This window comes from Amblyomma americanum, chromosome 6 (genome assembly GCF_052857255.1).
Source record: "Amblyomma americanum isolate KBUSLIRL-KWMA chromosome 6, ASM5285725v1, whole genome shotgun sequence".
Taxonomy (NCBI): Eukaryota; Metazoa; Arthropoda; class Arachnida; order Ixodida; family Ixodidae; genus Amblyomma; species Amblyomma americanum.
This window is the reverse complement of record NC_135502.1, coordinates 44,255,706-44,399,884: the sequence shown is the minus strand read 5'-3', so window position 1 is coordinate 44,399,884 and position 144,179 is coordinate 44,255,706. Positions and strand designations below refer to the sequence as shown.

General features: G+C 46.9%; 2 protein-coding genes across 15 annotated transcripts; one reads left to right on the top strand and one right to left on the bottom strand.

Annotated features, from left to right (window-relative positions):
* Positions 1-78,038: 78,038 nt before the first annotated feature.
* On the bottom strand, positions 78,039-111,091 carry SrpRalpha (signal recognition particle receptor alpha). The gene is made up of 13 exons (XM_077669305.1): positions 110,828-111,091; positions 110,492-110,575; positions 104,246-104,389; positions 102,135-102,309; positions 100,070-100,208; positions 98,518-98,677; positions 95,829-95,944; positions 93,289-93,398; positions 89,342-89,601; positions 86,611-86,824; positions 84,329-84,414; positions 79,422-79,598; positions 78,039-78,993 (listed from the first exon to the last, which is right to left on the bottom strand). The coding sequence occupies exons 1-13, from the start codon at positions 110,942-110,944 to the stop codon at positions 78,868-78,870; spliced, it is 1,908 nt and encodes a 635-aa protein (XP_077525431.1). The 5' UTR covers positions 110,945-111,091; the 3' UTR covers positions 78,039-78,867.
* Positions 111,092-111,302: 211 nt separating this feature from the next.
* On the top strand, positions 111,303-134,845 carry Usf (upstream transcription factor usf). 14 transcript variants are annotated; one of them, XM_077669295.1, is made up of 8 exons: positions 111,303-111,659; positions 112,870-112,928; positions 114,329-114,637; positions 117,130-117,273; positions 118,344-118,438; positions 118,914-118,967; positions 123,847-124,106; positions 132,949-134,845. In XM_077669295.1, exons 1-7 carry the CDS (start codon positions 111,628-111,630, stop codon positions 124,078-124,080), a joined length of 927 nt encoding a protein of 308 aa, XP_077525421.1. In that variant the 5' UTR covers positions 111,303-111,627; the 3' UTR covers positions 124,081-124,106; positions 132,949-134,845. The 14 variants fall into 14 exon arrangements, 13 of the variants coding, with proteins under 13 accessions (XP_077525421.1, XP_077525425.1, XP_077525420.1 ...); XR_013315661.1 differs by having other exon boundaries at positions 111,503-111,659; positions 114,290-114,637; positions 123,844-124,169; positions 132,949-133,080; XM_077669299.1 differs by having other exon boundaries at positions 111,503-111,659; positions 114,347-114,637.
* Positions 134,846-144,179: the final 9,334 nt, after the last annotated feature.

Here is a 144,179-nt window from a genome sequence, read left to right as displayed (position 1 = left end):
GGCTGCGCACATCTTTCTTCCGTCCAGGCGGGGGCCGGGATAGATTTTTAGGCGCGGCCATATTAAGACAAATGCGGACGGGACTAAGGTGACCTCATTTGTTTTCCCAGAATGGAGTGCAGGAAAAAGACAGCGGGCACGCGAGGCGCGCTGTCACGCGACGTGTTAAAGGGCGCCAGCGCCAAAACACTTGGTCAGCGCAACAAGCAAATGTTTATTCCCGGAGGGCCGCCTCCGCTAGCTGGACACACTGCACGCTGTGTTTAGTGTCTCACACGCCGGTGGCGCTGAAAACAAAGAGTGATAAGGCCTATTTCTCACGGAGCAACAGACAACGTTCGACGTGCATTTTTTTACCTTGTTCTTATTCAGGTTGTCCGTTTCTGCGTTCGCGCTTCACAAGCAAGAGTGGGAGCAACTTTGTGCGCTGAACTTGAGGTGCACAGTAATAACGTAATATTTTTGTGGACTGTTACTGAAATAGAAGTTTTCGTTAAATACTGAAACGATAAGCTCCTACAAAGCTTCTAATTGGCAAAATAAAAAAAATGCGCATCTATATTACCGATGCATGTTGATGTTTCAGCTATAATTCTGAGCAGCATGAAGTGAAGAGTTAATCAAATGGGTAAGATAAGGAAAGAAACTAACATGCTGCTTGAGACATTAAAACTCTTAGCGGGGCAAGTTGGTGCATAGTTTTCAGAATTCAGTTGCAACAAAGAAAGCACACAGCGGGATATGCTCTGTCCCGTGTGGTGTCCTTGTTGCGCTTGATTTCTGGATGCTAGAGACATGCCGACGCAGCCTCGCATTCCAGAAAATTTTGGGTGCCTACCCTCAAGGAACCTTGCGCAGTCACTGCCTATGCAGCCTTGCATGTAATTTGGAGCATAAATCGGACATTTAAATGTAGCCTTCATACACTAGCCGACAGATATAAGGTCAAGTCAGTGCACAGCATTTCAGGGAAGCTGCCCACAGATGCTGATCGATTGACCTCAACCTGCGCATTCGTTATCTCGCTGCACTCTCTCCAACCCTCTTGCGCAAATTCAAGACTTGGGCAGTTTAAGTGTAACAAGAAGGAAAAGTCATTAATACTTGGATACTTCCCAGCACGCTTAAACCCACTCTAATAAAACAAAACGGACGCGAATAAATGTCTTAAATTGCAAAGCAACTGTTTTATGAATCCGGCAGTACACTATTCCGGGGGCACTGAACTGTCCAACGCGAAGCGACGGCACCTTTAGTCTATCAGGTCCGCTTCGGGAAGCGTAGAATGTCTTGCGCGAAAACGTTGAAGCTCACGAGCCGCTCTTTTTTCCTAGCGTACGTATGCAAGAAGATGACGGTGACGGCGAAAAACAGCATACAAAGGAGACGTAATGGCCGGCTTGCGCAAAGAACAAAGCGATCTCCGCTCGCGCTCCGTTCTTTTGTGACAATAATTCTTATCCCTCGGGCAAAAAGGAGAAGCAAAAAGGAAGCCATGCGGAAGAAAAGGAAGTAGCTCCCGCTCAATGGGCGTGAATAAAAAGCTGTCGTCCATCATCATAAAGGCAGCCCTAATGCAATTGATTTTAACTCCAGGCGGCCATCACGACGACAGAAGAAAGAGACCGTCCTCTGCAAATGGTAGCGAATGAGGAGGAGGAGGGGAAGAAAAAAGGGAAGAAGAGAGAAAGAGAGAGACGGGTGGCGGCGCACAGTCGAAACACAGTTGAGCGCTCGCACGCACTCGCGCTCGGACTATGTCGTCGACTGGCGAGCGCGGACCAGCGCTCTCCGGCAAACGCTCGTCTGCGGCTGCGAACCTGAGATAAATTATGGGTCAAAAGAAGCCAACACGAGCCGAAGGCGGGGCGCCGTCCCGCGAAAAATAGGAGAGCGAAGATGGCGCACTTTCTCACCAGAGCTGTGGAACTGCTTTCAGTGTGTTTTTTTGTACTGCGCTTTTTTTTTCTTGCTTGCGAAATGGGGACGAGAGTAAGCGCGCACAGATACGGCCGATATTGAGGAAGAGAGTCCGAGGAAGGAAAAGAGGCGGGAGCACCAGTGATAGGGACCGAGGGAGCAGGACGGCAAAGAGCGCGTAAAGTACTATACGTAGGAGCCTCGTGCTGACTCCTAAGACGGGCAGGCCATAAACATGGCTCAGGGGTGTAGCGATGCTATCACAGGTTCTTCCCCTTCGCTCGAACAAGACCCCTTCATGTTTATGCCCGCTTCGGGGCGACCTCCGGACAGGGGCGGAAATGAAGCAACCCGCCAACGTCGGCAGCCATTGCGGGGAAAAAGAGGAAGGGAAAAACAGGAACAAAAAAAAGGGGGAACCGAACGCAAGGCAAGAGGAAAATCGCGAGATCCGGCGCGGAAAGGCAGAACCAATTGCGGCTCTGAAGGAGTTGTTCCGCACCCGCCTCAACTCAGCCGCGCGTGGGTGAATCAACAGACTGCTCTGATCTGTGGCGGCTTAAGAAAAAAGCCCGATGCGATTACTTTCTCCAGCCAACATCTGGGATCGGGAATCCTGTCTCTTGGCTCCTAAGTCCACCCTTACACTCCCCTCCTCTTCCCTCTCACCCTCCAACATCGGCTCCCTTTTTTTTTTTGTCTATTGACGCTATTTTCCCTTCACCTCACCCTCGGCTATTTCCGCAAAGTATTACTTTTATCCCCTGTCCTGCTCGTAGCTTTCTTGTTTTATTTCTTTTCTTCGATGCATCAATTCGGACGATTTTATGATTTGGTTGGCTCGACATATTGGTGAGAGATGAATAATAGCCCTTGACGAGCATGTTCTTTTTTCAAACAGCCGTTTAACAGTTCGCATTTTGTGTTAGACCATCTGCCACTGCGCCTAACAGGATATCAATCGGAATTTCGGAATCAATGCGGACTTAGCAGGTTTATTGCAGAAAAGTACTTTCCGTTATAAATGGTTGCTCTATAACTCCGAACTTATTTTCCTGGTTGAATGCCCGTTGTCACGTCCCGATGCCTCCTGGGTAGCTGTTTATTAAACGACTCCTGAAGTACTCCTCACAAAATTATCATTTTCTTTTTATTTTGTAGCTGACGTTGCATCGCTAAAAATAAAATTCAGTCATTGGCCGGCTTTCTTCGCTGAGTGGAAAAGAATGCACGTGCACAATAATATCTGTAAAAAGGGAATAAAAAATACTCAGGTCACTGATGTCCAATCATACAGCAGTGTTAATTAATAAATGTATTTGCGGTGCCAAAACTGAGCAGTTAGCTGCAGACACGCTGAAACGCTTTGCTCAGGGTAATTTCAGCCATTTGTAATTCTTTTTTCGACGTGCTCGAAAATCGCATTATACATGCGCTTTTGAATTTCGCGTGTCTTGAAGTAGGGCTTCCGTGGTCGAGATCTAACATGCCAGCTCGTGCTCAGAGCCGAAATGCAAATGTCAGTGAGCCACATTGGTGTAATATAGAGTGCAGTTTCTTGCTGATCCATGTCTTTCTTTGCAACCCTCAGCACCTCGGCAGCGCTAAAAAAAAGGATGCGGCCCTGTCAGAAAAGGTTTCTGGAGGCTCGCACTAATATGTGCGATGAAAAGCAGCCAGTTTGGCATCATTTCTTAGCAAGGACGACTCATGGCAGAAAACGCAATCATGCACAAGGTAACTACTCCATCACAGGATGAGTAAAGCATTGTGGGCAAATATAAGGGAAAAAAAAAGTGTTTCAAAACATGTTTCTTTTCGTTGTGAACATCGATACCGGAAAAAAAATATGTAAAACACACGCTTTTTCTTTTATTGTTTCAGTGCAGGCCTTCTTCAACGTTACTTGAGAAGTTCATGGATTGCCACGGGCTAAGCGCTACTGTGTAGAATTCGTTCAAGGGCAGCCCGTTGCATCACGAAAAATGGACCAGGTCGAAAATGGACCAACCTGCGGATAAGAATCTGCAGATGTATCTCTATTGGACGCATCCATGCAACTAAAAGCGGAGACACAAGCATCAACAAAGAAACGCAGTATAAGAATGGAAATAGACAAGTTTATATGACGCCAGTTCACGACCAGATTTACGCACGCACACGCACGCACGCACGGGCCGACGCACACACAAAGAAAGCAAACCGGGAACCCAGTCATCGGCAACAGCGACGCTGCTATCCGCAAATCGAGAACGCGTAGATTTTAAAATTGACTATAGGGCCCATTCACTTATATAAAGAGCGGAATATAAATCGAACTCAAACAAAACTTGGTAGCGTCAGCTCTATACCCTCCACAGGGCAGAGAGAAAGGGATGGTAGCAGTGTGCTATAGCGCTATTATCTAGCTCTGCCCCGCAGGTAGGCTCCATGTGGAAACGGCAAACTTTGGCAGCGGTGAGATAGGAAGACTGATAGAGCCATCCGTTGCCACGTGCACAGCCGAGAGAACTGAGCGTATACTGCGCATGAACTTGTTCTGTGCCGTTTTACTTGTACAACACGTGCCGCTTTGTGCCGAGTCAATACATCACCGCTACATGCCCGCACCTTTTCTTCGTTCGCTTTTAAAATTCAGCGTTAGAGCAAGAGCGCTTTAAAATAAATACGAGGATGTGCAAGATGCTTCGGGATAGTCTCTGCTCGCGGCTAACAAATTGGATCCGGCGCCTGCGCTAAGGGCAGCAACGAGGGAAACGCCACACAAACAAAACGAGCCGTGAATGATGCCGCCACTTTGCACATGACGCGCCGCTCTTTTTCTAACTTTTTTTTTCTCCGAGGTCCGTTCAGACAGGCTTTGCGCGGGAAGTAGTTACACCCATGCCCATACCCTGAGGCAAACTTTGCACTCTTATTCGCGAGTGATGCCGTGAAAGCGCGATTGACTCGTCCTATGTATGTTGTTACGCGTTGCATGCGTACGCTTTTACCTTCAGTTTAATTGCATCTAAAAAAAAAATTGAAGTTGCCCAGTATTTTTTTTTTTCAATATGAAGGAAGTCACGAAGAAATCAGGCTTTAATTGGTTTTTCTACTTTTCATTTCCGAACTCCGCTAGAAAATATTTATGTAGAGATGATGAAAGAATGTTTTAGCTAATATGAGTGGGTGTTGAGAATTCTAAAGGGAGTAGGGCAAAGACAAACGACGATAACAGCCTGACTTCCTTTGTCTTTTATTGATCCACTGTTTCCTTTAAAAGTGCTTTATCAGCTAGCTCATCTGTTTATCCTCCTTATGTTGAGAGTTCTTAAGGGGTCATAGTTCGACACTTGTAACGACAGCCGTATTAATTACACTAAAAAAAAACTGGCTTCCAACTTCGTGAATGCGGAAGATGTGGAGCATGAGCGCTGAGTAGCTTGCCATTCGGATTATGTGAAATCAGGTTTTATGACAGGTCAACCCACACAAAGAAGTTTAGGCTGACCTCATGACTTCTGAGTTCCGGGGTCGTCACGGGGCGGCAGGCAATACGCCAAGACGCCACGGGGCGCGTATTCTGACACGGCGGCGCGGCTAGTTTGGCAGGTTCGGTTGAGCTGAGGAGGGCTCAAAGTTACCGCAGCCTACGTCACATCGCCTTCATGACCTATGTACGCATGATCAAGCAAAGAAGCTTGCTTGTTTGCAATAATTTGTGGCTAGTTGCAGAAGCTAGATCTGCGAATTGAAAGTACACAACCTTCATCGGCATTATCCAAGAAATTTGGCCTGTAAATTCTGTGGACTACCGAAGCAAAGGAACCAACTTTCTTTTTTTTTTACATAGCCTATAAATATTGTTACGCAGACGAAGAACAGGGCAGTGGCGCGGGATGGAGCGCTCGCGCTAGGCCCTCAGCCATTAAATCATATTATCATCTGTCATATTGTCGTCCCGTTCTTTGGCATGCCACCTCGTATCAATATAACGTGCGTCTGAGTCATGCCAAGGTGGACTGCCTAGCTCCATTTCCACTGAGAAAAATCTCTTGAAATTGCACCACCTCTGTGCGTAGGCACTTGTCATAATCTTTTGTTTAATTCTACTGAGGAAAACACGCGACATTATTCTAAGAAAGCTTTCCAGCGTGCTTATCCTTATCATAGGAAAGGTGAAACATGTTTGTGCTACCTTGGTGCTAGCTTCCACATGGCTATGGTTTGATCGTGGAGAGGCTGTAGTCTCTATTTTGGGAAAATGATTTAGGCAGGCCAGCGTTGTTGCTTCTACGTCAATCGTTAGGAGAACTGCCTGGTTAGAGCGTCGAGAAATACTTCAGGTTTGCTAACGTTACCTTTTTGGGGGTGTTTTTTACTCTATGCATCACATTTACTTCAACAAATGAAATCACTCAACTAACATATCAATAGATGTGCAGTCCATCGTCTGTACAATCGCTAACAGATAGCACTTTGCACATACTACCAGCATCAAATGAAACACGAACAGGACACTCCTTGATTATTCCGATAGCGAATAAGAGCAGCCTGTTTGCCGACTCAGCGGAGTTCGCATTCTGCCAGCGACATCTTGATTTTCTGCTTTTTCTTCTCTTCCATCTTTCACTCTGTTGCTCTCGCGTGAACCGCTGGAGGCTCAAGTTGTGAGTTCCAGGAAGTGGGGCTGGCCCGACGAGCAGCTGCGCTTTGCCTCGCGCGCTGAGAACGGGTAGTCTTAGTGTGCGGTCCTGATTTGAGGAAATCTCTCCATCTTTCAGTCCTTGATTTTATTATAAGAGCTAACAATTTTTCATTTATTTAAGCATAATCCTCATACCTGATTCCATACCCTTTATGCCCTGCGGCAGTAAACATAGCTTTAAAAAAAGAAGATATTGGTCGAGTGAAGCTCAATACCAGTGCCGGGGAATTTAACTTCGAAGGCAGGGAGACTTTCTTGAAGTGTTAATCAATCTGGGTTGAATCTACTGTCCAGAAGCTAGTATTTTTGTATATTTGTGTTGACATTTCTGTTCTATTCCCGTTTCTTTTGTTGCTGCTCGTACATTTGCACCTCCATACCTCGAGATGCTATTCGATAACTCTACTAAGCACCGTGATTAGAGGATGCGAGACTTCCAACGTTTTCTCTCCCGTTTCGAAAGACCGATGCAATCTCGCAAATTAAGCCGGGCGGACCGAGCGGCGACGTGTCCACCACGCGTTCCAAGCGGATCTTCCCGAGTGAGTCGACTACGACGGGGACGCTAGAACTCTGCGGGCCAGCTCCGAATCTGGCTCAGGTCTAAACTTGAACGCAAACACCGGCGGCCGCCGGGGAGAGATTTCCTCAAATTAGGACCGCACACAAAGACGACCCGTTCTCCGTGCGCGAGGCACAGCGCAGCTGCTCGTCGGGCCAGCCCCACTTCCCGGAATTCACAAGTTGAGCCTCCAGCGGTTCCCGCGAGAGCAACAGAGTAAAAGATGGAGAGAAGAGCCGAAAATCAAGATGCCGCTGGCAGAATGCGAACTCCGCTGAGTCGGCAAACAGGCTACTATTATTCGCTATCGGAATAATTCAAGACATATACGTGCAGCACACACACGCACGTACGTACAAACAAAAGACACACAGGGGGACGGGCTTGTTCCGTTAAAAGAAGGAAAACAGGCTGTACGGGGCGGACAAGGCAGAGCAGAAAAGAGGCATTCAGGAGTGAGCGCTCTGATCCTGCCGACGAATTCGAGAGCACAAAGGCGGCCTGGCACACGCGCCACGCGTACGGCTTGCAATTGCGGTTTCAAAGCGCGTTCTAAGAAAGAAGCCAAGCTTCAAGCGAGCACCGCATCAACCGAGCGAGCAAGCGAGCGAGCGAGCGAGCGCGTACGCGCTCTGCAAGACGACAAAGGAGTTGGAACAAAAACTGAGAGGACCTTCTCAAAGGTCGGTTCTACGTTTTTTAGGCACTGAACTTAGAAAAAAAAGAGAGAGAGATGAAGAACTAGAAAGAGGCCGTTGGGAAGCGAGTGAGAAGGAGCTAGAGGAGGCTCCCGCAGTCAGTCGCAAATCCTCGTTTTCCTAAGGAATTAAATTACGATACACGGGGCGTCGGGAGCGGCATCGAACGGAAGCCGCCGCGCAGCGCTCGCTGGGACGGATGCCCGCCGCGGCGAACCATCAAGTAAATTGCTTTTGGATGGTAACTACGGCGCCTGCGGCGGCGGTGGCGGCTGTAGGCCCTCCCTCCACCTCACAGAAGAGAGCAACAAGAGTGTGAAACGCTAGGGGAAAAAAAGAAACAGGGCAGTCGAAGGTGCGTGAAGACAGCAAAGAGAGGAAGCTCAGAGGAGAAAGCCCGCGGCTGGGGTGAACGTGGAGGGGTGGGCTGTGCGTGCTGCATCATCCACCCGTGGCAAAAGCCGATCCGCATCTCGTAAATTCCGACGCAACAGAGCGTGTTGCTGCGTGTGGGCACGCCTCTGCTCAATGGCCGCGATGGCTTTGAACAAGCGAAGGGAGCTAATAATACAAGCTCGGTGATGCTATAAAGTGCAATCGAAACGTGGCGTGCACCTCTATGCTCTGCGGGTGGTCGCCCTGGCTGCGGTGGAGGAGCATCTGTGAGTATATTGATACCATCAGGGAGCCCGGACGAGCTACTCTTCTCTCCCCCCCCCCCCCCCGGCCTCTCCTTCATCCCCATCACGTCGATTTGCTGAGCGGTGTGTCCGCAGCGTTCAAGCAACAGACGATGCGTATGATGTGAAGCTAGTGATCTCCCTCACCCTACTCCCTCTTTTCCTCCATCGCGCTCCCGAGCTTCTTGGCGGCCTTACGCCGCAGTGTGATGCCTCGTGCCTTTGGCGATTAGGCTTCTCTAGTCTTGTGAACATCTGCTGGTGGCACCACCGCAAGTGCAACTCGTGGCTCGACAACGGCGCGCTGCTTGAAGCCTTGCTTGAAAGCCAACTCGAGCGCGTACCTCCGTCAGCAGCGACTGCTCTGGGGCTCCAATGCGCGGCATATAGGCTTTTTTGTGGTATTTTCGCTTGCGGTCCGCAGCAGTGGCACACTCCTTCAGACGCGAAGGCTCAGTTTGGTAAGCTGTACACCTGGGTTTTAGATAAAAGGAGAATTTTTTCTTAGGTAACAGAGCCAAAGAGGGGCTTGATCAATTTGAATTTTAATGTATCCACGCCTCGTAGAGTGCCTGTGTCAAATTTTAAATCTGGGAAACGAATGGAAAAGCTTTCATATGCCCTGGAAGAAGATGAATTAAAGTAATTTCAAAGGCGCGCGTTCAAACCAGTGATTTTATAAGTATTCATACGTGTTTATTTCATTTTTTCTACAAGACGCTCTGCTTGTCAACAAATGGAATGTTGCTAGAAATACATCGCAACCTTCTCACATTTTCCATTGCCTGCAAAGTAATAATTTCATCTTGAATGGTGCTATTATAGCTTTAAAAGAAATTCGGTGCAGTTATAGTGATATTGCACCAAATATCTGAAATAAATTTGTGGAGAGCGCCCGCTTTTCTGCACAGCTGAATAATATTGCCCGTAATCAGCAAATAACAGCGCGGATTTTTCATTATGTCATACCTCGCCCACAGCTATGACGACGCAGTTCACACTTGAAAAGGCTTTTAATGTCATTGCAACTAAAACAGTTAAAATCAGTCATTCCCTGGTCGGTTTAAATGATCGGCACACACAGCAGCATTTAGGGTCATGCATGCTTTGGCTCCCAGAGAGTGATGCAAGTAACATCAAGCACACATACCGATAGAACAGCAGGTTCTAAAACGGCTGCCGCAAATGGAGAAGCAACAGAACGTTGGTCTTTTTGTTGAGGACTTTAAGTTTCTGCAAAGCGATTTTTATGCGTCACACCTGCCTCATTGTCCTCGGGTACAGAAGAAGCAGTGGAAGATCGCTTCGGGCACCGTCGCCTAAGAGCGCGCATTCTTTCATGGGATGCAATAACGTTGAAATCACAGAATATTTGGTTAAGTTAAAGGATACGCTGAAATATTTTGACGTATTTTAAGTTCCGTGCATCTTCGTACTATAACGTTGATCTATTCTACTTTTTGTAATACGCAGTTTTTATTGATTACTAATCCATCAGCAAGTTCCTATGCACCATTCTGCGCCTGTTTTTCACTTTTGTTCATGTTTTTTTGTAAGCATGAAAGCATTTGAACGTTTTGCATTTTTACCTTGTGAGCTGTTTGCTTACGTCCAATTTGCTTTACTGTCTTTATCTAGGCATCGTGCAGAATATTATCCCCTTTTGTTGTTTTAGTATTATTTCTCTGAAATCCACTCTTCATGTAATTCCCCTTACTGGAGTTTTTGAGGTCATAAAAAAATAAAGCTAATACCCGCTTCCCACGGCAATGGCATCACATTTAGCTGCCCTCCACCTCAACGAACGTCCTGCTCTGTTGTTTATGCTCAAACGTAGCGGTGTTCGCCACACGAGATGAAAGTGAATTCGTTTCTGGGCTAACATCCACGTGAGTTCATGAGAACAGTGCGAAAAAAATGCAAAGAATGTTTGCACGGGTTTTGAAACACAGCGCTTTTTTTCGAAAATCGGTCCTTAAGTTCACTTGCCCGCAAGTACAGTCTGCGTCACCCTTGTTTAGAGCGCTCCAGCAGTATGCAACACGCAATGAAAAGTCAAATTAGAAAGCAGTTCTTGGTTTGCGGGCGAATTGCTTGCGCCCACGCTGCTTGCAGATTTATGTGGCTCTACTTCCGCGCAAGCGTAGCCTTTAAAAGTTGGACGGTACGACAAGTTGTCTGTTTTTATGCAGGAGAGGGCACCGCTCGAGCGCTCTACGCAAGGGTGACGCACATTGTACATTGCTGCGAATGTTGCAGTGTAGGCACAGCTATATGGAGCATGTTGGAGCATCAAGAGCCAAGATAACGACGACATCGACGTCAAAAGGTTATGCCAGCGACGTGATCTCTGACTTGCTCTAATATCTCACTGCTCTAATGCCCTCACATACTCGGTGAGTCACGCCTTGGTCTTCTCGACGAAGAGATCCACAGGTCAGCTTTTCTTTCTGCCATCTTGGCGCGTACTTTTGCAGGGTAGTTAAACGTTCCAGAAACCACCTAACTTAGTTAAGAGCTTCTTCAGTTTTAGCGACCTTTCATGCTCTATATGATAGAGACTTCGATAGTATGAGAAGCAGCTCCAACTCAATGGGGCCTTTTAAACTTCGCTGAAATTTTGAGCTTTCAAACGTGCTTTCATATTTCTTATACCTTCGCTTAAAAGGCCAAGACATGCAAAAATCTGGAGGTGCCTTTCCTTGCATGGTCCTTGCGTGCTCCAGAAAAATTCCAACACGAGAGAAAGTCAAGAGAGAAAATTACGACAGTCGATTGTAATGACCTTATAATAACATTACATAAACCACATCGAAGAAGAGAGTTCACAGAGGAGTGAAAAAAATTAGCAAGCAGAAATCATAACCATTCCATAGCCATTTTTCATAATTAATTGAGATAAGTGCCCTATAATGCGCCCAAAACAATATTGTCAAACACCGCGCACAAGAAGCAAGCAAAAGTTGCCATAGTGCGTTTTTTTTCTCTCAATAATTAATTTTCAACCCTGTAGTTCTAGTTCTTGCGTGGGCCCATGTGCCTAAGATAAAATGTCGTGGTTAGCTCTTTAACGCTTAGCCCATGCTCACGCACTGAAACACTGTAAATACTCCTACTTTTTTCTTTTATCTTATGAGTGAATGGGACGGTGCAGGTTCGGAATGCCTCCTACTTTTGTCCTCTCGTTATCACTATAATTTCTTCCTCGCATACTCCTCTCCCTTATCAGCTTTTTTGACAATGTATATAATCAACCCCACCCCCCACCCCCTTCCGCCTTTATTCCAATCCCTTGAATGATCTCTCCAACCCGACTTCACCCTTTCAATTTGTCTCCTGTAAAGCGTGTTTTGCCTGTACGACAACCACGCACTAGACGTAGCCCAACCTCGGGTGACCTGCGAAACCAAGACTAAACACAACGTGAAAGTGAATTTTTGTTTTGTTGGCGTTGTTTTAATTTTACGGTAATAGTGCTTCTGTTGTAGTTTCTAACACTCTTGCCGTTGTTGTTCTATTGTTGTTGTTGTTTTCTCTTACTGCATGAGCGGTAGTGCTCATGCACTACCGTCGTCGTTCACAGAGTTCGAAATCTTGTGCTACGCACTCGGCATTGACTTTAATAATTCTCTGCAGCACAGGTGACTCCAAAGGATTAAATTGTCTGTTCAATATTGTCAATTTTTAAAAGTAGTGACGCGCAGTTGACCACAAATGATCGTGCTCATTCTATTGCCTTCCACTTGTTAGAAGTTTCCAGAGAATGCTGTTTAAGAACATATCCGTCAATATATCTGGCTGCGCAGCGTTGTCGACGATTATAAACGCGGACTTCGCAAGAGGCTTTCAGTATCTAGATGTTTAGTTCAAGTGAAACTTAAGGCATGCGCGATAATACCAAAAATAATTAAACAAACATGCATGCTGTCTATAGATTTAAGAAAGTTTCAACACGGTGAAGCATTGATAGGTTTTTGGTAAAAATTAAGAGCGTCTCGCGGAAAAAAAGCCAGGAAGGTAAAAATGAAGCTATTTTTAACAAACTCAGGGAAACTGCAGGCTATTGCAGGAGTAGGTGTCAGCTGTGCGATGGGGTAGCCCAGGGTTCCACAGGGCTCGATACATCTGTCCCTGCTGAATGAAGTTCTGCTAGGCGCAGGTAACATTAAACCTGCCAAGCACATTATCTCCCAACTCCTGATAACAGGCGACTCTTACTAAACCTGTCAAGAATAAACTAAAACACTTCTATATTCAATTCGATGAAATATTTTCTTGCTACCGCTTGCAATTTCTTTTTGCTAACAATTTCTCTTCCAGCTTCGCCCCTGTTGTTTCCTGGGTACCACAAGGTACCGTACTTGACCCTCTTTTTTTCTCATATATATTAATGACCTACCAAACTCGATCTCCTCTGATGTCTGTCTTTTTGCCAACAATTTCATTATTTACTGTCCGATATATAACCCTACTGACACTTTAGCCATTCAGAATGATATTGAAAAAGTCGAGGAATGGAGTCGAAATAGGCTAATGACTCTCAATGTTGAGAGAACAGAGCTAATTACCTTGAGCAGATGTCAGTATTATTCTGCGCGCAGCTACTTACTGAACGGGTCGGCTATCTCTTCAGTCTCATCTCTGAAATATTTAGCTGTTCACATTTCAGCGATCTCAAATCGTTTCCTCGTAACCTAGGTAATGCGCCTTCTCGCGTATAGCAGCAATATACGTAACCTTGTGTGGATCGAACGTACACGCCTGCACGTTATATGACCCGGATAACCGTAGCCTAATCACTGCCATTGAATTCACTCAAAACCCTGCTGCCAGATTTATCTTCTCTGCTTGCTCTCGCGATAAAAGTGCCGCTTATAAAAAATTAAAGCCGGTCTTCGAAGCCTACAAGCGCACAGCAAAATACCTAGACTACTTGTTTCACAAATTCTATCATGTCTTATCAACTGTATTTACAGCCAATATGGCAATTCACCGGTCTTCCAGCCGCATCACACGCACCATGGCCGTTTATCCGCCACATTCTCGAACAACGACCCATCTGAACTCCTTTTTAGTAAGGGCTGCCATCGACTGGAACGACCTCACCGCAGACGTAATCCTTCACTCTAACCCCATTCATTCAAAACCGCCATCGAATAACTTTCCTGTTCATCATGTCTAAACTACCCCTCATATGAAACCCCGCTCAGCGGGGGTCTTTTGACGCACTGGAAATAAATAAATAAATAAATAAGGCATTGAGTACACCACAGTCGGCTATTTGACGCTATTAAAAATATTGTAAACATGAAATTGTTGTTTTGAAGAGAAAAGTGTTTTCTTTCAAGCTTTTTTTTTCTTGTGAATATCGAAAACTTGAGCAATCATAAGTGGCAGCCATCACCCGTCTCAGAATATAAAAAAACTTGTCTATGAGCGCATTTCCCTGTGCGGCATAGTATCTCAAGATTGCGCCGTGACGCAGACGAAGCCAGGCAAGCATGACAGTGTCGTTCCCTCTTCCTGCCTTTACTTCTTGCTCCCCCTTAGGATAATTATTTAGGCTTCACTGGCCAACCGAGAAAGGTTGTTAATTAGGCATATTTACATAAGTCTAGGCGTCACACCGCGCCCATGCACACAACCGTGGGGCATGCCAGAAACGTGCCTGTGACTATCTCCTTCCGGCCCCAGCGCGCGCAGACGACGCGTTGTTTTCTTTCTATGTATTGGCGCTCGTCGACCGGTCTCCGTCAACACCAATGCGCCATCCATTCGTATGGTGATGAGGCGTCTTAGGAAGCCCGCGAGGCCTCTCGAGCTGAGGAGGTTCGGTATCTTTCTCAGGCGACTTCGCGCAGGCGGCCACCGCCTTGTTTTGCAAGGTTTTCGATGAGCCCTTGAAAGTGCGCTCGAGCGAGTGAGCGAGCGCAAAGTTTGAGCGCGCGCCATGGCTTCGCACGGCTCGTTCCCTGAAGGAGGCTCTCGAGTGGCCCACGTTTGCCAAGCTTTGCGCTTCGTCAATGCATTTTTTTTTGGCATGGTGTGTCTGCCTACCCCGCTGCTATTTTACTGGGTCCTGTTACGAACAAACTTACTTCCCGCCATAGACGACTCGATTTTATTACACATTCAACCAACGCAAGACTAGTCTTAGCCGAAGTTACAAAAGAAATGAAAAAGACAGCCGCTGCAGCATACAGACGTCTAAACAACAGTGAAGAAAAATTAAAGACGATTGACTGGGGATCAGAGGTAGAGCGACAAAATTTGGCTTTGAATATTAAATACAGGAACTTGTGTACTGAAGTGCATTTATGCATGTGTTTTCAAGGCATATATCTATGCTATAATTATGGTCCTGTTTTTAAACCAACCGTTGGTGGCAGGCTATACTGCACATGCTAGATAACGTGTACTAGCATATTTACTGAAGCGTCACAGTGAAGGTTGTGCATCGGAACTTTCAGATGCAGTGTTTGTAGGCCTGATGCGCTCTCTCTCTCCCAAATTTGGCAGATAAAGTAGTGACACCAGTCCGGGTGGCTCCTATTTTCTAATATTTATTTGTTAATACAAAGACAGGAATCGTAAGTTCGGAAGCTAAATCTTGTAAAAATGAATGTTGCCTTATGCGATTTATACGTACAACCTCTTCTTCACTAAAAAAAAATGAACCCATACGAAATGCAAATCGGGAGCAGTTAGAGGAGCAGTTGTCCAACTCGGACTTGGACGCTCAGCGTAAGCAGGTACCCGAACCCAGCTGACAGCTCAGGCCACAGAGGTCCTATACTGAGGACTCTTTCCTGATTACTCCAGCATCAACCTCTATCAGAACAATACAGTTTTCTCTCTCTCTCTGCCATGAGTACATTCTGGCTATTTATGATTTTTATGTGTACTAGTAACGATGCTTGATAACAGCTTTAAGCTTGCAATGATGTGGACATTAGCAGAGTAATCTCCTCGAGACAGCAAACAAAACGCATTTTCATTGGACCCTATCTAGCGACCAACAAGGCCATCAGCATCGTTTTCAACCTGGCTGTGCCAGCAGGTGCTTTGAAACTAGGACCGTCATTTACTTTTTTTCCAAGGATGCTCAATTAAGATCGATTTTCAACCCGTAGGTAAGCCAATGTCATCTTGAACTGCCGTAGGCAGGTACGCATGCAAGCTTTCGATCGCAGAGCTGCGCTGAAGACTGTTAATATAACGGCAAGTGCACTTTGTTATGACGTCTTTTTGACGACAAGGACCATTAAACACGACAGTTTATTCTTCCGGGTCGTATGACAGGTTCAAGATAGTAAAGAAGTTCTGTAATAGGGATCGATGAGCCTCCATAGATATATAGTATAGGTCGTAACAGAGTGGATGCAAGAACCGACATGGGAAATTAGCTGGCCTCTCACGAATGAGCGACCGCTAAATAGGACGATGAAGTTAAGCTGACAAACGTCAATGCTTATTGGAGCGAGTTGAAATTTGTAGTCGATGCCAATATTTCCCACAACTAGGAGCCCAAAACCAGCCTGACTGAAGTATTAAGCCATACCACGATGGCTTCACATCGAATAATGAATGCGCAGCCGGACGAAAAGTAGTGGCCAAAACATTACAAGTGGAATTAAAGATGTCGTGAACGTTTGTAAACGTGTCAAAGCTTTCACTGAGACTTTCTGGCACCAGTTTTTTTCTACGCACGTTCCTATTTTTGTGTTCGTTGAAAATTGGTTCCGGTACCTATTAAGGAAATTCAGGAGTGCACTGACGATAGTGCGTACCAACTGCTAGCCGCCGAAAATTCCCAGCCGGTGCATAACGTCGTCAGTCTTCGCCAAAGTTGCGACGAACTGTAGAAACAGCACCTGTCCAAACAACATGCCAACATCCAGAACAGACACTTCCCGGATTGGCTCTTGCCAGTTGGGGCTCCGTCAGAACCAGCAGTTACTCTTCCATCAGATTCAACATCAGATCCACGATTAAAAACATTTGCGCTGACTAGATTTAGACGTCCTCTCGCGCTTTTCACTTCCATATGACAATGCGCCTTCCTTCATCTCCACCCTCAATCTTTCGTCACTTTGCACAACCGTGCCGCCGCGGTAGCTCAGCGGTTATGGCGCTCGCCTGCTGACCCTAAAGTCCCGGCCGCGGCGCTCCAATTTCGATGGAGGCAAAATTCTAGAGGTCCGTGTAATGTGCGTTATCAGTACACTTTAAAGAACCCCAGGTGGTCTAAATTTCCGGAGCCCTTCACTACGGCGTCCCTCATAACCTGAGTCACTTTGGGACGTTAAAACCCCCATAAACCATAAAACTTTGGACAACTCATACTGCTCGTGAGCAAAGCAGCTGCTTGTGGTTTGCTTCCCTGTTGGATCCTTTGTCCAAATGATCGCTGCGCACCGTGTTCCGATCTCTCTGCCAGGACACGCCAATTTTTTATTGTGACAGTATGCCTGCTGGCATAAACTTATTAACAAATATAAGTATACACTCGACTTCCGAAGAAACTGCAGTAACATCCGGTGATGCAGCCCAATCAAAACGAGCTGATTTGCCACCAGCGCTACTTCCCAATGATCTCAAATTGCTGCCAGTCGCCCCATGGCATCTGCGCTCGGTCATATGCGCATTTTCCCACGATGACCCCATATACACCTATGCCGGCTCGTTGAAATTTCCAGGCACACCCGTCTGTGGTATGAACGTCTCAATTGGAATGAATTCTTCCCTTCTTTTCACTCGTATAGTGTGTCCCAGCTGCCTGTGCATCTCACTCGTCTGTCGACGTAGCTCGGTACGCAAGCTCAAGAGGGGGCAGGACGTCATGGCGCGCGTCTGCGCGTGTTTGCGTTTTAGTGTGTGCGTTTTAAACGTCCTCTAGAGACGACGGGCAACCCAGAACAGTGCCCGGAGGCCCGAAAGGTTACTTCTGGTGGGAAATAAAGTATCATTCTCTCTGAAAATGTCACCTCTGAGAAAAAAAACTCCCCGCTTCCTGTAGCATTTACTTCGCATATCCCGGCCATTGGGGTGCGTTTCAATTGGCCTGTATAGGCCACTTTCCAATATTTCCGCTCGACTTGCGAAGCTGTGATTCGACACTCTGGTGGTGCGCTTGCATACATTCGCATTTCTCTTCTGCCTCTTTCGTCGCCCATTTTCCTCTTTTTCTCCCCCTCTCCCCTCCACCAGTGCAGCAGGCTGGAGTCGTGACTCAGGCCAGTGTCTCTACTTTTCTTGGAAAAGAAACACTCTCTTTCCCTTTCTACCAGCCGCTGTGGCTCAGTGGATTTGGCGTTCGCCTCTTAATCCCATGGTCGTAGGTTCGAATACCTGTCTCAGTGGACGTGTTTAGACGGAGGCGAAATGCAAACACACCCATGTGCATTTTCAGCACACGTTAAATAATTACGGGCGGTCTAGACTATTCCGCAGCCCTCCACTACGGTGCCCTCATGGCCCATATGTCACGCCAGGACGTTAAACACCGCAATTTAACATTTTTAGAGCGAAAGGTCTGCTTCACGACCAAAGCTACAAATGAAATCAATAAAATAATGAACAAGACTACAGCGCGAGAGAGGCTCAGCTAAAAAATATTGGCGTACGTACTAATGGCCTATTCTAGAATTTCTTGTACGCAGTATGATTGCGACTTAAAGTTGATGTTCTATAAACAATGTTTATGCATGCTATTGATGCGTTTTTTCTTATAGCCATGAAATAAGAAGGGTTCCATTCGGCCCACTGTTGGCCGTGAATTTGGTGCTTCTGCCAGTGTCGCGATTTCACACTACAGCGAAATTCACTTGTAGAATTTAGAGCTTCACGCTACCTACTTTAACAAAGAAACAGAACCGTACTTAAAGCATTCACCAAAAGGCAGGCAAACAGCAGGTGTCGAATGAGTCGAAACCCAGCAACGCCAGGTAACGATCTCACAAAAAAAGCCTCAGGCTTCAGGATACGCCATAGCGCTTCGCAGAGACAGAACTCCGGCGCTGCGCCGAAGGTCGTTATGGAAGAACTGCGAATACACCTCGAAGACTCCAAACATGGCGAGTAAACCATGAAGAAAAAGGGGAGGGCCTCTTTCTTCCAAGTCATGTAGGGGAGGGAAAGTGACTGACGGTCTCCTCGGTCCCTTACCCCGACCACGTTTTGCACATTTACGCAGTTCATTAAGAAACGCCAAGGCGTCGCGCGGCCACTTTGAAAAAAGGGAGAAGTCGTTCGCCCCTCTACACCACACACCGCACAGACGCTGGCAGAGCAGTGAATGTGGACAGGAGAAAGGGTAATGCAGGAATAAAGGGAGACAACGCAGCGATGTGTATGCGCGGAGAAGGGAAATAAAGGGTAAAGTGGGGATGGGGGTAGGGAGGTGGCAGCGGGTTGTACCAGGAGCAGGGTCAGATGAAACCGAGCTCGTAGCAAAGACTAGGCTGGAGGCGAGTTGGGGAGGGGAGTACAGCTTGGAAAATCCACGAAAGCGCCGTAGCTCACGACCCATGTAGCCGCCGTCGTAAACACGAGAACGGCACTGCCGACCCATTTGAGCGTACATCCGCGAGCGAGAAGCTGCCAGACGTTTTGGCGGAAACAAAATAACGCGCACCGCGGTGGGCTCTCGGAAGAAACACGGACGGACACGGCTGAGCTAGGGAGGAAAGGGGGGCGGGAGGAGGGGAGCGAGTACAAGGGATTGCAATGGGGAACTGGCAGCTCAGTGGCTGCAGCAGCCATACAACGCAAGAAAGGAAGGAGTGGGTGAGACGGGGAGAGACTGTCTCGCTTTGTGCTTTGACGGCTGCTCGCATTCTGTTGTCGGTCGGTGCCCGCTGGGAGAGGAAATGGCAGCAAAGGGAAGAGGGGGAGAGGGGGGAGTATGAGGGAGGGTGCTGAAGGAAGAGAGAGGAAAATCAAATCGTTTACGAAATGGGCCAAGGGAGTAAATCGAGCGCCCCTCGCCTCCTCGACCGATTGCGGATAAAGGCGCGGAAAGAGCTCGCCGCTCACGCGCATCTTTGTGTCTCTGAAGATGGCGGCGGAATGCGTATAGAGGGAAGAGGAGCGAGACGATGGAGCTCTGGAGTGGCGTCTTTTCTTTTCTGTATTTAAAATTATCTATTTTTTTCTAGCTCGCATCGGTGTGATCGGGCGTGGGGTGCATTTTAAAATCGGTCAGAGCGGCTGTTTTAACGACGCCCTGATGTTTATCGGTGCCAGAGTAACGCGATTTAGCGGATACTCCGAGCATTGGAATCAGGAGGGCGTTCGCGCGGCCACCGCCCTTTGGAGAGCCAGAAAGAACTGGTCCTTTGAGTCAACTCGGGAGAGAATGGGCCGCGACAAAGAACGAAACTTCGACTCTCTTACCACTTGTGTAGGTGTCGTACCTACTATGTTCTTGCGACTTCACGTCTGTTTACTCAGTTCAATAAATGTTATGCTCTAAATGCAGAATGTGTTCCTTTGTTCTTAGCATAGCCAGTTATAAACTGTTGGTGTAACTAAATTAGTTCTGCATTAAAAACAAAGAAGGTGAACTTTTTGCTGGAAGTTCCGGTTATTAACTAGAAGAATAGAGCTACGTTATCTCACTTTGCACGGAACAGTGTCGCCATTTCCGGACAACTAATTATCAAAGTGGCCTATGTTAAGGCAATTCGAAGAAATGGCACGGTTGACATCACATTATTTGCGAAAAGTTAGAAACCAACGGCATAATCGATCAGGATTACGCGCAACAGTGTTTAAAACGTAGATTTGCTTGTCATTGTATGATTAACAAAACAGTGAAAGCAATTAATTTCTTCTTTATAGGTATCTATGAATTCGTGCGCCTCGTCGACTTTTCCACACCACTCCCTAACTAGTTTCACGCTCCGTCCGATCTCGTCGTTTCCAGCTTACACTAACTTAACAAATACTGAAGCTCAAACCGAACTTAAACCGAAACCTCTAAAGACATGCCGAGTCTGAAGCCGCCAATTTTTCTTCTCCCGTCCTGATTCCCTTTCGCGAGTCGCCACTCTTCCTCTTGTTCCGGTCCATAACCTAGGGGGCGCCGCTCTTACTCGTGGGAGTTCTGCGCAGCTCAGTGGCAGCCAATTAGCGCCCTTTGTGATGCAAAAGCTGGCGTTGGGCGATGCTCTTGCTCTGCCCAAATCCGGCGCAGAGCTGAACCGAAGGCTGGTTGGGAAGCTCATGAGAGAGAGACAAAGTAACGGAAGAAACCGCAACTGTGGAGGAAAAAAAAGAAAATAAATGACTGCGCCACGCTAGCAGAGAAAACGTGAGGCCACCATCCACCCTGTTAGTTAACGACGCTATACAGAGGCCCGCGGGAGGGTGGAGAGGCTTGCGGCTAGGAGGGACAAAGCCATGCTGTCGTCGAGCCCGCACGCACTGACAGAGGGTGACGATCCGAGCGGGTTCTGCTCACCGCATAGGCTTCTGCAGCTAAGGCATGCGCGAGGAGAAAGCCTCAGGCGGAAAACAGCTGACGCTGCACCAACGCACACGCGTCGCAACGCCCCTCCCCCTCTCTCCACTTCTCCGAAGAAGAGGCAAGACGCTCTCTAACTTGAGAGAGCAACGGGCGAGGCCTAGAATAAGCGTAATTGCAAGACAAAGTATCGGAATTGCGCGTTCCGTTCAAAGCGGCTGCCGCCTCCAGGCACGCCGGGGAAACGGTCACTCTCATCTGTGAAGCGCAAAGTGGTGCATCGGGCACACGCGGCTTGATTGAACGATCGAGTAGAGAAACCGATAAGAGACTGAAACTGATCAAGGGCAGTCGTTTTTAGCTGCACCAGATAGGTACTGAACTTTCTGCGACATCACGAGCGCTTTCATGGTTCAGAGACTCAGACTTCGGAAACCGCTGGTATACAGAAGGGTTGGCCCCGTGGGGTTTCTTCCTCCAGACTAATGTTTGTCTTAAGTTGCAAAATGTATTACTTCAGTAAATGATCAATAAGACCAGCATGCGGGTATCTTACGATATTATCGCGAGAACCTTGGATACTTTTCAAGCTGACATATCCGCAAGGTTAACCATATGCGATTATTACACCAACATTCCCAAGGATTGCAGTCTGGTGTTGATTTCTTAATTTCCTTGCCTCCTTGTCCGTACCGCACCGCTATTAGACGATGTAATCATTCCGGCCTGAAACAACCTTTCTGGGTAAAACCGTTTCCCTCGCTTTATGCAAATTGAAGCGCAAAACTAATCCACGCAACTCTGACGTGCGTAGCGGAGGTGCTAACTCCGAAACCAGCCAGTAATTCGCCGACTCAACGAACATGCTACAACGAAAGCTACAAGAACAGATAATAATAGCTAAAAGAAAATTTGATTATCCCCAGCAGCGCAGGCGCCCAGCTTGATTACGCTCATCAGCTTATATTTCACTCAATGTGTTCAGCCGCTGATGCTGTCAATTGCTGCAGGCAGCTACATCAAAGGCTTCAAAATACCTGGCCGCCGTCTGTTTTGTGCGATAAAATATTTGAGGTTTGTGAACACCGAGGTGAGCAAAACAGTATTTTATCGCACCCGCAAACACACGCATTTGACAACTTCGAGCAGACCCCCAATTCTGCTGTTCGCATACGCTCATACAACTCGATTCGCGTGAAAAATAATTAGATCCACATTAAAAGGTGTCGCACAAGTCAAATTGAAACTGCATTTATGTCCAGAGTGCCATAATTAACTTAATTTCTCTTTTCTTCCCTGTGAGGAGACGATGGCAATATCATTTTTTTCTTTTCTGTTGTGTCTAGAACACTTTCTGTGTTTCCCTTCCTTGACCGTATCTGGAAGAAGTAAGAGCAAAAAAGTGAATAGTAAAATTGATTTTACAGCCATTCTTCAAATAGTTTCTCAAACTGAAAGTCAGTTGCTAGGATTTCTGCCTCAGCGCTATAATTATCCCATTGCACGATCTTCCCGTCTTTATGAGCACCGACTCTATGATGGCGGAAGAAGTGATGGTTCCGGTTTTATATCCAATTTAACGCGCGTGCTGCGCTCAGAGCTATTTGAAGAATAGCATTAGCGAAGACCTATATATTCTTACTTTATGTTAACGATTGGAAACTATTTGTTTCAGGACAAATACTATTTTAACTGAGTAGGTACTCTTTTCACATTTCCTTAGAAGTGATAAATCGTTTTTCCCTCAACCCGACTTTTTTCTTTTCACTTATTTATTTAAAAAATAAGCAAAGAAAGTGTCACAAAAAGAAAAATGTTTGGCAATATATGATGGATTCAGACTTGCTCTTCCATTCCTCAAATGAAGTATTAACGCGCTCACAAATTCGCTTAAGCACCAGTGAACAGGAAGAGAAAGTTTATTGAAGTGTTCCGTGCACGTAGGCTTAGAAAAAAGCTTGCTTCAGTCCTATTTCTAATGTTTTGACAGTAGCGTTGAAAGCAGGACGAATTGCCTGGAATCATAAAAGTAAGAACAAAAAATCGAACGCTTCGTTGTGCTTTCTGCACCTTTTTGCGCAACGCTGCTAGCTGCTTATGCGAATTTCACTACGTCGGATTCACCACCTCTCTTGACTGGCAGATACCGTAAATTCTGGTACACAGTCCGCCCGGGTGTGTGTCTTGAGGGCTCAAAATATTTCTTTACTCTATTGTCCGCACCCAGTATATAGAATCGCACCGAGAATTACAAGTATATAGGGCCGTTCTAGGAAACAAAATTTGTATAGTCCGCGCCCATAGAGATTCCGCGAAGCCAGAAAATATCTCTTAAACGTGTGCAGCCCGCAGGATCTGTACGGCAGTTTACGATAATACACTGCAAGCTTCGCACTTCAAGAAGGTAAAAACGAATGAAGAAAGCGTAAGTGCGAAGACCTGCTAGAGCTTCCTCAAGTGTGGGTATATGCCATCTTTTGAAAGGCTAAAAACAACAGAGATATCACGCACCTTGGTGTCTGGCGTATGTCACGTGACACAAACGTTAGATTGCCTAGCATGCGCTTATGCAATCTACAGGCGAAGGTAGGTGTCTCTCTTTGTCCGGGAGAAGGCACAATGCACAGCTGACGTGGGAGCGCCTCAGAACACAAGAGCGCACACCTCACACCATCTTCCTTTCGTTCCAGCCTACCTCTTGAGACAACAGGCACGCCCCACAAACAAAGCACTACCAGTGCCTCTGAAACGTTCTGTCGGGCCAGTTGGTCGAAAAGCATCCACGAGCACACAGCACGACACCAGGTAAACAGGGTATAAGGCGAAGAACACGAGCGTTAGCGGACTTCAATGCACGTGCACCTCAAGGTTAAGATAAATAACTTTAAAATTCGTGCCCACACTGCATATGTGTGCTCTAAAATGGCACAAAAATGGCGCCTGTAGACCGAACAATAGATGTCATCACTCTAAAAACCATGATGAGCACGTGCATCAATGCATCCTAGCGAACAATGTGTCTATTGTGTCGCGTTCATCGCCTTTTACTGTGCCTCGTGTCGCGCTGCAGGCTTCAGGATGTCTCCGCACCTCTCATTGCCGATCGCTTCTAATACATCATGCGTCCATGACGAACCAACAGAAAACTGGCAGAAATTTGGCTATATATATACAAGGTAGAAACACGACTCAGTGATTTATATAAAATTTACCCAATCTCTCCTCATGCCAGCAAGGAGCGCCGGTTTACCCAAGTGTGCTGTCCTCAGGCTCTCACGAGCCGAACACATAGCAATGTCCGCCATTACCGCGCTAGTTGCTTCTACTGCGCAGGCACGAAAAATCGTGTGGCGATCGCGATGTGCGCGGAAGACAGTTTGAATTCAAAGTTTAGCACGTGGTCTATTCTACAATTGAGGTTCTCTCTGCACGGCATGGACAGATCAGTGACATGTTGAAAAAAATGGAAGCCGTCACACTAGCCCACTTCCCAAATGAATTCACTCAGCTTTCAGCCGTTTGTGTTTAGCGTTGAAGAGCATCGCAATGAAAAAAAAGAACGTGCAAGAAGAATCATTCGCATTACAAAGCAATGTTTGAACATCTGGGAGATTCGTGGTAACATTATGCCCGACAAGCAATTCGAAATACCGCCAAAATAATTGCAAAACAAGCAAGTAATTTGAATCAGAAGTGCGCACACGTTCAATGGTGTCGAGTATTGAATTAAGGTAATAATAAAGGTGGCACAAATAAAGGCACCGGAGCTTTCTCAATCGAAATTCAGTCCTTTATATGCAATGAGCCGACTGCACTAACTCTTCCTCTAAAAGATTATTTCTTAAATAATGAAAAAAGATAAAGTTTTCTCAGTTTTCGGTGCAACCATTCACTACGCCTCAGTTTATTCAGCTTTTTTTTTTTTAGCTTCCATTTCTCTTCAGCGAGTTTGACAAGCTCTGTTCAGTAATATTCCGCGTCGCTAGGAGAATAAATTGCACCTGAATCTAACTTTGCGCACAGCCTGCAGGCTTACAAAAAATTAACAAAGTAAGAAATTCGCAATTCACTAAAAGCATGGAAGTCATATATCTGTTCACAGCGCCTGTGAAAATATAAAAAGAAACAGTGGGAAGGTACACAAAGATGCTCGACAAAGTCCTGCCATTCCATTAAAGAACTCCAGGTGGTCGCAATTTCCGGAGCCCTTCACTAGAGCGTCCCTCATAGACTGAGTCGCTTTGGGACGTTAAACCCCCATCAACCAAACCATTCGGCCACGCCGTCATTCGAAAAACCCACGCACACAGTCCAACAGGTGTACTTGTTGCCAAGAATCAAACGCAAAAGCTCCAACCGTTTTCCACTCATACACGAGATGAGCGAGCTTTCGAAGGCACGTCTTTTTTTTCTCCCGTGACCTTCCACGTCGACAGGCAGCTGGCCATGAAAAAACAAAATCGCTGCCTGAAAAAGAAAAAGTCTGAAAGAACGGAAGAGGATAAAAATGGCGGGCCCGTTCTATTCCTTTTTTGTCCTGACCGACGAGTACGGAGACCATTAAAGCGCGATAATGAACTCGACATGAGTATAACTCCGCTGGACCGTAAAGCCGGGATGACAGCCAGCCAAATGGGGCGTGACGGGGCGTGAACGACGTTCCACAAGTTTCCAGCCTACGATTATGAGAGGCGGGGAAGCGGAGAAGAAAAGAACGATCGAGCGGATACCTGAAAAATGACCGAAGGTGTGGTCGCTGAGGGTTGCTGTTGACGTCTTCTGAGGTCGCAGTCTTCTTAGAGATGTATACGCTTCCTAGAGAGAAGGTACAACATAAAAAATTTAACAAAAAAATTGCAACGATGATTCTGTTGTTTCCATTTTTTCTTTTTTTTTATAGTTCTTTTTGTCCTAGAAAATTGTTTGCAAATTTTAACCTCCATCTTTCTTGCGGAAACCGCGTAGCTCGGTCTTTGTAAGCCTCTTCTTGGTCCGGCCTCACAATATCATCCAATCGATTAATATTTTTCTCAGATATATTGAAATATTTAGGAAGCAGGGTGCAGAAAAAGTGAACGGGAAGTGCACAACACTACACTATATTTCTCACTGTATCCCATCCATATGCGTTACTCTCCAGAGAACTTGAAAGTCTTAAATCTAACATACGAAGGTTATTCGAATCGCAACCAGAGCGCAGTTTTATATCAGTTTTCTCACACGACCAACCCGAGCTTTCAAAATCTTCTACTTTCATTATTTGTTTTCTGTCGTGGTTGACGCAGTTAGTTGTAAATCACTATATAGCTAGTTACAATTTCGCGCTGACTGTACTGTCAGTTAAAACATGCGACTGCAGGGGAATAATAATAATAATAATTAGTTTTGGGGGAAAGGAAATGGCGCAGTATCTGTCTCGTATATCGTTGGACACCTGAACCGCTTCGTAAGGGAAGAGATAAAGGAGGGAGCGAAAATAGAAAGGAATAAAGAGGTGCCGTAGTGGAGACCTCCAGAATAATTTCGACCACCTGGGGATCATTAACGTGCACTGACATCGCACAGCACACGGGCGCCTTAGCGTGCAGGAGAAGCCCACGTTCTCAATTAAGGAAGATATTTTTTCTGCACTCCTGCTTTATACAAGTTTGGCTAGGCCTTCGCTGCAGCGAAAGAAGCTTTTGAAGCACGTCACTGCACGCAACGAGTAGTCGCTCCACGTGGCGTCATTTATACAGACTACGCTCAGTGGTACGGAAACGTGGAAAGCCTGAACTGCAAAAACAGCACCGCGTACTTGACGTCACAATGTGCTTACTGAATTACAGGAAACAAAATTCGTGCATTTTATTTTTTAAACAAGAAGTTGGCATCGGACTTTCACCTCAGTCTTTTTAAGACCGGACATGTTTTTGTAGGCGTTACAAATTATTTATGCTCATAAGAGGGCTTTCCAGCTCTTGTAACGTCAATTTAGACATATGATTACTCCAAATAAGGTGTTTTGTGTCCACCTCGCAGAGATTCAAGGACTCTTTTGAACCGTAGAAGGCCCAATAGTGTCAAAAAGCCAGTGGAGAAGGGGTTGCGCTCTCTTAACATATAACCAATGATAGTTTTACCTCAGCGCACACCCCCTTCTTAATTCAAAGCTCAGCAAGGTCAGCGAGATGTGGGGCTCACTTGAGTTGCTATTTTCTAACTACCCGCCAAGTGTGTGTGTGTGTGTGTGTGTGTGTGTGTGTGTGTGTGTGTGTGTGTGTGTGTGTGTGTGTGTGTGTGTGTGTGTGTGTGTGTGTGTGTGTGTGTGTGCGTGTGCGTGTGCGTGTGCGTGTGTGTGTGTGTGTGTGTGTGTGTGTGTGTGTGTGTGTGTGTGTGTGTGTGTGTGTGTGTGTGTGTGTGTGTGTGTGTGTGTGTGTTTTCTCCATTGCTCAAGAACTTCATATAAAAAAACATATTTATTGCTCCTTGGTGTCGGTGATTTTGGCTTCCTAATATGCATATATATACTTTTTAAACTTTGCCACCATGGAAAAAAGCTATTTCATCAAAGGGCAAATAAGTTAACTGTAGTCATTACCTCTAAGTTCTGCTTTGGCTTTCGAGCTTTCCTCGGCATGTTAAATTTGTCGCTTCCACATACATTGATTGCTCAGATTAATGCTTTTTGTCCTAACTCATTGGGGCCTGGTAAACACATAAACGCCCACACTCTGTCCTACCTCGTCTTTGGCCGCACATTAAACCGCTTCTTACAGTCAATAAAGGGAACGCCCGCTTCCAAAGCTACAGCGCCTAATTCATGGACGCGTGAAACACATTTTAACGTCTACCTTCCTAACTAAAGCGCCTTTGGTTACATGTTACGTTTTTTTTTTTTGGTCAATAAACACTGTACAACAGCCACGTCTCCCCGATATTTCTCTTTCACTGAGGAATAGACAAGCTTTGAGTGGATTACACAGACAACACACGGCAGATCACGTCTCTGGGGAGAGAAAACCCGTAGCCAGCGTAGAGCCTCGGCCAGAGCTCCGGTCCAGCGTATGAAGCGAGGCTATAGCTCGGCGTCCCGGAACATCGAGTTTTCTCGGCACGCGCGATCTGCAGCATCGGCGACGGCGCGTAACTCACCGCAGAAACACATGCGCTGACTCACAAACACACACAACCGTGTACGCGCTCAGGCACGCAAAATCAAACGCACGTACTTCCGAACGAACGAACGAACCAAAAGCAGGCACTGCTACGCTCATACGCAATGTAACCACAAGCACCTCATGCCACTTTCGCGCATAGCTAACTCTGGCCCGCCGCAGAAGAAGCAACGCGAACAACCTTTTCTCCCTCGGGCAATCGCACTCTTTCCCCGGCAACCCTCTCTCGGCATTTCGCTGGCCCGAGACGACGAGACAAAAGGCAGCGGAGCGTCACGTAACCGCGTCGCGTGGCCAGGCGTCGGCCGGCGCGCAGCGCTGCTGGCGCCGAGAATCACATCGATTTCACCCTCCTCCTCTGCGCAAACGGCAGGTGTATGCTAATGCTGTCAGAAAGGAAACGGCACGCAAGCGTAATCGTGAATATATGCGGCCGGCCGCCGCGCCACGGGGTCCAGGCCGTGACGGCAGTCCCCCCTTTCCTCCGCAACCCCAACTACTATACCGTGCGTTGTTCACGGTCCGACGCGCGGCGCGACGCTCGATAGGCGCACACGCGACTCCGGATGGAACTGACCGGATAAGCGGCCGACACACAGGCCGCTTCCTATGCGGCCTCCGCAGAGGAGGAAACGGGAAAGAGGGAGCTGTCCCTAACGTTGCCGGCCGCGGGGTCTCTCTGATCGCGAAGGCAGCGCACGGCTGCCGTGGCTCATACACGTACGCGCTCGCCGCACCAAGGAGAAGCCGACCTAGGCGTCGTCGCAGCGGCGTGTAGCGCGAAGGCACGCCGACGCCCCCTTTGCGCCGGCCAGAGATAAGATTCCCGACACCGCAGCCAAGAGCCGCGCAAAAGTGAGGCCGCAACCCCGCCGCCGTACGGAGAGGCGCCGTAGCTTTTAACTTCTGCTTCACTCGGCTCGCTTCCGACCACCCGGCTACTTCCTTGCTCGCTTTTTTTCTTTCTTAGGAACGGCAGGCGACTCGGGCTCGAGTGCTCGTGGGGCATCAGGTTTGGCGTATGCCGTAACTTTATCTTATGTTCGGCTGGCGCTGTGGCTGGCTGGGCTCAGATGCGTGGTTTAAGGGAAAAGTCGGGGGTGCGTTAGAATCCGAGCCTGGAAATATATGGCATCTGCTTTCACCGTCGGCCTGAACGTTTTCTAACAGCTGCCACAAACTGTGAGTTGTCCAAGACCGGCGTTGATCGATGTGTAACTTGTAGACCATTTAATTTTGTGAATGCCCCAAGTAATTTGATTTCTGTGAAGTGCGAAGGAAATGAAAATAAAAGAACATCTAAAAGATGAGGAGCTTGATGTCGCGCTCCTTGTTTCCCACTCGTTTTCAGCCACTAAGTAAACTCGGACAAAAGAGGGCTGCACTGCGTAATGATTTTTCTGCAGTGTACCGTATGTGAAAAGTGACTTGATGTTGCAAAGAAAATAATGTTGTTATCTACTCAATCGACGACACTTTTTAGGCTCCTTACTTGCCTCTTTATTACTATAATGCATTTTCTTATTCAATTTATTGAAGCTTCAAGAGCCAGAAGCCATTAGGGAAAAGGGTATGCAAACAAAAAACAAAGGTACAAAAAAGAGCAGAAATAAGTCATACAAAGAGAACACGCAGTGCCACCGAAGATTTTCATTTAGAAAAGCGAAAAAGATCATGTGAAACACAGGAGGTGACTACTTAGTTTGCTGCCATTGATTGCTTGATCTGTACACGAAGCAATGTTGTCAGGAAAGAAATTCCATCTGAATATTGCATGTGGAGGGAAAAAAAAAACATTCATTCCTGACGAGCGACTATGTATGAGAGCTGCTGAGAGACATGTTGTTTAGGCGAGAGAATATTCTTAGTGGTGCTTGGAGTACAGGATGTTTAACTTGAGGGCATTGGAAGAAAGAATATAGGAAGCATAGATACGAAATGATGCGGGATTGAAAACATGGAAGGAAGAAGGCGTTTTTTAGGTGCAGTGATACTAGTTTCAGGTATGTCTTGTGATATGACAAATCGCGCGACTCTATTTTGGCCCACTTCTAGTCCATTGGCGAGACATACATGCGAGGGATGCCATATGCGTTAAGCGTATCCAAATTTCGGGACTACGTAGATGTAATAAACTAGTTATCCTAGTTAAGGTGGTGCTAATTTCAGGTTTCATCTCAAATAACCATAAATACGTGAGGTCTAAGAACATACAGAGAGCATCGGCACAGGGGAGCCAGCATCCAAAAAGCCTATCCGTGTGGTTGTAACAGTGCGCCCTTATCTCGCTGACACACCACATGCGTGGTGAAGATCCCTGGCAAGGTGTGCGTGGCTATTCTTTTGTCTATAGCTTCGAATGCGCTGAGTCGGACGATAAGAACGCTTTCGTGCTCGGAGGGATTAAGCCCAGTAAAAGCGCCTTTCTTGAACCGGTTATTTAAATTAAAAAAATGCAGCGTGCCCTGATCCGGAAGGATTAAAATCACAGTTAGTATTTAACTGTATCGCCTAACACTTGTATGTGCACTCTTTACTCCGCCTTTACACGAAATGAAGCATTGCCTGTTTAAAACAAAGAAAAAAATCGCCTTTACCGAGTGTTTCACCTATGATGTTCTGCCATTTTTAAAATGGGCTTTTTGAGTTATAACAGCGCTTTTTCCGGCTTAGCATTGTCGGCGGTGTAGCACATCAGAATGCAGCTAAGACGTGCAAACTAGCAGGTTGGTTAACCAATATTAAATAGTGAACTTTTTTACTATTACTGATAGGGTCCGAAATTACTGAGAGGCACGTAAGCCGCCGTAAGTAATATCCATATCAGTTTTTAGAATTTCAAAAACGCACTTGCCATCGGAGCAGTGGCCCAACAAATTTTGACTAGTTCGACGAGTTACGTGCATTGGAGTTACGTGAATTAACAGTAATAGTTAAAAAGTTAACTATTCAACATTTTTTGAGCAGTCTACTAGTCATCACGTCCTAACTATATTCTGATGCGCTACACTGCTGACAATGCTATGCCGTAAAAGCGCTTTTCTAACTCAAAAAGCCTATTTTTAAAATTGTAGAACATCTTAGGTAAAGGTGAAACACTTGGTAAAGACGATTTTTTTTCTTTGTTTTAAGCAGGCAATGCTCCATATCGTGTAAAGGCGGAGTAAAGAGTGCATATAAAAGTGTTAGGCGGTATTGCAAAGGACTAACTGTGATTTTTGTCTCTCGGGATAACGTACGCTGCCGTTTTTGAATTTAAATAACCGGTTCAAGAAGGGCGCGTTTAGTGGCTCTAATCCCCCCCGAGCACAAAAGCGTTCTTATCGTCCGACTCGGTGCATTCGAAGGTACAGCTAAAAAAAAAAATCCACGCATACCGTGCCAAGAATGTGCACCACGCCTGTCGTGTGCCAGCGAGACAAGGGTGCACTTTTATAGCCAAACGGCAAGGCTTTCTGGTGCTGGCTCCCATGTGCCGATTGTGGCGACCATGGCAGAAACAGTTCCTAAGAAGGTAAAGTTCGCGCAGCAAGCAACAAAAAAGGAGGACTGTGGAGCAACTTCCGGACAGAACTGCTACCTCGCATTAACGCATTCACCAACAGCCTCAAAAATTTGGCCGATCGGGATAAAATTCCGACTGTTTTCTTATCCAATATAAATCTTGCACAGCAATACCCCGGGTTTTCTTCTGAAATATAAAAAAAATAACAGGGATTCCAGAAGAAACACGCGTAGCATTTTGCGGGTTATGTCCCGAAGGTCGTTTATCAAATCTACTTGACGTGTGGCAGGTCGTGCATTGGGCGTACTGGATGTCGTGTTGGCGACCGGCTCAGAGAGCTCGCACAAAATTTAACGAAATATTACAGTTCCCAACTTGCCACGCACCGCGGAGCTTTCACTTGCGAACCACGATTGAATGAGGGAGGGCTCTAGGCAACAGCAAATAAAACAAAGCTCGCCAGCTCGTGCAGGTGTGTTACATAAAAAAGGTGAGTGCCGACTGCTTGACAGGCCCTTCCATCCCCATTTATTAACGCCGAAATGAACCTCCTTTCTCGGTTTCTTTATTTATAATGCCTATCTTGCACACTTCTGGATGCCTGCACATGGCGCATGCTTGCACATTTCTGGACATGTGCACACGTATACATGTACTGTCGGAGAGAAAACGTTCCAGGAAGCGGAAAAGAGATCTAGGTGCATAAGTGCCACGTCTGCAAACAACTGCTTCATAACCTTGGCACACCAGAAATATGCATTACCCTTTAGATTGCTCTTTATTGTGTTATTGGCTCTGTTTCTACCTACCTTGTATTTTCTTCCTTTCATTTTCGTGTAACGACATACAAAGTATACGATGGTTCTGTCTGCTTTAATGCTTCATGCATCATTGGTTGATCTTGTATAAATTGTACGTCGTGTTGCAGACTGTTCTATTACGTAACCCTGAGCGGCAATGAGTGGGTGACGGGGTCTCGTCAGGTAAAAGTCATTTGCCTTTTATCCTGTCCCCTCGGGCCTAGTTTGCCTGAAATATCAATCAATCAATCAATCAATCAATCAATAGATCAATAAACAATTAATCAAGCACTTTGAGCGCGTGGGCCACACTTTACCGTACACAAACGGGGTCTCGAGTCAGCGGCAAACAAGACAGCTGTCGGCTTCGACTGTCGCCCACGCGTCCTGGAGTCTTTCATCCCTATTAGTACACACCAAGCGCGTCTAACGTTATTTGAGTATAGCGCCTTTGTTCACCGTCTTTCAGGCATAAGCATAAATGTCCTTACCTTTATCATTACGTGCCACATAGGCAGCAAAATCTAACGTATCGCGAAACGCCCGTTCGCACCACATTTTGCCTCAACTCGGCGTCACGTTGACGCGCGGCGAAAGAAACGTCATAGCCGCGTCGAAGCACTCCGTAGCGGACGGAGGTCCCGCATCAAACACGCCCAGAAATGAGCGCAGAATGCTCGTAAAACTGTCATTTCGCCCCGGCTCTGTAAAATAATGTCGCAGGATATAAATAGCGCGGCTGGCAGCGCGTCAATAGGGAGACACGCGGGCCTCCAGCGCGCACACAGAAAAGCAAACACAGGCACGCCAGAGCACGCATTGCAAGAATGGGCGCCCTCCTCGCAGGTTACAAAAGCGAAATCGATACGCAGCTGCTGTGAGTCTTTTATAGAGCGCGGCGAAGGCACATTGATATAGATGGCTTAAGAACTACGACTCCTCCGCCCTCGAGATATTTGCCCCCCACGCGCCACTGACTGGAAGGTGGGGACCCCGTGGCATTAATACAACGTGAACAGTTTTGCGTGCGCACCGTATGGGCGGCCGGCATGAGCAAGTTTTATACTTTCAGTGAAAGAAACAAAAAAAGGAACACCGCAGTCTATTTCTTTTCAACTACTTTTATTACATAACAACCAACATAAAAGTAGGCCGACACAACGGAGGAACGCCTTCCGCAGTTTCTCTTTATACTTTAATGACTTGAAATCCAAGCCTCTCCAAAGTCAACCGACCTGCTTGCGTGCCTTATGCGAGTGACTTACGATTTTTTTTATTAAAGAAGGCATCACAGTCTGGCCGAATGTTTTGGTAGCGAAAGAAACTAGAAATTCACAGTCTGTGTTGCACCCCCACTTTTGTCTAATATCTTCCCTCGCTCAGACGTGAGATTCGATCCAGACTATCATGGCTTTCCGGGAAATGGCGCCTTTTTTTTTTTTGGGGGGGGGGGGGGGGGGGCAGTGAAACACCAACGATATGAAAACGGGTGAGCGCCAAGACGGCGCTTTCGAAGCTGTGTGCACAATTGATGTCGCCCGATCTACGACGTCGATTTCGAATCCGTGTGCCAACTTCTTGCTTTCTTAAGCTTGATTGAGTTTGTGGGTGCGCGGTGAGCACATAGCCAGCTCAATGTGCATTTCAGTCGCATCCTGAAAGCCTCCTTCGGGGCGAAACATGCACAGCGCGATGAAGATGACGCCCGGTTGGCATTGCATAACCCACTGCAGTTGCATGCGCAGTCCGCGCAGCCAGCCATTGAGGCGGCCGGAGATGTTCACCCGGAATGTTCGCTTTTGGGATTTCAAAAGGAGTAAACACATCAAAAAAGTTTTGCGCAGAATAGCGTATTTCTTTTCGTCAACATGAGTGATCTATGATACGACCTCCGTAAAATGTAGACGCAACAATATGAAAGAAATCACCTCATTTGCACGCAAACTAAAATTTCTTCTCTTGTGCTAGAGAGAGGCATGTTTTTTTTCTAGGGTGTTTTCTGCTGGGAAAGTGATCCCCATAAAGCTTTTTTTATTTTTGATGCAGAAATAAAAATAAACCTTGCTCTTGAGACCCTGCTCTAAATGTTCCCTAATGTCGAACTTGTATTTCGGTATATCATATTCACTGCTATGGTAAACAGATTTATTGGAGCCTGCAGCCTTACTTTAGCAGACTACCATGCCACAACTGCGCCCTCAAAAACCACATAGCAAGATATACTTCAGAAGCTAATCTTACAAGGATAATTTTTCGATCACCAGCCAACATACTGAAGAAGTTATCTTGTAGAAAAGCAGCACGTCAATTTAAAGATAAGCTTACTGAAAATAATGAAACAACTAATAATTAAGTCACCCTCTAGAATAAAGAGGTCTACTTATTTGATAATTGTTACCTCTCGTGCTTTGTTTTTATAATTGGCTCATCTGAACTCGAAGCAGTGACATAAAAAATAGCGGACTACATGGTCGTTCGGTAAAAACGGACTCCCTTGTACAAAGGCTAACTGCGGAAGGTGTCCCACTTATCTACATGATCCCAACTATAGGTGTCCATCGTCGAATAGAGGTGCCGTTTACTGGAGCCTGCGTTGACTTCAGCGTGGTCAGGAGGTGACACGGAATGAATTGTACCCGCTGAGAGCCCAGCCACAGCCAGTCTCGAATACAAACACTGCAGTGGACTCTCTGTCTCTGCAACCACTCTAAAGCTCGTGGCAGGGCTGGGCGCACTGATAGATGGTCACTGCCCCATTTTAAAGACAATGTGATCGCAAGAACTACTGGCATATCACTCACGGCAGTTAATCACATCCTCAAAGAGGAGTTTTGGTTCTTGGCAATGTGTTCAAGACAGTGTGTTTTCCGTCAGCTGAAAAAACGGCATGAAACATGCTCAACTGTGTCTATGTCAGCAAATTTTGAGTCATTACGAGGCCGAAAGGAATGACTTTCTCGGTTGTATAGTCACCGAAGGTGAATCATAAATTTATCACTACGACCCAGCGACTAAACGGCAGTCCTGGGAGTGCAGAGCCTAGTCCGAGAAGTTTTATACGCAGCCAATTCTATTCATTTGGCTGTGGAGACAAAAAAAAAGAAGCTTTATTGGGAAGCAGTGCATTTTCTGATATTCGGAGGTTGTGCAGCCGCACGCGTCGAGCGCCTATGACGTTGGCTGCCCCTTATGCAACCATAAGTAGGAAAAGCGGGAGTGACCATCATTTGGAGGGTGACGGTGCCGTGCTGGTTGCATTTCCGGAGCGTGACGCAACCATCAACTATGTACGCTGCGTGCAGACACTGGAGATGTTGCGGGAACGTCTTCACAGACGTGCCCGCAGACGGAGCTGCTGAACTCAACTGTTCAACACAAGACGGGGCTGTTTAGCTCAGCAGAGCTCGGCCATACACAAGTCGGAAGACTGCGCTGGAGGAACTGCAACGCTACGATGAGGTTGAAGCTTAGGTTGTTGCTAGCTACAGGTGGGATTAGCCTTGCGTTATTCTGCTGGCAACTGTACCACCATGGTTATAAAATAAAAAAATAATAAAGTCAAGACCTTGTTGTACACTTTTGTGCCCTAGTAGATCTCTGTCACCGTAAGAGTCTCCAACTCCCACCCTCGCCATACTAAGATGAACGAATATCTGAAGAAAGAGAGAGAGAAAGGAGTGGTAACTTAACCGGTAGGATGCTAGGATAGAGAGCGATGAAGTACGAACCGATGGCGTCAGGCAAGTACATGTGCGCTGCAAAGACAATCCGACAGGTAGGCGTTTCGCGCGTGACAGAAAGAAGTCACCTGTGCAGCGCACCGTTCGTACTGTCACTAACCATACTTATTGTTCCACAATGAAATGCAAGCACCAGTGTACTGGTCCTGGTAGAGCAGGTAAAAACTTAATCTAAAATTGGTGTTCTCCTTAGAAAGAAGACATTTTAAACATTATTTGGAAACATAATTTTTCACTTCCATCCAGGAGAAAAAGCTTACTGAGTGTCATCGTATTCCTGTCAAGAATATTTATTATTCACAAATTAAGGCGGAACAAATAACCTCCGATCACCAAAGACTAGTTGGGTAACATTTTTTATTCTATTATAATGAATATTTTAGTCTCTGCCATTTAGAGAGGGTTTATTTTCCTCATAAGATACTTTTCTACGCAGACGTCTTTATACAAACAGCTCGAATGCGAACCAAGCAGAACGGACTAAGATCGCAGCCCAGAAACACGCGCAAGCGGATAAGAGCACTGCAGCAACAAACGATGGTCTCACAAAAAAAGCGATAAAAAAACTCGATTCCCTGAAACCGAGGGCGCCAATACAATAGTGGGCTTTGCTTTGAGACCGATTGTGTTCAGCACGCTCTTTAATGTTCCTCTGTTTGCTTCCTCGGTACCTGAAAAAGCTTTTGCTTGTCCATTAAACAAATAAAGAGAATCGCGAACTACTACGCAAGGCGCTAAAGAAGGTCAGGTCATGCTTGTCCGAATTCAGAATCCAAAGAAAGAAAGATAGAAAGAGGGCAAGATACCTTCGGGGCGCAAATGTGTTTTCTGCGTGCGACCTAGCGAAAGAAATGGACAGGCACCGAACCCGGGATCCAAGGCGAGAGCACGTACACAGCGGAAACACAGGAACGCACAAAACAGCTGCTCGGGTTGTCAGAAAAAGTAAATCGATTTCTGCATGAAACGTGTGGCCACGCGTATCTGACTGCGCGGAATACAGGCTAGCTGCAACATGTTTGATGTCTGTCTATTTGCCTCTTATGTAGTGTAGTCCCGGGCTTCTGTCCTTTCGGTTCCTTTGCTCTAAATTTAATTTTCTTCTCGTCTTCAGCTTTTCATTCTAACGGAAAGATGGTTTTGAGACGTGAATTCTATTCCTACGAACGTGGAGGCAAAGAAGAGGTTTAATGCAAAGAAATGTATCTTATGACAGCTTGAAATTGTGTGGCCGGACGCGTCTAACGTTTTTATGTTGCCTTCACTCCTAAAAGGCAGGAACGCGGCATAATGCTCCTGAAGGCAAGCGTGCTTTGAGGCTGCATCAAACTTCAGCATCCCGTCGCATAAAAGATGACGCGGGTTTCGAAGTATGTCAATGCTTTCGGCAGTTTATACGATTTCCAGGCAAATATTTCTCTCCTTCGCTTTCTCTTTTTTATTTCGCTCCACCTCAAGCTTTGAAACGGTCGACGAAGGGAGCGCACGACGCGTCCATTTTAATTTGCCATATACGAAGTAGAACGGAAACGCCTTGCAGATCGTGTATATTAGCTCGACGGCATTAAATTTTTTATACGTTGCATTATTTCATCAGGTAACTTATAAAAACAAAAAACTTGTCATATGTAAAGGCTAAAGGGTCCGGCAGTAATAATAAAAGAAAGAAAAGCCTAGGAGAAATTGCACAACTCGTTTTATTGGTCGGTACTTTCTTTTCTTTAATATTGATATTAAAGATAATGTGAAAGGAGGAAAGAGATATTCCGCCAGCAGCGGGCAATGAACCAATGGCCTTCAATTGATAAGCATCACAGTATCCACATAGATTTTATTTTATTTTATTTTGATGGCTGAAGCTGGATGCTTTGATCTAGATATATTCTGAGGTTTGCTATCATTGGGCTTGGTTCTTTGCGCGTGACCACTGTGCACATTAAAGCCGCCAGAAAAAAAATATTATACACATCCTCGAAAAATGAAGCCAAATAAGCGTGTTAGAAAATAATAACAAGCTTTAAACCTAACATGGCAACAAAGCAAAGTTTGCGCGATCAGACAAATGGAGAGCAGTAGTTGATGCTCTCTGTTAAATTAGAAAGAATTTATTAGCCGTGCTTAAAACCGTCACTATGGTATCCTGCTGAGCGTAATACGTTAATACAGAGCTTAGCCCTAGAAGAGGAGGGATAGTATATTAAAAAGAAGTTGTGCTTGAAAAACTAATATAGTGATCCTGAAATTCCGAAATAAGATCTCCATATTTCGACACAAAGCACACTCAAATTTGTGCGACGACGTCCGCAACCATTTCGCGACACCTAGCTGGCACTGCTACATAATTTTATAAGCTTGATGGAAAACGCCGCAAACGACTCGCAGAACTGTACAAGAGCTAAATGTCGATGAAATAATTGAAGATCACGACTACTTTCGGGAGTGACCATACACATTCGTAAATCAGAAGGCACCTGGATGACTCCTATGCCCAAATGCCAATAAGAACTATTCCACCGCGTTACATTATCAACACATACCATCGACAAAAGCTTGCAAAGCCCAGATCGCATCAACAAGTCGTCTTTGCGTTTAAACAACGGACGGAGCCCTGTACGCCCCAAGCTATTCTAGTATGAGTCGGTTTAGGCCGTTAAACCCCCTAAAAGAAAACGAAACCTAAAACCCTGTAAGATTCACTCTTAGCTTTCTCCTTACTTCACACTCCACGTTGCAAGAGCACAGGAGGCCTCTTGACCTAACCTTCTAATACTATAGGGCCAGTACCTTTTCTTCCGCTCAGCAAAGTAAAACCAGCGTGATGCCCTTTTGCCTTGATCCCTAAAGACACAATTCAGAGGAAATATACAGCGTTATCATTAACGGCCAAGTATGACGCTCCTAGGGCGGCGTTGTAAGCCTCAACTAAAAGACCGAATCATTTTACGGCAGTACTGCGGGAAGTGCTAAGCCTTCGTGAAAATTGTTTGCTCTTTCAAATTTCTTTTACTCCTGCCAGCTTACATTTTTTCTTTCTCTCCTTTCGCGAGTACGTATGTCCTTACCGCAACGCAGCACTTTCCTCACTGAATACCATCATGCTGGTTGGAAGGTGGTCGAATTGTTAGAGCAACCATGGACCCAGTACTCTTTTCACCAACGCGGCGCCTAAGTTCACGGTGCTAACATTTCCTCGTGTGATAATTGCATTGCAGCTTTCTCCATCAAAAATATCATTTGCTTTTCTTGAGCACATCAATAACTGCAGCAAACCACGCTTTACAAGTTACTTGTGCAATACTGCACCTTTCTTCAACGAAAATGTTTGCTTTTCCTCAGCACACAAAGAACTACAACAAAGCACGGTTTACAGGCTACATGTGCGATAATTTCATTGCACATTTCTCCATCGAAAATGTTGTTTGCTTTTCCTCAGCACAGAGTAAACTGCAAAAAAGCACGCTTTACAGGTTAAAAAACGTCTGGTTTTAGTTTGTCATAAAATGAAAGGAATGAAAGAATAAAAGAACAAAACACGGCGCGTTAAAAAAAAAAGCAGAAGCACTGCACGCATCAATTCTTTCAACAGAAAAAAAAACAGGGAAAGGGAAGTGCTAAAATCCCGCTAAAAAACCTGACTGCCGATTACGGTACTACCTAATGCGAAATTTTAGCGCAGCTTGATTTTGTGATATATTGAGGCACAAAACTTCGAAGGTGTTTAAGCTACCCTTAAGAGTTCAACACGATTCATTGCCGCTTATCGCACAGGGCCTCTAAACTTTCACACTGAACGAACGCTGCTCAGTGGCGTAGAGAGGTGCGGTGCAACACTTGCCTGGTTCGGCGTCCTCTCCCGCGTTTGCTGCCCCCTGCGAGAACGCGCTGCAACGTGCTTGTCTCAGTGCTTCAAGGAGGATTATTGAAGCCACAAAAGAGGCGTCTTTGTTAGGAACCGGCCACGAGGCGCGTGGCCCGCACATTCTCGGTAGCGTGTGCTCGTTCCCACAGTAAATGTTGTTGACTCCACTAACGAACCCCATAGACGCCCGTGTATGTTCTGATTAACTGTTCGACAGCCGATTCAAGGCGACTCAAGTTCCGACTGTTACAAAATTCGCGCCCATTCGGAAGACCGGCGCGGCACAAAAGCAATCTCGCCAGTCCGCGCTGTAGCGAATTTTAGAACAGCGGAAAAAGAGAACCCTGGAGAGCGCCTAACCTTGTGCTTGTTGCTGCCCTCTCCACTTCGCTCGCCGGCGCGGCGCCAAAGGAAACATGTCCGCGCGCGCCGTCGAAAAGTCGAGAAGTTTGGAGTAAATGCTACTCATCGCCGACGGAGAGGGCGTAGCCTTGAGCGTGCTGAGTGATGCCCTCTCCATTTCGCTCGCGCTGGCGGTGCCGGGTCGCAAGAAAGAATTCGAATGTTCTGGAAGCCGGTCTCCACGCCTGACCAATGGGATCGCGCGCCCGACGCGAGAATGAGAGTGCAAAAGTACAGTTAATACTGTGTGTATCTGCGCGCAAGCCTCGGCGCGAAAAAAAAAACAGACGCGGCGCGCGCCTATAAATAAAGAACCTGAACCCCTGTCTGTCAGCCCGTACCGCCGTATAACCTTCGGAGAAGCGCGCTAGCATGAGTCCCGGGTCGAAATCACTCGCCCGGCTACGGACCAGCGAGACAGCGCGCGCATGCCTTTGGGACGGCTCCGGCGTGATCCTCTGGTTGTCGCACTGTCGCAGTGCCCGATGAACAATTTTTTTTCTTCCTTTGTCTATGCTGTGTTAGTGCACTTTAGGTGCAAAACTTTTTGCTGTATTATAGTCTTTCTCGAGTTTTACTTTGCACGAGTTGTATTGTATTGTAGATCGCTTTGTATGTGTTCGTACGAGTGATTAGAAAATCCTCTGTACCGTCTCTTAGCTGTACAAAGTTTGTTTTGTTAATAAACGTTTGGCTCCGAACCATTCTCTGGCTTGCGACCGGCGAAAGGTGGGACCAAAAAACCCCTTGTCATTTGATACCTGGTCTCTGGCTAAGCTTGCCACGCATAGTCGAGGGCATCTCTTTTGAGGCCGAGACCGCTAACCCCCACGCTCTAAGGGTTTCTGGAAGTGCACGCACAAGTGCGCGAAAGGTGACAGCAATTAGAAGTTTTGCGGCACATCTTACTCTGATTAAAACTAATCAGCCACGCATTTGTGTGACAATTAAGGGGCTCACAAACTTTGCGGAAGAAATAGCCTCACTGGGGCAAGGCAGTGGTCGTTTTTCATAAACTTTCCGATGTGTGCCGCTGGAAACAGATGAGTTTTGGGGGGTATCTGTCTGCTACCACATCCACCGATCACGGTACTCCACCGATCACAAGGCCAATCACGCTGTTTAGTAGACCTCTCCTTAGGTACGTCACTCGAGGCGAGTGACGTCATGGCGGTGACGTTAGCGGCTCGCGTCGGAGGCACCGAAGGGCGAAACATTCCGCTGTACACGGGCGATCGCATACAGCTTTGCAGCGTGAGCAACAAAACTGTCTCAATGAGTGCATCGGAACATTTGCCTCGAACCTACATCGCGATGCCTACGAACTGCTGTGCCTTGGAATGCGCTAACCGTCCCAAGAAAGGCACTGGTATCCGCGGGACGAAACTCTACTGAAGGTGTGGGTGCACGCAATGCGCCGAGATAAATGGAAGCCAACGCCAACACACAGGATCTGCGCAGCGCACTTCATCTTGTCACTGTGAACTTTTTTCTGCCAACGCAGGCGCCCCGTCATCGTTACCGGACCACCCGGACCGCGTGCCCAGCGTTTTCTTCAAGAAAAGAAATCCCAGTGCTGATGTGAAGAAGTACACAGGCATGGTAGAAGGGAGCGAACATCTTAATTGTTGCAAATTTTTAGCACGATGCGACTTACAAGCGTTAAGTAGGCTAGATACGCTGGATTTGAAGTACTGAAGGCTGTGGGGGACACCGCAATGTACGGATCCGGAGCAGTTTCAACCACATGGGGACTGATGCTGCTTGGCATACGAGCGTTTTCAGCTACAGCCCCGTCGATAAGCGGCCGGGATCGAACCAGCGATGTCGTGGCGGCGCTTGCGCTATAAAACCGGATAACACAATCAAAATATATGACATCCGATGCACTGTGTATCGCATGCTGACTTCACACGTGAACAATAGTCAGACGTCAAGCTTTGAGTGTAAACACTTCGAATCTTCCGCATGCATTTATCTTTCTCCCGATCAAGGTAGCGCGTTAAAACGCTGTTGTTCGACGCCCCTACGAACACTTACCCGGCCATGCATGTGCAGTAAGATGCCTGGACGGTTCCGTCTTCCCGCAAAAGGGTCCAAGCTTCGCATGGCTCGCCGGTGGTCCTCTGCGACTGCGTCACATTAGCTTTCGAAAAGCGGCACTTTAAGTCAAGGTCGGCAGTCAAAACTTGCCGCACATGCCCTTCCGCTGCAAGAACGTACGCCTTCTGCGACCGACAGCACTTCAGGCCCTCCGTGGCGCAAGGGCCAGGCGTATGAACAAGGTAAACGTATACGTCTCGAAAACACACGTTTGGCCACAACTTGGGGTCGTTTTTTCCGGCCCTGCAAAACGAAGTGGTCAGGGTACTGTTCCCCGTCAACTAGCAACTTATCAACATACCGACTGGCAATTTCAGGCAATGACTTCGCGTACTCGATCAATTCGGTCGGTTCGGTTGCACGTACAGCCTAGCGCGATTTGAAGGTTATCGCGCGAGCGTGGACCAAGAACAGAAACAGCGTCATGGCCCAGAATGCTCTGCCGTGGCGAGGGAGGTATCAGGCCAGCTTCCCTCACTCTCTTTGCTGTTCCTTAAGCAGCCACCACTCCCTTCTGGGCAAGTAGCCTTGTTATTTTTCGCTTCATCCAAAAAGGTGGTGATAGCATTGCTTTACCATATCTTTCCCACCAACTTTGTTATCTTTCGCGAAGATAAGTAACAAAGTCTACACTTGATCGCAAAGAATGGAAAGCTTAGAATAAAGAGTGAGGGGTGGTGATTTTGTCACGGGGGTGATGGTTGTAGCATGAACCAGCGAGGTAGGGAGAGAAGAATGCGAAATCGTGATTTTCATTGTTTCAAAACCGGCCGCTGAGCACCTGGAACGCTAGACCGGTCGACTCTCGCGCGATAACCTTCAAATCGCGCCAAACTGTACGAACGCCTTGGAGGCAAGCCGAGGAAGAGCGATTTTGCCCATCGCCGCTAGGTCGGAGAGCGCTGCAGTCGCTGAGCGGAGGGAGAGGTCTACTACAAGACTGTTAGCCATTGTGGTCCGGCGCCTGGGGGTGTGATGGCCTCCTTGATTGGCAGCCATCGGGCGTGCTCCGTCCCTTGCAGTGAAATACATTGTTTGCCGTATGCTACCCGCAATATTATGGACTAAACAAAGTGGCTTATGGCTAATAGAGTTATTGTGTCTTTAGGTCACGAAAAACATTTTGGCCGTCCTGGGTACGGCTGCATATTCGGTGTCCTGTAGGCTTTTCAGTACCCACCAAATTTTCTATCTCTCATTCGCAGCGTGTATAAAAGACTGTCCTTCGTCGCCTCTCCTCTTCGCAATATTTGCGGGCTGTGATTAGCAACCCAGGCATTCGGTGGCCTTCCACTTGCTGCTAGTGAGGCGCTTAGAGTAAGAGCATATGCGTATAACATTACGTTGTATTTACGAGATGAGTCTAATCTCCACCACTGTCTCCTCCACATTGAAAGGTATTGCAAAGTATCTGGAGCGGCCCTGAATTTTGACAAATGTAAATACTTGGTAAACGCGAAGAGGCTCAGGACGGTGCCTCGCTGGTTCTGCATGATGCTTATTACGCGCGGCACTTCCGTGAAGTTTCTTCCTCCCCGTCCGACCAGGACGCTGATCCTAATCCGGCTCTTACTTTCAAAGATATCGTCAGTTACTACCAGTCTGGCCACAGCCTTTACCCCCTGCCATGTAGAGGCATTTCAAAGGAGGATGAGCGGCTCTTACTCTGCCGCTACACCAATACACTGCTGTGCCCGGCAGCTCTAAAATATTTTTACACTGCTTTCTCTGGCAGCTGCCCGCACTGTGGGTCGGTGTCTTCGGACATCTAAGACATGGTGTTGGCCTGCCCCTGCAATCCTGCCATCCCCCAACCCCAACTCTACGCGGGAGGACTGGGAGGCGACCCTTCTCAGCTGCTCTGTCCTGCAGGCCCAACGAGCGTTGTCGGGAGAGCCCGGGCGGCGGCCGACGCCACTGGGGTCACGAACTGGGGACCTCCACCTAGTACCTGTAAGGGCTGGCCCCCCTCTAGGTCAGCTCATGCATCACCTTCTTTAAGTGTATCTACCCATAAGTGTTTTTCACCACCACCACCATGGCACTTTACGAAAAAAAAATGGATTTGAGGAAAGGAAATGACGCAATAACTGTCTCACGTATATCGGTGGACACCCGAACAGCACCGTAAGGCTAACATAGAAGAAAGGAAGGACACTTACAGCGCGTAATAAGCATCACTTGGCAAATAGCCAGCCTTATGCGCGGCTCGGCAGTGCTTCCCCATTTGCGCACGGCAATTGCATCCGTATTTTGGGATAAAGTATGAGTCGCACAAAATAGCTGCTTCGATGTGGAATTAGGTTCTAGACCATGTGCGCAGCAATGTTGCGATGGCTAGTAACTTTAATCTGTCCTTGTTGGAGCGGCGCTATCTTGTCCAATCGTTTTTTGTGTTTGTTTTTTGCAGTCGGATGTGGCCCATTCGACAGAGGCGCTCCGAGTATCCAGGTGGATTCAGTCTCTTCTGAATTCTTTTTCTCGAGCCGCACGGAGTTGGTGAGTCGTGCTCTGCTTGGGCAGCCACTTTGGAGGGGCGGGCTCTCCTTCCCCTATGTGCCCGCCTGCTGCCGGCATCTGGCCTGCCGCTTCCTCCTTCATTTGTTGCAGGGGGATTATTGCCCAGCGCGGGCACTCGCCTCCTATTTTCTAGGAACATGGCTTAGGGATTTGGTACCTGTTGTGCCACTCAATCTAAGTTCTCAGTCTTTACAGATGCCTGCGTTTTATGCGACTGTTGTGGCGTTTAATCACCACACCCACCAGGTCAGCCCAGATTTAGGTAGCGCTACGGAAAGAGTAGTGACGTTCATGGGAGTGTTGCCGATGCCTTTGGCACCTCCAGAGCTCAGGCGAATGCCGGAATCCATCTCTTAGTCGCTGTTGACAGTTGCTTGGCCATCTGCGTGATTTCATGTGGCACCTGGAGTTGGCGGTTTTACCTACGACGGACAGGCTGGAAATATGGGGCGTTGTGCGGTCTGCGTAGTACCCTATAAATGCCCGCTCCAGCAGTCAAGCAATACAGGTATCTGTAGTTGACAATGTTTTCTGCACAGTGGTGCATCTGGGTTATAGAGGCCTCGGAGTTAACTAGTTTATAGAAAACAGCCCGCTGTTCACGCGGCCGCTTTGCGCGACGTTGATAGTCGCTGGAGCTTCCGTGCTCTGGCGCAACCGCTGAGTGGCTGTTGCCGCAAGTCGTCGCCGTCGTGCGCTATTTCTGATCATGACACAACTTCGTGGAGAGCTCCCGAATTTCCTTACGAAAGATATCTTTTTCCTTGGGGAGCAGGAATTTATCCGCCATTGGTCAGATACTTTCGTGTCCGCATTGGACGGACATGTCTCAGTTCTCTTTCAGCCGACGTCGTTTCTTTAAACTCATCATTTGTCTGGCGCAAAGTATGGGTACACCCGCTCATTGCATCCCGTTCCCCGAGTCGAACCATGTGTCAATACGTGTCTCGTATTTATGCATCACATGATGATTGATGGTTATGGACTTTTATGGCGCAAGGGTAAATATGGCCAAAGAACGCCATGGCACAAGGTATTTTCGTCTTCTTAAGGTGGGATCAAAGACCCATTTCCCAAGCATTTCACCCAAAATAAGCCGAGCACCAAGCAGGGGAAAGCTTGTAGTTATTGTGTCACCGGTGAGTACCAGGCGGCACTGGGGATCGAACCCCGTAATTCCCACATGCGAGGCGGATGCATTTAAGCATCACAATCATAACACAATGCTTCACTATATATATATATATATATATATATATATATATATATATATATATATATATATATATATATATATATATATATATATATATATATATATATATCAAAACAAATTATACATGCCTTTGTTGTAAATATAAATGTATTTTCATTTCATTATTCACATCTCCAAGCTCACTGTACATAATTCCCATGTTTATCTCATCTCTCTACATCTGTGTACAGCTAACGTGTTCTGCTGTACTACTATGTTTTTCTTACAGTCTCAGTTCTGATATGCGTCCTATCTAGTGCTCAACATGTTTCCCATTGTGACTCATCGTCTCCTTGTGCATGTCGGATAATTTTTTTTCGAACCAGTCGCTTACGCGCATGAGGCTGCGGTGCACGTTCTAAGCATGACGGTCATCTGTAAACGCGTTGAGGTAGTCATAACGCAAAGGCGGCGCAAACTGGGCGCGACCCCTCTCGCCTGCCACCACCGTGCCCTCCTCCTTCACTTTCCACCTTATGCCCCACGTGCGCTGTAAGCGCAGTTCTCCTTTGTCTTCGACACGATGCCTCGTATACTTCAACATTAAAAAACAGAGTATGGCCGCCATCTTCAAATTTTCAATGATTTCACGGGAATGAAAAAAAATGTATTCACAAAGGCTATTCATGTGCAAATTATTCATGTCCAATTCATTTCCGAGATTTCCCACTCTTTTTGTTATGCGTGTCTCCACGATAAGGTTTCGCATTAAGCCTGGACTCCATGTACGCGAAAACTCACGCGAACGCGAAGGCGACGGCGGCGGCGACGGCTGGCGTTCGCTCCGTCGCTCGTGGGCAACCTCCATGCAAGCGAAGGCGGCAGGCGACGCGAACCCGCGACGTGCGCAGCGGACTCCGTGCTTTGCGCACTCAGGCTTAGAAACACGCCTGTAACCTGTTCTCTCTCTTAAAATTTTGTGAGTGTGCCTCATAGCCAGGGCCAAAGGAATATTTCCTCTACGGCAGCGGTGTAGCGACAGTGGAGATAGCCAACGGCGTGCTTGCGGAGACGAAGTCACATCACAGGGGAGGAGTGCTTTCGTTCGGTGCCTGTGCACTCCGGCTTAGTAAAAACACTCCCATAAACTGTCACCGCAATCTGATTGTAAGTGAGCAAACTATAATTTACCAGTGAGAATGCGCGCCGCGAGTGTTTCTGCACGGTTGGAGCGCAGCGGCACGGTGGATCGAGCGCCGGTACCCGCGTTTCGACACGCATCTCTCCCTGCAGTACGCCCGCTCGCGTGGCCCGCTCCAAATGCTGTTCGCCCTCCGCACCCGACAAGTAGATCGTTTTAATTATTTAAATCATGCGGGTCTGCCTCTCAGCTACAAAACCAAATATTTTATCGACGGTGGGGATGACCAATACGACGGGCGGGTTTCGTGAGATGTACCCGTGAGAAACCGTAGACAAACCGGAAACGGCTCTGGGGGGCTCTGATTGGCCAGTCGCGCGGGGGACTTCCGGGCGATGAGCGATATTTTCTGTCGGTGCAGATCCGAGCGACACGGCAAGCGACACATGCATTTTGCTTCGCGCGACGGCGTCGCTCGTCGCTTGCCGCCGTCGCCTTCGCCTTCGCGTTCGCGTGAGTTTTCGCGTACATGGAGTCCAGGCTTTATTCTGTTCTTCTTTTACGCCTTTTTCAGAGTTATAGATCGAAAGCATTAGCAGAGGAAAAGTAATAAAATCAAACTAAAAAACACGGTGCTTGTTCTTCATATTTTCTAGCAATATCCCCTGTCCCGGCCGCTAGATAAGAGCGGCAAATGAATTTCAAATGAATGACGCGCTTCGGTACCCACGAAATCGATTCCTACAAACGTGTTTTTTTTTTCTTCAAATCTCGACTTGCTGCATCAGCTACACCGACCATAAACCTTCCATTCCAGCGATAACAAACCGCCCTTACCCGGACAAACTACACACCGGGAGGAGTTCCCACAATTGTTCATTACAGCTTGGCGTGCGCAACGCCGCCAACCGTCCGCGCGCGAAAGCGCGCAGCAAGTACCCATCTTGAGAATTTCCGCGCCTCACGCGCACGTCGCCGAGATTTAAGCCCCTTTCATGGCAGCGCCATGCGTTACAAACGCCGCAGGATTAGTTGAGCTTCTCAAACTAAGGCTTCCCTCATGAGTAGAACCGTTCAACGCCGACGGCACTGCGCTCTGTGAAGCGTGTTGCGCTATGCGTGCGGACGCGCGAGCACACGCGTTGGAGTGTATAAACTGGCTCTACACGCCAGCCAACTCACGAGTTTGCTAGCAGAGGCGGCAGAGAACGCCGCCGTGCCCGGCTACGCAGCGACCCGGCCGTTTATCTCCGCCACCGGCAGCGGCAAATTGGGCCCGCGCTTCGCAGCTGGAGCTGCTAGGCGCGGCACGGTTCGCGCAGTGGCCATTCGATTCGGCGCTTGCCGCTGGAAACGTTACCGACACATCGGTTGCGGCGGAGCCTGCGCTGCAAAAGCGCCAGCTGCTTCCTCCTAAAGACCCGTTTTGCCTCGCCTTTCTCCCTTTGAAGCCTTTTTCCCTTTCCCCCTTGATTCCGCGCGTGCCTTTTCTTCCTCCTTCGGTCTTTCCTTCCGCGCGGTTGAGACACTCGCTATCGGGGCGTGCTCCCCTGTCTGTCTGCCTGCCTGCCTGCCTTCCCTCTCGCTTAGACACCCCTCTTCCCTACTCCGTTCCCCCTTTTCGCGAAGCCAATAAATGGACACGGATGCATTATTGCTCTTCCCGCGGCGCGAAGACGTTCGCTACGCGGAAGAAATGCCAAACGAGTGGCGCAGAACGTCTGCAGCGAGGGCGGAGGAAGCGTCATTGCTATCACTATTGCGGGGGTGTACAGGGCGCGGAGGCGAGCTATAGTTCGTGCGCGTAGGCGTGCTTGTACTGTGCGACTGGTGTTGCACGTGCTGTGGCAATAGTTTTCGGCTTCGTCGACTCCACACTTTCTCCAGTTCTCGGCAGCGCAGTTCAGGGAAATTAGGGAAATGCTCACTATTCAGGAAGTGGCTTATTATGCGCCGTGCTTTAGTGACGCGTTACAGTGCAAATAATCTCCGTGGCACGGCGCTTTTTGGCGGAAATAGTTTGTCAGTGCACTGGAGAAGAACGGTGAAAGGAAGGTCACCTGTGAAAGCCGTATTCTCGTTACGCCCTGAAAATGTGCAACTAGTTTTGTGTGAGTGCCGGAAGGGAAAAAGAACAGATTCAGCTCTCGCAATACTCAGTTCGCGCGTGGATGCCCCGTTCCTAATTTCCCTAATAAAGACTATTCAGATGGAGGACCAAATCGTGCATTGTGCGCGTTAAAAGTGCGTCACATAACTCGACGACAATGAGTCGAGGAATTTTCGCCTTCACCACAGACACAGCGGATGCAAATGTAAATGGCAAACTTATTGGCGCTGAGATCTGGATGACGCGTCACAGTGGTATCAGCATTTAAATCATATCGTTAACATCGGCTCTTCGATCCACGCTGTCCTCTTCGCCTTCTACGATAAGAAATGCAGCTCCGACTTTTATTTTTTTTTTGGGGGGGGGGATTACCTTATCCTTGCGTAATTTCGTGCCTAAGAGCCTTGCTGAAGTTCGTTCTTTTCGACTCTCACTACAATCATTTTAGAACAGGCTACACATTTTCTGGAAGAGAATTCTCCAGGATAGACACCTTTACTCCGCTGCGGCCAAGTAAACGCGCCTGTGACCTATGGCGAACATTCCTGACAGATGTTATCAAGCTCATATGTTTAGCGCGCACACAAGCAGATGGGTTAAAAGAACCCCTTGAGTTCAGGCTGCGATAATAACATCGACGCCTAACAGCAGGTATGTAGGTTCGGTAACAATCATGATTTCATCTATTTACACACTTGACAACCCCGAGCAGCACTACTACAGTTGTGGAGCGTTTGGAAAGCAATACAGCAGGGAACAGATACACGGATTTAACATGTTTTAATACGAGATAACTGCCACAAAGAATTTAATATTCAGTCTATAGACTGCATCTGTACGGTGCATGGACTGTCCTGAGAAATTTTTGTTAGGGAAGAAATTCTCTATACGAAATTTAGGAACATACCTCGCAAAATGTTTCAACGTTGACAGCCCAGAGAAAAAAAAACGGTGACAAACATTCCTAGAGCATAAAACAAGAAAACACTTAGGTTAAGAGGCCTCCTCGATGACGCACATGTCTTGTAGAAGTTTTACAAATTCTCATGAATAGCAACGCATGTTCAGCTAATAAAGACGTACAGGAACTTCAAGCCGTCAACATGGAGGCGGACTTAAGGTTTGTTTAAATTTAAGGCTATCACTTTGTCCAGAGGAAGTCGTCTCAAATATAAAAGTGGTGGTTAAGATGAGGGGATTTCTTTAGCCAGTGTAACGACTAATAATTAGTGTAACTACACAAATTCCCTATGAATGATTTAGAGATTACGGGGCTTTAACGTCCCAAAGCGACTCAGGCTATGAGGGACGCCGTACTGAAGGGCTCAAGAAATTTCGACCACCTGGCGTTCCTTAGCGCGCACTCTCTAGAACGCGGCAGTAAGGTTTAGGCGCGTTAGAAGTTTAGTCTGCTTTTAGTTTTATTCTAGCCGGAAGTTTTTTTCTTACAGCATGCGCTGCAAGCAAGCAAGCTTTTTCAGAGCTTGCCACATCAATGTGCTTGAAAAAAAAATAGAATCCGCATGAAGTCTAAAAAGTATTATCAGGAATTTTTACCCTAACACTATCTGCAGTAAAAGCCGCTAAACACTAATGGTCCATAAAACAGAATATCCCAAGACTAGGGGGAAAAAATTCGCCTTCTGCCATGTGCTGCGAGGTTCAGAAGCTCCTAAAAGATAAGTTAATGGTAGCCTGGAAAGCTAGAGAATTAACGATTGGTTCATTATAATTAAATGTTATCTTTCTAAGGAAGAGCATGGACTACGAGAGGGAGAGAGGTAACATTCAAAAGGAAAGCCAGAGAATTAACGGTTGGTTCATTATAATCAATTTTTAACTTTCAAAGGAAGAGTATGGACTATGAGAGGGAGAGAGGAAACATTCAAAAGGAAAGCCAGAGAATTAACCGTTGGTTCATTATAATTAAATTTTATTTTTCAAAGGAAGAGTATGGACTATGAGAGGGAGAGAGGAAACATTCAAAAGGAAAGCTAGAGAATTAACGGTTGGTTCATTATAATTAATTTTTAACTTTCAAAGGAAGAGCATGGACTATGAGAGGGAGAGAGGAAACATTCAGAAGGAAAGCTAGAGAATTACCGATTGGTTCATTATAATTAAATTTTATCTTTCAAAGGAAGAGTATGGACTATGAGAGGGAGAGAGGAAACATTCAAAAGGAAAGCCAGAGAATTAACCGTTGGTTCATTATAATTAAATTTTATTTTTCAAAGGAAGAGTATGGACTATGAGAGGGAGAGAGGAAACATTCAAAAGGAAAGCTAGAGAATTAACGGTTGGTTCATTATAATTAATTTTTAACTTTCAAAGGAAGAGTATGGACTATGAGAGGGAGAGAGGAAACATTCAGAAGGAAAGCTAGAGAATTAACGATTGGTTCATTATAATTAAATTTTATCTTTCAAAGGAAGAGTATGAACTATGAGAGGGGGAGAGGAAACATTCAAAAGGAAAGCCAGAGAATTAACGGTTGGTTCATTATAATTAAATTTTATTTTTCAAAGGAAGAGTATGGACTATGAGAGGGAGAGAAGAAACATTCAGAAGGAAAGCTAGAGAATTAACGATTGGTTCATTATAATTAAATTTTATCTTTCAAAGGAAGAGTATGGACTATGAGAGGGAGAAAGGAAACATTCAAAAGGAAAGCCAGAGAATTAACGGTTGGTTCATTATAATTAAATTTTATTTTTCAAAGGAAGAGTATGGACTATGAGAGGGAGAGAGGAAACATTTAAAAAGAAAAGCTAGAGAATTAACGGTTGGTTTATTATAATTAATTTTTAACTTTCAAAGGAAGAGTATGGACTATGAGAGGGAGAGAGGAAACATTCAAACGTCCCATGTCCGGATTCTGGGATACGAGGTGCGGCATAGTGAAAAACGCCGAGTTGATTGTGGCCACTTGGGAAAATTTAGTGTGCGCTATAATATCATCTTACGGGCCGACGTTATTTGATATTGCTTTCATCCCGCTGGCTTGGCGCTTACGTGACACCCATGAAATAAAAATTCTGCAATACGCTGATGACATCACGGTGCGGAGTACAAACCAAGATCTGCGTACTCAGGAGGCTGCTTTTCAATCTGCCTTGGATGTTACCTCTAATTACGCACCATCCATCGGACTTCAACTTTCCGTGCATAAAACAACATACACGTCGCTCGCCAACCACTGGGAAAGCAGTAAACTTGCTGCAAGTCCAATCCTTTTTTTTCTATCAGGCACCCCACTACAGGAAAGTCCGAGTGCAAAAATCCCTGGCTTAACGAATCACCAATCGGCTATCTCAGGCAAAAAGGCAAGCTATTCAGACTTTGGGTTTGATTGGAAGAATTGCTCCTAAAACGGGTGGCGCAGGCTCGTTCGTTGCACGTAAATTGGTGAGGGCAGTTATGCAGCCACGTATTGTTTATCAGGCCCAGTTTCAGCATCTTACAAGAGCCCAATGGGATCGCCTTGAAGCCGTGAACCGAGAGGCTATGAGGACCATTACGTGCCTTCCACGCATCACACCGGTCATATCTTTACAAGAGAATGCGCAGCTGAATACCATTGATGAGCTGGTGCAGCAGCACCCTGACGCGCGCAGCCTTAAGGCCAGTCTATCGCACTCAACGCATGAACTGAAAACTTATGCAACGTCACACTCCATTCTTCAGCCGCCAACGCCAGTTCTTCCCCCATGGAAGTTTTTACAGCTCAGCGACAACAAGCCAACAGATAATCGCCGACCAACACCTGCTAATTCTTCATCGTTGCTTCGCCAGAAATTTGAAGAACAAGATGCTTGCCTGCCTGAAGGTTCCATTGTTGTCTACGTAGACGCAAGACGTAGACGCCTGCGAAGCAACAACAGCAATCTACTGCTCGTGCAGACCTGCCCTGAATCAAACCTCTAGGTTTCAGCTTACGGAACCTCCTTCGTCCTTTTGTGCTGAGCTCGTTGCAGTTCAAGAAGCACTCGGCTCCGTGGCCGCCACAACTGTGCTTCCTGCTGCCCGCGTTGTCATCCGCACTGACGCTCTTCAAGTAGTCCGGTTGCTACGACATGTTAGCCGCTGTCCAACGATATATCAGGACATCCACCGGCTCGCGGCATGCATCTCGCAGCCAGTACGTATTGAGTGGGTCCCACGGGATCTGCTGGCCTCTCAAAGTCAGGCAGATTTAGCGACCCGCCTCGCGACTCCAGGCTCATCATTGCCTCGGCTCCTTCATTTGGATAACTTCACCCTCCTTTCATCAAGAAAGGAACTCCTCTGGCGCCGCACACGTGCTCTCATCCCTCCATGTGCGGTAACCCTCCCCCGCGGTCTTACCCGTGCAGAGGAGGTTGAACTTAGGAGGATCCGTGTCGGGGTTGCCCTCACACCTGCCGTCATTCGGAAGTGGCCTCAGTACCGATATTTGTTTCCTCGGCCTGTGTGTCCTATATGTAAACTCCAGGACACTGAAGCCGGCATTCACCACTCACTGTGGGACTGCCCTGTTCTCAAGCCTACTAGGATCCGGCACCTGAAGGTAGCGGGTCTTTCACCAAGCAACCCTGCTTCATATAGCCTGGACGCAGGGACCATACCATCGCTCTCTACTGGACTTCATAAAACCAGCTAGCCTTTTTCCATTAATTTAATCATTACTACATCTTTCATCACACTTTCGTTCTTCATTGATGCCCTGAGGCAATACATCACACACAACAGGTCGGAGGCCTCTTCCACAGATATCAAATTAGCCCTTTCTTGGCCTGAACAGCCAGAAAATATCCATATCCCATCTTATCATGAGGCGGCAGAAGGGTGATTACGCCTATACTACACCACGTCCTCTCACTGCTGGAGTGTTCTAACATGCCATCCGCAGGCCTTTGTTTTTCTTCTCCAATCACAACTAGCCCGTCAGTACTGATGCCGTCTTCTGGCGTTTTCTGGTGCCTGGTCCTGCTTCTGTCACGTGACAGGCCAGTATGCAGGCCCGCCAGTCGTTTAAATCGACATTAAGCAACAAATGCGACTCGGAAAAGCCAGACGCTATAGCCTTTGTGCACAACGAGTGACTGTCGGACAAAATATCTGCGCTTGTCTCCGCTTCAAATTGCGCTTGAGAAAACCTTTATGAAGGCATACACAATGCAAGACTGTTCGTTCTTTTTAAATAGGACAGCGCCTGGTAGCTTATTTACGCCACACAACTCTCAACTTCAGTAAAGTGAATCCGTCGTATAACATAAAGGAGGATACCCAAGACAATGAAGTTATAGAGGAAGAAAAAAAGAACGTGTACTTTGTTGTCTGGGAGATAGTCCTCTGGAATTCAGCAGTCGCATATGTAAGGGTGTTTCGCTGGAAGAGTCTTACTCTCTTATTTTTTTTTTTGTCTTCGAAACAGTGCAGGAGAATTCATTTGTGTCGTCTTTCACGCATATGTGCAAGTCCGCGCGACTGTCTCGGCGCAAGCAGCCGCTTTTAGTAAGGAAGCGCCGCGTTTACTGCGTTTCGCAAAGCTGAAGTGAACAGCACGGGGCATATATTCGTGTATACGCTCGCGACATTTTCATCACGGTTCATAAACTCATAATTCGCGCTGAACACTCCGCGCGTTTCCAAAAATTAAAAAAAAGATCACGAGGCAAAAGCAACACGAAATGCGTCGCTTGTCACATTTACTGCACCAGTGCATTTCCCAACACTCTAAACTTAATGTACGCTACAAGTATCTTTTCGGGGAGCGCTGAATTTTGTAAGCAGGTTGTCTACATCGAGCTCACATCTCAAATGAGCGCTTCTACCTATGCACTGTTTGTGCGTCTGGAATTTTCTGATGTACACTCAGCGCATTTTCGCAGGCGTTACCGTCTGAGCCAGTGAACTGTATTTTCGCAAAGGCGTATGAAGTCCCCTTACTTCTGCAAAGCAAAGCACGTCGCACAGAATTTAAACTGCGCGCAAGCGCTGCAGTAAAGATCCGTGCTTAAAAATATAACTAAGTGCTTCTCATTTGAAGCCCATCTTCTACCTTTCCGACGCGCACTAACAGCCTTTCCCGCGTAATAATATAAGAACAAGCTTGTGCCCTTTCCTGGTGCTTAGTTTTTATTCTTCTTGTTTTGCTTTTTCGGGGAAGGTCCGGGAGTTAAATAGAAGGGCTGCTATTTATTTATTTTTCTAAAAAGCAGAGCCTACGCATTAATTTGTCTAATGGGGCGGTCATTTTGAAGCTCTTCTGATGACCGGCGGGCGGTGCCACTCTTGAAAGAAAAGAGTGCTAGGCCCACTCGCTTGCCCTGCCAGTAAATAGGCAGGTCCTCGACCAGCTCTTCATTCAGCACTCCTGCGCGAATGCTTTTGAAGCGCACGCGCCATGCTAAAAAAAAAAAAAGTACCGCGCAAAGCCTTACGTGCCTGGTGAGCTCTCGAGCCATTGATACGACTTCTTTTCGGGCGTAGCGGCTTGTAGACTGGGGCTGCTGGGCAAAACACGCGCCGACTCCATTAGACAGGCAGCGCGCGCCAAGTCATCCCAGTGCAATCCCTTCCCGCCAACCCCTTCTCTCCACCTTTCTTGTACTTAAAAGTCCAGAAATATTTGTACGCACCCAAAGTGTTGTTTTTTTCACTTTCCTTCTTTTTATGTGAGAGCTGACTGTGAAATTACCGGCGAAATATCAAGAGAAATAGAACGCTACGAAGTTTCTGAATGAAAGATAAAAGGCTGGAGAGCCAGCGACTTGACTGCGAGAGAAGGAGAGAGAGAGAGAGAAAGAAGAGAAAGATAGAGATGGGTGCGAAAGGATGTAACTGCGGTACCGAGCACCACGGCGTTATTATTCCGAGGAAATTGCGTCTCCCCGAAAGACCTCGGGACATGCGAACGTCGCCGCGGCGGCACAGTTGCAAGACCTTTGCCTTCGAGTCAGGAGGCGAGCTCTACAGCCGGGGAGGAAAGGAAGGGGGGGAGACGACGAGGCTGAGTATTCACGCGGTGCGTAGTCTAAAACGCCGTAGCATAGCTGTTCTCAGTGGCGGTGCATAGACGCACCGTCAGTCGCGCCATAGCCCGCTGCTGCGCGAACACATTTGCTTACTCGCTGGGACAAATGTGAGGGAGAAGAAGGAATGTGCACGTAGAAAGGAGAGGGTGAGAAGAGAGAGGGAGAAGCGGGTATGCGGGCGGGGGCTTCTTTTCGGATTCAGGAGTGCATGCGTGGAGTTCGTGCGAGCGTGAGGCAGAGCGCCCCCACTTTTACCGCTTCGCGAGTCCCATTGAAAAGGCAAACGGGGGCTGCCGCCGCCGACTTGCAAAAGCGGCTCGTCGCGTCGTAGTCCCGAGCCGCCTTTTCATCTACGCGAGTCTCCATGCATAACGCGCCCAGCGCGAAAGTGACTGCAGCCTTCCCAGCTCGGGGGCAGGCGAGGGGGGGGGGGGTGGGGGGGGGGGGGGGGGGAGGGCGGACCCGGACTGCGTGCGTGTCCCCCCGGCGACTACTTGAAATGTCACGCCAACTCGAGAACTCCGCTCTCGTGGGAAATCATTTCGAGGTTGGCTAACATAAGCGGCCCCCGTCCGATCTCTATTTCTTGTCCTACTTGTATACGTTTGAGTTTCTTGCACGGTGTCCCTCCTTCTGAGCCGCCGTCTTTCGTCTATTCAATTAAACAGGCCAGCCACCGTGTCAATGACGACGACGAGGGAGGCGACGTCGCTTCATTCCGGACCGCACGGTTGGAGAAGAAGCCGGAAGGCTCAGCGCAGTCCGACTGTGAGTCTCCGGGGTCAGACTCGGAGAATTAAAACGAACACCGGAGTCTTTGAAAGAACGTTGCCAGTTAGTACAAGTAGAACAGCGGGCTAAAGCAGGATAATGAGCGTGGTAGCGAGTGATGTATATTTTTTTTTCCTCAAAGATACCTGGACTGGCTCGGTTCGGAAGGGAAAGAAATATACAGAAGCCTCTTTTCCTTTCATGCAAGCTCTCTATCGCGCGCGGTCATGCGCAAGCAAGTTGACTTAATTTCGTCTTTTAAAGCAAGGCGACCAAAGATGTCTATACATAGAGGCGTCCCCAGACTACTCATTTCATGGCAGAATGTCCGAACTACTTAGTACGGTACGGCGCAATGAAATAAACTTTTTTTTTCGCATTTTCATAATACTCATTATTAGTCTTACTACGCCCACTGCAGGACAAAGGCCTCTCCAATATCTCTCCAATCAACCCTGTCCTGTGCCAGCAGCGGCCACCTTATCCCCGCAAAGTTCTTAACCTCGCCCACTCACCTAACTTTCTGCCGCTCCCTTGCTATACGCTTGCCTTTTCTTGGAACACAGACCGTTAGAAAAGTTAACTATTCCATATTAGTTAACCAGCCTACTAGATAGTACGTCTTAGCTGTATTCTGATGCACTGCACCGCTGACAATGTTATGTCGAAACCAGCGCCCTTGTAACCCAAAAAGCCTGCTTTTAAGATTTGCAGAAGATATTAGATAAAGCACGCGGTGTTTACCTTTTGCCCCATCGAAATGTGGCCGCCGCAGCCGGGATTAAAATAAACACAGCCAAAAAAAGGCTTTTAGCCACCACCGCCGGGATTCGACCCCACGACCGTGTTCAGTAGAACACCTAGCCATTGCAGCACCGCAAAGGCTTGGTTCTGCTAGTAAAAAGGACTCTGTATGTTCCGTACTGTGCTTAACGAAGCGTCGGTTTATATTTATTTATTTATTTATTTATTTATTTATTTATTTATTTCGTTACTATCAGGGCCGTTGAGGTGTTACCGATAGGAGTGGTGACTAATCAAAATCAAATACAAAAGGAAAGATATTAACATAACTGATGAAGAAGCGCAGATTTGAATGCTTCTGGTTATGGGATGCAGACTATATATATATATATATATATATATATATATATATATATATATATATATATATATATATATATATATATATATATATATATATATATATATATATATATATATATATATATATATATATATATATATATATATATATATATATATATATATATATATATATATATAGCAGATAAGTTAAATGAAATGAGGGGCCCGTTTGACAAACTTATGAAGGGAGCTAACAGTCACCGAAACCAATGTGCATAGCGGAATGTTTTTTTTATGTGTTGTGCTTATCAGTGGGATATTATAGTACTTAGATTAATAAATCGCCTAATTATATATATATATATATATATATATATATATATATATATATATATATATATATATATATATATATATATATATATATATATATATATATATATATGAAGGGAGCCAACAGTCACCGAAACCAAGGTGCATAGGGGAACGTTAATTTTTTTTAATGTGTTATGCTTATCAGTGGAATAATAATACTTAGATTAATAAATCGCTTAAAGAAAATTACTTATATATATGTCACTCCGGTGCTGTCAAATAACCCTTCAAACGACTTATCTGACTAAGCGGCCTATATCTAGGAACGATCGTGCAGTCCGACAGAGGTAATTTCAAGGTAGGCTCCTGTGCAGTAAGGTGGAGGCGTTCGAAATAGATCCATCGTAAGCACACACACACGCTGCATCCCAAACGGACGTCGCTCTCGATGTAGGGATTTGGCGATATTGACGAGGACGCTGAACGCAGGAGTTATCAAAAGAAAAAAAAAATCTCTGTTTTGAAGAGTTCGACATTGCAATGGCCAGAGTCATTGTTGGCAAAATACCACCACTAGAGCTCGTAATGGTCCTAATGGTCCTGGGAACGTTTACAGCGTGTGTGCTCTTTTGTGCGCTGTGGCGAACGTGGTGGTGGTCCTGCATCGTTAGTAACTATGGAATGACAATGCGAGGAAAAATGTATACTGACAGAGCTCGTTTGTCTGGCACGTGGCGCGCGATATGTGGTCTGTTTTGCAACCATAAAGATATGCCTTGCGGCGGGATCGTATCTTAGCCCTGATCTTTTATGTGTACCGTTGTGGAAAAAAGAACAAAAAAGAGGGGGGTCCGAGGATAATGTAAGCTAGCATTGCGGCGCTTGGTTTGATGCAGCTCATCGAAGCTTTCGAGGTCACTTGCTTCTGAAATATTGATAAGTGGTGATTCTAATCACGATTTAGTTGAAGTGCCGTTATGGAGTCAGGCACACTAGCTCGTAAAATTTCGTGGCGTTAGAGGGAGAGCCGCACAAAACGGGACACGGTCCCTGTGCTGCCACAGCGGTAGCACGTAGATTCCTTGCTCATGGTGACTCTCTAGTGAGTGTCATCATAGCCGTTGCACTGGCGTACGAGTACGGTGTAGCAAGCTTGTAGTGACGTACCTTTTCCATTTGTTGTCGCTTTTTTCTCAGGTAGAAAACTTTTATTTGCATCCGGCATTATTTGTTGAACGATATATGTACGGCTAAAATCTAATGTTGTTTCTGAAGACGCGATATATATTTATTGAAAGAAATATTCGTGCAGCCTGCAGTTTTTGAAGTAGACGTTAACGAAATAGGCTATAATTTTAACAAAAAATGGCGGTGCGAGAACTCGATAGTAGAGTCATAACAACGCACAGTGTCACGCGCTACCTATGGACCCTGAAGAAACAACGAAGTGCGTACGAAAAAGAAGCTCGGCATCTTCCCGTTGATGCACCAAGCCCGGATCGATCGTTTGTAAATAAAACCTGTAACAGCGTGGATGAGGTGCTGGGCAGATCACCACGGACCCCTCTCGACATCGCTGGAGCAGAAGACTTGCCGCACTGCCCCCGCTGCCCGAGACAATGACCAACGAAAGCGACGCACGCCAGACAGAAGCAGCCCGCTCGGCAGCACCCGTGAACCTCGGATGTTTTGTCGAAAGGCTGGCGAACACGTAGATGAGTGGCTCACCAATTACCAGCGGGTGAGCAAGTACAACCGCTGGGAAGCCACCGTTAAGCTGGCCAATGCTGTTTTCTTCCTGGACGGTACCGCATTAACATGGTTTGAAAACCATGAAGCTTCCTTAACAAGTTGGGACAGCTTCGTTGAAGAGATCTGCAACTGCTTCGGCGATACCGTCGCAAAAAGGAAATGCGCTGAGCAGTCTTTGCTCCAAAGAGCGCAATTGCATGGTGAGATGTGCACGACATATATGATGTACTGAAGCGCTGCAAAGTGGTTAACCCACTCATGTCCGAATAAGATCGCTTTGGCTATCTCCTAAAAGGCATCGCGGAGGACGTCTACAGAGAGTAAAGCGAGCGTGTCTTGTTAGAAATGGAGGGGCCCTTGAGTAGGCTGACTCGTTCAGCACTGCAGGTACCGGCTCTTAAGGACGTTGTCGGAGTTCGTTAGGAAGGAAACTGTACAGTGGGTTTATTTACATTTTTAGAAGAGTAAGGATCAGAATGGAGGATGATTTTCACTGCACTCGCTGTCGAGTTTTATACCGTTCTTCTTTCCTAAATTCCCTAGGTTGAGGACGCCTTCGCCGTGGTGGGAGTGGCTTGAAACTTTCATCCACGCGCACAAACTCACACCACCGCACATAGGGACGCGCCCCCGCCACAAGTCGGGCCTGGGAGAGAGGAGGATGCCATCGGGTTCACGTCAACTACGGATGGTGATGTTATCTGGCCAGCAGAAGGTTCCCACGCGCTGCTGACACCTGTTCTTCGTTAGATGTCAGCCGACGCACAGGGCCAGATCGCAAGGTCGGGTCGAGAAGCCGAAAGGGGTCGTTTCGTCCTTTGCGATGCTTGCGAAGATTGCGGACGATGACCGCTAGCCCGCCGGCGCACGCGGCACGCCGTCTTCCACCGGAAACGAGGCCCATTTGTTCCCCCAACATAGCAGCAGGCGAGACTTGCTGTCGGCGTTGCTAATCCAGACAGACTGTCGCCGTCCGTAACAGTCTGTATACCAGAATGAGCGGCACCGATCAAAGTAGGCGAACATTAACGGACTTGGTTAAAACATTTCGTAGAAAGAGACTGAAAACTGGCGCACGTGTGTTCACGTGCGCCAGTGAGCGAAAGCGCACTCGGGTTTTAAACAGCATCGTGGCCTGAAAGAATATGTGCGGGCCACGTTACATGCGCACGTGGCTTGTTTAGTTCACGTGTTTACGAGTGCTCACAGCTGTAGCACACGCAAGCTGCCGGAAAAGCACATTATAAACAGGCAGCACAGCCTTTCAAGCCTTAAAGAGCTAGACTACCAAGTTTTTGTTTGTGTGTCCTTTCTCTATACTCACAGCAGGGAGACGTCCTTGGCACTATGCTGCGCAGCATTTGGAAAATGTCCCAAAGGCGCGTGCCCGCGTTCGGTTTTGTGAAGCATAAGGGGCTCACACCAGCTGGGTCGATGCAAAGTATCAGGTCACGTGATCGGATATCGTCGAAGTGAATGATGAGGTGTATATGTAAGCATGACGCGTGTGATAACAAGGATGCTATGTCATGTGTGATGTTACCAAAAAGGAAGTGACGGCAAATGCCTCGACGGACTTTTGTGCTATCGCAACCAAGGCTGGACAGTGTATAGGTGCCTGTTAATTTTTTTTTCTCCAAGTGACGTTGCGCACACAGTACGGTATAGAGCCTACATATTGTAGTGGACTTTGAAGCGAACGCCTTCATGTGTGAGAAGTTTACGTTGGGCTCGCTCACGACAGAACTGTACTTCGCTGAACCCGCAGAGGCTAAGCTACAGCCTCCTGCGGAGCCAGGGGACACCGCGCCGGTCGTCTACCTCTTAGGCCAAAGAATTTCTCCTTGCGCTTGGGCTGATCCGGCGAGCACAGCTGGCAGCGACATCCAGCGGAGCCCTGGACTAGGGGCAGACGACCATTGCTGAGAAGACGGAAGACGCCATCTGACTCCGCCAAATTGCTCACCTACTCTCTAGAGCTCAATAAACGTTTTCCTTCCTTCCTTCCCTTGCGCTTTCTTGGCACGTGGAAGACAGCACGTGAGAAAATAAAAAAAGCAACTCTTCGAAGTGACGAAAATCTTCAAGCTCTCTCTTTTGTAAGTCCAATGAAGGACAGACACGAAAATGCAATAAATAAAAACCATGCGAGAAATATCAGAAAAAGCTCAAAGATTTTCCGCCCACTGTCATATAATGTTGGGATTCAGGTAGGAGCATCCCACCGCTGCCACCAGTTGTTGGGATTCAGGTAGCGTGGCTGGGCCGGAGAAGAGACGAGGACGATCGGAGGAAGAAAACTTGGAAAACTTTATACAAAGATTATTTACATAATGTACAAGTAAGGGCAACTGAGAGTGCTTCTCAGTAAAGAGAGCTTCTTAGGCAGTCGGGAGTCTCTCCCAGCAAAGGGTATCTCTCAAGAAGGCGGGCTCTCTTCTGGTACCAAACCAGCAGCTCGTTAAATACTCTTCGTATTCCCCATATCCCTAGCTGGGGAATACAGTTCGAAGAATGATGTCCAATCACACGACGGCACTGATGGTACCACCCATGGCAAGTGGTCCTGATGTTCTCTCGCAGCTCGGTCGAGGGAACAGGACCCGGTCACGTTGTCGTCCACGCGGCCTCCAGGTGGGCGCGCACGTGGGTCCGGACTGCGCCCATGTGGAACAGGAAGGCGCCTGCGTGGCACAGGAATGCGGGCTGTCTCCCACCAGGGGTTGACAGATCTTGTACTGATGACCGGAACGCGGAACCTCTGTCGAAGGCGCGGCCCTCGGGCAATTGTTCAACCCCAGCGTGACTGAAGAGGACAACACTCCGTTCGTCGACCCGATGGCATGTTCGAACACGTGGCGACGCTATTATCGTCGCTGCACACGATGACCTGTTCGAACACGTGGGGACGCTATTATCGTCGCTGCACCCGATGGCCTGTTCGAAGACGTGGTTACGCTATTATCGTCGTTGCACCCGATGGCCTGTTCGAACACGTGGTTACGCTATTATCGTCGCTGCACCCGATGGCCTGTTCGAACACGTGGTTACGCTATTATCGTCGTTGCACCCGATGGCCTGTTCGAACACGTGGTTACGCTATTATCGTCGCTGCACCCGATGGCCTGTTCGAACACGTGGCGACGCTATTATCGTCGCTGCACCCGATGACCTGTTCGAACACATGGCGACGCTATTATCGTCGTTGCACCCGATGGCCTGTTCGAACGTGGTTACGCTATTATCGTCGCTGCACCCGATGGCCTGTTCGAAAACGTGGCGACGCTATTGTCGTCGCTGCACCCGATGACCTGTTCGAACACGTGGTTACGCTATTATCGTCGCTGCACCCGATGGCCTGTTCGAACACGTGGCGACGCTATTATCGTAGCTGCACCCGATGGCCTGTTTGAACACGTGGTTACGCTATTATCGTCGCTGCACCCGATGGCCTGTTCGAACACGTGGTTACGCTATTATCGTCGCTGCACCCGATGGCCTGTTCGAACACGTGGTTACGCTATTATCGTCGTTGCACCCGATGGCCTGTTCGAACACGTGGTTACGCTATTATCGTCGCTGCACCCGATGGCCTGTTCGAACACGTGGCGACGCTATTATCGTCGCTGCACCCGATGACCTGTTCGAACACATGGCGACGCTATTATCGTCGTTGCACCCGATGGCCTGTTCGAACGTGGTTACGCTATTATCGTCGCTGCACCCGATGGCCTGTTCGAACACGTGGCGACGCTATTATCGTCGCTGCACCCGATGACCTGTTCGAACACATGGCGACGCTATTATCGTCGTTGCACCCGATGGCCTGTTCGAACGTGGTTACGCTATTATCGTCGCTGCACCCGATGGCCTGTTCTAACACGTGGTTACGCTATTATCGTCGCTGCACCCGATGGCCTGCTCGAAAACGTGGCGACGCTATTGTCGTCGCTGCACCCGATGACCTGTTCGAACACGTGGCGACGCTATTATCGTTGCTGCACCCGATGGCCTGTTCGAACACGTGGCGACGCTATTATCGTCGCTGCACCCGATGGCCTGTTCGAACACGTCGTTACGCTATTATCGTCGCTGCACCCGATGGCCTGTTCGAACACGTGGTTACGCTATTATCGTCGCTGCACCCGATGGCCTGTTCGAACACGTGGTTACGCTATTATCGTCGCTGCACCCGATGGCCTGTTCGAACACGTGGCGACGCTATTGTCGTCGCTGCACCCGATGACCTGTTCGAACACGTGGCGACGCTATTATCGTTGCTGCACCCGATGGCCTGTTCGAACACGTGGTTACGCTATTATCGTCGCTGCACCCGATGGCCTGTTCGAACACGTCGTTACGCTATTATCGTCGCTGCACCCGATGGCCTGTTCGAACACGTGGTTACGCTATTATCGTCGCTGCACCCGATGGCCTGTTCGAACACGTGGTTACGCTATTATCGTCGCTGCACCCGATGGCCTGTTCGAACACGTGGCGACGCTATTGTCGTCGCTGCACCCGATGACCTGTTCGAACACGTGGCGACGCTATTATCGTTGCTGCACCCGATGGCCTGTTCGAACACGTGGCGACGCTATTATCGTCGCTGCACCCGATGGCCTGTTCGAACACGTGGTTACGCTATTATCGTCGCTGCACCCGATGGCCTGTTCGAACACGTCGTTACGCTATTATCGTCGCTGCACCCGATGGCCTGTTCGAACACGTGGTTACGCTATTATCGTCGCTGCACCCGATGGCCTGTTCGAACACGTGGTTACGCTATTATCGTCGCTGCACCCGATGGCCTGTTCGAACACGTGGCGACGCTATTATCGTCGCTGCACCCGATGGCCTGTTCGAACACGTGGTTACGCTATTATCGTCGCTGCACCCGATGGCCTGTTCGAACACGTGGTTACGCTATTATCGTCGCTGCACCCGATGGCCTGTTCGAACACGTGGCGACGCTATTATCGTAGCTGCACCCGATGGCCTGTTTGAACACGTGGTTACGCTATTATCGTCGCTGCACCCGATGGCCTGTTCGAACACGTGGTTACGCTATTATCGTCGCTGCACCCGATGGCCTGTTCGAACACGTGGGGACGCTATTATCGTAGCTGCACCCGATGGCCTGTTTGAACACGTGGTTACGCTATTATCGTCGCTGCACCCGATGGCCTGTTCGAACACGTGGTTACGCTATTATCGTCGCTGCACCCGATGGCCTGTTCGAACACGTGGGGACGCTATTATCGTAGCTGCACCCGATGGCCTGTTTGAACACGTGGTTACGGTATTATCGTCGCTGCACCCGATGGCCTGTTCGAACACGTGGTTACGCTATTATCGTCGCTGCACCCGATGGCCTGTTCGAACACGTGGGGACGCTATTATCGTAGCTGCACCCGATGGCCTGTTTGAACACGTGGTTACGCTATTATCGTCGCTGCACCCGATGGCCTGTTCGAACACGTGGTTACGCTATTATCGTCGCTGCACCCGATGGCCTGTTCGAACACGTGGGGACGCTATTATCGTAGCTGCACCCGATGGCCTGTTTGAACACGTGGTTACGCTATTATCGTCGCTGCACCCGATGGCCTGTTCGAACACGTGGTTACGCTATTATCGTCGCTGCACCCGATGGCCTGTTCGAACACGTGGGGACGCTATTATCGTAGCTGCACCCGATGGCCTGTTTGAACACGTGGTTACTCTATTATCGTCGCTGCACCCGATGGCCTGTTCGAACACGTGGTTACGCTATTATCGTCGCTGCACCCGATGGCCTGTTCGAACACGTGGGGACGCTATTATCGTAGCTGCACCCGATGGCCTGTTTGAACACGTGGTTACGCTATTATCGTCGCTGCACCCGATGGCCTGTTCGAACACGTGGTTACGCTATTATCGTCGCTGCACCCGATGGCCTGTTCGAACACGTGGGGACGCTATTATCGTAGCTGCACCCGATGGCCTGTTTGAACACGTGGTTACTCTATTATCGTCGCTGCACCCGATGGCCTGTTCTAACACGTGGTTACGCTATTATCGTCGCTGCACCCGATGGCCTGTTCGAAAACGTGGCGACGCTGTTGTCGTCGCTGCACCCGATGACCTGTTCGAACACGTGGCGACGCTATTATCGTTGCTGCACCCGATGGCCTGTTCGAACACGTGGCGACGCTATTATCGTCGCTGCACCCGATGGCCTGTTCGAACACGTGGTTACGCTATTATCGTCGCTGCACCCGATGGCCTGTTCGAACACGTCGTTACGCTATTATCGTCGCTGCACCCGATGGCCTGTTCGAACACGTGGTTACGCTATTATCGTCGCTGCACCCGATGGCCTGTTCGAACACGTGGTTACGCTATTATCGTCGCTGCACCCGATGGCCTGTTCGAACACGTGGCGACGCTATTATCGTAGCTGCACCCGATGGCCTGTTTGAACACGTGGTTACGCTATTATCGTCGCTGCACCCGATGGCCTGTTCGAACACGTGGTTACGCTATTATCGTCGCTGCACCCGATGGCCTGTTCGAACACGTGGTTACGCTATTATCGTCGCTGCACCCGATGGCCTGTTCGAACACGTGGGGACGCTATTATCGTAGCTGCACCCGATGGCCTGTTTGAACACGTGGTTACGCTATTATCGTCGCTGCACCCGATGGCCTGTTCGAACACGTGGTTACGCTATTATCGTCGCTGCACCCGATAACCTGTTCGAACACGTGGGGACGCTATTATCGTCGCTGCTTCCGACATTCCTGCAGCCACGTTTCTTCCAGAGGGCTCATTCACCTTCGCGATGGTTTACAGGGAATCCTCCCCCATGTACAACTTCGCCGAACTCAACAGCAGGAAGGGAGCGCGAGCACAGCAATAACAAAGCTGTGCCCCTGATTTACGTCTTATCAGTCTTCCAGGCCTCGCTGGGCTCTATAACATCCCATCCGATGCCCGATAGTACAGAAAAAACTTATAATAAAAAACTTCCCTCGAAAAGGTTTTCGTGTTCCGCATTCCTGTAAGGGCTCCTACATGCAAAGTTGTTTCAATAGGTACTGCAAATTGTTTGCTCACAAACATTGCGAGCGCTACTTCAGCTACTCAAAATATTTTTAACGATCGACCAGAATCAATATAACGACAAAGCAACGAGGCCGACGGATGCCCCCATGGGCACAAACTAATATTTTCTCAATGTAGCTGCTTATATCGTTAAGCAATACAGTTGAAACTCGTTATAACGAAGTTTAAGGAACCCGGCGATTTTTTCGTTATAGTCGTAGCTTCGTTTTAGCCCGTGTTGAGCGAGTTTCCAAAGGGAAACGCCAGTCCTTCGTTATATCCATTATATCGCGCCATGCGGCAGCTTCGTGGGACGGGAATATTCCGTTACGCTGTCTGCACAGTAGGAAATGTCACTCAGTTGGGCCAGTACATATGATAATTCGTTCCCTTTCGCAAAGATGGCCGCCGGAGTCAGGTGCCGGCTACGGGCTATCTGCGCGCACGCACTGGCCGCTCGCAGTACGCCGTAAGTAGTAGCACTCTCGCTATGTGGTATTAACCGGTTATTAATTGTGAAACGCTTGGGAGAAATTCGCAACGCGAGCCACTGTCTCATGAGAGGACTTAGGGGAGATGCTAAGTTTGCGAATTCTCTATTATCCAGACCTATATAACAACCGGGCATCGTGAGTGGGGGGGGGGGTGGGGGGGGGGGGTAGAGGAAGGTATACGGTATACGTACTCGAGCAAGCGGTCAGCGCTGCAAACGATCAGTCGCCGCGCACGTTTCGTGAAACTGGTGGCGACTTCGCGAACTGATCAAGCGTCGAGAGATGTCGTATATTCCAAGCAGGTTACGCATTCATAAAACCCGCCTCTTTGCAGCACTCGCGCGCGTGCTCCGTTAAGTGCTTCGGGGACACGAACCCAGCAGCTTACGCAGAGCGCTACCGGGGAATAATAATAATAATTGGAAGAGAAAACGATAACCTGGACAGACCCATCACGCGAGAAGAGGTCTACGCAGCGATTCGAAACACAACCAGAAACACGGCCGCGGTTGCAGACAAGATCAATAACGCACTCATCCGCAAGCTCAGTGATGAGTTAGTCGCAGAATTAACCGACTTACTCAACAAACACTTGGAAGCGGAGACCGTCCCCGAGGAGTGGAAGCATGCGGAGGTAGTCATGATTCGTAAACCGGGCAAGAAACTGCAAATTCAGAACCTCAGACCGATCTCTCTCACATCGTGCCTGGGAAAACTGTACGAACGAGTGGTGACGCTGAGACTACAACAGTACATGGAGGACAGTATCCCCACAGCATGTTCGGCTTCAGAGCAAAATTATCGACCCAAGACGTACTGCTTCAAATCAAAGAAGTACTCGGGAACGTCCCCAGAAGCGGGGAGAATATAATAATGGCATTGGAAATCAAGGGGGCTTTTGACAATGTAAGCCACGAGGCTATCCTCACGGGCATGAACGACCTGAACTGCGGGAAGAGAGTCTACAGCTACGTCAAAGCCTTCCTTTCAAACAGAACGGCAACGAATGGCCTGGGAGAGTTTCGATCAGAGAAGTTCCTTACTCCACACAAAGGGACGCCTCAATGGTCGGTCATCTCCCCCATTATTTTTAACATAGCCATAATTGCCTTGGCAAAACAGTTAAAAGAAAACGATGGCATACACCATGCCATATATGCCGACGACATCAACATCTGGGTCAACACAGGCTCGCTCAGAGAGAAAAAACAGCCACCTGCGTAGAGGACTACGTCAGAGCAAGAGGGCTAGAGTGCTCCACTGAGAAGTATGAGCTCCTGAGAGTTTGGAGAGGCAAGCAAAACCGCACAGTCCCCACCAGCGACAAGTTAAAGCTCAACGTCTACCTCGAAGGGAAGCCGATACCGGAAAAGACGCTCATCAGAATCGTGGGGATGTGGATACAGTCAAACCAACGCTGCACCCACACCCTCGCCCTACTCAAGGCATCCAACCTACAAGTGGCCCACATGATCACGTGCATCTCACACACACGCCATGGCATGCGAGAGGAGGACACACTCAAGCTGGTCAGAAGCCTGGTGGTCAGCCGAGTGGCATACAGCCTCCACTACTACAATCCCATCAAGAGTGAGGTACAACAGGCGGACACGATTCTACGCAAAGCCTACAAAACCGCACTCCACCTTCCCCACAACACCTCAACCGAAAAGCTCCTAGCCTTAGGACTACACACCTTTGAGGAAGTGAGAGGCGCAACTAGTCTCCCAACTGCGTAGACTACAGCAGACCCCATCTGGCAGGGAGCTCCTGAAGAAACTAGGCTGCGCCGATCAACTTCAAGAGATACAGAGGACCGAAACAATTCCGGACGAGTATCGCAACACTAAATGTAGCACCCATACCCAGGAACATGGATCCCAACCTACACAAAGCACGCTGAGAGGCGAGGGCTGAATACTTACAAAAGACACTAGCACCCCAAGAAACGACGGTATACGTGGACGCAGCCACATACGCCAGAGCAGCGGGGCAGAGCAACAGCAACGCGGTAGCAACGGTGATTAATTCGAACCTACACGAGATCACCAGCGCATCACTACAATGCTGTACAATAGTCGAGGCAGAAGAAGCGGCCGTCGCACTAGCGGCAGCGGAGGGCTATCGGTCTAAGCAGTCTCTGACAATCCTTACAGACACAAATGGCGTGCCACAACTACCTACGCGGCAGAATAGGGCATGGAGCGTTCCGCATACTCCGTCCCGGAGACCACATAACACAACAACCAAATGAAGAACCAATTAGGCATACGATAGTATGGACGCCGGGACACACGGGAGTGGCAGGGAACCAAGAGGCGGACAGGATAGCTCGAGGGTACACTCATTACCGAGCATCCAACGTAGGCGACCTCGAGGGGATCGAACCTGTATCCCAAGACTATTCAGCGATATTAAATTACTACAAGGGCTGCAGAAAGTGGTATCTACCACCGCACAACTCCCTTAGCAGAGAGGACTCTGTCGCGTGGAGGCAGCTACAAACGGGCTCGTACCCGAACCTAAACGTACTCAGCAAAATGTATCCCACACAATACACTGACAAATGCCCCTGGTGCCACGAAACACCCACGCTGTATCACATAATGTGGGCATGCCAGAAGACAGACATGGTACCCGTTATACCAAACCCAAGTGCGGAGCAATGGGAGGGAGTGCTCTCCAGCGATCGCCAATTCGACCAAGAAGGTCTGATTCGGGCGAGCACAACTGGCAGCAGCATCCAGCGGAGCCCTGGACTAAGGGCAACCGACTGTTCTGCAAGAAGATGGACAAAGCCATCTGAAGACCAGAAGACCAGCGAATCTAGAGCTCAATAAAGTTTTTCACTCAGTCACTCCCGGCGACAACAGGTTGGTCGTGCACCCACTACTGTAAGTAGCGTGTTGTGCTATGCGTGCAGCTTTGTCCTCCAGTTTAGTACAGCCTGCATTACCCTTGTGCAGAGCGCTCGAGCAGTGCACACCAGGAAACAAAAACTGAAATTTGAAAGCAGCCCATAGTTCTTGTGCAGGAAAGTGTGCCGCTCCAGTGGTCTACACAATGGTGACGCAGGACATACATGGTGCCTAAAGACAACCAATGGTGAAGGCATGAGGTGGCTGGCAGGTGTGTGCTACGGGTTCAGGGTGAGAAAACTGACAAAATTTGGGATGCAAAAGGTAAGGCCGGTGCGTGCTATGGGTTCAGGATGACAGGACAAATTTTATGTGTAAAATGTGAGGTCTTGTTTATTCCAAATGCGGGAAACCAAAAATGAAGGCATGTTTACAAGCTGTTTGCAACAATACTGAGCGTGGGCCTAAACTTTGCAATGTCAGCGCAACTGCGAAAGCCGTACCTGACTGCGAGACTCCAGCGGTCATCACATCACAGCAGCTCGGCACATTTCTAATGGCACAATCCAATCGACGAGCCGGAGCATGTTTTCTTGCTCCGCAAACCAGAATTGCCGCTTCGATGAGTGATTTGAATTCAAATCCTGAGATTTTAATTGTCAATCAGGAGCGAATAGCTCCGCGGAGGATTGACCCACGGAGGCAGGGCCATGTCTTTTGTTCCCATAGTCATTTCAATGTAAGGCATAGCGGAGGATTTTATGCTCCTTGATGGATTCAGAGTGTCGCTCCAGAATGCCAATGAAATATGCCATTATACAGACAGCGAGAAAAATATAATCATTCCAAAATGAACTTGCACTCCACGGCCTTCAAAGTACTTCCGGTTAAATTGATAATGGCGATTTGATTTTGAAAGCGCAGGTGCAGCTCAGCCAAATAGCGCCATGTTGGTAACGTGTCTGGCCTCCACGAGGTGGGGTCAAAGACCCGTTTTCCAAGCATTTCATTCAAGTGCAGGCGAGCTCGAGGCCAGTGTAAAAGTTACATCCATTGGAAAACCGGTGCTCAAACCACTACAAGTTCGAATTCTTGGTCAAGTTGTTTCCTTAAGTTCGGTTAATTCATTTTCTCTGGCCGATAGCACGCTTTCACTGCGACCATGTCACCAGCCCAAGGAGCCGGTGCATTCATACGCGACTCCACTGCTTTGAAATTCGAGCACGCAATGGCGCACCACAGCTGCGGCAGCCAAGTTTCTGGAAGCTCCGCGAGGCCTATCGCACCGTTTAATAGCCTGAGAATTTGAGCACGTCATGCAGCCATCACTTGTCCATCCACCGAGTCGAGTCCGCCTTTCTCTTAGCAAGCTCGATCCAAAATATCGGATACTGTAAACGACTTTTTGTAAACTCAAAATTTCGCGAATGCGGCTAAAGTTGCAGTTAGAGAATATTTCATAGGAACTAAATTCTGCAAAGGGAAAGTGGCAAGCCTCTTCATACTTCCCAATTCCATGGAAGACAGTTTCAAGGCGGTATGCTGCGCTTATACAATCGACATTGAAACAAGGACAAACTGCAATTGACGTGTTAGACTTAAAAGCAATTAAATGAGATGAATACCATTAATGCTGCAAGACACGCTGAAGTGTCCAGTGAACTTGAAGGGAGCAAAGAAGCTGTGCAAACCAAAGACCCAGCTAATGCCAGGTACTGTGGAAATAATGTCTTTGATCCAGCGGTAATTCCAGCGTTACCAAATACCTATTTAAGATACAGAAGGAACATACCCCAGACAAAAAATAAAAATCTTTGGGTAAAATTAGGCATTCTAATCGGATCCAACATGAATCAAATGGACTGAACAGGTCGGCCAGTTGGACTCATGAATCTCATCGGGAAGCCCAATTGATATCCCTACATCCATTTGGGCAGTCCATTTGGTTCTACCATTCCAAATAGATAATCCAATTGGGACGTCCGGTTCGAAAGCCCAATTAGAGCTTCCAGTTGGTTCTGTCATTCCAAGAAGGCTCCTTTAGAACGACTGATTGGAAAGGCCAATAGGCAATGAATTTCTTGGCTCAGATATGCATATTCCTCTCTACAAATGCAGAAGTGTAATCAGATTCTTGTAAAAAAGATATCTAAATCTACTGAATTGCATTAAATAAAACAAATAAAACAACTTCACTCAATTGACAAGCGCCACTGGCTCCAGGAGGAGGTCGAGGGTCCAATGAATGGGGCATATAAACTGGAAGAAGTTATTCCAGTGAACATGTATTGAACACTTTAGTGCTGTGTCACTTCTTCCGGCTTGTAGTGTTCCTATGTTTTGAAGACCCCTCGCGTCACCTTTAGCCCTGTTCACCGAGACAATTGTACATTGTCTACATTCTGAAATCAACTGTAACTCCAATGTATCTTATAATAGGGGAGCAAATTACTCACAGGCATCCACCCAGGTGCACCCAAAGGGCTAGAAAGGAAAGCTAAAAGAAAAATTCATCCTGGTTCTTTGAGTCCGGGACCACCACTTCACAGCAGCAGTAGCCATTCGGCTGCGCTTGAGTGGATGCCAATGAGTAATGTGCTCCTTTATTACAAATTTACCCCACCTTGGGGGATTCACCTAAACATATGACCAACACAGTTTGCACTTCGAATTATTGATCAATTCGCTCTGGCCCTACTATACTGCTAGCCGTCCCGGTTAGCTCAGTTAGTAGAGCGACTGCTCCCTCGAAGGTTCACTCTGAGGTTCACAGACTGTCGCGCGACGCCTATCGGAAGTAAGGCAAACTGTGTTCAAGATGCAAACTCCAACATGGCTGACAAACACACTAGCGGCTGGCGACAAAGCCAATGAAACAGGTGCAGTAAGAAAAATGCATAGCTCTAACAGCCCGAGAGATAAACAAGAGCTTGAACAAGCAATACGTTTCAGCATTTGATATTACTGATGATGGACAGTGACAAGTTTTTAACTGCCGCTCCAACCTGGTGCCTCAAACTGCTAACCTCTGCAGAAAGGCCACAGGGACCAGCCAGATTTTGAAGCAGTTTTGAAACTGATATGGTCAAGGAGCTGAAACGAGATTACTAGGCAGCACATAGTACCAATCCTTCCGTGAAATGCACACACTGTTACAGGAGAACCCTGTTGTATATAGGTAGTAATTTCGGATGGTGAAGTGAAACCACGGTCAAATTTACCTTCTTCAGACGACTGTGCATATTTCTTTCATAGTAAAGGCATCTTAATAAAAAAATGGCTATACAGTCGAACGCGGATATATCGAACCCGCATATTTCGAATTATTGGCTATATCGAACACACAGATTACCCCCTTGAAAATACTATGTAAAAGTATAGGACAATTGCGTAGTATATCGAATTCCATTTTCGTTGGACATTCGATATATCGAACGGCGCGCTGCGCCGCGCCCCTGGAAGGTGCGCTTTTCCCAAAGACATTCGTGTCCGGTCCTCAGAGGTAAACTTTTCCGCAGAGTCAGTCAGCAGGTTCCTCCTCTGCGCATGCGCGGCCGTCGCCTAGCGACGGAGACGCAGAGCCTTTCCCCCGTTCTTGCGCCCCACCGGCGCGAGCTCTCTCGCTCCTCCTCTACCGCTGGCGTGTGCATTGGGCAAGGGCATTGGAGCTCATCGAAGAGAGTGCGCGGCATGGAGACACGGCGACGTTACCAAGCCACGCTTCCTGGGAAAAGGGAGAGAGAGAGAGAGTGAAGGGTCGGCACGGTCGCTCGTGGGCCAGGGGAGACGAGAGAGCCAGAGAGGGCTCAAAAAACGAACATAGCGCCTTCGACGGCATATTCCGCCGATCTTTTACCCCGCTCTCTTCTTTCTTTTCCCTTTGTCGTTCCTTCGCAGCCCCGTTGACTGTCGCTCGAACAGGCTTCGCTCGGACTGCTCCATCTGCACATCGTGCGTGTTGTTGTGCGTACCTCTGTTTCAACGTGCCGTGTGTAGCGTGTGTGATTGCAGTCATCTGGTGAGCTATGGCATCCGCGGACATAAAAAAGAGGAAGAATCTGGACTTTGCAAGAAAGCTTGAAGTAATCCGGCGTGTCGAGAATGGAGAAAAGAAGTCCTCCGTGGCAGACGCATTCGGCATTCCGCGGAGTACTTTAAGTACGTTGTTAAAAAACAAGCAGGATATCAAGCTTAAAGCAGGTGAGGAAAGTCGCTCGGGAGCGTGTCGTGTGCGCCCTGCTGCTTTTGACAAAGCGGAGAAGGCACTCTACACGTGGTTTCTTGAAATCCGAGCGAAAAATATTCCCGTGGATGGCCCGACCTTAATCGAAAAGGTCAAATGGTTTGCTACGGCTCTTGGCGAAGAGAACTTTTGCGGTGGCACTGGATGGCTGCAACGGTTTAAAAACCGCCACGGCATTGTAGGAAAGGCCATTTCAGGCGAAAGTGGGGCTGTCAGCAGCCAGGAGATGCAGCAGTGGCTTTCTGAGGAGTGGCCGAAGATCACTGAGAAGTTTTCGCCTGCAGAAATCTTCAATGCAGACGGAACTGGTCTCTTTTGGCAAATGTTGCCGAATAAGACACTCGCTCTTCGTGGAACCACATGCCACGGTGGTAAAATGAGCAAAGTGCGTGTGTCGGTGCTGCTTGCAGCCAACATGGACGGCTCGTGCAAGCTACGGCCATTCGTGATCGGGAAGAGCAAGTCACCGCGCTGCTTCAAGAACTGTAAACAGCTTCCCATCCGCTACGGCTGTAATAGGAAGGCCTGGATGACACGTCAACTTTTTGTTGAATGGCTGCAGGCTTGGGACGCTGAGTTGGGCAAGTCGGGCCGCCGAGTTTGCCTTCTGGTAGAAAACTGTTCGGCCCATCAAACAACTTGCAAGCTGCAGCACATCGAATTGAAGTTTCTCCCGCCGAACACCACACCGAGACTGCAGTCCCTCGACCAGGGTATCATAAAGGCATTCAAGGTAGGCTATCGGAAGCGACTTATTCAACGGCTCCTCATAAACCTCCGCATGGGAACCGATCTCAAGATTGACCTGCTTGGCGCGATCCAGATGATTACCGGCACTTGGGGCGACGTGAAGCAGGCCACAGTAGCCAACTGTTTTGGCAAGGCAGGCCTTGAAGTGGCCAGAGATGAATGTCCGGAAGCTTTAGATGACGATGAGTGCTTGGAGGACGCGTTCCGCGACTTGTCCAATTTTTCCGGCACCGTCCCGCCCGAAGTTACTGTTGATGACTTCATTAACGCTGACAGCGAAGTTCAAGCGGTAGCCGACCTCGCTGATGAGGACATTGTGGCCGGAATAGCTGGCGTTCAAGACAGCGATTCCAGCGACAACGAGGGCAACTGTGTTTTCGAAGAAACGCGTCCGTGCACAGCCACTGAACTGGCGTCAGCGTTCAGCCTGGTTCAGCGCTGTTGCGGCGAAATGGAAGGCACTGGGCTCTCGCACCTAGACAGTCTCGAGAAGATTGAAACTAGTGTTTTAAACTTCATTTCCCAGAGGAAAAAGCAGCCCAAAATTAGTGATTTTTTTTCCGTGAAATAAAGCGCTTTCATATTGTGTGCACATGCTATGTGATTCACGGCTGTTCCAATTGGTAAGCCACAATTTTTTATGATCGCGAGTGCTTTTTTGGCCTATATCTGTATATCGAATTTTCGCTATATCGAACTATTTTCCGATCCCCGTCGAATTCGATATATCCGGGTTCGACTGTAGTAAAGACCTATACTCGTCATAGCGACATGTGCTTCCCGCAGAAAAATGACCTCGTGGCACACACACAGTCTGGGAGATCTTAGAGCAAGACATGAAACAGCGCAATCACAAGCCTGAGTGTCGGAGGCAAATGGTTACCAAAGACGATAAAACGGTGCTTTTTTAGATGGCTTAGCCACCAGACTGGTTAGCTGGAGGGGGAAGTCAATTCTTCAAAAGATATGGGGGGGGGGGGGGGGAGCAAGCATGATGCAAGGCATGGCATGTACGGGTAAAAAAGAACAAAAAAGTAAAGCTGGCTATGAATGTGGAAAGAAGGGGCAGCACAGGCTGCTGAGAAAGGAAAGACAGTAAAAGTGCAGTGAAGAGTAGGGAAGGCAAAAAAGGAAAGGCGGACACTTACAGCACAGGACAGTGCAAGGCACGAAATAGAGGCAGCATACAGCAGAGACACACTTCATAATTATTGCCTTCTAAACGGCACCGAGGCCGCAGAAGACGAAACCATGCTCGCTAAAAGCTCTGGTTTTCACATAGAATTTAGCTTCACACCCCCTCATGAAATATTTGTTGTACAGGTGCCCCAAAAGTAATACGGAGCGCGCGAGCGGTGGCCGAACTGGAAAAAACTGCATGCTAGCGCGCTCTATCTGCAGATGCGCGGCAAAGAGCGAGGGTACGTCTGCACATCCGGCTGACCCATCTTGATAACTTGATGCTCGCGTTATCGCCGTCACGAGCGAAGCTGCGCTGCTATTATCCCTTCCCGCCAGGGGCAGGGAAAAGCAAAAAGCGCAAGCTGCTGAACGCCAACTTTCTGCACGGCCCGGACGAACAACAAACCCTTGCATGAGGTATAGAAAGCACCCCTGGCGGGCACTGATGGTAGCAGTTCGTGGCGGCAATAACGCGAGCATCAAGTTATCAAGATGGGTCAGCTGGATGTCCCGACGTACCCTCGCTCTTTGCCGCGCATCTGCTGTTAGAGCGCGCTAGCATGCAGTTTTTTCCAGTTCGGCCACTGCTCGCGTGCTCCGTATTACTTTTGGGGCACCTGTACATAAAATGCGATAACTGAAAATAAATATATTTAGCAGGAAGGAATCTGTAAGCATATATGTTCTAAACTAACAATGTGTGGCACCAAATTAATTACCAGGCAGTATCCGCAGAGCTTTGCCATATAGCAAAGACACTGATATACGTACTAGTAAAGATTTTACTGGTCCGAGCAACTCTACTAAAGAAGGGTTCTACTGTATTAGTTTCATTCTGAGAGACTATCACAGCTGATAACTAGATCAAGTGAGGCGAGCGCAGCATTTAACACATATAAACATAATGAATCAACAAGTCTGTAGTAAATTAAAACACACACACTTTATTTCCAGGCACAAATTATCACTGCTCCTCAAGTCAAGTGCTTATTGATCATCGTCTCCACAGCACAACAGGGCAAAGTTGGTGCAAAGTCACAAAAGACACAGTTAAGTTTTGGTGCACTTCAAAGTAAAAAATCGGACGTGTGCTCAGCACGTTATAACAATCCAACCCAGTGACTCAATTCTGGAGGCATTGCCACTGCATTAATATATAACAAAAGACAATAAGAGCACTACATTTGCAAGCACAATGCATGAGTGAAAATGAAAAACGCTAGTAAATAAACATCAAAAGCACAACTAAGTGTATAGATAAGCTTATAGACTAAGGAAAAAGTTGTATATAGATAGCGTTATGTAAATACTTTTCAAGATTTTTTGTCAAAAAGTTTTAGTGTTGAGCAAAGGCAACCAAAATGAAAGCCCACAAAAAAAAAGGAAACTTAGCAAGCCGAACAGAACAAAATGCACACACTGTTCTGCACACTGGCAAAGTGGGTGCTTTAAACTCAACAGGAGTGAATTCTCAAACTCTACTGAAGAATATAGCACCTAAGGTTAGCATCCCGGGAATGTCAAGAAACAATGGACGTCACTAAAAAAGGACAACATTTCAACTCTTCAGTTGTTCGCATCTAGACAAACACAGTGATAATAACAGCATACAGAGTCTTCATATAACAGTACTTCCTTCTTCTTGCACAAGTTGAAACAGAAAAAAAAAAGCATTCATAACTGAAGCACTATGATGCAAGAACGAATGGGGAATGGGATGCAGAAGAAAATGGGGGGGGGGGGGGGGGGGTGTTTACTTCATGAGTGCGTGCACCACTGCCTTGGCGTTGATGGTTTTCAGGTCAATGTAGGTCTGCCCCGTGCCGACAAAAACAATAGGCTGCCCAGTAATGTAGGTCATCGAGATCGCAGCACCAACCTTGGGGGAGGATAATGAAAAAAATGACATGAAGATGGTTGTTTGGCCAATACACTTTTCTGTCAGAACAGCTAGGCTCAACTGCTATTCAAAGATTACACTACAAGGCTGGATGACCTGACTGGCAGGTGTTCGCAAAAGATTCTTGGGAAACGTCACATAACAAGAAGCAAGGAATCTAATAAGACCTTAGTGCATGCAATTTCGCGCAAATGCTTACAGTACCAGAATTTTAAGATATAAATGTGGGTTGGAAAGTAAGAATTATTATTCCCACAGTCCATATGACACATCTAATCACTTATAAAATCTCAATGAAAGCACTAAAGCTTCCTGGGAAAACAGATGAAAACAATGCAGTGTGTCTCGAACGTGAAGCAGCTTAGCAAGTGCAACAATCGTTAGCACAGTGAGCTGAAGAGACTCACCTTATCATCGATAGTGTCAAACTTCGTGAGCACTATGCCGTCAATGAGGTGCGGGTTCTCCTCGCTTGAGTGGTCAGCCAGGGCCTGGTTGAACTTCACAAGCTGGTCCACGGCCTCATTGCCAACCAGCGCCTCACCCACAAACAGCACCAGATCGGGCTTGTTCACTGTGATCAGCTGGAAACAGAATAAAAGCAGCTGCAACGGCCTGCATTCCAGTCACAAAACCTATTGTGCTTGAATGAACACAGAAACACTAAGAAAAGTCTGAGCTCTTTTGCCTCAAAAATGCAGTCACCATAGCAATGACCATAATTAACTTCTATGGTCGCTGGTCAGTGCACAGCATTACACTGCCGTGTGCCAGCAGTTCAGACTCTTAAGCATTTCTTCCTCAAATTACTTTTGTGGATTTGATTGGCGGCTTCTATCCAAAAATGATGAGCATAGTGCCCATCCATAAATGCAACAATCCATCACAGAGCACAAACATGGAGCCATTCAGCGGGAATCTGCCACCCAAAGGTTAAACCGAAGCTTCAAAAACCACCATTGAGTTAGCTTACTCAATTACACGTTGCTGTGCTTCCATAATGAAAAGGTATGGACTGCACACCTCCTCCTCAACACCAAGGAATCTGGTCTAACGCTTCTAGTTTCCAAGGCTGTCAACAGGAGCTGCGTGGCGTTGAACTCTCAAAACCACCGCAGGAATTTCGAGTGTTCGGTACACCCCATTGATTTTAAATGCCCATCAGAAATAGTTTGCTCGAGCGCAGGAAGCATTTTACAGGTCAGGTATTTTGCAGCAAAGAGGAAGAGCCGGCCATGATAATCACTGTGTTTGTGCAGAAACTCTCGTCTTTTTTTTTTTTTATTAATCAAAATTGCAAATATTCCTTTCAAGTTGCGTGTGGTTTGCTACTGGCGGCCAATAGATAGCACTAGTTGCTGAATGTCCAGGAAAGCTCGACATACGTAGCAACAAACATGTTCACAGATATGTGGACGAGAATCGCAACAGACCTGCAACAGATATTTACAGTTAACATCAATATAAAAGTGATCAGTTTTGAGCCGGCCAACCAAACCAATAAATTTCTTGTGCCGTAACGATGCCTTACTCTAAAAAAAAAAAAAAGTGGGAGTGAAGGATACAGGGATAATAGAGACAGTTACTGTCACACATTTTGTTCAGTCCTGGTTTTGGTCACAGATGTCTTGCACTTTACTGCAAGTTATCAAACCAAAGCAGACAGGCAACTGCGTCGAAGTGTTTAATTTTCAGACTATCCATGCAGGCTTTGGGCTAGAAGCTATGCAGCTTGCCAAAAAGTTTCTGCTAGAGATGTATCGCAGTTCACGATAAGTTATCAAACCAACCAATTCTGTCAAAATATTTAGTTTTCAGCCCCTCTGACAATATCGAAAGAGCACCTAATTCAGGTAGGTTAGCCGTAAATTGATCACCTTAATTTTTAACTTGGCTGCACGGCTTCATGCTAATTCAAACTGTGAATAAAACGGAATAGGCACGCACAGCGTGTGCAGAAAGCACTTTTGATAAGGGGAAATAAAAGAGGGATGTAAAGTGCCCAAATATTCGGCGTTGTGAAATTTAAAGGGAAACTGAGGAGATATTGAAGCTGGCTTGTGACTAAAGAATACCAGATCCTAAACACAAAAACATCAGAAAAGAGCGAGAATTAAAATAAGGTTTTCGACGCGATAGGCCATTCTCGCAAGTACAACAGTGATGATGAAATAGGAGAAGAGACACCATAGATCTCCGAGACTGACTAAGGTGCATGAAGGTTGCTTGTTTTATCGATATTGAAGTATACAAGTTTTGATTTAAAAACACTAGTGCACTTTTATCAAAAAAGGAAGACGAAAAAAAATTGGCGGTGGTTTAGCTCTGGTTGAACCTGGAGTGACGTGATAGCTACAGCTGGCCGAGTGGAATTTGGTCACGTGACCAACCACGTGATGAACCACGTGATCAGCCACGGCACCGCACCGCCAGCAGCTGCTCTGCACCACGTGACCAACCACGTGACAGCGTGGCGGCGCAACCACAGGGTGCGGCACCGCCATGCTGAAGGCTCGAAATGCTACTGTAATGTAGCTATCGCTACAAAAGTCAACCTGAATGTTGGAAGTCAAAGAAAACGTGCAATTGGTGGCTCAACAGGCGGCCAGCTGAGTTTTGGTATGTTTTGGGGTGGTTCGCGGCTATGCGTTCTGCGTGCCCGCATGGTTTCGTTATGCGTCTCGATTTACAAGGGCAGAGCAGCAGAGGACCTCCAATTGCCTCTCTAAGTGCTCCTCAGACAAAGATCGTACAACGGCAAGCAACTGTGGCAAGAAAAAAGACATGTATAGCCGATGTTCGACACGCCACTACGTTAGCAAACGCACCACTCGGCAGGTTCGCATCGTCAACATGCCAAGACGCTGGGCTGGATTGCATAACCAGCCCTTCGAGGACTACTATTACACATTTTAAATATGCCTGCACGTACCAGTCACTACACATCAGTCGTGACGGTGGCTCGGCAGTGACAGCAATGCTGCCAACTCCTCGGCACTAGGACTTTCTTGCCAGACATGCTGCCTCAGGCCTCAAAAGCATCGCACGCTGTGTAGGGCTGAGGTCGCTGAATGCAGGCCACAGTTGTTTGCGAGAACTTCGCAGTCGGAATCGGGAACGGGATTCATCGTAACATTGGTGCAAACGTAAACGAGACGACGATGGCTGATAAAGGCCTTTGACATCCGGCCGGCAGTAATTTTCATTTCAGCTGCTGCTAGGCGGGAGCGCTGCGCTCGCCGCCAGCTATCACAGGGTCCTCATATCTGTTTCCGGCGCTTTACATCACTATTGTCCTATTTCGTCATCAGTGAGTCCTGAGTTTGAATCGTAACGACGAGAAAAAATTTTTCAACGTCGTATCCAAATCCCTTAGCAATAAAAGCACCTTTCGCTGCTGGACAAGCGGCAACAAAGCCACAGAATGCCAAACTAGTATCAGATTTTATCAACAAAAAAATTTTGATAACGTTCTCCTCAGTGTCTCCATAATAAAGGGATGGATGTTCAAAAAGTTTAGTTCAGTTTATGGCGGTTTCACGTCCCAAAGCGACTCAGGCTATGAGGGACGCTGTAGTGAGGGGCTTTGGAAATTTCAACCATATGGTGTTCTTCAACGTGCAGCAGCGTATTTCGGGTCAGCAGCCGAGCGCCGTAACCACTGAGCCATCGCGGCAGCTGTTCAAAAAGAATACCGTAATTACACAAATGTAATGTTCAAGATCAAACAGGTTCAAATCCTGAACATGGCAGCCGCATTTCTATGGAGATGAAATGCAAAAGAATTGTCTGCTACGCAGTCAGCCAAGGACAATGCCATTCAATTATAGTTCTCGGTCTCGCTGGCTCTTTCTAGCTATGTCGATGCTTGTTCGGCGGCCGCAGCAGCTGGGACTTGATTGTGCGCTCAGCAGCCGAATGCCATAACCACTGAGCCACCCCTGAGCCACCACGGAGGTTGTCTCGAGATATTAGAAACTCAAAGGTGGAAAAAAGTCTTTCACTAAATGAGCCCAAATTTCCCAGATGGAGGAAGAATCGTGACAAGGTCTTTCATGCGGTGCAAAGCTTGTTTTACAATTATAACAATTATTTTCGTTTTCATAAGGGCAGAAAACTACCCCCCCCCCCCCCCCACCTCCCTAGCATTATATTTTTGGTCATACCGCAGTAGAACCCCTCTATAGTAATGTTGCTTGGACGGACAAAAAGTTTTACCATATCAGGTTTCTCACTAATCAGTTACTGTCATACTGTCGTTGGCATGACTCTCTAACTGCGCAATCCGCTAATACGCAATCCACTAATATGAGTATGTATATGAGTATGTCCTCTGTTGGTTCATTAAAGAAACACAAAGAAACACCTTTCTGCTTTAAGAAAAACGTTATGAACACGTTTATTTCCACTGCCACTTAACTTTTCTGAAAGTACTGCAGCATGGTTTTTTGCACTGCCCTCGGCTGGAAATGTAGTCATTACAAAGGTCCTCAGGTTTCAAGTGCCCTACATGTGTGCAGTGTTCATGCTGAGCATCATGCGAGCATTGAGAATGCTCTGCTAGTGTGTAGAGCAGGGGCATCGTGAGCATTGTGTTGTGGCTCAACTTGCTCCTTGAGGTCTTCCAGGCTGCTGTCCTCAAGTTCTGGATTCGCTGCCTGACATATTTCTTCATCTGTCAGAGCTCCTGAAGTTGGCACTGAGTTGTCAAACTTCACTGGTTTCTCAAATTTTTGTCACTGGCTCCTTCAGTTGAAGCCCTGCAGAAATGAACTCAAGGTATTCTTCAGTGCACTGGCTGTCATGCGGTGAAGCTAGCCTAACTGGACAAAGGCTTGCGATGGCTCTCGCGTTGCCTGCTTCGCTGCTGAAGGTGATGCAGAAATCAGCTGTATCCCAATTTAAACTATTATTGTGTTTAGAGTATACTACTAGTAACAAAATTAGACCTCCTATGATCAGTGGTGTCTGCTTCCAAAGCACTGTCCACTGCGGCTTCAATGCACAGTGAGCTAGGCCTAGTGACACCCAGAGAGCAATGGGCCACCATAATGCCAGCGTGCAGCACAATGCTGCATGAAGCGCACCACTAGCGTGGGTGTACCATATTCACAGCTCTGAGTTACAGATAAGCTTATCTGTTACCATGTTTTGTGTATTGAATTACCTAAATATCGAACTATCTCTCAATCCCCTCCGAGTTCGATATATCCGGGATAGACCGTATGCCTATCCCAAAATATACTGGCATCCCTATACAAGCAGAACAAAACAAATATTTCCCTTATAACAGGACAACAACAAATCGACTTACTTTTGCCAGAGCACGCATCAGGGGCTCATTATCCTGCATTCTTCCAGCCGTGTCAATAAGGACAACGTCGATTTTAGTTTCTCGTGCTGAAAGAGAAAGAAGAGAAAAAATTGTATACACAGAGCACCACTACAATAACTTCACACCCTACTTCGTGTTTTTAGATAGCAAACAATCTCCCTGCACATGTCAAAAACTGTGAAAATTAGATACCTTTGCTGCATTAGCAGCTACATGTTGGCAAGCAAGTGAGCTCTCAACCCATTCACACAATGCTGTAGAACATTTCTGCAGAGACACTAGCAAACCACAACCACTTTCAAGTGTAACATGAGGAAGAATACCATAACAGTCAACTCTCAATAATTTGAAGCTGCTTAATTGGAATTTTCGGTTCATTAGAAGTGTTTGTCCCATCAGTTTTGCACGTACCGTATTTACACCATTGTAAGTCGACCACCTACATCACATTTCTGAAAAATAAAAAAAAACTTGGAGGTCAATTACGCTTGGTCTTTAATAATAGAATGCGATGGCATTATCCAGCGGCCGCCGTTGATCGCCAGCCGCTATCAGCTACCGCGCGTAGGAGCGCCCATGGGCACATTCCAAAACGAGAATGTATTAGTCACTGGACTACTCGGCCACACTTGCGCCATCGTCCTCACTAGCGCTGCCGTCATGATCACTGCGGCCGTCCCACAGCTCGTCGTTCTAACATCGTCGTGCAGCGAAATCTCACACTTCGATAACAGCCACATCACGACAGCGCGTGGAACAGCCGTAAATTTTGCCATGCTGCAGCTGCCACACCTGTATCACCCGTTGCGAACGTCGAACTTTTGGCCCGGCACGCAGTTCGTTTCTCTGGCGCAAAAGAATGGCAGCCATCGTGAATGTAGCCGTGAACAAGCACCGGTTGCGTAACAGACCCAGGGCACAAATGATGAATGATGAAGCACTACTTTAAAAACATGAAACGCGGCCAACAGTAGTCAAATGCGCCAGAGCCAAAGAGAAATTACGCGTGAATGGCGTCGGCTCTTCCGTTGGCTACTGACACTCCCCGGCCCCGCTGCCGTTCCGAGTGGGGGTGCCGCCTCGATTGGAACAGCGGCTCTTCAATCAATTATCAACGCTCCCTTGAGCGCCGAGCGCGCATTTGAAAGTAAAAAGAAAAGGTGTTGGATGCTTGAGCTTCCCGTAGAACGCGATGCGTTATCGGACCGGCAGTAGTAAAATGCGTCAGAGCCAAAGAGAAACTACGCGTGAATGGCGTCGGCTCTTCCGTCGGCTACTGACACTCCCCTCACCTTTACTTATAGTGCCATGTTTTCGTTACAAATGTAAGTCGACCCCCCCAATTCGGATTTTCAAGTTTTGAAAAATAGGTCAACTTACAATCATGTAAATACGGTGTAGTTCAGAAGATGCCTCATTGGGGGAAGCACGATCAAGTGAGCCTGACGACACAGATTTTGGCGAAGCTCTCATTGACGTCCGCTTTGAAGAATGTGTCTCCAGAGACGCCGCAGTCAAAACATGCGGTGCGCTGACGGGCAGCAAAATTCTAGATCTAGAGATTGTTTGACCACACGACGAACCAAGTCAGGAAAGCGACGATGACACTGAAGATGAGCCGCAACCGACAGCTGCCGATGCAGCTGCAGTCTATGCTCTCGCGCAGCACTTTTTTGCCGCTGAAGATAACGCAGAAGCATTAGGGCACATCTGCAGCTCGCAGAACTCGCTTTTAGCGGTGTGATCCGGCTTCGAAAAAGCCCAGCAAGATGACAGACTACTGTTCTTCAGAAACTCGACTTCGCGACTAATAAAAATGCTGTTTTTGTGTCTTGTGCTTAATTGCAAGTGTGTTTAATGCAAAATTTTTTGTGGTCCCCGCAAACTTCGTATTAACAGGAGTCGACAGCAAGTGACCACAATTGTAAAAGCATGTTCGTGGATTATTTGAAGGATTATCTAAATGAGTATTTTAACTTCAGGCATGCCATAAACACTGATACTTTAGTGTGCAGAGCCACCGCATGACTAAGCTATTACTGAAAGCGCATTCCATCACACCACACTAATACTGAAATTCTTCAGATTACTAACACCCAATGCTTGGGCTCAAATGCTAGTGAAAGATGCAAAGACTGTCAGCTGAGCGGTGCACTAAAATTAAGGTTCAGGGGCAAAATGCTAGCACTATGTGGTCCAGCACCACAATGGCACAAGAGGAGATTGGCTGCATTATATATGCAATTAAAGCAAAAGTTCACCATAATTAATGGCCTCCATGGCGATGCCTGCAGCGTCCTTCCCGTAGCCCTTCTCATAAAGCTGCACCATCTGTTTGCCGCTGTGCTTCTCTGGGGGGTGCAAAGCATTCAGGTGGCGCATGTGGGTGCGCAGCTGCTCCACGGCGCCAGCTCGGAACGTGTCACAAGCAGCAATCAGCACCCGGCAGTTGTTCTCGATGAGCCAGAAACAGATCTGCAAGTTTCCACGATGTTGGAAAAGGATGAGAACCATGCAAAATGATTCTAAAAGGGTGCACGCCAGTCAAGTACAATTAAGCATCATAAAGAAATAGTGCACAAAAAACAATATAGATGTAATGAAAAGAACAACTCCCCTTGACAACCATCCCAATCCAATTGTTAGAAACCGTTGTGATCGGCATCTTAACCGACATTTCAGAGTGCAATAATCTGGGCTTGTGCTATATTTCAGACTTCGCTGGGGAACCACTAAGCACCTCATTGGAACTGTCAAGCACCTCATTTGAACATGTACATTTTCATGATCGATATTTGAAGACGCCGGGGAGCCCGAAAGTTAAATTTTTCAGACTAAAATCGATGCTGGCAATGCTGTGGGGATCGTTTTTCAACTGAAGGCTCATATTCTTGGCCTAATATAGACGCGAGTGGGCATCACTGCCACAACTAACTGGTTCTCCGCTGCTGTAAAAGGCATCAACTTGGATAGGCTTGGCTTTTTGTACTTCATCACTGCCACTTCAGATAATGGCACGCTCTCTGTTGCCAGCGAGATGGCCTACAAAGAGTGTGCAATAGCACTGAAACAGACCGCTGCAGTGTCCGTTGCAATTTGGACGATGCCAGCCGCACTGCGAGGCAGATGCAGCAGGCAGTTCTTTCAGAGGCGCTTACTTCCGCTCACGCTGTACCATGGGTTACCTCTCTGTCTTCGCGGGCATTGCTGCCCATGCATGCAAATTGCCTTCTTGCTTTGTGCGGCACGTGCATTTGTTTGTGGTATGACTTGCACCCATGTCACACTGTCTGGTATTGAGACGTGAGGTGGTGCCCACATACCAAAGCATGACTGTGGCTCAAATACAGTCTAATATTATCTCCTGCAAATGGAACGTGGGCAGCAGCGAAGATTGTGATTTTTGAAGCCGGTTTTTCACAGAAACATTATATAGTTTTAACTTCATGAACTTTTCAGACTGTTTGGTTATTCGGATCATATTCAGGGTCCCGCTGAGTTAAAAAAATTGTTCAACCGCTGTATCTGGACTCAAGGATGCAGCAACAGGTTTCTCCTCAAAAAAGAAATTAACTATTCATTTTAGCTCCACTACGGCACATCTTTCTCTCTTTCCTCTTTCCCTCCCACCTTCTTCCCTTCCCTCAGAGCGCGGCTGAGGTGTCCACTGAGATGCGACTGAGACTGCACTGTGGTGTCCACTGAGACTGCACCTTTCATTTCATGATAACAGACAGAATAATTTCACAATGCATGTTTGCAATTAGCTTGCCACTAATTTTGAACTGGTAATCCACAACTCCCATGTCTTCTGCAGCATCTCAAATATTTCCATTTTCTTGAGATCAAAATACATTTCAGATTTTTATTCTTCCTGATGCATGCATGAGGGGAACAACAGAACCTTTTTTAGACATTCCAGATTTTGTATGCTGGTGCTCAAAATCACAAGCCATAAAAATGTCCCAGAGAATCGCACTGTTTTAGAGCGCAGCTCTTAGGCGTCCATTCCTGCATTCCGTGTGTCGGCGTAACCGGTTGTCCGAGTAGCAGAGTGAAGCGCCACCTGGAAAGTGGCTGCCACGGGAAGACCCCAGGGTGGCTAGCAGTGTGGCAGGCCACCTGCTGGTGAAGCGTTATGCTGCTAGCCATCCAGGTAGCTAGCAGCACACCATCGCACCTTCGCGGTGATGGGCAAAGAGCTGCTCACACTGAGCGCGACAGTACATCAATCTTGGCCCATTTGTCAAAATCTCAGCGGTTCTGGATAAGACGTTTTCCTAGATAAAATTTTTTTTTAATTCTTCGAAGATCATATCAACAAGGTTCTACCACGTTAAACTGAAGTATGAAGACAGCTGTTTCATCATTGGATCCATCATCACAATTGCTTTTCTTTTTAAGTGCAGCCCCTCTCTAGATTATACTTATACTCGGTGCTGCCAGGGATATGATGAAACAATGGTTATAACATGGGTGTGTAAATACAGAAATTTTTGAATACGAATCAACAACAATTATGAAAACTTGGCCTTCGAATACTGAATATCTCTTTAGCATGAAAAATAGTTCCAGAAAAAGATGATTAGGCAAATGTTGCTGTCAAAAGGTTCTTTTTTTTCTTTCAGAATAGTGTACTGCCTTCCAATCCGAAATCAACAAGCCAAGACCAACTTGGAACCAAACAAAAAGAAATACAATGCACACAGAAATACATACTGCTTGATTAGACAGCATAACAATGAGTAAACTGTACTGTGGTAATGCAAAGTGAAAAACAAAATGAAATCCATGACTGATACGAGTTATTATGAAAGCAGTATAGCGACTGCAGCCAAACTGAACCGACCTACAGTCACATCACAGTTCCTGCACAGTTCTTGAAATCAAATCAAAGCATGCGTGAGGCAAGGTTAGTAAATATGAGCAGATGGTAAAGGCCCAACACATCAATGGAAGCCCATTGACAAGAACAGCCAGACTGTTGCTTGCCTTGGCCAAGTTGGTGGACTTCCCTACGCCATTGACGCCACAGAAGGTGACAACAAATGGACGGCTACTGCGCTGGGCCTCCAGTACGTCACGCAGCAGGTTGACGCGGCGCTTGGGCGAGAGAAGCTGCACCAAGGCATCCACCAGGGTGGCTCGCACGGTGGAGGCCACCCCTGTGAAGCTGCCCAGCACCCGGCCTTCCAGGCGTGCCCCCACAGAGTCACACAGCTTCTGGGCCACATCAGCTGCCACGTTCTTCGCTGCAGTGCAATAAGAGTGAATGAGTGGGAAGCACATTCTGAGTAATTTATTGTTGTAGGCAAGCGGTGACCACTGCAAAGAGAGCCAGTCGTATTTAAAGAAGAAAAAATGAACCACAGAATGAAGAGAGAGAGGGATATAATAACTGCTATAACCTGAAGCCAACCTGAAGGATTTCAGATTCGTAAAACCTTTGCGACCAAAGGAAAGGGGGGGGGGGGGGGGGCTAGTCAGCACACAAAAATGATGCGTTGCATCGCTTCTTTCAGTGCACACACAATGCGATAGCGCTGGAGCTTTTTCACACATGGTCTCGCCTAAGAGAAAACGCATGAACAGCGAACAGCACGTGACGAGCGTGGAGTTGGAAGAACAGAAGTATCGCGTGGACGAAATCGAGGGAAGCGCACATCGGTTTCAGAGCCTTGCTGGAGCGGCAATTAAGACACCTCCGATAAACAAACATTGCTGGAGCGGCAATTAAGACACCTCCGATAAACAAACAAACAAAAAAATGTCAACAGCGACACAATCGCCATTATAAATGGCGTGTAGCTCGGTTGGATGACTGATAAGCACAGCCGATAGCCGCCGCTGCTCCGGGCTGGAGGTGAAGTTCCGGAAACGAAACTACAGGGCCAGACTCTCCATCAGCCAATCGCCGAAGGCCTGCTGATCGTCAAAACACCTGCAGTTGTGCGCATGTCAGAGGGGCGCCAGAAGCAATGCGACGTGCAGTTCAGGCCTCAGGACAAATATTTGGGCGATTGATTGGTGAAGCAGGTCATACCGCAACGCAGCTCCACTTCGGAAGCCTGTCTGAACTGACCGATGCCAGCCCCTGGGCGTCCGAATAAACGAGCTCTCAAGACGGGCGTTTGGCGAGACTCTGGCGGCAGAACAGATTATCCAAATTAACAGGGGATGATGAGTAGGAATAAATGTTTATTTAGTTGGATTGAATTAACGATGTTTTACTGTACAATATTCCAGCTGCTGGTGCCAATTTCACAGGTGGTACATATTGCTCTCTCGTGGCAGTGCAAGGTACCACCGGCAATGGTGTGGTTTTAGAGCACAGCGTTCATTCATGGGTTGAGCCGCGTCGCCGTCGGATGTGTAACCAAGCGTGAGGGGAGCGAGGGGAAGGTGGAAAGAGCACGCTACTCTCGAGACCAGCCGTGCCGAGCGAACGGAAGTATAGCCGCCACTCGCTCATAGATGGCACCAGAGTGGTGCACTGCTGCTAAACGAACTGTTTGAGCAGGGGCTCTGCGTCGCCTTCAAGAGGACCTTGCCATTCGTGCTGGCGATGCAGAAAGAGCTGCGCTCAAATTTCGCACTAGGGAGTATCGTGATCATCCTTACAATTTTTAAATAGAATTTGAAACGTTTTTTGCAAATAAAATTTATTTTGTGAAAAATTTGAGGCAAGATTCACAAAACTGTAACACAGGTCCAAATTCTACATTTTACGAAAAACTCGGAAGAGTTGGCAGGTATGTACGTATAAGCTATCCTTTTTCAAACATCCGACAATCATAAATGAGCAGACCAGAAGCGTAAACACCAGTTCAGGCTGTCAGCTTGCCACTTGAGCATTACTCTTAGAATGGTGGCAGTATGGAGCTTGGGATGGAACACTCCGGAACCAAAGAACTCTCCAATGAGCCGTATTCTTGTTGCTCAAATTATACAGTGATATTTTCACTGTACATTTCCACACCATAGAATGTGTTCAAAGTAACCGATATTTCAAATAAACCGAATAAAATATACTGAAGCTTCAAAGCATGGTGTTATAATTAAAGTCCCATAACTTACATTTTCCCAAAGAACCCAATGAGGTTAAAATTATGGCATCAGAATTATTGTTCATTAACAGGCCTCAATAGCTTTATGTCGTAAAAAAGAAAAGTGGACGTAGTGAGTATGATGCACACAAAAGAATGTCAACATCCTCTTCCCAGTTAGCAAACATGCACTATTCTAAGCCCCTTGGCATGGCCTTGAAAAGCTTCGAAAATAATTAACACTGCCTGACAGCCCTGTCATACATAAATTATAAATTAGAAAGGGCGGAAAAAAGAAAGTAGAAGAAAAGTGCCCTGCCCACACTGCCATTTGGCACAACAGGCTAGCCTTGTCATACATATAGTAGTGTGGGCAGAGAAAAAAGAATGAAAAAATAATGTTGCCCAGCCCGTGCCGGGATTACCGTGATCAGCCTTGTCATACAAAAAGTATGGTGAGGCAGCCAGAAAAAGAATGTAAACCAATAGGCCCCTGCATACAGTAAGAATTCGTTAATCGAATTTCAAGAGACCGGGAAAATGTCCGAATTATTTCGAATTACCCAATAACAAAACTGACAAGAATCGCTTGTACCACGACATCAGTCAGGCAATCCAGCCCATCTGTGTGCCTCTGCGCCTAGTACTCTGCCTTCTGAAGTTCCTTCTAGCTACAGTCAAACCCTATTACTATAACGAACACAGATATTATGAATCATTGGCTATATCAAACTTTTCCTAAATATTTTCAACAAATGCATGCATTTCTTACTTCATATATATTGAATGCCAGTGACTGATTTGCCATAAAACGGATACATATCGAACTGCCAAGTGCCACGCTATGCCCACCGAGATGGCCGGCAGATGGCTTTGCCTCGCTACACGTGTGACTAGTGGCAGTGCGGAAAGCATTAGCGCCTTAGTTGACGCTATATCTCACATTTGCAAACAGCACCACAGAAAACATAGCAGCGAGAATAGCTGGTAACCAAGCGGTATGCACATGTTTGCACCTCTCACACCTGTAGATAGTGCCCCGAAACCAGCAACATGTCAGTTGTTGTAGCTTTCCAGCAGCCATACTCTGCTCACGCCAACTGACATGGAGCGGACATCGTGACAACGGCAATAGCTTTCGTCTTGGTGTCCGGTTTTTATGCAACACCACTGTAAAGCGACGAAACCACCTTAACTGACGTTTAACCTGCCACTGTTGTGTGTCGCAGTGCTTTGTGAGGAAGCCAACCTAAGGAATGTTTGCCATTTGGGTTTTTTTAGGCCTCTGCAATCGTTTCAAATGGGTGGCTTCAAAACGGTGCTAAAACTATGGAAAAGGTCACTACCAGTTGCTGTTCTTTCGCTGATTAAATTTTGGTTCTCCAGTGAGGGTTTAGGAGAAATTTTAGAATGCAAATTTTCATTATATCGAACTATTTTAAGATTTTTTACCTGTTCGCTATAATGAGGTTTCACTGTATTCCCCTGTTCCTACCCAGTGCCTTAATCCACTTGTTATCTACTATATACAACAGTTATAATGCTCAAAATTGCTTCTTTTTCTTGATTCTAGCTGGAACGCCACATTGTTCTCTGATTTCTGCTGCTCATAACTGAATGCAACCCTCTTATGAGTGTTTCGACAACTTTCTTAGTTTCCCCTCCCTTCTTCAAAGTACTCAAAAGGATCCCAAGTAACTGCTGCAAAGGCATGCAGCTTTGCTATCTTGTGCTTCTCCTTTAAAAAAAAGAAAGGTGATCTACTGGTAACAAGATCCAAGTTTCTTTTGAATTCATACCACCCCATGTTTATTTTATGTCTAATAACACTACGAAATATTTACTATGCAAGCTGTGACCCTGTCATGGTAAACAAAGTCCAAACAAACTCACCAATCAGATGGTCCCTTAATTTGTCCAAAACTGGGGCCATGTCCTCAGCTGTGATGCTCTTCGATCCCACCAAGCCTCGGAACATGCTAAACATGCCACCAGACTTGCCTCTGAAAAAGGGTTTTTCACGAGATAAAAAGAAAGAAGACTATTACCTCTAGGTTTCTTCATAAGACTGCTTTCATTTCTTATTACATTTCTTATTACCTCTAGGTTTCTTCATAAGACTGCTTTCATTTCCTTTCATTTATTGATACCATCAGCCTTTACACGCTTCTCAGGAATAGAGCACAAGAGAATAAACGCTCATTCATAAAGAATGGAGTTGAACGAAAGAATCTGTGGCTCATTTCAAGCTTTACCATTAGAGTTAATGGATGCAGTTACAGACGATTGACGTTATGCTTATTTTATCATAATATAAATTTTCATGCCCATTGAGTGAAAATTTTGTTGAAGAGAAAACAAGCCCGAAAAAAGGTTCGTTGTGGCGAGAACTTTGTTGCAATGACTTCTATGGCTCTGAAGCAAAATTTACGCTAAAGCGGTGTTCATTGTAGCGGAGTTCAGCTGTAAGGCCACCTGAAAACATCAAACTAGTTTTCCAACACCATCAAGTGATGCACATATATTATATACGAAACCAATGTGTTGTTCTCTAAGATGACATAAAAATAGAAAACACAAAGTAAAACTTACATTTATGTTGCAAGTGGCTGTGACTCCTAAACAGATATGCAAGCCCAGTCTAAATTACGACACTTTTATCTGCGCAAGGTACGAACACAACAGCTGCACAGCCTTTGTGCAAGAGCCGTGCATCACATATGAAGGCGGAACTTGCAGAATTCCATCCCTGGAGCACACGACCATGACAACAACTGCCCAAAAGTCATCTCTTGTTACTTAACTGCAGAGAAGTACACCAAGAGGACAAATCAATGTTCTTAGCATAAACGAGCAAAGCAGAAGGCATTAACCATGATGAGATTTGGCACACAATGGCTTCAGTGGTAGTTAGAGCAAACGCTAAAAGACTAAATGCACTTAAAAGCAGTCAACCACTGATAACAATTATGACAGCCAACAAGAAGGAATACATGTAGCTGGACAACTACACATTGTGTAAAAAAAAATCTTTGATGTTAAATAAAGCCATGCTTGCAGGATGTGGCACACCATCTCAGCTGTTACAGCTAAGAGGCCTTAGTGTATTTCCATATGAAAAAGTCAGAAATTTCATAACTTACTGTAACAAGGATTACTCTCAACTACAGGAACTAATTTCAGCCCTAAGTTTTGGCATCATAATTCAAGTTCCCATGTACAAACATTCATTTTTCAGCCAAGCTGAAGGACAAAAGAAAAGGGACGAAACTTGAAAACACATTATGGAGAGCCATACTCATACTAATGATTTTATACAGAAAAAAAAAAAAGGAATCATCTGTAGGCTTTTTGTGCTTCTTACTATACTCGAGGAGAGCTTTCTTTGGCTATGCAGTGGGAGCTATGAGCGCGAAGCACGAGGCTTCCACAAGCTTGCTGCTCTCATGCGCTCAAGAGCAAAAGACACCGGCGTGGAAGCTGGTGGCGCATGCTCACAGCTTCCAGAGCATAGGCACACAAAGCCATCCTGCAGTAAAGCTATTGACGACAAGAGCTCTTAACTGCTTTCACTGTTACTGCAACACATAAAAGCACACCTAGAGAAATATTGCGGCAGTACTTCGAGGCTACGTTGGTTTGAGCTTCAGCAGGTTGAAACTAAACATTCCAGAAGCACTGCTTTCGGCAAGACACTCTGGCAAAGCCCTGTGATACTGCAGTGCGGTACCATGCTGTACCACATACATTATCAACCTAACAATGCCCACTGCAGGACAAAGGCCTCTCCCATGTCCCTTCAATTACTCCTGTCCTGTGCCACATGTGGCCACCTTATCTCCGCAAACAAAACATCCTAATCTCATCCGCCAACCTGACTTTCTGCTACCCTGTGCTATGCTTGCCTTCTCTTGAAATCCAGTCTGCTACCCTTAACAACCATTGGCTGTATAGCCTTCACATTGCATGGCCTGCCTATGCCTATTTCTTTCACTAACACTCATTTCTTCTCTGACCCACTCTGCCCTCTTCCAGTCTCTTAGCATTACAACTATCATTTTCCTTTCCAAAGCTCGCTGCATTGTCCTCAGTTTAGGTTCAACCCTTTTCATCAGCCTCAATGTTTCTGTGCCATAGAAGAGCACCGGTAAGATACGGCTGCTATATACTTTTCTCTTGAGGTATACCAGTAAACTGCCTTTCATGACCTTACAGTACCTGCCAAATGCACACCATTCCACATACAACATCACATAAATGATACTGGCCTCCCTAAAAGCGAAAAATTTGAAGTACTAGCTTCAATAATATTGCACCCCATATGCAAACATAAAATGGTCATCAGACAAAGATAAAGTCGCACCCAGCATCTCTTTTGCACAGTTTCGAAATAAATGTTTGCTCTTCAGGCCCCAGGACAGGAAGATAATTACCCTTTGTTGGTCGTCTGTTTTGAGCTGACAGGAGCATCTTCCTCTTCAATTTCATCCTCGCTCTCAGAGTACTCCATGTCCTTGATTTCGCCACCACCTTGTCCGACCCACGAGCGCTACATGACAGAAGAACAGAAAAGAGAAAGAAAGCATGGTGCATGGTCAGAAACCCAAACCACACACAGAACCATTTCAGCATCCAATGTTGGTTGCCACTGGCATCAGTATGGTCTATTTCTCAAAATCAACTTGCACCCCTTTCTGCAAATTTCTTTTTTAATACCTGCTATACATAGAGCAAAATCTCAATAACTTGGTATCAGATAATCTTAAATCCTGATTACGTTTCAAAAATTTCTGCGGCCACAAAGTTTGAAAGATAAATTATGTCCAATAATTCGAGTAGACAATGTGCCTCTGTCACGATAGCCTGTCAATTTGTGTCGCAGTTGCCAATGCGAGTTTCTCTCGCCTCTATATAAATGGTTTTTTAACTCTTCCAGTATACCGAAACAGCACGCTCGTCATATGCTGCTCGCTGTTTATGTGGTTAAGCCTACCACACATGCGTTACCACCACTTGTAGAAAGGCTCTACTGCCAGAGCATCACACTACCAAATAGGCCACGAGGCCCTTATTACATTATGGTGTAGTTCTGCTTCAATGCTTCCAAATGTGTGCATACAGCAAAATGCTTGACCAAACTGTGACATATGTCCACTGCTGTGCAATTGTCATGTCAAAACCATATGAACATTGGTTAGATTTTTGTAAAATAACTTCACTACATGCAAAAGGCTTTTGGCAGTTATTTAGGGACTATGTGATAATTTAACCTAAGAATAAACAAGACGTTTTATCTATTCCCTTAAAGACAGAATTAATGAGGTTTTGCTCTATATGGGATACACACTGTCCCAACAACTGCAGCCCTCATTAAAATAAGGTACACCATGTTCATCCTTCAAACATACCTACAGTGATAGGTACCATGCATTGGTGATGAACAGTAAGTCAAAATGTGATATACTGTAAAACCCTGCTACAATGAACACTGTGACAGCAAAGCTTCCGCCACAACGAAGTATTTCCGATTCCCCGTCAGCAAGCCATACAAGACAATGCAATTATTTTCCACCACAATGAACAACTTTCGGAGTGATGTTCCGCTTCAATTAAATTTTTCCGAGTAAGCGGCCTTTTTTTTTTTTCTGCGCAAACATATGTGCCCGTATCTCAATAGGCTTCACCAGAAACCGCTGCCTAAGACAGTTTACAGCTGACAGTCCCTACTGAACCAGATTTAATGATGAGATGAGATTAAAGATGATATGCGGTGCACAACTTCCTGTGATGGTTTTGCAGAAGGCTCTGACTCTTGCTTGCGAACTGTGTTGCAAGGCGGCTTTCAGTTTTTCACTCACTTCGCTGATGAAAACATTCATTTCAGTGTGAAGCTATCATGTCAATGGAAGCCGCTGAAAACACAGTGACACGAGCATACGCGCGCCTAGTACACATTGAAATGCCTCAAGGCAGCGCGGTCTGAGGGTACGCAGGCAGCGTCTGGGTACCCTCAGTCGGTCGTGACGGCAGTTTCCGAGACCCTCCTTTTCCGAGACCCTCCTTAAGAAAGTGAAGAAGCGCACGAAGAGCCTGAAGACGAGGAAAAATGAAAGGAGCGTGCGACCGGAAGTTGTCCCCTACCTGCATAAAATTTCGCACAACCTGAAGAAGGTTGCAGGCAGGTTTGAGGTGCCACTCGTTTTTTCCACTCTGGAAAAACTATCCAGACTATGCCCTTGTATCTCCGGCAAGGAATTCGCAAAAAAAGGTTACGGAAAAAAGCATGCCAGGCCATGCGTGCATTGCCAAACATGAGTGGTTTACGAGATACCACTGTATACATAGGTGGGAAAGCCTATGTAGGCCAAACAGGCAGATGCCAGAACGATCGACTCAGGGAGCACCAACGAAATTTACAGAACAGTGAGGACGTGCGCTTAGTAGAGCACTGCAGTTCTTGCAAGTGTTTGGCACATTTTGAAAGTACTAAAGTAGTAAGTAATAAAGTAGTAAGTAAAGACCAGACCGCACGTAAGGTATTGGAAGCCTTCCATATAAAGAAAAGGGGCAGTAATTGTATTAGGGATACGTCAGTTCTGTTGTATAGTTCAGAACGTGAACTTTTTTCTGCTACAAGATAAGATGCATGTTCAGGATGTTGTGTTGGCACGCCTTCTTTCTTTCTCTCTAATATTCCCCTTGATGGCTTGGAATAAAATCAGTTGTGAGTGCAGCGTCTGCACGTGTCTCTCGATGTTTACTTCTTCTTCTTTTGTGCATGTTTTTTTGCGCTGCTACTATGCCTAAGACAAGTAACAAACTTGCCCAAGAGCTCGTTGTACTACCTACTGAGTGCACCTCACTTTACCTTATTAAGAAGATTGGAACTACAGCGACCTCTCCATAATCCCAACTTAAAGGAGACTGAAAATTTATTTACTGTTAATTAGCTGCTAATTCGAGCTTGGCAAAATTCGAGCATTTTCAGTCCCCTTCGAGTCTGAACTATCAAGAACCGGCTGTAGATCCAAAACTTGTGTTCAATACTTCTATGCTGGGCGTTTTACAAAGTCAAGTCTCTTAGGTCAGCCTTAATTAGGGCAGCATTTACTACACACTCACAGACTCAGCGGTAAGAAGCTCCTCTGAGCGACCATTGTCTTCGCCCTGTGGCGGTGCCCCTTCGCTATAATCGAGTGTCTTGAGATCTGAAGATTTGCCTCCATTGTCCCAGATGCGGGGCTTCTTCGATTTGTCCTTGGCAGCAGCAGGGCTCTTGGCACTACAATTCAAAATGCGGCAGAAATAAGAGCATGACCACTATTAAGTACCCCAAGCTCAGAACTATAAACAAAATCTTGAACACAGGTTGAAAAAAAGCAATCTAATAAATGAAAGAAATGAAGAAATGCTGCCTTGTATTGAAGCAGCAGCACTAAATGCCCTGTTGCCCCTTCGATACTAACACTTTCCTCTTCTAAAACCGGTACAGATGCAAAGAGTGACACTAAGGCCAGTTTTACGAACTAAAAAATGGAAGACTGAGACAGGATGAATTGTTACAAAAAGCGGTACGCAAATAGATCATTGCAGGACCTTTGACCTTTCTTCTAGTATACAGCAATGTCCTGCATATTAAGCAACATTACCCTAAAAAAAGAAAGTTACATTCCCCTGTGCTTTCCTTGGTTTCAATGCCTGTTGGCTCCTTTCATATGAATCTGTGAAGCACCAAAGTTGATCCCGGATATCTCAAATTATTCTATAATATCGCACTCCCACAACCACTTTTTCTTCGGCTGCACGGCACTGGGCACTTGCTGGCAGCAAAAGCGCAGTAAAACCATGGGGTGTACTTAAGGGCAGTTTTTGGTCTCTAGTACTAATTTTTCATCAGATACCGCCATCACATGAAAAAGGCAGCATTCTGCACACAGCTTGTCATGGGGGGAAGCCAATCCACCTGACCACAGCCCAGTGGTGCCACTTGCCCAGCGTGCTTTGCTCGTTTCACTGCCAAAGCCATTACCATTATTCTGTTTACAGTATAATGGCTAGTTTCAAAGCACCGTCTACTGTGGCTTCATTGCGAAGCAGACAAGCCTAATGATGCCCAATGAGCCGTGTGCAGCCAGCATGCCAGTGGGCAGCATGTCATTGCAAGAACTGCATTACTAACGAGGACAAAGTATATTCTTGCTGCTAGATTATAGATAAGCTTATCGATATCTGCCTTTTATACATTGAATTCTCGACATATTAAACTATTTCACAATCCCCTCTGAATTTGATATATCTGGGATCGACTGTAGCATGCGCGTTTCAGTATTTCATTCTTGTCTAGTTGATTACCGGTGATGTTACATTATATACGAACACTGTGCAACATGTGGAATCTAACTTAACAACAATGAAAAGGGTTTATAACAACCCTTTCCAACACAGGATCCAACTGAACCAAATTAAACACAATGCAACATTTGTGTGAGCACTGCAAAATAAAAATGAAGACATTTTATACATGACTGCACATAGGAAAACCAGTAAAAACCGATGTGATGTAGCCAGGCTGTCAAATTGTGAAGTATGTGTCACGCAGCAAACGAGGCAAACAGCCAAGGCAGCAATCAACCAAAGAAATCTACACAGCAGACAAGGTCTCGTATGCCATTACCCCTTTTCGGTTTTCTTTTTGCCTTGCATCTTCTCAAACAGCTTCTGCCTATTCTTTGCAATGTCGTCATCATCGGGGTCTCCACCAGCATCACCGTTTGCAGTGACCTCCTTCACTACTGCAGCTTCTTTCTTGGGGGCTAGTAAAGAAACGAAACATGTGAGGAAAAGCAGCCTCACATCACAAAAGAAAATTTTCATACTCTTATAACGGCAGGCTCCCCTATTTCAAAACAACCACAAGCAACCATCCCTACACATTCTTTCTAGGTGTAGGCATAACACTTAGTGCGAAGAAATACAAAAACAAGAAGGGCAGTGCTCAGTAACTGTCGTACTTTAAATAGCAGTGTGATCATGAACCGGTTATACATTCAGAACCTGCCTTCTCTCAACAAAGCATAAAGTTGACGTTTGCACTATCTGCATAAATCGTAAAAGTCAGCTATTGCTATGGCTTGTCGTAAAGAACTGCTCCCTAACAGTCACCCTTGCTCTTTCTGCACATTCACCTCAGCGCACTGTTCACTGTTCATGCATGATAACTGTTTTTGCTCTCGGGAACAAGCGCAACAGCCAGTTGACCGCAATTTGTGCAACACTGCACCATATACAGTTGGTCCCGACTTCAGCTCAAATGATGTCTGACACCAGTGTTCCTTACGACGTTAGCCGTTTTTCAGCAGCTCGACTACAGCACTTTCACAGCGGCAACTTCGCGAAATCCAAGACGTTTGCGTTGACGTGCAGCGCAAGCAATGTGATGCCAAATCATGCACTTCTGGTGAAAGTAGCACAAACAGCTACACTGTAAAAACAGTCACTTATGCACTGCCTTATCCAATCCACATACCACTTCAAATTCATTACATCCCACGTGACCATATCAATAAAACATAGCTAGAAAAGATTCTTGATTAGCCCAAGGGAAAGGGTAGATTACTCAGCTACTAATTCCTGACCTGCACTCGCCGTGGAAAAATTGGACAATAGCTACGGATTTACAACAGCACACGGCATTCCCTAGATCATTTTGAAGGAAGAAATCACTCCAAAAAAAACTGCTTTGCCAGTGTCACTTGTCTTTCCATGAAACAAAAAATTTAACCAGGTGGCTTGAACATCCCTGGCAAGCCTACACAATAGATATAAAAAACAATTACAAATGTTTTCCAAATGCTAAACGTGAGTGGTTTTTGATATTCTCCATGACCCCAGTTTCCACAGGATTCCAACACAAACCATACATGTAGCAGAACCCTAAATGCTCAAACAGTCCTTCAAATTCTAAATAAAAGTAATCGGTACAAATATGCTATCAAACTGATCTGAGTTCCCAAAACCTATAAAAGTAATCGGTACAAATATGCTATCAAACTGATCTGAGTTCCCAAAACCTGGATGAAGTCAGAGTGTGACATGTCCAAAGGCAGCATTTGGCAGGCTACAAAATAAAATTTAACATAAATCTAAGCCTGAATGCACGGTGAAATAGAAATGAGAGTGTTAAAATAGTACCGAAGAAGGTTCTAAGAAATGTAGCCAAAGCAGTGGCTAGTAAAGTAGAAACTAACGCACTAAACGGTTGAACAATGGAGGAACATACCTGATTGAACTAGGAGAGAAGCACGCACATGGCATCAGATACTACATGAGAAAGGTTCTCCATGAATTGCCTAATGGCTCAACACAAAGCCCCAATGAAAGCAACTCAAAGCATTTCATGCTTTCACATAATCTTGGCAACAAAGTGCCAGGTCTTTTTTTTTTTTTTTTTGCTGTAAGCACCAAGGCAAGAGTACAACCAACAGTCAGCTTAACATACAATGCTCGAGTGCATGTCCTGTGCTGACATTAGAACCGCTGTGCATTGAGCGCTGGGTCTGAGACCATGCTGCACGGTATGTTTTTGGCGGTTGTTGACAGCTGGTGTTCTGCTTTCACCCTTACATTGTCTCAGGCCCAGAGGCCGACCCCCAGCGGCGCTAATGTCATTGGAAGTCACGCGCTCAAGCGTTCCTGTTAAGCGTGCTGCCGGCAGTAAATAACACGGTCAGTCATCTCACCTTCAGCCTTCTTCTTAGCAGCCTCCTTGCCCTTTGCAGCTGTGGGCTTGGCATCCTTCTTGTTCTCGATCATGGACGCCACAGTCTTCTTTGACTTGAGGGACTCTTCAAACGTCCGCATCTTCTTCTGCTGGGTGGCCAGCATTTTTCCATGCTCCTCGGCATTGTGCAACACCTGGGTCAGCGGGATAAAGCCACCCGGATACAGCCACAGCACAGAAGAATTCGAGCCTACATAAAAAGCACAGTGCTATTGTTTTTAAAGTATGACTGCGAATACACGTGCGACTTCACAAAAACTTTAGAACATTTAGTCGAATAGTAAAGAATTCAATATTCGATTCGATCTGAATGTTTGGTATTCAAAATCTCGAAGCATACATCTCGAGCGAATAATGTTACAGAACTTATGCTGCGTGTGGATTCCATTTGGCATATCGCCTCCGGGACGGCACCGCAGCGCGCACGCCACCAAAGGCTCTACTCTGCACTCCGCACAGTGTTTCTCTTCCCAAGGAACCTCTGCCCACCGATCATTAATTTAACTGCCACCTGCCATGATGGGCAGTTTGCTCACAATCCAGTGGGCAGGTTGTGACAACGTCAAAAAGTCAAGTGTCCTAGGAGGCCAGTGGGCCACCTGCTTTTTCGCTCACAATGCCATCGCCACCGATGCCGCCAGATTTCCTGCAGAACGGGAGCCTTAACACTATCAGGTCATAATGAGCACCTGGCAACAAAAAAAGTCTGCCAACGGTGAAAATGGTATGCAAACTAATGGGTCTAAGGCAGCAACCTAGTATTGGAAAGCACAAGGGAGCCGGCTTTTCCACATTTTATGGCTGCTTTGGGTAAACAACGCACAGGGAAAACAAATTGGCGGTGGTTTAGCTCTGGTTAAACCTGGAGTGACGCGTTAGCTACAGCTGGCCGAGTGGAACTTGGTAGAACTTGGTCACGTGATTAACCATGTGACGAACCACGTGATCAGCCACGGCGCCGCTCCGCCGGCAGCTGCTCCGCACCACGTGACCAACCGCGTGACAGCGTGGCGGCACAGCCACGGGGTGGCGACGCAGCCACAGGGTGGCGGCGCCGCCACGCTAAAGACTCGAAATGGTACCGTAATGTAGCTATTGCTACAAAACATGAAACTGTGGCTCTCGCACGGAGACTACACAGTGACTTTAAACCATGTCTGCATGCAGCGCCACCTGTGGTTCAGCAAGCAAACTTGCCAATCAGGATTGCCAAGTTGGCAGCAGTAGTATGGTCCTACACTGCACACAGCGCTCAGGAAAAGAGTGCAAAATTAAAGCCTTCTTTGCTCTTCACAGCCCCTCTCTCATGTCAGCGCAACATAATACTGTTGCCAGCATTGGGCAGTGGGTCAGCACCCACAATGATCCAGCCCACCGCCAAGGAGAATAATGGCAGTTGGTTTGTAACGGGCAAAGACTTGTTGCAGCTTTGGTAAGCGAGACTGTGCTCCCAGAGGCACAAACTGAGAAATAGCCGAGGCGAGAATTGCAGTTGAGGGAAGAATGGCGAATGCTAGACATGGTACATTTGTTTTTCTCACTAATGGAGATTAGGAAATATTCTTTCAGGGCAACATCACCCTGAAGGTGTCCAAAGTCCCCAAGGTGCTTCTTGTGATTATGGGGGTTTTATAGGGCACCTTAAGACCAACCTCTGCAATCCTGGAACAAGAAGGTGGTGTTCTACAAGCTGAAGTCTATGCCTTTTAAGGAGGACAGCATTACACAAACTGAGAACTGCTGACAAAAATTAATGAAATTTTGAAGAAAGGATCTTTACTGATGTCACAGAATTAAGCACAATGTTACAAAGTAAATGGAAAGTTCTAATTTAGAATAACCAGAATAATCATAAAAAATTGAGAGAAAGCCATACTTTCCATCCTTCGTTCACTTACTCAGTACTGGTTAAACCTCAGTGAAAAGTCATTCACTTGTTGAGCTGTCAAATTTCACTGTGAAGTCATCACCATGGTTATTAACCAGCATAACGATTACATACTACTGTCCATGGCCCTGTAGCAGTGCTTTAATTCCAAAGCAACAGCCAACACAGCGTTGCCTACCCACCTCTTGAAACTCTGAGCTGAAGTTGAAGTTGTTGAAAAAACTGCTAGACTCCAGGCATGCCTTGTACTTGTCCCTGAACTCCAAGTGGATGTCATCGAGGAACTTGTCTACATATGACAGCTGGAGAACCTTTTGATAGGCAACCTGCAGAAAGGAATAGGGAAGGCACTAAGTTTGCAAACGACTTTTGAGTCAAAATGGTTTTCAATCGTGTTGCACAAACAGAAGAACCGGTTTAAGGAATAACATATATTCGATTAAATGACACCTTCTATACTTTCCAATAAAAACAAGCCACTTAGAAAGCCAAATAATTATGAGTAGGACCACGAAATTCGGGCACTAAAGAACACCAAAATAGGCAGGCATTTAGGCTCTAAATAATATTGAAATAGGCACTATAAACAAAAAACAGGCATCTTGATTAATACCCTTTGTTTCTTACCAGCACATCTTAATTAATACATACTTTCTGTTCACTAAATTATGGCATTAATAAAAAAAAATGAGTTCGACCTGTTCAGGCAGCTAGAACAAAAGAAGACTACACGACTGGTCAGTCAAGCATGGAGTGTACGCAGTCCTTGAAGCACGCCACAATAAAGCACATTCTCAAGTTCAAAACTTGAAGCTCCTATTTTCGGTAGGCATAGCTTTCTACTTTAAAAAGGTTCTTTCTACGCCACATGATATTAGTGGCGCAAACCAAAATAGAGTTCATAAGGGCTCAGGCCTTCAGGTGATGCAGCCGTATTCAGGTGATGCGACCGTCAATGTTGAGAAATTTGCACTGATGTATACCAGGTCTCCATCCATGCTCGCCTCTTTGAACATTGCTTTTGCTTTGATCACACACATGCAGCATCATCTTTGATTTCCTCAAAGGCAGATTTGACCACTTTAAAGTGCTGTGCATAGTATATTGCAACGTTTATCCATGTTCCCCATCGAGTCAAAACAGGCTTTGCTAGCAGAGGAATGTCAAGTGCTGTGACGTGGAAGGCAGCAATTCTTGATGGGGATTTAAGGAGCACCTGTTTTGTGCTGGATAACAGCGCATTCACTTAGAGAGCTGGACACATTCGGTGACACGATGCACTGCATGAACAGTGGAGGTCAGGCGAACCATCTTGTTGCGTAAAAGCATCAGTTCTATACTTGCGTTGCACATGTAGGTTGCCCCATCCGTGACAAGCAAAAGTACCATCTCATATAGAATATTTCCTGGCCATAGGAGCTCCAGAGATTAAGTAAAAAAAAATGCGCTACCTCCGATTGCCTCAATTTTTAAATAAAATCTGCGTTGAGCAGGATTCTTCATCCAGCTTTCTCTGGGCTCTTTGTTCTGACGATGAAGTTGGCCACATACCAACCGCTAGCATCTGTGGTTTCGTCGACTGGCACAGCTGTCCCCAATTTCATCCGACTTTGACAACAGTATCCTCATAGCACTTTTTCATATATCTCTTACTAAGCGTTGCTGCATTTGGAACATGCTGCTTGGTGTACTTGTCCAGAAAGTTCCAAAGATCATTGCTGGTTGGCTTTCACAACGAGATATCTGCCGCCAAAAATGTCTGATCTGACAGAACTCCTTGACAAATGATGATTCCTTTGCTGTCGAACCACCGTTGAAAGCCTCTGTTGGTAGTAGCTGCGATGTCCCCTCCTTCTTTCGCTTCAGGTTTAAAATATGCTTGTTGGTAGAAAAGCGTTGCGCTACATGGCATCACTTCTCACTTGATACTGAAGTTTCGCATGCTTTGCAGAAAGGAATGGTTCCATCAGTTCAGAAAACATCTACAAACTGTGCAACCCACTGCCTGCAATGAGCGCCTCTAGATGCTTTTCTTTCAGCATGTCAACATGGAACGAAATGAAGAGAGTGAAGCAAACATGAAAAGCCGCTCAAGTCAGTGTCCTGTATTCTCGAAGCTGCTGGCGAAGAAATGGCCATTCTCTGAGGAGGGCTAGGTGGCCATGGGCTTGCAGGCGAGTATCCTTTTCATTTGTTACTGCCAGCAGGGCACAATTACAGTAGAACACAACTGTGCCTGCACTGGAAGGGAATGACTAACAGAAGTGGCGGTGGCAGCATCCCTTTACCGCCATTCATGTAGAGGGCTTCCCTTGCACCCACTTCGACGATGGACATTTTACCTGCGACTATCTACCCGCTCCAGCTGGGGGAGACAGCCAAGAGAAAAGGCAACTGATGTCGCGGTGCATGCATTCGGTACTTTGAGAGGTGTCTTCCCAAGAATTCCACAAAATGTGCCATCTTTTCTTTTGCAGGATAACGACAGTGGAAGAAGTTATTCATTCCAAAGGCGCCAATGCAAGAAAACAACCTTTTTGCAGTGGCGGCGATGATGTGTTGTTCTTGTCTATTTTGGTCAACGACCAGTATTCAAGGAATATCACTGTCCATTGGAAAAGCTGCCCAAAATGTCAATGCTTAGGTAATTTGTCTTGTCGCAAAGACAACCCCACGTGCGCCATACATAGTCTTACCTTCCGCTTCCCAAATGCTTCCATTCTTCTTACTGCATGGTGCCGAAAAGTGGCGGCTTTCACATAGCGTCGGTAATTGGTAGCATCAAAAATGCACCTCATGACCTCCCTAGCTTTGTTTGCTTTCTGTCAGCATTTGTATGTTTTTTCCAGTCCAAGTACATTACCCCTTTCATGTTTCTACAAACACAAAGTACTTCCTGATGCGCATGTGAGACGCCCAGTATACCGTGACTATACCAGCACTTTTGCATAAGGTGCATATACTCAGGATCGGCGAGCCCAGCCGGTCCGTCCAAGAAAAATATACCGTGACCCAGGCCCGACCAGAGTCACAGGGCTTCCAACTGGCCGGAGCCCAGCTCACGGACCGGGCCGGGTACAAGCTTTCAAGACAGCCCAATCCCATGCACAGCTCCAACTTCACCATCAACCCCACCGCACTAAACGGAAAGCTTTCTTATTTTGTCTATGTTCAAGCATAAGACTTCACGAAGGATGCACACGTAATGCAAAATTCTTTATGGAACATGCTGAGAGAAGTCCTATGCTGTGCTAGGCCACCACTCAATGCTAACACTAACACTAGCAACTGCCTAATCGGTGTAGGTACCACTGCAAGAGCAAGTGCATGTGGTCCCAGCATGCGCAAAAATAAGGAGCTCAGAGGCACTGCGGTGACAAAATAGGGCTGCCTCAAACTAGACAATTTTAGGATTAAAAAACAACCATATTTTCACAAAAACTAAACAAATCATGAAAATCAGCTCACAGCTGAACAGAAAAGCAGTCACATCCAAGAAGGAGAACATACAGACATGAAGTTGGCAGTCACAGTGCTGCCAGCGAGGTCCCAAAGAGAGCACTAGTAATGACTTTGGATAGATCCCAACACTGATATACTGCACTTCACAGCTAGCCTGCAAAGTTATGGAAGCTGCGCAAGCAGTGCCCCCACAAAAACATACCACTTCCCCGCGTATCACTCATACTTTTTAAAGCCTTTATTGGAGTTTGGATAAAATAATGGAGTGGTATAAAACAACAGGCCAAAAAGTGCAAATTGTGGTCAAGATAGTCAAGCATCCAGTTACTGAACCCTCCGATTATAATTCTCACTAATGATGACCTATATTTTTGGCGCATGCCAGGCAGACATGCCAGTTGCATATCACTCTGCCACACATACTTCTTGGGGTCTCGGTGAGGGGGAAGACGAATTCATGGTTAGTATTAAAACAAAGTGCAGGTTTTTAGGCTTTGTCACAATGAAAAATGCTTGTCTCTGAATGCTAGACGACCCACTTTTCAGGCGTGGACATAGCCAGAGAGAGTGTCGCACGCTATATATGAACCAAAGTATAGGCAGCCAGCACTTTACTGGTGTGTTTTTATAGTATTACATGCCTTGCAGTGCGTTACTTTTGTACATAAATTGTTACATTTAACATCCCAAGTGTACTCGCCGCGGTGGCTCAGTGGTTAGGGCGCTCGGCTACTGATCCGGAGTTCCCGGGTTCGAACCCGACCGCGGCGGCTGCGTTTTTATGGAGGCAAAACGCTAAGGCGCCCGTGTGCTGTGCTATGTCAGTGCACGTTAAAGATCCCCAGGTGGTCGAAATTACTCCTGAGCCCTCCACTACGGCACCTCTTTCTTCTTTCACTCCCTCCTTTATCCCTTCCCTTAGGGCATGGTTCAGGTGTCCAACGATATATGAGACAGATACTGCGATATATGAGACAGATACTGCGCCATTTCCTTTCCCCAAAAACCAATTACTATTATTATTATCCCAAGTGACACATGGACTATGGGGACACCACAGTAGAGGGCTCGGGCTCAGGATGAATTTAGACCACCTGTGGTTCTTCGATGTGTGCCGACATCGCACAGGCATTAGTATTTCACCGCTAGCGAAATACGGCTGCCACGACCAGGATCGAACCTACAATCTTGGGATCAGCAGCCAAACACCAAAGTTACTGCGCCACCACAACAGATCTCATTAGTTTCGGGCGCATATGCAAGTTTTGCAGGCATTGAATTAAGCTGAAAAAAAAAAAAGATACCAGGGTAGCCTGCAATCATTGGTTGCTTGCATATTAGCACTACAGCCACTGCTAAGAACTTCCTCTGAGAGGCAATGCTTCAATGCCAGGATCTTGTTTTCTTGAACTAATTACATAAACGAATACCTAGATACTATGGCTGAGAATGATGCTAAAAGCATGGCTGTATGCAAAAAAGCACATATGCTTAGTTTGCATTGGGGGGGCAAGTTGCTAAGTTCAGCGCACTGTGTGTCTCGTCCTCCCTTCGTCCGTCGTCTTCCAGCGCTTCAGTGTTCAGAGCGCTCTTAATGGTCCCACATCAAAGGATCGCTGTCGCCTTTTGAGCTTAACACTGAAGTAGAGGCTGTTTTGTTCTCCTGAATATAAAAAATGAAAAGTCGTTTTGATTTTTATGGTTTACGGGAGTTTAATGTCCCAAAGCGATTGAGGCTATGAGGGGCACCGTAGTGAAGCGCTCTGGAAATTTCGACCACCTGGGGCTCTTTAACGTGCAGACATCTCACAGTACGCGGGCCTCTAGAATTTCGCCTCCATCTAGATTCGACTGCCATCGCCGGGATAGAACCTGGGTCCTTCTGGTCAGCAGACGAGCTCTGTAACCACTGAGCCACCACAGCGGATAAAATTTGTTTTGAGGAAAGGAAAGACACAGTAAATGAAACTCCTGGTTGGAAGCCCAGACCCACCATAAAAGAAGGGGTGAAGGCAGGAATGAAAGAAGAGAGAGAAAGAGACATCATAGTGGAGGGTTCTGGAATAATTTCGAACATCCGGGGTTTTTTAACATGCATTGATACCATACAGCACACAGCACTGATTTATCAGCAGATTACAGTTCCCCCACTACACAAGTTCAAAAGGTTAACTTTTCACCATGCATATCATGAAGAGCAATTTGACAAAAACATACATTCGCCAAAAGGTGCTTGCAGTGTATGGTTTTGTCAAATCGCTATGAATTTCCTTTGCCAGATGGGATTCCGTCTAACCTTGGATTTCATATCATGAAGAGGAGCAGACTACATTTCAGTTTTTGTCACAGTGAACACACTGTGTGCAAACTAGCCGGGAGAAAAGTTCCCTCTTACAGCAAAACTCAGTCCCTGCAGAGTGCACAGCAGGTGCAGATTGAAAAATACTGTGTGCATTTGCTTATAATACTCTTGTGTTTTGCTTTGAGGTTTGCATCAAACTCGGCACAACCCTTCGTGCGTTAGATCAAACCTCTTGCGATGGTCTTTGATGAGCGCTTTTTCTCGCTGACGAATTGGCATTAGGTTAAAAGCAGAAAACACTGAACTATTCCTCGAAAACTCTTTCCTTTTCATACACGACTGCACTTTATGCGTTCAAGGTTGACTTAAGTCTTCCCTTTGTTCATTTTTACTGCACTCATTAACGCTTACACAAGTAAAAAAAAAACTACCGCCGTCGTATCAATGCATCGCAGCTGCACGTTTGAGCACTTCAACCAATGTAGACTGCGATCAGACAACAGCCTCTCAACACTTGACTGACAAGAGATGAACAAACGTACACTTGTCTTTACGTGGCTCAAATGTTAACAATTACGATATCCGCATTAGTACTGCTTTGTCTTGTGTCCACCATTTCCCGTTGTGAGGAGAGCAAGGTTCCAGAAAAGCGATGCATACTCACAACGAAGACAAGTTCAAATTCGTTGTCCAGTTTATACTTGAGAACGAGGTTCTCGTGGGTGAAAGAGTTGTCACCACCTCGCTCCTGCACAGAAGTTTTTTTCGGGTCAGAAAACAGAGCACACTGAGCAGTAAAGAGGCCGGTGAAACCTCAAAACCAAAATATGCAAATCTACAGCCTGCATTTGCGCACTCAATCCACTCGATCTCGAAGTGAACAAAAGCGCCCTTATTGTTCTAGAAAGAACAGCAAGGGCCGTATTCATATTAAAACGGGGGCATGCATAATTAGACAACACTTTCACGTGGGGTTTCTTTAACGACATATGGAACTTACCTGTAATATAACGGTGCGTATCAAAGCATTTACCGACGGAGTGAAGAACTGCGTCGTCCCTTGGAAACACCATAACACAATCCCACTTTTGCTGAATATCGTAAAAAGGTCAAGCATTTTCACAGCACTGAGATACCAGCGATTAAAAAATTCTGCTCTAGGAAAACTGCCTCAGCTCGGCAAGTGTGAACCAAGACCAAGTACACAGACGGCACCAGTCTGCTGGTAACGTGTTTGCTGGAAATGACGTAATGTCAAATAGCTGCGACAACTTCCGGAATGGTGCGATTGGTCATTGAGAGAGAAGAAAAAATTTGTTTTGACCTCAAAAGCCAAGGACAATAGCAGTGATTTCTTCAAAAATATTGCAACATATAAATATATAATCAGTAATAGTAAACTATTTATTAAATTTTAGTAACATTTTATGAGCCAGTAAATGCAACCATTGCGAAACTGTAGTTTTTATATTTTTACTTCGCGAATTAGAGTTGAGTAACTTGAGTGCCACAAAATGTAGTTCCTCACAGGAAGTTATTATTCTGGAATAATAAAGTACTTTTAATATAATGCACCCTTCTAAAAAGTTTATAAGCTAAACTTGAACTGGAATAAATAAAGCATTAACCTTTCGAAGCTGAGAAAATCAACGCGGAGGAACACTAGTTCTGCAATTTGCGAGGAAGACGCCGAAAGGTCGCCATATTGTCACATGTCTAGGTTTTGGGCTCACATGACCTGTTGTTTGGCCCCGTGATCACTCGCTTCCTGGCAAATTCAAAACATTCGTTCCTAACCACATGGATATGCTGGATCAAGCACTGGACAGCAAGTAAGCGAAATTTTATTCAGCATAGCGCTCTTGTAGGACGGATAGGGCAACCCGTCTCTGGCGAGAACAGCGCAGTAGCAATCTGGGAAGTGCCCCATGGTAGCGGAAGACCGCCTGGTCGTGGAATGAGTGAACGCTGAAACTCTTCGCCTGTTGCTTTCGCAGGCAAGACACTGCTATAAGGTTAACGTATAAATCTTAATCGGCGCACGGAAGTTACGTGGAAACTACTTGCCGAACAAATTAATCGCGTTGAGGGTTGCAGTGGACGGCGATACTTTCTGCTTGCGGCGCTTCTGCTTGTAATCCCCGCACCATTATATCTGCACATGGAAGATATTTCATGAGTAGGAGGCATTTGTGAACCCGATTTCATTGTCCCGAGTAATCAGTCTGTCTCTCTTCGACTGCCTGTTTGGAACGCTGGTGCTCTTATGCAACGCCCTCAATGTTTCATTTTAGGCAGCGACGCGGATTGCTGACGGCGTCCACTCCCGGCTTTGGCCCTTAAATTGTGGTACACCCTTTTCGGTCTTTGCGGTCGCAGGCGCGTACTGTAGCCTTCTTGTGTTTTCTGAATTCCGATTGCGACTGTGCGAAGGCCTCGTGCGGTAACGCGTGTGTTGCTTACGCCATCTCTATATCAGTGGGGAATGTCGCCGGCGTATCTTGGCCATCGGTGTCTTTCCAAGGCAGACAGGCCAACCACACTGAACCGGGGCGAATGCCCGGCTTCTGAATTCTTCACCGTTTGCTTCTCCTCTTGTGTGTGATCGAGCTGTCTTTCGATCGGTGTAGGCTGCCTACGTTTGGCCATGGCTCGGCGATGATGAGGAGAGTAGTTTCAAGAACGCGCATCTAAGAACATCTCGTGCTTTTCTTCACGCGACTGAACATACGCAGCGTCGAACGATTAAAAAAAAAAAACAACACATGAGAGTCGTCGCCTTGCAGCCAATTTAGGTTATATTATTGGCCGCTCATACATTTACTTTTTTTTTGCGCTTTGACAGTTTTTACAGCACTTTTTTCCTAGCCGATCGTTCGAAAGATCATGTTCTTTAGGCCTCTTTTTGCGCGTGCTTATGTGTAACATGATTTTAGAGGTCACGAATACCTGTAATCTTGAGTGTTCCCCATGTGTGTACAATTGCCAGCATTTTGGGTGGAAAGCAACTATTTCTTTGTCTATTCGTTTTGTCTCTTGTAGTTCTCAAGACAAGAATAATGATTCAGCATCAGATGATGCATCGCAGATGCATTCTGATGGTAAGCTCTCCATTTTTTCATTAGTGTTTTTTAACTTAGTGCATAACAAGACTTGCTGCTCTACATTCCTACACATGGTTATTCTTCCTCTATGCAAATCCATTCAAACAGTCACATTAAAACTGCATGATGTGCCCACTATGGTCTCAGTGAGTCAGCAATGCATGCATGTGTTGAAAATTCCATAGTTTATCACTTTTGTTTGAAGCAAGACAATGCCTTTCAAGTATTTGAGTACTCAGGTGTGGGCAGCTCAAGTAATTGCTGCTGCTGTGCAATATCTTTTAATATATTTTTGCCCAAGATTGTGATTTGTTCTCATGGTAGTGGATATCAAGTAAAAGCACCTTGTTTATTTAAGGCTTCCCATTATAGGTCTGTGCTCATAGGCACATTTATGTTAAGCTGTGTGGGCACAAAAATCCTGAGGTTCATGTGGCCACCAGAGTGCATTATATGCAGTGGGTTGGGGAGTATTGTAATGCAGGGACATTTTAGTGCACAAAAGTTTGGTTTTGCTCCACTGTAGAAAATGTTGCCCAAGATTTGTTGCGCTCACTGCTCTTCTTACTCACTGCAATACTAAGATTCTAAGTATTGCAGTCTTTGTCAAATGTATACAGGCCACTGTGGTTGTACCCCTGTTAGATCCATACTGACTGAGGCCAAACAAAAAAAAAAAGAGGGGCACTGCAGGTTCACTATATCTGGATACAATGTAAAAACTTAGTGGCTTTTCCCCGTCAAAGGGCCCCCTTCCAGCCAATAGCGTCGAGCGATTCTCATGACCTTGCTAGCGTGAGAATGCGGGGAGCGGTGCCACAATGGAGAGAGGTGTCTATCCCCGACCATGGAGTGAAGGGATTATCCGCTTTCATCTGCCACTCCCTGCTTTGTCACACTTAGAGGGTCATGAGAATCAGTGGAAGCCATTAGCTGGAAGGTGATTCGTTGGCAGGAAAAAGCCGCTGCCTTCTTGAGTTGTGTCCGACTATACACACCAACACAACTCTTAGGTGGTACATGCAGTAGCCTGTGTGGTTTGAACAGAGATTGGAAATTGTATGCAAAACTCATCATGAATGCGCCTGGCAACGCGCCTGCAGCCTTGGAGCACCAAGCACTAACCGTATTATGTGTTTTTTTTTTTTTTTCAAAAGTGGTGCCTTGCTACCATGGGCAAGGCACAGTCATCGCGAAACTTGTTCGTCATCTGTAAAAGAAAAAAAGGTGCTTGGCAACAAAATGGGCAAAGTAGCTGACGTGCCGTTAAACATGAGAAATCATAATCAAGTGTGTTTGTTTCGAGTGTGTGAAAGAACGTGTTGCTGTCACACCTTATGGCACTAACATGCTCAAAGCATGGATGGATGCCTATGCACCACTTACACACCCTGTAGTTGTGTCTGCGGTGACAGAAGACGTGGAAGTGGACAGCCAGGCTGCGGCAGCCGCCATAGCCAGCGTGGGGCCACAGGCCCTTCTGGACCCTGGCATCCAGTACCAGTTTCGGACTGAAAATGGCCAAGGCGGTGTCACTTACCGAGTGGTCCAGGTGGCGGCAGCACCATCGGAGGCAGCGGAGGCGGCCGGCGGACAGGTTGTCACCACCGCAGCACTGGTCGGCCAGCAAGTGGCCCAGGCCATAATCTCGAGCCCCTTCGCTGCCACCACAGCCAACGGTGGGTCCAGCCCCACTGCAGAAGGAGGTCAGTGTCCCGAGTCCCACTGCAGAAGGAGTGCACTGTGTGTGGATGCAGTAATGGAAGCTGTCTGTTGACATGAGTGAGCAGACAGCCAAATTCATTCATTCATTCATTTATTTCAAATACTTCAAGGGTCATAGGGGATGGTGTCATTGCTTGAGGGGTGGACACAAAAAATGACAGGCCCTTATTTAGATGAATTCTCGATCTGACCAAGCAAAAGTTGAAATACCAGAGTAATGGGAGGATCAGGGAAAAATAAAAGGCGTAAATTAAAACTCCTGTCTTTAAAGTGACGAAAACAATATCTTAGAAAATTATTTATAGCAGTCATGGGATTTGACAATGGAAATGCATCAGCAGTTTGAATGATGTCACATGTCAGAGGTGAAAGAAGGATATGAAAAGAATGTTGCCATGCTAAGGATTTGTAGTGATAGAGTATGAGCTTGTCACCGTACACTTCTTTGTGAAATCAGTAAAAAAATGCACTCGTGTGTCTCCAAGCATGTACATCTGCATGACATTAATTGAACCCCCTGGGGGAGGAACTGGCCACACAAAGGATGCAAGGAGGGGATGGGGACTATTTGCTCTCTGATGTCAAGGCACTGTCGGGATGCTAGTAGCTCTGAGCGGTTTGTGAAGCTATCTCTTCATGGTGTGAGCTATTAAATGAGCTAGGCGCCTGTTAGTGTTGCAGTCATACATCTCTGATGGTACCTTGCTTCATTGTGCGTGCTAAGAAGGGCCCATATGGTACGGATATATGCCATGCTTTTGTTTGAAAGGGCGAACTTTTTACTTTCATGTGTTACATGTTTCTTCTACCCTCGTACTGTGACAGAAGCAGCCCTTCAAAGGCCTTTTTTTTTAAGTGCTTTCAAAATAGCTTAAAACTTGGGACATCAAAAACTGGTTGATAGCCATGTAGTCATCAACAATAGATGCCTTACATGTCCTGCAAGCTTTCTTTTTTATCTTCTTGGTCTTAGGAATACTGTCACTTGTTTTGTTTTGTGGTTCAAAAGCAGCAATACTATGGGCCACTTGTCGGAATAAGAAGAATTAATTCACATTTTGTCAGAGGAATCAAACCCCTGATGTGAATTACGCTATCACAAAGTTATATGCCATAATTGGAGTTGCATGTGAAAACTCGGCAGTAGCCATATATTCTTTACCACATTTTTGATTCTTGTGTTTCACACTTTATTCTTGCTCCAGGTTACAATTTATCTGTTTTATTGCTCTCTGACTCTTATCTCTTTAAAGCTATTTTTAGCATGACAGTGTTAAAAGCCCTGTTGCCCAGAAAATTCAACGTTGGTGTTATCCCCACTGTGAGGGAAAAATAGGGTGGCCCAGGTGGCCACCCGCCAGAGAAACATCCTAGGTGGGCCGCCTAGGTCATGTGACATTGTGGCATCATCTCAACCTGCCTACCGGATTGTGAGCAAACTGACCACCATGGCAGGCGGCAGTTAAATTAATGGTTGATCGCGAGAGGTTGCACATGAAGAGCAACTTAAGTCGGACAAGCCCCACTGATAGCAGTGCCTGCCATGGCAGGGCAGTGGCGCATCGCTTAAAGGGGCTCTGGAACACCTTCCGAGGAGAGGACATCAACTTGCTCAATCACTGTATTGTGTTGTCATGAGCACCTGAGCCAAATAATACACCTCTACAAGCAGCAGAGAGCCCACAATCACGGGCGAAAGTTGCCGAGCCCTTCCTGGCGAATTTTTAATGCTCGCACCCTTCTCCGTAGCGCGCATCTACGTATACATGTTGAAAGATGGCTATTGGTTGGATTCTTTCAGACGTCAAGCAGATACCAAGGCCGCGGCAAATAAGCCGCGTAGCTCCGGCGGGTCAGGAAGCTCTCCCCTGGAGTTGGGACCGGCGGAGGAGCGCCGACCTTCCAGCGTGCAAAAAGTGACGAGAGGAGAGGGAAAGGCGCGAAGACGCTGAAATTCAAATTTTGACTACAGACAACTCTGTTTCTACAAGGCGCATTAAAAAATTCTTCCTGGGCAATATTCGTGAAGCAGCGTGCTTTAACATCCCAGGCATGCCGCCCCTTTCAGAGCCCCTTTAGCTGCTGCACCATAGTGGAATGAGTGGTGTGAGGACTCCCAGGGACCTATAAATGGGAATGACCAATTCTGCATATATGCGGAATTAATTGGTCATTAATGCTATCATGTCACATCCTTTTAAGGCAGAGCTTAATTGTCCCCTCCAATTTTTGGAGTACATACACCTGGTGAGGTTGCTACTGATGAAGTCTTCATGACTGATAGTGCAAAAAAATGTGTGGTGAATTGCCGCATTGACATTTACGCTGCATTCTTTGTATGAAAGTTCTGTTCTTTCTTTTTTTGAAAAACCTGCACATTTCGCACCCTTATTGAACAGTAATTTATTGACCTACAGTTACTTCATACCCGGCTTTGTTGGTTTTTCATTTGTTTCACCTCATTTTTCTGCAGGCCAGTTCTATGTGATGATGTCGCCCCAGGATGTTCTTCAAACAGCACCGAGAACGTTGGCGCCCCGCGCGCATGCCTTCAGCACCAAGTCCGAGGGAAACAGGACTGCGAGAGATGAGAGGAGGAGGGCCACGCACAACGAAGGTTAGTGCCAACTTCTCTCTTTTGCTGCGAACCCTTTTGCTGCCACGTTGCGCACCCTGTTGCAGGCTCTTTCTGCTATGTATAGTGTCCACTGGCATCAGCTTACAATTGTGGAATTGGTTTGGAGTTGTGCTGACACCATTTGTTCAGCATAAATAAAAGGGTGTTTTTGTTTGTATTTTGGCTGCTCACTGCAATTGTTTTTAATTAATGTACTTGGGTAATTCTTTTTTTTTTTCTTGCCACTGCTAAGGAGCCTGTGAACCGCTTGTGTTTTAGGGATGACTGGGATAGCCAGTAACAACTAGGCCCATGTAGATTGGAGTAGGGAGGTCATATGCTGGTGAATGCAATTGCCACCTAGAGGATTTCTGCGGGAACTTAACGAGGCCTACAAGCAGTTCACTCTTAACAAGGAGAACCATAACTTTTTCACCGAGGCAGGGCTTATTTACCAGTCCTCTGGTGGAAACAGTTATACTTTTTCCTCAGCGGCAGTTATCAATACCTACATTTAGTACTACCACACTCTGTGTAAAATCGTGTCGCCAGTTGTTGACCCTTTGCATAACCCAAGCAGCGCTTGTTATGAGTCAAACAAACTTGCCAAAGTATTTGTGCATTTATTGAGTCTTCTTTGTTTCTGTGGCCAAATGAAATGTGTCTAGGGAGCCATGCAGTGGCTCCCTAGACACGGCCTAGGCTAAAGGCTCCGTAGAAGTTGACAGCTATAATGGTGCCGTGGTTTTTTTTTAATTTATAGTTCCCAGAAGTCCTCATTTTCTCTCCTGTTATTGGCTGTGCCCTGGCTTGCTTGTAGACTCTTTCAGCCACAGTTTGCTTCAGTAATGCTGCAAAATCGTAATGCTGTTTTGGTCCTAAATTCAACAGGGCTTCTGTAGAGACTGCCTTGCATGCATGTGATTTGGTAGAAAGTTTCCTCTAATGCGTTCATCCTTTTCTTGCTTTTTTTGTTGGGTCTGATTGCCGAGAACAATACGATTTCTTACAGTTGAACAATGCAGCCTGTAATCTCCTAATGGTGTTCCTGCTTTTATGTTTTTTTGCAGTGGAGAGGAGGAGGAGGGACAAGATCAATAACTGGATAGTGAAGCTTTCTAAAATCATTCCTGACTGCTCAAGTGACCTGAACAAATCTGGACAGGTAAATTACTTTCGTCTATTGCTCATGCAAATACTGAATGTGCCTTCTTGAATGTCTCCCTATTCTTTCCAACCTTCTCTCTCTTTTTTTTCTTTCGGAAACCATCTTTTCGAGAGGCATGCGTGTGCGTGCGGGCATGCGTGTGTGCATGTGTGTGTTGAAGTTATCACCATTTTCAACAAGCATTGCTGGAAGCATAGTTGTTCAACCAAAATTTTGAAATTGTCAGAATTAGCTAAAAGTGCGAATTATCCAGGTTTAAATTGTCACGCGTCTTCTGTAGCTGTAACATATTGCGGGCTGTGTGAACTGAGTTGGTGCGAGTTGTAGGTGTTATGCCTTAATGCAGTGTGAATTTTGTGCAAAAATAAAAGGGAATGAATATTTGTGTGGCCTGAAGGCCACAAACAGAGGCCTCTTGACATAACAAAGAGGGCATCATTTATGTACTTATCGCGTGCGCACTTCTGTACAGAATGTGCTGCACCATGTGCTGCATCAGGAACAAGACGAAACAATCCCACAGGAGGTAAGACAACAGTGCGAGCTCTTTCCATGTGGCAGTGCACAAGGCAGTAATGAAGCATGCAGGTTTGCTGGTAGATGCAGTTTTTCTGCAAAGAATAGGAAAAAAAAGCGTAGCTTGCCTAACCACATTTTCTTGTGCACAGGTAGTGTCAGCTTTTTGTTTGTTTTTTCTGCAATGATCGAAGAGAGGTGGTGCGTAGATAGCGGACTGGTTTCAAAATCAGTCTGTTTGAATCTGAAGGGAAAGCAATTCTAAGTTTATAATTTCAAGACGTAGGTTAGGTAGTTGGTTTAAATGGTATCTTAGAGTGGGTATACCAGTGATACAGGAGCAGTTGCAAGCTTTTAATGTGGTAACTTGGAAGGGAATCTGCTAAATTGGTAAAACAAGCTTGATGTGGTTGCATGTTAAAGATGCTTACTCTGGCAGTGACCTCATGAGAGTTCAGTTAGCTGGAAGGTTTATTTCAGAGTTAGCCTGAACTGTTGTTCGTTCAAGGGAGCCAACAGTTCCAGACTTGCTGATGACATGCTGTGTGTGCATGTTCCATGTCAGGACAATGGCTAAGTTGTCAGCAAGCTATTGTTGTGTGCAACATTTTCAGTGGTATTTAATTTGATAAATGCGGAGTTGTCTGGGTGACAGTCTACGGGGAAATGGAGCAATTTATTTCTTTTATAACACTGGAAGGTGTGCAAGATTTCTTCGCACTTGTTCTCTGATTGGAGGATTTGGCTTCCTCGGGAGTCATGTTCCAAAAATGCTTGTCGCACGATGCCCAGAACCATTGCCAAATTGTAAGTTTTATCATCATATAGTGTGTGGATTTACAGTAAAAGCTCACTGACTCATACTTCAAAGGACAGAGAAAATTGTTTGAATTTTCTGAAAGTTCAAATTTTTGAATGAGCTCAAAACACTTGCAAGAACTGCTTGCATCATTGTAATTTTGTGCGGTGAAAGACTGGGCCTTTGTTGCTTGCTTCTGAAATGATAACAGTGCAGCAGCGACTGTTTTTTATGTTTCCATCACTGCTTAATTGCGTGCATACTGTGCATAACATCGAAACAGAGCTGCTGTGAAACCGTAAGGGCCTCTCCGACATCCTTCATGGCGCAACACTGTCGAGTTCCACTATTAAAGCATCGCACCCTTCACTAGCAGCACTGTTGTGTGTGAGGAGGCTTCACCCCACAAACAGTGAAACGGCACGTGACAAGCACACAGTTTCGGTGCGCTGGAAGGACAGAACCATCTGAACAGAAGCAAAAGAAATGCATAGTGGTGCCAAAGTGTCAAGAAAAAAATTGTGGAAAGAATTATCAGTGATGCGCCAATCAGTGTCCGAAGCGATGTACAGCTGAGCTCGGTTAGTTGGGCCGCCGTTGCTGCAGTCTGGCACGACGCTTAGGAAAACGAAACCAAAACTAAGTGGCTGAACTGTTTTTGGAGATTGGGCTGTTTGTTCGTTGCCACGCCTGCCGTTGCGCACACATCAGAGGTGCGAAGGCCACTCTGCTGCACGGAACATGGGTTATGAGTAAGGGTATTTCAACGTTCTCTTTCTGCACAGGTCATACCGTATATACATGATTGTAAGTTGATCTCTTTTTTTTTAATTGAAAATCCGAAGCGGGGTGGGGTCGGCTTACAATCGAAACGAAAACATCGCACTATAAGTGAAGGCGAGACAAAGGAGATATCGGGCATGCTACAGCGTGGTTGCATTTTTACTACGCGGCTCCGTCGCATCGCTCTTGGTGCTGGCCTTGAGCAGCTGTTATGTAAACGCACAGAACTGGCATCCCCTTGCACGCACGGGCGGTGGCCGATGGCGGCTATCGATAAACAGCAAACAGGCACCCCACACGTGGCTGCTGACTGCGGTTGCTGATAAGCAGTGGCGGCCCGATAACGCAATCGCGTTCTAAGGGAAGCTCAAGCGTCCAACAAGTTTTCTTTTTACTTTCAAATGCGCGCTCAGCGCTCAAGGGAGCGTTGATAGTTGATGGAAGGGCCGCTGCTCCAATCGAGGCAGCACCCCCACTCAGAACGGTAGCGGTGCCGGGGAGTGTCGGTAGCCGACGGAAGAGCCGACGCCACTCAAGCGTAGTTTCTCTTTGTCTCTGACGCATTTGCCTACTGCCGGCCCTGTTTCACAAGTTTTTAGTGTAGTGCTTCGTCAGTCGTCATTTGTGCTCCTGGTCCAGCAAGCGACTAACGCTCGTTCACAGTTGCATTCAAGATGGCTGCCATTTTTTACGCCGAAGAAACGAACAGCCGCGTGCCAGGCCGCAAGTTCGACGTTCGCAATGGGTGATACAGGTGTGGCAGCTGCAGCGAGGAAAATTTTCAGCTGTCGTGATGTGGCTGTTTGCGAAAGTGCAGGATTTCGCTGGACGACGACATTAGAACGACGTGCTGTGGGATCGCAGCAACGATCAGAACGACAGCACAAGTGAAGACGATGGCGCTAGTGAGGACGATGGCGCATGAGTAGTCCAGTGGCTAATATATTTTCATTTTGGAATGTGCCCACGGGCACGCCCCCGTGCGGCAGCCGATAGCAGCTGGCGATAAACGGCGGGCACTGCATAATGCTATCACGTTCAGCTATTCAAGGCCAAGCTTAAACAACTTCGGAAGTTTTTGTTATTTTTCGGAAACGTGATTTGGGGGGTCGACTTACAATCGTGTAAATGCGGTACCTGGACATGGCCACCCTTCAGGAGCCTGTTCGAATTAACCAGCATGAGACCCGCAATGTGTGTCCAAATTACCAAGCATGGATACTGGCCGGGACTGAGCTGGCAATTCGAATTATCCAGATTTTTTAATTAACAAGGGTCAAATTAATGAGCTTTTACTGTAAATGTGTTTCACACATATGCACTAAAAGTCGTTTGTCAGGATTCTAGTTTAAAATAGAGGGTTTATGTATGACGGAACATTGGTCTTCTTGAAAGTCATGTGCATTACATGCTCTGGTTCCTTTGCCTTTTAGACGTAGTATGGATACGTATTAGTTCATGATGGCTGTTAGCCTAACTTTTGCACTTGAAGTAAGGCTTTCTAGAGCACACAGTGCTGTTTTTCATTTGGGCTCGTTTCCCCATGATGGCGACCAGTGATAAGGTGGGGAGAAGGAATGGTTTGGGTGCATCAAATGCGTCCTTTGTGAAGTTGTACCTGCTTGACCTGTTGGATACTCTTTTACTTAACTCTCTGCCGATATACTAGGCTGGTCAACTGGCTATGTTCGATTTAACTCCAAGGAATATGGCAAATCGAGAAAAGGTGCACTTCAGCTTTTGGAACACATTTATAACCTGGCTAATGTTGTGGGATCTCATTGATTCACACGTTAATTCTTTTTATCTGTCCAACAACGCGTATGAACAAGTGCCTGATTGGGCTATCCTTGATTCGAACAAATCTTCAGTCCCTTTCAAGTTTCAGTTATCAATATAAAACTGTATTTCTATGCTATCTGGTTTTGTGTTTTTGTTTGGGGGCTCAAATGAAGCAACCACTTCAGGATGCTTGTGCATGCTAAAATGTGTCCAGAGTGAAAATGATTGTTGGTGTGGCTTTTTGTGTTGTGCGAGACGTGAGCTCAAAAGGAACACAAAGCACATGGAGTGTGTGTGTTGAGTTCCTTTCAAGCTGACATTTTGCATGTTGTGTACCGACCAGCTCAGTTGCAACTAGGCATGTGTAAATATTCACTAATTTTGAATATTCGATTGAATAGTAAAGTATTCGATGCTCGATTCAGTCTGAATGTTTGGTGTTCAAAATCTTAAACTATTCATCACAAGTGAATGTTTCTGGAACTCTTGCTGCATGTGGTTTCAGTTCAGCATACCTCCTCCGGGATGGCACCTCAGCACGCGCAACCAAAGCAGCAATTGTGCGCCGCATGCCTGCGCCTCCCACGTATACACTAGAGCCAGTCTGCACGTGATGGCCAGATGATAGCTGCCAAGTGTCTGCAGCAGCACTACCCACAATGTGCACGTGCATAACCGGCACGGTGGTGTGCTTCAGTAGAGAGATTTAGCATAGCACGATTTCACTTCCGTGCACTACCAGTGTGCACGCGCTGATTGGTTCCAACGGCCGACCTTCTCTGCATAAAATTCGCTGAACTAACGCAACTGTGCGAGCTTGAAAGGGAGCTAGCACAAGACACATGGAGATGGGTGCCCATTTCTGGTGCCTGACGCAGGGTGGCGCTGGGCACACGATGCGTGCGCCTAGCAGGTGTCGTGGAGTCACCGCTTAAAAGCTACAGCTGTGCAGCGACGCAATTGCAGTTAAAGAGCAGCAGTTGAGGCCCCACTTGTAGGTCGGCTTGCTCAATTTCCTTTGGCCATTTTTGAAGAAAGTCGACACAGCTTCAATTAGTTTGACAAAGATTCAATGCATCGTTTTTTTTTGTTTGTTTTTTTTTTTCATGTAATGGCCTTGTGTGTTCAAAAAATGCATGATTTTGGTAATTTGAAATATTTACTTCAAAGTTATTTGAAGAAAATTACAATTTGCACATGCCTAGTTTTGACCAATCTTACATTAATGAGCACAGCACACTTGAAACTTGGGGACATGCAAAACAGGCAGAGGAAGACTCGGCATTTGTCTTCGTTTGCCTGTCTTAAATGTCGCTGTGTTTCGAATGTGCTGCTGTTCATTAACAAATGTCCAACCAGTGAGCCCAAAGAGCAGCATCACTGAATCCCTTATGTTTCCTGTGCCCCCCCTTTTATTTTCTTTTGATTGCGGATGTCATGCACCATGTCACCTGCCTGAGAGCAGGACATCCTCCAAACCGATCTGCGATGCCCGGCTATGGGGCCACCCTTTTCTGTGCAGCAGTCGGTGCACCTGCACAGCAAGGGGGGCATCCTGGCCAAGGCGTGCGACTACATTCAAGAGCTGCGGGCGAGCAGCGCGCGTCTCCCTGAGCTGCTCAAGGAGAATGAGCGGCTGGCCCTAGACCTGGAGCTGTTGCGGCAGCAGTGCGACCAGCTGCGAGCCACCAACCAGCTGCTGAAGGCGCACCTGCAACAGAACGGCATCACCGTCACCGAGGTCACGGAGGCCTCCTAACAGAAGCCGCCCACTGCTCGGTGAAGGTGGGCCCGGCTCCCTGGTTTTCTTGCGCTTCCTGTCGTGCACTTGCACTAAAGGAAAAAGAGGTGTGTCATGAATACGGAGTAGATGTGGGCAGAGCATATAATGTGGGGGTATACCGTATTTACTCGCGTAATCCTCGCACTTTTTTTCCCTGAAAATCAACGCGAAGTTTGGCGGTGCGATAATTACGCGGGGAAAATTCGGAAGCAAATGTTTCGGAGTGTTAAATGCAAAAATGAATGGGTGCAAGATCAGGATTGTCAGGTCCGCAATTGTAAATATAACGAAAACATTACTTTCAAGCGTAACTTACCTTCGTTATGAAAGTACAGGGTGAACGTAAGCTCAAGCTGCTAAAGCACTTTATTTGCCGCGCGCAACCTCCCCGTCACTACTCGCGTTGCGTACGTCCTGCAGGCAATTCTGCTCTTCATCAGAGTCCGTGTCGACACTGGAATCGATGGTTTCTTCATCTTCCGATGCTTCTTCGTCGTCCCACACCAGGTGGTCCTCAGTCGCATCCAGGGCTTTCGAAATTCGTGCTTTCTTGAAGCTTCTGGCCACCATGTTTACATCAATCATCCCCCATGCCCAGCTGCACAGCAGCTCCACAGACGGGTCTTTTGATCTTGCCGCCCGGCGTCAGAGCATGTTCACCTTCGGCCATCCATTCTGCGTACAGCCTCCGGACGTTATCTTTAAATGGCTTGTTCACAGATACGTCAAGAGGCTGTAGCATTGATGTGAGGCCGCCGGGTATAACAGCCAGGTCCGTGCGCAGTTACTTGAACTTCGCCCGAACCGACTCTTGAAGATGGCCCCGAAAGCTATCAAGCACGAGGAGCAACGGAAAAAGAAGCGCTCCCGGTCGCCGCCCCCACACAGTCTTCACCCAGTCCACCATAAGGTCCGCACGGTCATCCACCCCTTTTCTTGGACGCGCACGTGTATACCAGGGGGGAGCTTTCCTTTCGGGAGGTTCTTCCGCTTGAAAATGACGTACGGTGGGAGCTTCCGCCCGTCCGCCGTCACGCCTAGCATGACCGTGCACCTCTGTTTTTCGGCACCTGTAGTCCTGACGTGCACAGTCCGAACGCCTGTCTGTTCGACTGTCCTGCTGCTGGGCATATCGAAATTCAACGGAGTTTGGTCCGCATTTCCTATCTGGAAGAGCAAGAAGTTTTTCTCCTGCCGGATCCTGATAACGAACCGATGGAAGTCCACTATTTTCTCTTCATAGGCTGCGGGCAGGCGCTGGCAAAGCGTCGTTCGCCTCCTGAGCGAGAGTCCATTGCGCCGCATAAATCTTGTGGCCCACCCACCCGTTACTAGCGCGGAAGTCTTGCACCGGGATGCCCTCCTTTCTTGCGATTACGAGCGCCTGGTTCCGTATCAAATCAATCGACACAGCACACCCATCCGCTCGTCGAGCCTTGATATATTCCAGTAAAGAGGATTCGACAGCAGGAAAATTCCCAGTCTTCGGTCCACCGAAGGCCCGGCGCGTCTTACCAGTCGTCTTGAGTTCGTCGTGCTGCCATCTCTAATACCGGACGCAAAACTCGTTGACGCCGAAGTGTCTGCTGGCGGCGCGGTTGCCATGTTCCAACGCATACTCAATAGCTTTTAGCTTAAAAGCAGCTGTGTAGCTTGCGTAGCGTCCCATGGCGAAGCGGCACAAAGGGCACGGTGCAACATGCAAACAAGGCAAACGAGGCCTACGAGACACCGGAGAGCTGGAGACACCTTCGCAAAATGGCGTAGCGGTGGTGAGTAGATGAGCGGTAGCGGCGATGGCAGCGGATAATAGCACAGTACCGCCGCCTAGTAGCACGCGCGCCCAACCATGGCAGTTAGTTGTGGCCGCAGTCAATAGATGGCAATCGCTACGACAAGCAGACGGCTCGCGGCAGTAATTTTGGGGGTGCGATGATTATGCGGGGAAAAAAAATTTTTCGAATTTTTGATAGCCAATGTGGGGGGTGCGAGCATTACACAAGTGCGAGCATTATGCGAGTAAATACGGTATATAACTGATAAGCCCTTGGGACAGGTGTTCTCTATCCTTTTATCCTCGGGAAGCCCCGGCAGCTTTTAAAAGGTGCTGAGGAACCTAGTCTGTCCTGGCTTCCATCTCTTCCTGCCTATAACATGCAGAATGAACTTGTAGATGCTCGACCCCTCGAAAGGGGCTCATGTTTAGTTAATAATGTCAGGCTGCATAACGAAACAGTGTGCTAAGCAATTACAGCGCCACTAATCCCAAAGCAGAGTGAGTAGAAGGAAAAGTGAGAGTTGAGGCATGCATGGATTTAGGTGCGTGAGGAGCCCAAGGAACACTCCAAGGAGCCCAGGGGTTCCGCAGAACCTAGTTTTTATTTATTATCAGTACCTCAAATTCCCCAGGAATGGGGTATTACGTGAGGAATGGGCTGATTGTTCACTTGAGGAATGATTCGATGGCGGCCTTGAATTGAAATGGATTGCAGTGGCGGCACACAGAATCGATTTTCAGATTGTTCCGGTGCAAAGCAGTTTTGACGAAGAGTGAGCAAAGATGAGCAGGGTAGACAGGTTTGGGATGGCTGATGTGGCTTGATAAGCAATGAGCTGGCAAGGTGACTGAAACGTCATGTGGTAAATGATAAAATTTGTGAATGAGGCAAAGCCTAAAGATGCAACGCCTCAATTCGAGATTAGTAAGGTGAGCCTTTGATTTAGGAGCAGTCAGTGCTGGAGTAATAAGAATAGCCTGAAAAATAAATCTGGCTGCAAGATTTAATGTAGCTGGAATTAACAAGAGCTGCATGAGCACATGACATTTGTGGGAACAGGGTGGCAGCAGCTGGCACAGAACATGGTTGATTGGAGATCTGTAGGATGTGCCGTCGTCTAGCTGTGGACATAACATATACAGCTGAAGACAGATTTTGCAGCTGTAGCACTAGCCTTAGCTAACACTGACGCGGATACAATCTTCTCGGATTCCAGATTGGTCGTCCGTAGCTTTGCAGGGGTGCAGAATCGCGACCTTAGCACAACAGATACTGAAACTGACCAGGCAACCTTACAAAGAAATTGAGGTGATATGGGTGCCAGCTCACTCGGGGAATCTGGGAAACGAGGCGGCCCACAACATGGCTCGAAGAAGGGGCTGGCATCTTTCCACGATATCACAAGCCATTACAAATTGGAAAAGCACAAGTTTGCACCACCTGACAAAACGTTGCATAAGGCGCAAGATATTGCCTGGAGGAGACTCCAAACGAGGTCCTTTCTTAGCCCCTATCTGTTGGCAAAAATGTACCCGAATGACTTTAACCCCGAGTGCAGGTTCTGTGGCGAAACAGCCATGTATGATCACATATTATGGCAATGTAAAGAAGAACCTCCACCAGAGGATCTAGTACAAATTCCTTCTCTTGAGCAATGGGAGGCCGTTCTGGTCAGCTCGGACCCCGGCATTCAAGCCCTGGCCACCGAGTGGGCCGCTAAGGTCGCCGCTAGCCGTGGGCTGGAGGCCATCTGGCGCGGATCGTCTACATCTGCATTTTTTACAAAATAAACGTTTTCCAATGCAGTCGGGTTCCTTATGGACTGTGGAAACATCAGAAAAATTGGGTAGTTCTGGAGAAATCAAAGTTCACTTCAAGTTATTGTCAATAGGCCAGAGGAGAAGAGGTTGGACGTTTTTGTGCGCATTGTGAAGCGCCTAATGACTAAATCTCACTGCGCGTTGTGTACACGGACGACAGGTGGCAATCACTTTCCCAAGCTCGGTGTTTTATGGCTGTACTGCCTTTGTTATGGCGCCGACGAACGCATGGGTTGGGACAAAGTCTACACGTGAAAGTGTACCCGCCGCTGCTAGAACTGCGCCGTACCTACAGTACGGAGGGCTTGGAAGGAGAAGGCAAAGGTGGTGGAACGATAAGAACTGACAAATGGTCAAAGCAAGCTCTTCGTCGTCATTACTGCAGCCAAAATCTGCATAGTAACCGGCGATATGCACTCTGAGGGTTCTTGCGTATAATGAGATGAGTCTTGCCTGTCATCATAATGCTAGTGGAGGGTTTTACGGTAGAAAAGTAAGGGTTGCGGTGCGTTTTGCCGCGAGCGTGCTGGCCTCGCTTTGAAATGCACCATCATTTCTTCTGCACTCACCACCTCCCATGTGCTTTGCTGCTACCTCTTCCCATATTTGGGACGGAAGCCATGGGATAGATGAGTTCCGCATTTTTTTGGGGATAGATGAGTTCCGTAAACTAGGACTATTGTTCAAGTTTCCGTGGCAGGTGACGTCCAAGAACGGTACAAGTTCAAATCCACGTGGACGCAATGTACTGACCGCTCCCTCTTAGTTTGAATTTCGTTTTGTTTGATCAAGTTTTCGATTTCCCTAGCAGTTTGAATTAACGAGGCTCCACTCTATGCAATATATATATGGCGGTTGGGGTATTGGCGGAAAGGTGAACGAGGTCCAAAAAAATTGAGCAGTCAGTTGCAGTGCATCCGAATTTCAGACACTTCTGTTCATTGGCTCTAGGCCATGTCATGGTGCTGTGAAAAAGCTTGAATAATCAAGCATGTCTGAAAATACAGGGGTCTGAATTTTCATTCGTTGACTGTACAGTTATACCTGTATTTAAAGAACTCTTGTGTAGTGAATTCATCAGTATTGTGAAGTTACTCCACTTCTCCATTGCCGTTCTCATCAAAGCCCGTGTGTTTGTGAATTTTATGTTGTAACAAAGATGTGGTGGTGGTTCTTGTTGTAATGAACCCGCTAAGTCAACTAACTGTTAGTAAGTGCTGTGTTGCTTGAAATTTGGCCCAGTCCGAAAGTTTCAACATGATAAAATGTGATCTGCCTTGAGAGTATCTATGATTTCAATGAGCGAACGCAGTTGACACAGTGCGCTATGCTCTAGTGCTGCCGGCACCTCTACATGGCAGAGTGTCCACAACTGTCGCTTTTGTAACGTTCACAAAATAAAGAACATAGCAAAATAAAACACGAGACAGACAGTGCGTGCCCATTGCTACCACCCTGTTGCCTGCGTGATTTTGTCACTGACAGCTGGCGTGCATTGGGAGCGGGGACGGCAGAGCACGCAAGTAATGCTGAGCGGAGTCCGTTTCCTAATGCAACAGTGGCAGGGTAGACCGAGAAAGGGGACATGCAGGAAGAGGCAGAGGTGATGGCAGCTGCTGCTGCAGTCACATTGTCACTCTGGTCACAAAATGTTGCTCCGCGTTTATCGCTTCGAGTAGCGGACATTCTCTGTGAACATTTGCAAGGGGATTTCACTTAAATTTTTCATTTTGGTTTCCGTTCTGCATTGTCCTTTAATGTGTTCACGTGAAGGTTGCGTGTAACGAAAAATCTTGACTTTCAGTTTCCCTCAGGCGAGTCAGATGTGTGGAAAAGTTTGCTGAGAACATGAAGATGTCTTTGAGGTAGCAAAGACATGTCTTCCAGCACTGGTCACGCAAGACGTTATCCATCATACGCTCGAATGTTGCAGGAGCATTGCAAAGCCCAAACAACCTGAGGTTCAATTTGTATGATCCATCAGGTGTGACGAAAGCTGTTTTTTCATGGTCACATTCTGCCATGGGGATTTGCCAATATCTAGAACGCAGATCGAGGGACGAAAAAAATTCCGCACCTTGTAGGCAGTCGAGGGCGTCATCTATGCATGGCAAAGGATAGACATCTTTCCGGGTTCTTGTGTTCAGGCGCCGATTATCCACACAGAATCTGATAGAGCCATCTTTCTTTCGAACCAACATGTCCATGGATGACCAAGGGCTGTTTGATGGTTATATAATCCCATGCTGTAACATGTCGTCCACTTGCTCTGTGATGACACGACGCGCCATTGCTTAAACGCGATATGGATGCTGTCGCAGAGGTGGATGGGAGCCAGTATCGATGCTGTGGTTGACATCTGCAGAACGACTATGGGGAGACTGGCACACATCAAAGGACAAACAAAATTGGCACAGAAGGTTAAACAGCTGGTCACGGTACGTTGAATTGGGACCTTGATCAAGTGTGCGATACAGGATGTCAGACCGGCGGCCGGGGTGACAGGGGAACAGAAGTAAGAGAGTCGAGCAATGGAGGAAGAACAATTTCGTGTTCATCAGCAACTTTCAGGAGTTCAGCCGGTTTGATGCTCCCAATGCATTCACCCTGAGTCAGGGTTACAGGAAATGGCAAGTGGTTGCCGATGAGCATGGCTGTCCTTCCGGAGGTCACTGTAAGGACATTGAAGGGAAGTAGCAGGTTCTTGCGGCGAAGGAATAACTTCAAGGGAGTAAACATTACAGGTGTGCTTGGTCACGTGGTGAGGCTCACGAGTGGGATACAAGGACGGAGGAGCTTGCAGGAAATTCGACATTGTGAGAAAGATTTGCCCTGATATTCAGGAGAAGCTTTGGTTGGGAAGACGTTGGGCAGGGCAGAGAAGGTAGCTCCAGCTCAGTCGCAGTCGACGACGGCGGAGTGATCAGACAGAATGTCCTATTCTAGAATGGCGTCATGTGAGGAAGAGGATAGGCTCAGGAACTGAACTGTGTGCAAAACGTCTTCTATAATGACTCTTGCTATGCATGCTGCAAGCGGCTTGACTTGCTGGACATTAGCAGTGCGAAGAGCAGCTCCAGAAAATAGCATTATAACTTGAGTCATCGGCTGAATTTCGCGTCCGTAATTGACACTGCAGCACCGGTGTCCACAAGAATACATGTCGCAACACCTTCTACAAAAGCATCAATGACGTTTGTGGATGATATCGGAGGCCTTGTAGATTGTGATCTCTTGCCTCAGGAACTGCTTTCACTAGTTTTCTGCTTCAGGAGGACTGGTGCGATGGTGCATGGGGGAGATGGAACAGCGCCTTGGATAAGGGGATTGGCGAGAGGTGGTAGCCTGGCAGTCAGTCGAGAAGGCAGGAGGCAGTGGGTCAGCTTGTACTTGGTGTTGCTGCTCATGAGACCCGTACGCAGAAGGTGGCGAGACATCAGCAGGCGAATGAGAACAACTGCGACAGTGGCGAGCCATGTGTCCGGCGATGCCGCAGGCAAAGCTAATGCGCCTGTTGTCGCGAGTGCGCCACGGACGACCGTAGTGAGGGACCGCCGGCACGAAGCAAGGTGACGGTTGTGCCATGGGAGCCGACACGAGAAAACGGGCCATGGCATCGAAGGCAGCAGGGCTTGAGTGGCTTCTTGGAAGGGGCCCAGGGGATGGGATGGGGATCTGGCCAGAATGGTGGCATATGTAAGAGGGGCAGCATAGCTTGCTGAGTCAGGGGTGGCAGTGCCTCCGTGACCTGGGCTTGGATCGTCTCCTGAAGGGCAGGAGTAAGCGCCGATGGTGAGTCCGGAGCTCTGCGGACTAAACGCTGTTCGACAAAAAGCGAAATCCTTCAGTTTTTTAAAGCCATTTTACGGTCCAGGCTTGTGAGGAACTCACGAAATAAATCTGCAATCATCCAGGCCTTTCGGTTCCCTCTGTGCAAAATAGGCAAATGTCCTGCCTATCGGAAACACCTTGGCTGCTTGGACTTGCCAATGACTGTAAGCTGCAGCTTCTCCGAGCCATCAGTGTTGCAGCAAAAAATCACTGTCACATGTTCCTTGCTTTCCTGGCCACCTTGGCATGCGTGGCCTTTCACGCACAAAGATCTCTCCGGTAGCAGGTTGAAGAAGAGGCCCACCTTGTCGGCATTAAATATGTCGCACGGTGCGTACTCCGAAATCAGAGCCAGCAGCATGTTCCACCAATCATGGACAACTGGCTCGTCCACTTCCCTTCACCAGAGACGACTCTGTACACAAGTACATGCCTCTCTTTAAATCGGTGCAGCCATCCTCCAGAAGCCTGGAAACCTTCGATTTCAAGAGAAAGCGCAATGTTGTCAGCTTTTTCTCGTAGTACCTTGCTGTCCATGTTGACACCGAAGTTCTGAGCGTTCTTCAAAATAACATCTCGCTGCCCGTCGACGGTGCCAGCCTTAACTCTTTTGCCAAGTCGACACGTTTCTTTTCTGTGTTTTCGTCTACCTGCTTGAGTATATCGAGCTTCTCCTTAAAAGAAAGAGCCTTCCGCTTCCATGACATGTCAACAGCGAACGCTTGCGGAGCTTGTGTCTTTGTCACGTTTGGGCAGACCACGTTACACTCTGTGAAACGCACACGGCAGCGACAAACGAGGGAAACGGATGGGCGCAGCCAGCTCCCAGCAGCTAGCGAGACTTCTTCGATAGGCCAGTGAGCTGCCAGCAAGTGGGTGACGTGGCCCTGTCGGGCATGTGACTCACCTTGACTCGTCAGGTTGCTATAGGCAACACATTGTAGCGCGTGCCTGTCAAGGCCAGCAAAGGGGATGGGGGGGGTAGAGAGGGCCAGCGGCGGCAGCCGGTACCCTCTCCCTCTACGTGGGCCCGCTTGCTTGCGCGAGTGGTTGGTCGTACGTTTGTATCATCCGCACCGGCTTGCAAAATTGTTCGTATAATCGCAAATCGTAACGCATTCTGTACAGTGTAGACTGTCCAAGACACTTTCGAAATTCGGATCAACCGTAATCGTATCATCGAGATTCTACTGTACACACAAAGTGGAAAGTTGTGTTGTCACCTTCATACTTTCTCTGTCAAATATTTTGCACTGTTGTGATCATTGCACACCCTTAATATATATCCTTCTTTTGAATTTGGCCAAGCTAGCTAGCATAAGCGTTCTGAACAAAAGGTGATATTTTTTTCTCCATTTTTCTGAAGATATTTGCTCCCTTGCATGCTAACCATGCGGATTTTTTTTTTTTTTCAGCATGTCTATGAAGAAAAAGTGAGGCACCCAAGTGATATACATTGCCCAGCTGTAGTGGGAACCAACTGGATGTACAAGACAGCTAGGCTTAACAAGATCGCTGGACTTATACAAAGTGCTTTGAGTAACGTGACGAAGCACCTTTCTGCTGCTGCAAGTGGCAACAGGGATCGATATTCTCAGCGCATGCACAGACCGTTTGGGGTTTAACAGAAAAGGAAGCGTATGTGCATGGCTTCTGCTGGTTTCACGTGCCTCCTCACATGCAAACCACTCTCTCTGCGCTTATCACAAAGCTCTTATATGTTTGCCGTTTTTCGACGGGGAAGGATGCGTCGCAGGCATGTTCTTTTCTCCCATCACAGCGCCTTGTCTCGAATTTGAAAGGAAACTGAAATGTGTGCCAGTGGTTTCTGCTGATCGAGACGTCGCTGCTTGTTGGGCCTTCACCTTTATGCCTACTCATTGAGGGCACAATTGTGTGTTGTTTGTTTTTTCGCCCATGCTTGCGGCATGCAAGTTTGCACTTCATTGGAGGACAACAGCACTCCGCTGCTAAAATTGCATTTTTTTTTCTTGTGCCAAAAATGAGGACTTGTTAAGTGCATTATTGTAGAATTTCTTATTGTGACACTCAGAGTGTCATGTTTATGTATAGGGCTGGGGCTTCATTAACCTGTCTAGGAAGTGTAACACAGTTACAGAGGAAGAGGCTTAGTACCTGTTTAGTGCGGTTGCACATTGCATCTAAGTTCCCGCTCTTCCCAACATATTTTGCAATGTTTGTTTTTCTGGGGGGGCGGGTGCCTTTTGTATTTGCATTGAAAGGAGGGCTGGCATCTAGTCATTGCTCTAATATGTGCTGGCATGAGTTTGTTTGGTTGATAACACAGAGAGGTGGTGGCTAAAGATGTAGACTGTGGAGATGACATAGTGGCCTGTTTAATGTTGTCTCTCTGTAAATTTCTGTACTCTTTCTTCCCTCCTTATTATTTGTATTGAATGGATGGCTTGTGCCTAGGTAGCATATTCAAAGTATGTTCATACCACCTGTCTATCCGAATAAAGTAGGTGGGAACTAAATTGAAGTATGTGGTGAGTGATGCTGACATACATGATGCTCCGAATTTTTCGGTTCTGCCGAATATTGCTTAAACTGTAAGCTAGTTGACTCGGCATCATCAAGGCAAAATTGTGGAGTTTGTGCCATTCTCCAGAAAAGGCTTGTGTGGTGATGGTGCTTTGTGTAAAAGTGGCCTGGATAGAGCGCGTGATTTTCATACTTTTGTGGTGGCCCACAGCAGGAGTGCATTTTTACAATGCACCGAGTGCTTGATACTTGTGCAGTGCATAGAGGCGGGTGTGAGTACGTTTGATATGTGCTTTAATGACTGTAACCCTCGGAATGCTGCCAAGTGGTCAGAGCAGTTCTCACAGTCTGTCAGCAGCATTTGGCAAACACACGCATACAGCTTCTTTCTGTCGAGGGTTCCAGCGAGAGTTCCGGCATACAAGATTTTTTAGCTGCACAGTGAATGATTTAGAGCACTTGCTTTTGTATGTTGAGGCTACAGGGGAGTGTGAAGGATTGAAGGATTGCTTTCTTACATGCCTGAGTGTATCATGCGGTCCTTCATCATCTGCTTTCCCTTTTTGTTGTCTGTTTCACAGGTTTACCTGTGCATTAAAAGAAACCTCACCTGATGTCAGCTTGGTCGTGACTGTTCCATTGTTCGCTTTTTTTTTTCCCTGGCATCTGCAGGTCTGAGGTTCTTGTGCTATGTTCACTCTGCGTTGTAGCAGTATTGCATCTGAGCCTTGTTTTGTTTATTCCCGTGCCAGTGCAACATGTTTGTTTTCAGAAAATGGATTTCAATAAATAAAACATGGTGGACTACGGTGCATGCTTCTAGTAAAGCATTTGCACGCCGCCCATGCTGATCTCGTTGCCAAACGTTATCCGTCAGGGGCCCGAAACACTTTTTGGGTGTGCTGACTGTTCCATCCCAATTGCTAGATCATGGTGCAGGAAATGGAATACAACTTTTGAAGCAAGGTTCTAAGTTTTGTGCTGTACACTCTGTAGCCTTTTTTTGCTTCAAATGTCCATCGGCATATGAACCTGGAACCTTGCTTCAAAAGTTGCATTTCATTATCTGCACCTTTTTGAATGCCTGCTTCTTATTCCCGTCATATCATTTCCACTGCTGACACAGTGCTGGAAGATTTTTTATTTTGTAGGAGACATTATTCAGGCTCTTCTGCACGAGCATGGGCTATTTAGCCGGATTCAACTAATATTTGAACTGGCTGTCGCACACACTTCCTCAGTGACAAAGAAAAGTGATCTGCTGTAAACCCTTTCGGCCCTGGATTTTTATTTTGGTCGCAGATTTGCTCTGTATTTCTATGACAGCTAAGGTCGCATAACCACGCAGTAAAAATTTAAAGCTTGTGGTGCTAGTATTAATGGATTTAAAGGTATGTCATCAAAATAGGAATCTGAGCCAAGTGGATGTAAAATGCAAAAGGGACCTCTTTTGTTACAATTCACAACACTGAAGTAAATGAAAAAGTGAGCTGTTTTGCAGTGTGGAGAAATCTAACGTAGCTTTTTTTACTTTGTAAGGGATAGATGGATCTTGCCCCTGCCACAAAAGATGCTTTCTCCGGTTCACCATGCGTTATGTATCATTTTTCATGGTTCTTGTTGCAGGCTGGCCAGTGCTCCAGCTGTAAATACGTCATGCCAACTTGTTTGTTCAACAACTTTCATAGCCTTACTGGCAGGCAACTTTGAACAAGATGAAGGCTTTCTCCATATCTGTTATGGCCTCTTCTATCGAGCTTCATGAAGAGCTGCAGTAACGCTTAGCGTGGAGCCCAGAGCACTGACGTGCTAGCAAGCACGAGGCACAACGCCTCTGGCTCGCGCCTGTTCTCAACGCAGGTGTTTGCAATAGAGTTCATAAAATGGAAGATACCATATTTACTTAATTCTAACATGCATCTTGTCTCCGGCAACAATCATAAAATGATATGTGCGTTACAATCTGGTACGAAAATGAGAATGCGCTGGCAGCGTTCTAGTTTCATCGACATCACAAAAACGGCGGCTTTTTGCTTACTGGACATCATGGAGGAAGGAGTGAATTCAGGGAAGGCCGTTGCATCACATTTTTTTTTTATTCCGGACGTAAAGCACCCCTCCCCAACTCCGACTTGGCCGCCGTCTCAGCGCGCATGCGCAGCAGATTTCGCTGCATCCGACGTTGCTATTGGCTGCGCCATCGGCCAAAGACTCCCAGTAGCCCTTGCGAAAGCACGTCACTTCCGGCGCACTTTTTGGCTTGCAGTTCGGATGCCGAGGGCTTCTGAGCTTTCCTTCCTCCATGTTGGGAGTCGGATGTTAACGATATCGCCCACCGTAGTCATGGATACCAGGAGGCCTCGGATCATCTGAAGAGTTACTTCAGTAAGGCGCAGACCTGCGCTTGAGCCAACATGGAAACGCAGGTTGTGAAGACGCGTCGAGTTCACTGCGACGCCGGGTTAAAAAAAAGGGCGACCTTGCGTGCGGGGGTTTCTATGCGCACACTAGCAGCGCCGAACGCGTATCCGCTGTCGACGCTCCCGTTCAGAGCGGAAGAGAGTTGGCATTCTGCCTAGTTCACCAAGCGCACCACCGCAGCCGGAGTTCCCTTCAAAGAGAAACGCGCCATGATATAAGAGCACAGCATCTTGACGTGCTGCCGAGGTCTGCACTGTGTACACTGACGAAAACGCGAAAGAACGAGCTAACAAAAATGAATGTGGATTAGCTCAGCTAATCCAGGATATACAAAGCGAAAGATGTCGGCGTTCACTGTGTTCATTGGCGTTGGCGCAGACAATCTTCTAGGCGGCGATGGCTTTGAGGAAATGTAGGGCGCATAACTGGCTCCTTGGATATGCGGACGCCTCATTCGTGCTTTGACACATGTGGCGGTGGTGAGAGAGATGTGGCCTGAATGCATTAGCGCTGACAGCATTGTGGCTGACATGCGGCACTGCAGCAATAGCTAGGCCGCAGCGTTCATTTGGTGATCAATCTCTCGCGATCAACCATTAACTTAATAATAATAATTGGTTTTGGGGGGAAAGGAAATGGCGCAGTATCTGTCTCATATATCGTTGGACACCTGAACCGCGCCGTAAGGGAAGGGTAAAGGAGGGAGTGAAAGGAAGAGAGGTGCCGTAGTGGAGGGCTCCGGAATAATTTCGACCACCTGGGAATCTTTAACGTGCACTGACGTCGCACAGCACACGGGCGCCTTAGCGTCTTTCCTCCATAAAAACGCAGCCGCCTACTGCATGCCACCTTCCAGGGTGGCAGGGAGGGCGCGCTGCCTATCCAGTGTGAGGAACATTTTGCAGTTGGGCACCAACGCCGCGTACATGAAAGCGAGATTGAGGTCTCCACTGGCCCATGGAGTCTGTTGTGCGCCTTTCCTTTCGTGAAAATGAACGGCCTTTGCAAAGTTGTCAACGCCAATTAACTCTATGAACGCCGTTGGCTCACTTGTTCTGTTTGGTTTCTGAGGAAAGGAAATGGCACAGTAACCGTCTCACACATCTCGGTGGACACCCGAACCGCGCCATAAAGTAAGATATAAAGGAGGGAGGGAAAGAAAGAAAACTGAAAATTTAAAGTTGGATTTTCAGGAAAGGCGCTGCGCAGCGGCGGAACACACCTGTGGCTCGGTGCTACTAATGGCGCATGCGCATTAGTGACTATGGAGCGAGAGAGAGAAAAAAAGTTGGGCTGAGGCTTAACTAAAAAGTGTTAAGCCTGGAAGCGAAAAACGTTTATCTCGAAGCGAAAAACGTTTAGCAAGGCGGGCCTCTCGTGATTCTGGCGTTTCAGCCGCTTGTCTAGCCTTGCACTTTTCATATCTTCGCTGCTTTTGAACCAACTCCCACGCTACCACTCCTGGATCTTTTCCTCCTTCCGTGGCGAAAGGTCAGACGACGGTGGCAGCGCGCGGTGGCTACGACGGCTGCGGCAGCAGCGACCACCTGCGCTCCGCGTGACGTCACTCGGTTTCGCGCATGCCCAGCTGTGGAAAATCTGTAGTGTGGCTCACGCGAAGCCCGGTGTTAAAGAGCCCAGTGAGGCTGCTTTTTGCTTCAATATCCGTAGCGAGGCGCGCGCGTTGTGACGTTATGTGCCTCCCCGGAGCACCGCCACGGCGAAATCGCAAGTTCGCGGCCAGTAAAGCTTTCGCTTTAAAATATGAGCTTGTGTACAGAAGCAAGCGGCAATCGGACATCCCCACGTGCGTATTTCCTTGTCGAAGCATAAAAATCTGGTGTGCGTTACAATCGATGTCATTGCACTTTTCTTTGTCCTGACCTTAAAAAACGGGTGCGTCTTACAATCGAGGGCACGTTAGAGTCGAGTAAATAAAAAAAATTGATTTTAGGGGGTGGGAAACGGCTCAGTATCTGTCACATCTCGGCCGGCGGACACCTGAACCGCGCCGTAAGGGAAGGTATAAAGGAGAGAGTGAAAGAAGAAAAAAATGGCATTGGCTTCGCTCAGCTATGCCAGGATATACGTAGTAGGAAGAGCTGTAATTCCCCGCTGGTTACGCATGTTGTCGAGTTTGTTGTGACTAAAATGTTAAGCATTGAAGTATTCGGCGAGACACATTGTTTATTCAATTGTTTTCACAGAGATAAACACTGCCCGATGATCGGTAAAGTAACTAGCAGTTGTCTCAATGCTGCCTACACAGTATTTAGACTGGTTGCTTTCTCTGAGATACACAAGGTCAATCCTTGCGGTCCAGTATACGGAGTACCCAGGTTCGAACCCGACCGCGGCGGATGCGTTTCGATGGAAGCGAAACGGTAAGGCGCCCGTGCGCTGTGCGATGTCAGTGCACGTTAAAAATCCGAAGGTGGTCGAAATTATTCCGGAGCCCTCCACTACGGCTCATCTTTCGCTCCTTTATCCCTTCTCTTACGGCGCGGTTAAGGTGGCTAGAGTGGGTTAATTAATAATTGGTTTTTGGGGGAAAGGAAATGGCGCAGTATCTGTCTCATATATCTTTGGACACCTGAACCGCGCCGTAAGGGAAGGGATAAAGGAGGGAGTGAAAGAAGAAAGGAATAGGTGCCGTACTGGAGGGCTCCGGAATAATTTCGACCACCTGGGGATCTTTAACGTGCACTGACATTGCACAGCACACGGGCGCCTTAATGTTTTTCCTCCATAAAAACGCAGCCGCCGCGGTCGGGTTCGAACCCGGGAACTCCGGATCAGTAGTCGAGCGCCCTAACCACTGAGCCACCGCGGCGGGCTAGAGTGGGTTCACCCTAGCGCGGTTCAGGTGTCAGCCGATATGTGAGACAGATAGTGAGCCATTTCCTTTCCTCAAAAACCAATTATTATTATTATTATTATTATTATTATTATTAGCCTAGTGTAGCTCCCGCTACAAAAAGAGGTGCCGTAGTGGAGGACTCCGGAATAAATGCGGCCACCTGGGGATCTTTAACGTGCACTGACAATGCATAGCACACGGGCGCCTTTGCGTATCGCCTTCATCGAAACGCTGGCGCCGCGGTCGGGTTCGAACCCGGGTACTCCGGAGTAAATACGGTAATCTGTAGTGTTTGCATCCAAATGTTCTGTACAGTCGACAAAAAATTGCATCTCATCCGTAGCCCTATGCGGCGCCGATCTCTCTCGGCCAAGTAGAACCTCTTTATGAGCGCACTGAAAATGACAATTGGTTTTTAAAGAAAGGAAATGGCGCAGTATCTGTCTCGCATATCGGAGGACACCTGAACCACGCCGTAAGGGAAAGGATAAAGTCGGGACTAAGAGAAGAAAGAAATGCCGCAGTGGAGGCCTCCGGAGTAATTTCGACCACCTATAATAGGGATCTTTAGCGTGCACTGACATCGCACAGCACACGGGCGCCTTAGCGTTTTTCCTCCATAAAAACGCAGCTGCAGCGGTCGGGTTCGAACCCGGGAACTCCGGATCAGTAGTCGAGCGCCCTAACCACTGAACCACCGCGGCGGGGCGCAAGCTTTAAGGAAGATGTATTTTGTGAATAATAATAATAATAATAATCATTGGTTTTTTGGGAAAGGAAATGGCGCAGTATCTGGCTCGTATATCGGCGGACACCGGAACCGCGCCGTAAGGGAAGGGATAAAGGAGGGAGTGAAAGAAAAAAGGAAGAGAGAAGTGCGTGTATTTTGTGGAGCATGTATTTTTAAGGCAGTGTTTTTAAATGAGGGGACGTTGGGTATTAAATCAACTGGCACTCTCATGTGGTTTTAGATTCCTTGTGGGGTGGGGTGCTCGTCCTTGCAAAAACCAACCTTCCTTTAAAATCGCACGTGTATAGTCGCTTTCGAATTTCTTCGAAATAAAGCTTTCATTCATATATTATTAAACCACTGCATGCATAATACAAGAAAAAATGTGAAATAACTGGCGTTTGTTCTCTACCACAACTCCGTAAATATAGAGATATAAGCACAGTAAGCTGTTGCAGTGTTTCTGTGCACGTGATTGCAGAAAGCTTGACTTTTTTTTCTGTGCAGTTATGAGCTTCCCGTGATTAAACTGCATGGCCACTTTCGGGATTGTATTGTATTAAGGCGAAATCCTTTCTTGCCTCATCAGTGTGCGCAAGACCTGTCCGCAGGAAACGTGTACAAGTAGTGTCCGCTCCACCTGTCAATCAAATAAAATGAAATCTCGACGAGGATGGGATTCGAACCCACGCGGACAGAGCCCAATGGATTAGCAGTTCATCGCCTAAACCACCCGGCCACCTAGTTTTTTTCTTTATTGCCTGACCACTCGGCCACCTAGTCAGATGAAACGAGGGTAGTTTTTAAAGCATATGTCGTAACTTGAAACCGGATAGAGCGAACACATCGGATATAACGAAGATGTAGAATGTCGTAATTTGGAACCGGATATAACGAAGGTGTAGCATGTCGTAACTTCAAACTGAAACTGATTCGAGAAGCGTGAGGCGAAGCGTGAGAGAGCTCAACAGGACGACAGAGGCTTTCGCCATGATGCACGTAAGGTGACTTAAGTGCTGCCCTAAATTTATTCAGCTCCGGTGCATTTAAAATATGCATTCTGCAGTTCTATTCAATACAGACATTTCTGTTATTTTTGACTGAAGCCTCTTTGTAATGATCAATAGTTTTTCTATTCACTCTGCACAACTGACCTGCCAATTACTGCAGTGCTTTTACTTCCGCCTTTACGTGTTAGCTGCTGAAGAACTGGCACTGTCCTTACAGAACGTCCGTTCAGCCTTGAAGTAAATCCTTGTTCTATGCTGAGAAGTTTCGAACTCTTCCTGGCCTCACGAAGAAGTTAAATTAAAGTTTTGCACCGTTTGCAGAAGTTTACTTCCATGGCGACGAGAACGTAAGGCAAGCTAACTTGCGCAAGTCCTTAATGTGGCCAAATCCGAAAAGTGACTGGCAGTATTTTGGCCGGTTTAGGGTAAATGCACTGCTTCTTTGTTTCACTCGCAACTTATGGACAAATTCTTGCCCTAGCGAGCACGATTCACCCATTACCAGGTCAGTCATAGTAGGATTCGAATTCAGTGCCTTGAGTGTAACGGTTTCAGGCGCTGACTCATGCAGTGGTGGTGTCCGGATCTTCTTACCTCCCTATAGTAACCATTATATTAGCGCGACAGCGTTAAAGAGCTCGTGTCGCAGAAAAGCCGGTGTCGGAGTCGGCGGCGTTGGCCATCATCCTCCTCGCACTCTTCCGCCTCTTTTCCTTCCCTTACGGCGCGGTACGGGTGTCCAGCGAGAATTGTGAGACAGGCGTCATTTCCTTTCCTTAAAAGCAATTGTTCATTTCATTTTCCTTCCCTTACGGCCCGGTTCGGGTGTCCGCCGAGATGTGTGAGACGCGTCCTTTCCTTAAATTGTCCAACTGGCTACGCGTCGCGCCGAACGGACGTTGGCGTTCCGTGTACTCTTGGCAACGCTGCGACACGCTGTCGCGTCTCACTCAAAGACGAAGCTTAAGTGTCCTCCAAATTCAGCGGTTTCAGGCGCTGACTCACGCAGTGGTGGTGTCCGGATCTTCTTACTTCCCCCAGTAACCATTAAATTTTTCGTGTCTAACGCTCTAATCTGGGAGAGCTGTCGCATGTCGCAGCCGACCCAAATCTCACTCCCCGCACTCAGCACAATCCTGGACCTGCGCCTTCGTATTCTTTTCATTATTAATCAGTTGTGCGCCGCAATTCGCCTTTTGGGGGTGTTCGTGCTTATTATGAGTCAGCGAACGTGGCTTGTAACCTTCGATATGGGCTTGAATGCTAGCTGAAGTTCTTCGGAACGGAAAGTTACGGACCGACATAAGTGTTGCGTTATAAGAACTCCGCTTAAGTGGAACATGCACATACGCAGAGCAGTGACATGTGCGTAGGGCGTGTACTAGAAAAATTTGCTTTAGCAGAATTATGTGCGAAGTGAGGAGCGCTGCACGACGCGCACTGGCGAGAATGTCGCGTTGAGGATAATTTTGCAGTGTCCAGTGTCGCATGGATTGTGCACTCGACGCTGTCTAGATCACATCCGCCATCTCTGTAATAGACCGCTCTGACTGTATTTTCATGCTACAGGCCGTCTAGCTGATGTCCCACACATAGTTGCCAAGGGCAACTCCGCAGGACAGCAGGCATGCTCTCGGAAGGATGAATGTTCCTGATGAAACTCGTCATGAATTAAGGCGCCGAAGAGTCCCACAGCTCTCCAGCAAGAGCAATGAGCGGGGCTTATGATGACAACCCGTCACGATCATTGCCTACCAACGAATCATAAATGCATGCCAGATATATTAGGGCTTTAGAGCTAGAATTAGAGCTTCTGATTTAGCCTTTGTATCTACAGGTTGCAGAACATGGAAGAGGGCACTAGAGAAGTTCAAGAAATGTCTCAACTTCCGTATCTAGACAGTACTGCGTCCTCAGTGGGGGAACGCATCCAGAACATGTAAGCTGATTGCCGAAGTCCTTTATGAAGAATATCGCAGGCATGCTACTTTGGAAGAAGAAAAACGTCAACGAAATAGGGAAGTACTGCGGCGCATTGTAGACGCGGTTTTGCTTGCAAAGGACGGCTGTTTAGGGGCTCCGACGAAGGCGATCGGAGCGCAAGCAAAGGCCTCTTCTAGGAGGTCGTTAACACTCTGAACCATCTGAAGAAGTGTCCAGTTCTGCAAAATCACTGGAATTCTGGCCCTAAAAATGCTACACACGTTAGCATCTCGAGTACAGAACGACCTTATCGCGTCGCTCTACGCTGCGATAATCTCCACTGTCGTCCGCCTTGAACGGGAGACGTCTGATATGCGACAAAGCGAGTGAAGGCGGTCACAACGAGCAGCTGTTCTGTTGTCCTTCGGCACTGTTGTGAAGAAAAGAGCAGACCAGGAAAGGTTTTCGTTGCCCTGGATTCGCTATTGACAGCAGCTAAATATTTTGCTGCAGCTGCAGTGGAGCGTTTCCTTACAGTGGTCTTGACGTTCCGTGAGCGTCAGTAAGCTCTGTTTGCTTCCACGGTGCGGACACCACGTCTGGTCAAGTTTCTGGAGTCCAAGCTAAATGCCGCTTAACAACAAGCTCCTCCGAGTTTGCTCCTATGCGCACTGATTAAACCTAATTCTTGATGATGCTTGTTTATCTCGAGCAGAAAACAGGGTCCGCTTATTTTTTTGGCGCTTTGCAGATTGCATACAACTTCATATACGTACATATACTGTAGTCTAGCACAATTATGCGTCACGCAGCTTTCGAGCGGATATGTTAGTCGTATGGCGCTGTACATAAGGCGTTCAAGTCTTTGTCAACAGCAAAATGGGCTTGCAGAGCAGAGGCTGCGAAAGTCATGAGAGACTAGTGTTGCCTCTTGAGGATAGCACAGGAGATTATGGAGCGCACATCATCCATAAACGCGGACGAAGATGAGAGGACTCCTATGGCAGCTCAAGAACTTCGATTTTTATATCCTGCCTAGAAATTGCACCTTCCGTTTTGCAGGTGATCCGTAAGGTCGGCAAAACCTTACAGGTCTCAGAAATGTACCTTGTGGCCAATTTTAAGGAGGTTAAAATACTGCCGAACGCACTCAAAGGAAACACAGAGGAAGAAAGTGATTTTGGCAAGATGTTTCAA

What these genes read in the sequence shown, in the direction of transcription:
- SrpRalpha (XM_077669305.1), bottom strand. Translation starts at nt 110,944, where the DNA reads ATGCTTGACCTTTTTACGATATTCAGCAAAAGTGGGATTGTGTTATGG. An exon ending in TCAGCTCAGAGTTTCAAGAG is followed by an intron (nt 102,310 to 104,245) that starts GTGGGTAGGCAA and finishes CCGCTGACCCAG; the next exon opens with GTGTTGCACAATGCCGAGGA. An exon ending in AGTCCACCAACTTGGCCAAG is followed by an intron (nt 86,825 to 89,341) that starts GCAAGCAACAGT and finishes GGAAACTTGCAG; the next exon opens with ATCTGTTTCTGGCTCATCGA.
- Usf (XM_077669291.1), top strand. Translation starts at nt 111,628, where the DNA reads ATGGATATGCTGGATCAAGCACTGGACAGCAA. An exon ending in ATCGCAGATGCATTCTGATG is followed by an intron (nt 112,929 to 114,289) that starts GTAAGCTCTCCA and finishes ACATGCTCAAAG; the next exon opens with CATGGATGGATGCCTATGCA. An exon ending in GAGGGCCACGCACAACGAAG is followed by an intron (nt 117,274 to 118,343) that starts GTTAGTGCCAAC and finishes GTTTTTTTGCAG; the next exon opens with TGGAGAGGAGGAGGAGGGAC.